This window comes from Leopardus geoffroyi, chromosome B3 (genome assembly GCF_018350155.1).
Source record: "Leopardus geoffroyi isolate Oge1 chromosome B3, O.geoffroyi_Oge1_pat1.0, whole genome shotgun sequence".
Taxonomy (NCBI): Eukaryota; Metazoa; Chordata; class Mammalia; order Carnivora; family Felidae; genus Leopardus; species Leopardus geoffroyi.
This window is the reverse complement of record NC_059337.1, coordinates 146,349,297-146,469,709: the sequence shown is the minus strand read 5'-3', so window position 1 is coordinate 146,469,709 and position 120,413 is coordinate 146,349,297. Positions and strand designations below refer to the sequence as shown.

The window sequence follows — 120,413 nt, the reverse complement described above, 5'->3', positions numbered from 1 at the left end:
TGCAGGGCCAGCTGCCAGCCAGGCTGGGGCTGGGCTGGGTGGGCGCCTGGGCGCCGTGAGCCCGGCTGGTCTGCTCCCGGAGCTGCCTCCCGCCCGCCTGCCCGCCTCGGGCCCGGAGCAGATCAGCTCCCAGGCCCCAGACGGCTGTCCCCATCCTCCTCCCACGGCCCGGGGGCTCCGCCAGGGACAGCTGCAGGGGCACGCAGCAGGGAGGGTGAGGGCCGGGGGCGGGTGGCTCCGTGACAAGGCTCGGGGCCCACGGCGCCGGTCCCCAAACCGCAAACTGCTGTCACCTGCAACCCGGCACGGCTCGGCCGGCTCTGCGGTGCCCTCTGTCCTGGGCGCCTTCTGACCCGGGCACCGCCCCGGGGAGGCGGCCCGCACTTGGTGGCCGCTGCCCGTGCGCCTGCCGGGCCTGACCCCCTTTTCCCCTCCAAAGCTGTGCGCCCCGCCCTTGTTCCCATTGTGCCCCGAGCAGCCGGGCAGAAGAGCCCTGGGGACAAGGATGAGGGCCGGTGGCCCTGCCCGGAAGGACTCTGACAGGCAGAGGGCTGCCTTCCCTGCTGCCGTGGGGGAGGTCAGGTGGGGTGGTCGGGAGATGAGACCCATTCTGCCCTGAGTACGGACAGAGCGGGTGCGGCGGGACCCCGGGAACAGCCCGGAAGTGAGGGCTGCAGGGAAAGGAGGGACAGGGACCGGAGCGCGCCCCCGTCTCCTACAGGTCGCCAGCGTGCAGATGGCCAGCACTGCGCCCTCCACTTGCAAGTCGGTCCAGACTTCAGGGGTCCGCTTCTGTGGGGATCTGCTGGAGGTGACGATGGAGGAGGAGCTGGAGGCGGAGGCACCAGACCCTGCCACGTGCCTCAGTTTACCAGCCAGCCAGTGGGTCAGGCTGGGTGGCTCCAGCCTGCGAGGAACGGAGCTGGCAGCCTGGGTGGCAGACCGGGCAGCGGGCTGGGTGTGGACACAGCTTGGCAGCGCTGGGCCGGCGGGAAGGACCCTGGGAGCCCGGGCCCTGGTCGGCCCCTCCCCCAACCCCCCTCCCCTGCCTGGTTAGCATGGCAACAGCCTCCTCCCTGGTTCTGAGAGGGCCGCTGAGTCACGGGCCCAACTGGGAACATGACAGGGTCCCCCTGCAGGACAGTGGCTCCGGTCCAGGAGGAAGGCTCAGTGGGAGGACGGCTGCGTGGGGGAGGGGAGGCACCAGGCACCACCTCCGAGAAGCGACGAGCTGCGGTTGGGACCGGGACGGGTCGGGCCTCAAAGTCCAGCCACAAACACAGCAGGCTTTTCAGCACCAGCTCAGCTGAGCACCACCTCTGGGGACCCCTTGGTCCCTGCCCTGCCCCTGGGTCTGTCTGCTTCCGCTCTTCCTGAAGGACACTTTGGCCAGAGCGAGGCTTGGCCTGCACGTGAGACCATGTGCTCCTCTGCCCCGGGCCCAGGGCCCTGCTGAGAGCCTCCAGCTTCCTGCTCCCACGCGAGGGCCGGGCAAGGGCTGGGGCACCCACCCGAGCCCACCTGCCAGCTCTGCTCTGGCTCAGGGCTCCAGAGCCCCCCCCAGCCCCCCACCCCTGGGGCCAGGCCCACCAGCACTGCCCAGATCCAGGCCTCTGAGGGCCCAGCCCCACCCTGAGGGAGGTGGGAGGCACCGGAGTTACGGTGGGAGGACAGAGGGCAAAGGGCATGTGGGGGGGGGGCACACGGGAGTTGGGGTGGCCTCTGAAAGGCAGGTGGATGGGAGGACCCAAGACCAGAGCGTCGGGAGGAGCCTCAGATCCAAGCTCCAGGGCCTGTGGCTGCCCAGCAGGGGCCCCCTTTGACACCCCCTCCCCCCGAAGAAGTTTGAGGCCTCTGACCGGGTCCCAGGCTGCATCCTGTTCCCCTCACTCAGGGCAGTGGAGGCGACCCCTCCACAGCCCTGCCCTGGCCCACGTCCCCCCCACGGGGCACAGCAGGTGATGCCACCTGAGACAGTGCCCCCCCGAGTGGCCGCTGCCCACCGGGACCCTCCCCCGCCCCCCCCCCCACCCAGACCGGCAGCGCCCACACCTCACACACACACCCGGGGACGTGCACACCCCGGTCCCCGGGAATAATCCTGCCCATCTCCACCTGGGGCGGACTTTATTACCACGGTCATCATCGAGACGATCATGTGAACACAGGAAGACAGCGCCGGTTTCCAGACTCGTGGCAGGCGGGTGCGTGCAAAGGAAACCTCCCGCCAAACGCTAAGCACAAACAACTGTCCTCTGGGTCACCGGGAGCCGTCACCCCAGGGGCAGAGCAGCACGAGGCCGTGAGGAGGAGGCTGGACCAGCCTGCGAGGACCCCACCCGGCAGGCTCCCCTCGAACTGCACCTGCTCGCGCCTCTAATACACGTTCCCACACAATCAGGGCGTTAAATATAGAGAGATTTCGTCGGAACTGCCTTGGTTAACCAATAAACTCACCACCTCTCTTTACATTAACTTCACAGTAACTTTGCAGAAGACGAGCAATCCAGTGTTGAGAACTCAGGGGAGGGAAGTAAGTTTCTTCCTCGTGGAAACCCCTGGGGAGAACCCAGTCTCCCTGCTGCCCACTGGGCTGTGGGCATGGCTTGGGGACACACACACACACACACACACACACACACACACACGGAACCCTGACTCAGTACAGGACACCGAGTGTGAGGTGCCACCAGCCCTTCCGGGATACTCGCAAGCAGGGGGTCCCCTTCCCCCAGCTCTCTCTCAGTCTGCAGCCAGTCCAGGGCCTCTGAACCCCAAGCACCAATGGGGAGGGGCCCCCCCCCCGCACTGCACGGTGGGCGGCCCACACACCAGGAGAGCCGGGAGCCTGTGGGGGGGAGACGGCCCCTTCGGTCCACCTGCTGTGAAGGTCACCGGTCATTTCACTCCAGACCAGACAGATGAATAAATAGGACATCAAGTGTTGCCAGGAGACGGGAGAATAACTTAAACTTGGCTGGACTCTGTCCTCAGTGCCTCCAGTCAGTGGGAACCCGGAGTCCCGGGGGTCTGCCACCTGTAGGGCCCCCGGGAGCTGTGGCAGGCCTCCCTCTGGCCTCTCTCCTTGCCGTCGGCGCGGACATTCCGGCAGCAAGATTTGCTGAGTGAGTAGGCGGGCTAGGCGGGGTGACCCCTCCACACGCACACTCAGAGGTCTGCCCATTCTAGGAGCTGTGGGCGACAGTGGGGGCTGTGACCCCAGCCCATCAGGGGCTTGCCCCCCCCCCCACCCCGTGCCCCCTCTGTCTGATGGCAGCTTTCGCCCAGGCCCCCCTGGAGGGAAGGGAAGGCCTGCAAACACTGCCCCCGATCAGAGAGAGCAGCTTCGGGCCCCCAGATCACGGCTCTGGAAATGACCGGCAGCTCCAGGGAGACCCTGAGCAGGCAGTGACCTCAGGGCGACGCCCACAGCAGCCCAGGGGCAACCTGCGGCCACGCCGGTGGGCGGCTCCCTTGCCAGGCCCTTCCCGGCCCCACCCGAGGGATGCGCAGAGGCACCCTGGACCCTGTGCTCAGGCAGGGAAGAGCACGGCCCATCGCCCACGGGAAGACAGCTGGCAGCCTCAGGGAGGCTCCTTCTGCGTCTAAAGAGAATCATTCCCAAGTTCCGATTCCCTTCATCCGCCGGAGTTCCCGTGTGGTCGGGATCGCGAGCTCTGGGGCACCCACCTCCCACCCCGGCACCTGGAACCCCGGAGCCACTCAGCCTCTGGCAGGTTCTGCAGAACCCTGACTTCCCCTGCCCGCGCTCCCTGTGCCCGGGGCCTCCCGAAGAAGCTCCTACTGCCACCCGCCGGGGCGGCCTGTTCCGTCCAAGTGCCCTTTTTGGGACACGCTGACAGCTTCTGACGCGCTTTGGGACACGCTGACAGTCCCTTTTTGGGACACGCTCTGCCAGTGCGCCCGTTCGGGCGGTCAGGAGAGCCCTCGGAGGGGGACACACGTGCCTCCTGGAGCCAAGGAGCCTGGGCCGGAGCTCGGGGCCAAGGAGACACTGGCCGGAGGGGGAAGGAGGGCAAGACAGTGTTTAAGATCAGGGCACGGGCTGGGGGCAGACGTGAGTCGGAGGAAGGGAGCAGGGGCCGGGCGTGGAAGAGGGCTGCCCAAGCCACCCCGAGTCACCCCCCAGTCTGAGGTCCCCGCCAGGGGCAGCAGTGGTCCTCCTCCGCTGGGAGCTCTGACCCCGGGGCTCCCCCCCACCCCCGCCGCGGCTCCATCCCAGTGTCCCAGCCGGGAGGTCCCTCCCCTCCCTTTCCCAGCCCACCCCCACCCCCTCGCGCCGCGCGAACACAAGTCACACCAGCAGGGACTTGACCAGCCCACAGTGGAATTTTCGGACGTGGCGGTAGAGGTCCCCCGACTGCGTGAAGCGGCGCTCGCACCAGCGGCAGGCGTGCGGCTTCTCGCGCGTGTGCACCACCGCGTGGCGGCTCAGGTTGTGCGAGTACTGGAAGCTCTTGCCGCACTGCGCGCACGTGTAGGGCTTCTCGCCCGAGTGGGTCCGCTCGTGCCTCTTCAGCGTGTACGTGCACGAGAAGGTCTTCCCGCAGAGCGGGCAGGTGGGCACCGTGCCGTCGGGCGAGAGGCGCGCCCGGCCGCCGTCCCGCTCCCGGAAGTGGGCGCTCAGGTGCAGCTGCAGCACGTGCGCCCCGGGGAACAGCTTGCCGCACAGCGGGCACACGCACGGGCGCGCGCCGGGGCCCGGCTCGTCCCCGCGGGCCCCCAGCTCCGCATCCGGCTCCGGCTCCGGCTCCGGCTCCGGCTCGCGGCCGCCCGCCGACGGCTCGGCTGCAGGGGCGCCGGGTGGCTGCGGGGGGCCGTGGGCGCCGCCGTCCCATTCCGACGGCGAGTCCCGCGAGTCCCGCACTGGTGGCTGCGCGCCGTGTTGCATCTGGACGCGGGGGGCTGTGTGAAGGACGCGCGGTGCGTGCGCTGGCTCCCGCCTGCGGCCCGGCTTCAGCGACAGGTCCAGGGCCCGCTCGGCGTCTCCCGGGGCCTGCCAGGGAGGGGGCCCCGGGGCTCGCGGGGGGAGCGCGCGGAGCCCAGAGCGGGGCGGCCCGGCCTTCTCCGGGGCCCGGGCGGGCTGGGTGCGCGGCGGCGGCGGCGGCCCGAGCGGCTCTGCCCGGGCGGCGGGGGGCCCCCGGGGCCGCGCGCGGCCCCTGTCCCTCAGCCTGCCCTTGCAGACCTTGACGACGTCGTACATGTGCAGGTAGCTGGCGGCGGCCAGCACGTCCTCCACCGGCAGGCTGCGCAGGTCCAGGCGGCCCCCGTACATGAAGTCCAGCAGGCGGCCGAAGGCGGGCGCCGTGACCACGTCGCCGTTGAGCCGCACGGCGTCGCGGCCGCCCGCGGGCCGGTCCCTGTAGAAGAGATGGAAGTAGACGCTGCAGGCGGCCAGCACGGCGCGGTGGGCCGGGAAGCGCGCGGCGCCCACCAGCACGGTGCAGTCGCACAGGAAGCCCTGCTCCCGCTGCTGCCGCAGGCGGCCCAGCAGCCGCGCGCCGTGCTCCGGGAACTCCATGCGGCCGCCGGCCTCCGCGGGCGCAGACGGGGCGCCCCCGCGCGCCCCCAAACCTGCCCCGGGCGGGACCGGCTCGCCCGCGAGTAAAACAGAAGCCGCCGGCCGCGGGGCGGGTCTCGGGGCGCGAACCTGCGCGCGTCCCCGCCGGGCCGCCCCCCCCCCACCCCCCGAACTTCTCCGCGGGGCGCCGCGTCCCCCGACGCCCGCGTCCCCGCCCGCCGCCCGGCCCTCCGCCGCCGCCGCCGCCGCCGCCGCCGCGGGCCCCATTTATGGCAGCGCGGCCGTGGGGAGCGGGCCGGCGGGCGGGGCGGGCGGAGCCGGCGCCCGCCCCCCGCGCTCACCTCCGCCGCCCCGCGCCGCTCTCCGGCCGCCGCCCGCGCCGCGCGCCCTCCCCGGTGCGGCCCCGGTGCGCGGGGCTCCGGGCGGCGTGCCCCGGCGGGGAGGGCGCCGGGCGGGGCGCGCTCCAACTTGGCCGGCCAGGCAGCGGCCGCCGTCGCCCCGCCCCGGAGAGAGCGAAACTCGGGGCGGGGGCTGGAGGGGGCGGGCCGAGGCGACTTCCCGGAGCGGCGGAACCGCTGAGGTCACCCTCGCCGCCCCTTCCCGGCCCGCCCCGCCTCGCCCAGCCGGGCCCCCGGCGCGCCGCCAGCTGGGGCACCGGGGTGGGAGGGGATGAGGGGCGCGGCGGGGGAGGGGGCTCTCTCGCGATATTTGCCGCCTACGCCTCCGTGTCCCCAATCCTCTCCGCCCCCCCCCCCCGGCGGGGTCCCCACTGCGCCCCTCGGCTGAGGAACCCCTTCCGAAGACCGGATCCCCTCCGGTCCCGCGTGGGGCTGTCAGCCGAGGGCTCACCTCGCGGGGCGCTGGCCCTGGGACGAAGCAGGGGACACGCGGAGGGGGTCGTAAATTTTGAAAAGATGACACCCCTTCTTCGTGGAAAGCCTCTTTCTGAGGTTGCAGTGAATTTGGCTGGTACCCTCTTGCAAACACTCAAGCAGGACCTCGACCGCGGGGTCCGGGACGGGGGGGGGGGGTCCCACCCGGGGGGTCCCACCCGCTCAGCGGAGCTCGGTACAACCCGTGCTGGGTGTCCGGAGCCCCGAGCTGGGTGTCCCAGAGCCTCAGGGACAGGGCGCGCCTCCGCAGACACGGTGGATAGGGCCACAAACGCCTCGTCGGAGGGAGGGAGGCCCAGGCGCCCCAGAGTCCAGAGGAAAAGTGTTTAGGGACGGGGAGACCCTGTGGAGGGGAGGAGTTGGCATCCTGGGGGCCCCGTGCAAGAGCAGCCCCTCCGGCTGCTGGGAGACGGAAGTAGCCTGAGTGCAACAGCGCGATGCGGGCGCCTGGGAGGCTTGGTGGGTTAAAGGCTCCGACTTTGGCCCAGGTCATGATCTCACAACTTGGGAGTTCGAGCCCCGCGTTAGAGCTGTCTGCTTGGGATTCTGTGTCTCCCTCGCTCTCTGCCCCTCCTCCTCCCCCATTCACGCGCGGTCTCTATCTCAAAAATAAATACAAATTAAAAATAAGTTAAAAAGAAATAGAAAGCGATGATTTTGGAGCAGTTGGGGCCCCAGGGGCGGGGGTGGGGGTACTGGTGGCTGGGAGTCTCCCTGGGGCAACGGTCTAAAGGGGCTGCCCTTGGCGGAGCAGGATTGAGGCACTGACCACTGCTCGCCTCACCTTCACAGGAATCCCGTTACTTGGGCACGGGTATTATTACACCCGCTTGATGGGGGAGGTTTTTAGGTAAGGGGTTCATGGCCACACAGCAGGCATTAAGTCCCTGAACCAGGATTCGAACCTGAACAGTCTCCTGAATTCCCACCTGCACTGCCCAGCTGCCCAGGAGTCGGAGGTGGGGCTGGGGAGGAGGAGTCTCAACCAGGGGCCTGACCGGTGGGGGGCGCTGCTGGGGAGGGGCTGGACTACAAAGGACGGGACCTCCAGCGCCAGTGGCCAGAGGCCTGTGAGATGCGAGTGAGTGGCCCCCAGGGGGGTCCTATTCAAGTCCTTAGGTTGGAGACCTGAGGACTGGGCCAGCACAGCTGGTATCTAAAGCCTGTGGGAAGGAAGGCCACATTTGTTTTTTCAAGTTTATTTATTTTTAAGTTGAGAGAGACACGCAAGCAGGGGAGGGGCAGAGAGAAGGAGAGAGAGAACCCAAGCAGGCTGCGTGCCATCAGTGCTGAGCCCAACTCGGGGCTGGAACTCACAAACTGTGAGATCATGACCGGAGCTGAGATCAAGAGTCAGATGCTCAACCTACCCAGGCGCCCCAGGGAAGCCACATTTTTATTTATTTAAAAAAAAAATTTAGTGTGTTATTTATTTTTGAGACAGAGAGCATGAGTGGGGAAGCGGCCTTGAGAGAGGGAGACACAGAATCCGAAGCAGGCTCCGGGCCCCGAGCTGTCAGCACGGAGCCCGACGATGTGGGGCTCAAACCACAAAGCGGGAGATCATGACCTGAGCCGAAGTCGGACGCTCAACCGACTGAGCCACCCAGGCGCCACATTTTTATACTAAAACTTATTCATTTGCAACTCAAATCTGACTGGACATCTGGTATTTTTATTCCCCGAACCGGGCAAGGTTTGGAACCCTTGCGACCCTTTGGAACCCTTGGAAACCTTGGAACCCTGAGCTCACCCTGTACTCAGCCACGGAGACTGCCCCTGGCTCCCAAGCTCCATCCACTCTGGGGGCCCCTCCTCAAGCACGCCCCCCTCCTCCTGGCACCCCCAGCCCAGGCCCCCCCAGGAGGAGGGGAATTCAAGGCAGGTCAGAGAGAACCCGGACAGGACTGCCCCTGGGGTCTTGGGCTTACAGCCTACCGCCTGCCCCCTGCCAACCTCGGGCACAGCCGTTCACCTCCTTGAGCCTTAACACCGTCATCTGCAGTGTGGAGTCTTACCTACCGGCCAGGCCCACAGCAAGACCTCCCCTCCGAGAGCCCTTCTTCCCCAGCTCCTCCCCCACTCCCCACTCGTCTCTGCCCAACCCCCTCCCCTCCCCTCCCTCCCCCTGAGAGTGGTCTCCCCTGACCACCCCGGCTAAGAGCACCCCCAGGCCATCTTCTCCTTTCTGGGCCTTAGCCTTTCCCAGAGTGCTCCCCATGTCATGTGACCACACTACCTCACGAGGCCAGGAAGTTGGCTGGGCCCGACACAGGGGGTTCAGTAAATGTCTCTTGAATGCATGCAGTGGCTTTGAGGAGTGTCCCACCGAATCCCGAGTGCTCCGTGGCGCCTACCTGTCCCGCGTTGCTTCCCCACGTCTGGCCCCTGAGGCCACGGAGGCAGGGCTGGCCGTCCTGCTGCGGCCAGCTCCCCAGCCAGGCCCGAGGGAGGCCCCGGGGCCGGCAGGGTGTCCTGCCCTGCCCTGCCAGGCTGTGGGGACAAAGCGCTCCTTGGGGCCCTGACAGAGGCTGTGGGTGTAGAGAGAGGCCGAAGCAGGTTGGGACGCTGCCTATGGGAGCCGGGGAGGCCAGCCCAGGTAGGGACGAGCCATGGAAGACGGGGTGTCCCCGCCGTGAGGGAGTGCAGGCCCCTTCCCCCGAACCTCTTGGGTGGGAAGGTCTGACTCAGGTCCTCCTGTCCCACCCCCCACTCCCAGGAGAGGCTGTCCCGGCTGGCCACCCCAGCCCTCGGATCCCCTCTCTGGCCTGGCGAGGTCTCGGGCACAGGGATGACAGGAGGCCACGGCAGGCGGAGAACCCTGGATGCAGCTGGCCGGGCGGCCACCTGGCCTGGGAGCCGCCCTCAGGCCCCGCCCTACAGCTGCTGCTGAGACCGGGCAGCCCGGGCGCGAGTCCTGCCGGATGGCTGGCGGCAGCAGAAGGTGACGGGGCCCGAGGCCCCTGAGCTCCGAAGGTGGCAGGCAGCCACCGTCCTCGTCCTCGGGGCTGCCACAGCAGTTTTTGTGGGGAACATCTGGCGAGGGGCTCCCCAGGGGCCCCAGCACGGGCCAGGGCTGGCTGACAGGACTGGGTCTTCATCTATCTGGGCCGCAAGGGGGCTTCTTGGGGGCAGCAGCTCCGCCTTCCTCGGGGGAGGGCCCTGCCTGCAGCCGGGACTGGGTGCTGCCCGAGTGGGGCTTGCTTGGGGCTCACACAGGTCTCAGGCCCTCGGCGGGCCCCAGAGCTCCGTGCAGAGCAGGGAGGGAGGCCTCCTGGAGATGGGCCGGGGGCCAACACGGCAGCGGGTTTTGGACCACCGGGACGCAGCCTCCAGGCCAAGATGCCTTTACTCAAATGGCCATCGGGCTCCAGACAGGCTTGGGGAGCCACCACATCTTCCACGAGAGGGCGCCCTCCCAGACCCCCAGGGGCTGCCCGACCCCACCCACCCCGCTCTCTTCTTGTCCTCGGCCTTCTCCGTAGCACTGCCAGCCCAAGATGGGGGTGGGCGCGGACCCCCTTCCTGGGAGAGCAGTGGGTAGGTGGCACAGTCCCAGAGGGGCCCAGGGGCCCAGAGGGGAGGTTTGCAAGGTATGGGATGGACAGATGGGGGACATCTGGGGGTGACCCTCAGGGCAGCTGTCGGGTCCCAGGGTCCCAGAAGCATGGAAGACTGGTCCAGGCCTCTCACTCAGCCCCCTGGAGGCAAGGCCCCACCTGGGGGTTTTCAGTGAGAGCCGGAGTGCTGGTCTGGGTTGGGGAGAGGGGCACACGGGCAGCGGGGAGAGGCCAGGGTCCGGCAGTCATCTCCCCGAGGTTCGAGTATCCCCTGATCAGGGACAGTCCTTCCCTGAGGAGTATAAGTCTCTGCCTCAGCCCCAAGAAGTCTGGCAGGAGCCCCCCGTTTTGGGTGTGGACGCTTTGCTGGACGTTTGGCTGGGCTGCACCTGCCTCTGACCCGGGTGAAGCAGCTATACCTCCCAGGCTGAACCCTGACCCTGGATGAAGAACAAAAATGCCCCCCTCCCCCACAAAATACATACCAACTCCAGGAGGGTAGCTCACTAGAGTCTCCCTTTTACCAAAGGATTCCTAGCAACTTGGAGACCTCGGGATGGGGGGAGGGGCAGCTGTTGGAGAAACTTGTGGCTGTAGCTGAGCACAGGGCCCAGGGAGGGGTCAGGGGTTGGAAGTCCTCTGCAGTGTCCCGGGAATCTGTAGGTGGGCAGGGGGTCAGGGGTGGGGGGGGAGTCCCCAGTGGACTGTGGGAGCCTAGGACCCATTGATTGGGACAGCAGGGAGGGCCCGGGGCCCCTCTGCTGTGACAGCCCTTCTCTGGAGTCTGACCCCCACCCAGCCCCCCACTCTGGGTGTCTGTGTCCGGCTCAGGGCAGGCGGCTCCCGCCAGGTGGCTGCCCCTCCACCGGTCCCTGGCGCCGTGGTCTCCCTCTGTGGCCCTGGGAAGTCTCCCGCCTGCTTTTGTAGCCAAGCCCGGTCAGTGTCTGTCTGCATTCCGGTCAAGGCCCTAGTGAGCCCCTCTCCAGAGATGGAGGGCCCTGCCCGGGGGCCAAGGGAGTCCTTCGGCGCGGGGATCGATGACCCCTGTCTCCCTAGCCTTCCCTCTCCTGTCTGCCTTCCAGCCGGCCCTCCAGGACCCCTCCAAGCTGACCCCCACCAGCCTCCCGCCAGCAGCGCCCCGCCCCCACCTGCAGGGGACCGCTAGCTTGCCAGGCTCCTCGGATCACGCCTTTTAGGGTCACCGGGGCTGCTCCCTCCCCGGCCCCCAGCTCGGAGCTGCCCACCAGGGGTGGGGGGTGGGGGGCTGGGGGCACGTTTTGAAAGGGACACTAACCTGCCCCGCCCCCACGCCACGGAGGCAGAAGCGCGGGGTTCGTCCCGGACCGGCCCTCCCCGCGCGCTCGGGGCGGAACCGGGCCGGGAAGTGAGGGCGCGCCGGACGCGCCGGGAAACCGAGGCCGGGGAGCACGCGGCCGGGGGACAGTGGGCGGCCCGCCCCGCGCCGCGCGCTCCCGGCGCCGCGCCCTCGCCCCGGCCGCGCCGGGGGCGCCCCGGGCGGCGGAGGCGGATGTGGGCGGGCGGCCGGGCGGGGCGGCGCGGGGCGGGGAGAGGGCGGGCCGGCGGCGGCGGCGGCGGCGGTGGCGGCGGGACCGAGCGCGGCGGGCGGGCGGGCGGCCGGCCCAGCGCAGCCAGCGCAGCAGCGCAGCCGGAGGACGCGAGCCGGCGGCCGCCACGAGCTCCGGGCCCGGCGGCGCACGAGGCCCGCCCAGCAGCGCCCGCCCGCCGCCGCCTCCAGCCCGGCCCCGCCCGGCGCGCGCGCGGGGATGCCGAGCGGCGGGCGCCGGAGGCCGCGGCCCGGCTAGGCCCGCGCTCGGCCCGGACGCGGCGCCCGGTGAGTCCCCCCGCCCCCCGCCCCGCGCGCGCCGCCCGCCGCCGGGGCCCGGATTTCCTCCCGCGGCCCGGCGCTTTGTTCCCGGCCGGCGGGGCCCGGGGCGCGGGCCGCGCGCGGCCGGGGTGGAGGAGCGGAGCAGGAAGTGGCCGAGCGCGGCCTGGGCGGGGAGGGCGCGGGCCCGGCCGGCGGCGGCGGCGGCGGCGGCGGCGGCAGGGGTGCGGGCCGCGGCCCCGGCCTCCCTCATGACCTTGGGGAAGCGGACGGGGCCGGGGCCGGCACGCGGGGAGGGGAGGCGAGGCGGGCCGGCCGGCCGCGGTGCCCAGGAGGTCCTCAGGGACCGCTCGGAAAGGCTCGCTCCAGCCCTCGTTCAAGTTTGTGGGTGGGCCTTGGGAAGGAGACCTCGTTTGCCCCGAGACGAAAAGTTGTACGCGATGGCGAGGTGCCCGGGCCCGGCCCTCCTGGGCCCCGCAACTGCTTTCTGACCTGGGTGGGCTTTGGAGGTGCTGCCCACCCTCCCTGGCCGGGGCCCCGGTGGGCGCCTGGGGCTGGGCTCCCAGACTGGGGGAAGGTGGGGTAGCTGGTGAAGTGGTCTGTGAGCAGGCCGGGTTCCTGAGGACCGACTTGGTGGGCAGGTCACCACAGGGCCCCGCAGCCCGGCTCCCCGCTAGCCTTGACTGCGCTGAGCCCCTGGCCGAGTGCAGGGCGGGGTGCACCCGTGGGGCTTGGTTCTGCCTCCCCCAACTGAACGTGCAGTTCATAGATCGGTCGGTGTTTGGAGAGAGAGGGAGGGGGCCCTTTAAGAGCACGGCAATGTTTTGGTTAGTTGTGACTTAAATAATACCAGCAGTGACACACTTTTACGGTAAAGGCAAAGGCGCTCACGGCCCGGTGGGAAACGGCCCTGCACCCGGAGACAGCGCAGGCCCCGGCTTGGTGTGTACGTTTCCGTGCAGATGCACAGCCCCTGTGTGTGCACAGATATATTTTTACACACGGGGCTCGACAGCTGTCTGACTCTGTCAGCAGCAGGCCCCGATTAGGCCAGGGTGGGGGCGGGGGACATCCAGAGGTCTTTGGGTCCAGCCCTCTGCCTCCAGGCCACACCCACTTGTGTCACCAGAGGGGTCCCCCCCCCCCCCCACCATCAGGAGTGCTGTGCAGGGGCTCAGAACCCTGTCCTTGGAGGTATCTTCAGTCTTGCTTCCTGTCGCTGCCGGTGCCCTGTTGCACACGTTGGGCACTCGTTGGGTCTTCCCTGGCCTGGCATTAGATGCAGGCAGGGGGGGTCTCCCACTTCTTCTAAATTTAGCCTGAGACTGTCAGTGCCAGGCAACCTTCTCTGGGTCCCAGTCCCCTGCCTCAGGAGGCCAGTAAGGTCGAGGGAGAATGTCTATGCAGCTGTAGGTGAACCCATGCTGGGCTCCATTCCAGAGGTCCTCAGGGGCCTTCCTGGCCTGGGGGTCCCAGAGAGGAGTGTCTCTGGGCCTGCCCTCTGGAGGGCTAGCCCAGGCCTGCTCATGGGAAGACTGCTCTTTCCCAGGATGCTCAGAATGATGTGTGAGCTGGGTTTTGAGGGATGCCTAGGAGCTCGTCCAGCCGGGAGTGATGGGGATGGTCGCTTGGGTTCAGTGGCCGAAGTGTGTCCAAGAGAAGGCTGCTGGTGGCCACTGCGGGTGCCAGGGCCTCTGCGTTTGTGCAGGCACCCCCGTCTGTTACCTCCTGAATGCTGTAATTATGGGTCTGTAACCACCCTGGACTGGGTGCTTCTCACAGACAGGACCCATCTGAACCTCTCTTTGTCCCCAGCGCCGAGCCTGGCAAAACCAGGAATGCCTAGTACATGTTGGCCGAATGAATGAACCAGATTCAGACCAGCAGGGGTGCTGTGGTTTAGGAGGGCCTGGGGTTTCTTGAGGGGAGGTTTTTCTTATGTCGCCTCGGAGGGCTCTGGGTTCTCATTTGCGCCAGCCGCCTGGTCTCCTGGCCCTACTTTCTTCACACTTGAATTTCTTTTCTCTCCTAGGCTGGGGCAAGAAGGAGGAGCCCGGGGCCCTATGGGTGGGAACAGGGGCGCCTTCGCCAGGGGCTTGGGGAGGCCAAGCAGCTTAGAGCAGAGCAGTCAGAGGACCTGCCTGGAGGAAGTGGCCTCTGCTGGGTTGGCAGCTTAGGGAGGCTGGAATATGCCAGGAGTGCCTTTTGGGGGCCGGGGTGAGGCCGGGGCATCAAGCCCCGAGGGCCTGGGCTCAGGTACCAGGGGGATTGAAGCCCAGGCGGAGGGGAGGCCCGGCCCCAGGGGACCGGGCGCCTGTCTGGGGTCGTGGCAGAACCATGCGCCGGGGCGGTGGGGGGGGGGGATGCGGCAGTGGCTCAGAAGGCCATGAGGGGGGGCAGGCCACACGGGAGGGTGGGCCCCGACTGGGACCCTAGGTGCGGCGGGCTCCCTGGCCTCACTGTGGGGTTGGAGGAGTGGGCCCGGGCCGGACACAACCTCACACGCTTCCGTTTGACTCTTCCAGAAGCTGGGTGCACTGGCTGGGCTCGGGGAGACCCTGCTGAGAGGGGACGGTGAGCAGCGCCCCGGCTGGCCCGGCCCTACCGGAACAGGGCACCATGAACGACGTGGCCATCGTGAAGGAGGGTTGGCTGCACAAGAGAGGTCAGTGCCCTTGGGGGCTGGGCCTGGGGCAGGGGTCCCTCGGGTGGCGTGGAGCCCGTGTGGGCCGGCCAGCACGGTGGCTGCCTGGCCGGGTCCCTCAGGCGGGCGAGGCCCCGCCGCCTCCCTCCTCGCTTTCCTGGAAGGCAGTGAGGACACTGGGGCCCGTCCAAGGCCTGGCTCGCTGGCGGCCCGGGGCGCTGCCCGAGGGCTCCTGAGGGCAGGGCAGTGTTACTTGGCCTGGCCCAGTGCCCGCCTCAGGCCTGGGCTGTGGGGTGGTGTGGGGGTGGGGGGCTCCGCACCAACCAGGGGCCCGGCCCCGGTGTGTTTGTGCTGGACCTGTGAGCCGTCGGAGCCCAGCGCCCGTCCAGCCTCTGCTGTCCGCGGGCTCAGGGCCCTGCGCCCAGGGAGGGGCTTGGCGGGTCCTGGTGTGACAGGACATGTGGCCTTGGCCCCTCGCCCGCAGCCCCCTGCCCCGCAGCCCTCTGTGACTCGGGGGTGGGGAGTGGGGTGTGGACAGGCTTCATGTTTAGGTGTCCCCTGGGGAGTCGCTCCCTCCTGCCCCAGGGTGGGGATTAGCAGCCGCCCCCTTCCTTTTCCTCTAGACTTGTTCCTTCCCAAGGCTTTGGTGATCCCCGCTAGCTGGTTAGCCTGCCCTCACGGGTGCCCTCCGGCCGATGGCGTGAGGGTTCCCCCTCCCCACCCCAGGATCCCATAGGCTGTTGGGAGGGGGAGCCTCGGACACGGGGAGCGGACGGGGAGGTATGCTAAGGTGACCGGCTGCAGGCTGGGTTTCGTGGGATGCGCGGGAGCCCCCAGGAGAGCAGGCTGGGAAGCAGCGGGGCCTGGAGCGGCAGAGAACGGGGGTCAGGGGCTGCGGAGGGGCTCGAAGCACAGGGTCCAGGATGTGGTCAGCCGTGTGCTGTCAGGGCTGGCTTTGGTGGCTGTGGGGAGGACGGCACACTGGGCCTCGAGATGGAGGCGAGGAGGCCCCCGGGCCCCGTGGTCCGTGGGGAGCTCTTCCGCCTGGCTTCTCCCAAGAACCCCCCGCACGCACCTGCCTTCTCCATCCCCGCCCCCAGCGCTCACCTGCTGCCATCCCCGGCCTGCTCCCTGTGTCCCGTGCCTGGAGCCCTGTCACCAGGCCGGGCTCCGTCTGCCTCACCTGACAGCCCTGTCCTTCACCCTTCACCGGCCCCGGGCCTTTCTTTCCTCCGCGCCTGGCCGCAGCACGGGAACACGGTCCCCTACCTGAACCAGCAGCAAACAGTTGTTGACTGACTGTTAGATTAAGATGCTCCTGGCCCAGTTGCTGGGACGTCCCCCAGCCGGGCTGGAGCAGGGGCGCCTCTCTGACCCCTGGGTGAATTTCAGGTTGCCCCCTCAGGGCACGTGCCTTCTGAAGGGGCAGGAGGCTGGGGTATCGGGCTGGGGTGGGGGGAGGGTGGCCGTCCAGAAGGCTGGGTTTGGATCTGACCCGGCTGCTTTGTCGCTGTGTCCCTCTCCAAGGACAGATCTGTTGAGCTCTTCGGCACTCGGTTTCTCACGTATGTGACGGGAACGGTGGCAGGGAATGGCCTGGTGAACTCTAGGGGGCCCCCAGTCTGGGCACGGCCAGCCTCAGCAGCCTCACTGGGAGAGAGGGTCCGTGCTCCCTCCGGGAGGTGGGCATCCTGCTGGGGGGAGTGACCTCTGGGCTGTTTCCTGGGTGTCCTGATACTGTGTACTCTGGGTAGAGAAGCCACGGAGGACAGTGGGGAGTCCAGCCTGCGTGGGGATGCCCGGGTTTGAGTTCCAGCCCTGCGCTGACCTGTTCTGGGGTCCAGGCGAGCCCTCCAGGCCTCAGGGTCCCAGTGTGTCCGGTGGGGAGCCCGTCCCCGGGAGACTGAGTTCAAGCTTCTGACGGCTCAGAGGGTGGCTGGGAGGCAGGCTGGGCCGGCAGGGATGGTGGGCAGACGGGCGGCCCCAGAAACGGGTGGCTTCCCGACCGAGAGCTGGACATCTGGACACGCGGGCAGCCCGAGTGATAAGCAGACACCCCAGCTCTAGGTGGAGCCCCCAAGCAGTGGGCAGCTGAGCCCGCGAGCCCCCGGCGCTGATGGCTGGAGCTGGGCTCAGCACTGCTCAAAAACTTGTGCGCTGTCTTGATTCTTAAAGGCTGACGATTTTTGAAAACGAGGCCTGCTCCAGGATGTAGGTCTGGCTGAGCTTGGCCTGTGGCCTCTGGTTTTATCTTCAGACCGCTCTGTGCTGAGGCCACGGCCTGTCTGTGCAGCTGTTTTGGGACATCCCTGCCCGGTGGCCTCACTCTTGGAGCCCAAGCTGTGGGCTCTGTCTACCCGGCCAGGCTTGTGGTTGTTTTCCTGGGTGTCCCTGACCCACAGGCAGGCCAGCTGGACCAGGAGAGGGGAGGAAGGCAGCGAGGAGCTGGGCCACGGAGGCAGGAGGGGGCTCTGGGCCGGGGCGGGCGGCCCTGGGGACCCTTCTGCTCACGCAGGCCGGCTCCTGGCCGGGAGGGTCTGGCCCAGAAGCGTGCTCGGCAGTCCTCAGCGGAGCACAGCCTGGCCCCCGGGGGTGGAGGGGTGGGATGAGGAGAGCCGGCCCTGAGGTCTGCGAGCACATGTGCCGAGCGCACGGGGCGCGGTCGTGTCTCTCTGCCCTCTCGCCGCCAGGAATGGTGCCGGCCGGGGCCCCGAGTTCGCCGAGCTTAGCAGGTCTGGTCCCTGCCTGTCTCCCGCCCTGCTGTGCCCCAGCCCTGAGCCCTTTCCCAGCAGGGATCCGGCCCTGGTTCCAGGCCGAGGTGGTCCGAGGCGTCCTGGTGGAGGTGGGCTCCTGGGCCGGTGGTTTCTCCCACCTCCTCTCCCTCGGTGGCGACGAGGTCCCGTCTCCCGCCGTGGCCACGGCCGTTCCCCGTGTCTCACGTGTGGCTCTGATGAGGAGACCATGGTTTCCCCTCGCTGACACAGTCCCCTACCCCATCGCTGGTCCTGGGGTGCCCCTGGGGGGCTCCTCTTTGAAGGAGGCAGCGGCTTTGCTAGGCAGACACCAGGGGACCGGCCTGTGGGCCTGCTGAACGCACTTCTGAGCACAGACCTGTGGGGTTTCCCGTGAAGGCCCCGTACCGTTGCCTGTGCACGGGTGCCACCAGGGCGAGGGGCTCAGCAGGACCGCCAACGGTGGGTGTCGCTCCCCTTACGCTGTGCCTCGGGCTAGAGGGCAGGGCTGCCCTGGGCCTCCCGGGCCTCAGTTTCCCTGGCCGTCAGGTGAAGGGCGGCCCCAGTTCCTGTACAGGTCGCACCGATGTGGCTATGGCTTCCGTCCCAGCAGCCCCTTGGTCCGCGAGGCCGACCGCGCAATGCCTTGCGTCTGTGAGGGTCCGGAACTGCCCCTGGGACAGGTCAGGGCGGTGTGGCCGGGCCTGGGGGCGAGGGCAGGTGCCTAGGAGGGAGGGCCCCGAGGTGTGCTCCAGGGCCGCTGGGCCTGGCGTGTGGCCGTGGCCGTGGCCGCCATCGGTGGGGCTGTTTCCTGTTTTGTGAGCGTGTTGGGTTCTCCCTGTAGAACAAACAGCAGAAGAGGAAGCTGGGGCGATGCGTGGGGGGGTGAGGGGTCACTGCCCTCCTGGCCCTGGGTCCCTTGGCCCTTGCTGGTGGCCCCAGCGGGTGGCTGTCCCATGGTGAGCCAGGCGCCGGGCAGGGGCGGGGGAGGTGGGAGTCACGAGCCGGGGAGGGGTGAGGGGCCACAGGGTAGGCTCTGCTCCCTCCAGCCGGCCCTGGGTAGCACGTTGTGCAGGGGAGAGGGTCCCGAGCCCCCTGCCCAGACCCCCACCGGCCAGCGGCTCTCCGCAGAGGCCAGGCTCGGTTGCATCAGGCCGGGTTCCTAGAAGTGCTGTGGGCTGGCGCGGGGTGGGAGCTGGCCCGGCCACCGCTGGCGTCCCTCCTGCCCAGGCACACCCAGCTGGGCTCGGGGCCAGCGCCCTCCCCGCGGGCCCTCCCGTAACTGGAGCCCGTGGCTGTGGCTCTGTGCCTGCTCCCCAGGGCCACCCCACGGTGGGCACATGCCCACTGTTCCTGCCCACTCGACGTGCCCGGTCCCTGCTTGGCGGCCCCCCGGGCAGGCCCCCCGGCCAGATCTGGCCCCGGACAGGCCGGCAGAGGTTCCTGGGGTTCCAGGCTGGGGTGGGCCGGTCGGGTGAGCCACGGGCCAGACCTGGGAGCCCTGCCTGGCCGAGCCCTCGCCTCCTCTCTCCTGCCTTCAGGTGTGTTTCTTTAACCATAAGAAATACTAGACCCGTATCTCGGGGGTGTTGCAGTCGACGGCCGGGTTTGGGAGGGGTTCCTTCTGGTAACCCCGGGTGCTTGACCTAGATCTCTGGGCGCTGGATTCGGGTCCACAGATCCCTAGGTGGGCCCCAAGACCGCAGGCCTCTCTCCCCAGGCCTGTGACCCAAGGTGCCAGCAGATAGGAGTGAAGCTGGTGGACTGATGGGTGGGGGGCTGCCCCCTGGACCGTCCAGCCCCCTGGGATGCTTGTTCGTGGAGGTGGGGCTGTGGCTGCCCCCTCACCCTCACCCAACTGGGTCTCCGAAGCCCAGCCTCCCCGAACCCCACTGTGGTGAGGCCAGGCGCACATCGGACGGAGCGGGCAGGTGAGGCAGGTGACCAGCCGCCGGCTTGTGGAGGGAGACTGAGAATAGGCGGGGGGAGGCCCACGCGGCCCCAGGCTGGAGCCAGGAGTGAGCAGGGCCATGCAGATGGCGCCTGGGCAGTGGGGCTGTGGCCTTATCTGGGGGCGCTGAATAAGCACCCAGGGGTCTCTGGGCCAGGGTCTCTGGGCTGCCTGGGGCAGGAGACCAGAAATGAGACAGTGGGTGTGGGCAGGGGGCCCCTGGACCAGGGCAGGGGTCGTGGGGACTAAGCCACGTGGAGACGTCCCAGGGGGAGCTGGGACTAAGGGGCAGCCCCTCTGGCCTGCGTGGGGTGGGGGGGGGGGTGCTCGGTGCCCAAGGAGGAGGTGGGGTTTGCAAGGACGATGACGTCTGGGCTGAGATGGTCGGCAGGCAGCTGCACCTGGGGTGGGGTGGGACGTGCTGGTCGGTGAGGGGCGCCGTCCCGGGCGCTGTCCTGATGCGGCAGGCAGGGCCCGAGCAGCCCCCGGCACCGTCCCCATGTTCTTTTTTTTTTTTAATTTTTTTTAAAGTTTATTTATTTTTGAGACAGAGAGAGACAGAGCATGAACAGGGGAGGGGCAGAGAGAGAGAGGGAGACACAGAATCGGAAACAGGCTCCAGGCTCTGAGCGGTCAGCACAGAGCCCGACGCGGGGCTCGAACTCACGGACCGCGAGATCGTGACCTGAGCCGAAGTCGGCCGCTCAACCGACTGAGCCACCCAGGCGCCCCCCGTCCCCGTGTTCTGAGTCGACCTGTGTGCACTGGGCCGTGACTTTGGGACCTGCCTGCTTGATGGCAGAACCAGAGACCTGTGGGGAGGTCGGCAGGTGTCACGGAGGGAGCCTAGCCTGGGCCGCAGGACCGGGGTCTCCGCTCACCGTCTGTGACCTTGAGAGTCCCTTCCTCGGGCCTCGGGTGCCCTGGGAGCTAGCGGGCACATCACTCCCTGCCCTCCCTGCCTGCCAGGTGGGCCTTCTGGGAGGGCTGGGTGGGATCGTGGGGGAGGGCCCAGCGAAGCTCAGGGGCCTTGGCGGGGGGGGGGGGGGGGGGGCGCGTCTGCCCTCCATGTGTCACCCCTCTGCTGGGCGGGGGGCGGACGCCTCCTCTCATCCAGCCGTGCCCCTGGCCGGACCCCGTGGATGCTGGGCAAGGCTCAGTCTCAGGAAGCAGGTCGGTGCCCCACGGCCCCGCCTGAGCGAGGGTCTGACACCGCCCGGCCCTGGCGCTCCTTCCTGGGGGCTCCCGGACCCTCAGGGTCAGCCTGTGGCCTAGTATCCTGCTAGTGGGACGGGGACGCAGGGACCGCAGCTTGTGCACAGGCAGAGGCCTGGCAGGCCGGCTCCCCCCGCCAGATGACCCACGCCGGGTGCCCGCCCGCTGCCTGCCCCCTTCCCGGTGGGCGGCGACGGATGGGCCGCCGTCAGCAGGGCTGTTTGCTCACTGTGCTGGAGAAGGTAAATGGACGCCCGGCAGCTGTCGGCCTGCGATGGATGTGCTGGCGGCAGGGGACCGCACGGTCGCCGCTGTCAGCTGGCGCCCGCTCCCCGGGCCTGCTGGGGCTCGCTTTGCTGTGGAGAAGCAGCCCGGTGCCGCCTGGCGCCCTGCCAGCCGCCGCCGCCCCCGCAGCAAAGTGTTTATCCGGCAGTTTCCCCGAGAACCGGAGGCTTGGAGGGAAGGTTCGCGGGGCTCGGGCGTGGTGGCTGAGCGGGCCGGGGCCTGGCGGCGCGGGGAGGGGGGCCCCTCTGGGGCGCCAGGCCCAGGCTGTGCCGTGACTCCCTGCGTGCCCACAGCGTGGGTCCCAGCCCCCAGGTCCGCTGCCTGGGGCGCCCCGATCGTGACGTGGCTCAGGACCCACGGCTGGGAGGCACGGAGGGGACAGGCCCTCAGCCTCTGCCCACCTCGTCCCCAGCTCCTGGCGGTGTGGCCCCGGTGGGGTGACTTGGGCTGCAGGAGGTCAGGATCTTCTGGCATCTTCCTGGAGATGAGCCGGCCCCAAGATGAGCAGGGCTATTAGAAGGGCCCTCCTAGTGGAGGACGCACGGGGACACCACGGCGGCCGGTGCCAGGAGCTGAGGGTCCCTTAGAGGCGCAGGAGGAGGTGGGGGAGCCTGGCTGAGACTGCGTGTCCCCCTCCCCCCACCACCCCAGCCAGGACGCCTAGGGCCCTCCCTGGGGGTGGACCGGCTGCGAGTGAAGGGCTGGGGGGAGCATGGGTCCCCTTCTCTGGTGGCAGGCGGGGCGGGGTCTCTGAGGGCCAGTGTGGGTCTCTCCCCCACCCCAGCCCAGGGCTGGGCTTCTGAGAGAACCCTGCCCGTCCCCCCTGCCTCCCAATTTTGCCATGGCTCCTGTTTCCTGGCTGCAGGGGTGGGGGCCCTCATGGCCAGGCTGCCCAGCTGTGCGGAGGGGACCCTGAGGCTGGCCCCCGGGACTGTGAGGACGCCCCACGTGGGTCTTGGTCAAGTGTCTGCCTGCAGTGGGGTGGGTGGGTGGGGAGCCCCTCCGGGAGACCCGGGCCGTGGCCGTGAGTGGCAGGGACCAGCGGTGCACTGCACGGCTTCCCGGAGGTCACCCTGGCTGTGGGCAGGCATCTGTCCCCGGGGCAGTGGTGGGGACCCCCATTTAGGGAGCAGCGACCTGAAGGGCAGACTCAGGCCTCCCTGTTCGTCACCCGCCCGTGCCTGTGCCCGGAGTGAAGGCTCCTAGGTTCCCACCGCCAGCAGCGGCCGGCGAGTGTCTGTCCCCACCCCAGCCCCCGTGGCCCTAGTCCTGTGGCTGAGGACGGGGGTGGCTGTGTTCCCCCTTCATTACATCCTGTGTCACCCCAGCCTCCTCGGGAGTGAGCAGGACTCCGGCCCCCCATCCGCCTGGGCCGGTCGTCTGGCCCGAATCCTGTGTGGGCTGAACTCACTTGGATGCAGGCCACAGCCCAGGACGAAGTCAGCACTGCCTTGGCCCCCAGGTGACGGCCTGGCTGCGCGCGGCAGGCGTCAGGGTCCATGTGTCTCAGAGCCTTGACCCCAGCCTCCCCTGCCTCCCCAAGGGCTCTGTGGGCCGGGCTGCCCAGGCGAGGGGCCGAGTGGGGCCGCCTTCCCTGGCCCTCCCGTCCCACCCGTGTGTCCTGTGGCTCTAGGGCTCAGCCACATGGGGCGCTGCAGGGGAGCAGCTGGGGGCTGACCGTGGCCCCCCTTCAGCGCCCTGGGTCAGGGGGCTGCTGGAGGGTCCGGCGGACCCACTGCCTGTCCTCCTGGGCCCCTGCCCAGGGCTCATGCAGACTGGGGGCCTGTCCCTCAGCCTCTTCCCCGCCAGGGCCGCTCCCTTGCCGCGCCCCCCCCCCCCACCCCCCGCGCCCCAGTGCTGGATTGTAGAACCTTCCTGGGCCCGGAGTGGACCAGGTGCAGGGTCAGGTGGCCGGGGCGAGTTCCGGTGGCACCCCCGTTCCGGGAATCCTGCGGCCCGGTGGGGAAACTGAGGCCCAGCCTGGCGTGCGGGCGCTGCCGAGCAGGTGTGCACGTGCCGACCGCGTGCACAGGGTGCGGGGCCGGGCGCGGTGGGGGCTGGCAGCAGTTGGTGAATCAAGATGGATTTTCGGGGCTGCGCGGGCGAGGCGCTCATCACTCTCCCCGCTCAGTTAGCGTCCCGGGGAGCGGCAGCTGGCGGGATGAGCGACACTCCATCAGGGGCCGACAGCTCCAGCCTGGCGCGCAGGCGGGTGGGAGCGAGCGGCCCGGGACGGCGCGGGTGGGGGGCTGCGCACAGCCCCCGGCGCCCCGTCTGCTCGTGCCCACCCGCTGCCCCGGCGGGAGGCCCGGTGGAGCCGCGTGGGCGGGCGGGGTCCCCGGGCGGTCGGAAGCAGCGGGTCCGAAGGGGGCCGACCCCAGCCTTCCACGGGCCCGGGGCGGGGGCTCTGCAGAACCGGATGTGGTTGGGGCAGAGGGCGGGCCGCCGGCTCTCACGGGGGGGGGGGGGGGGGGGGGGGGGGGTCCTCGCCCTGCCGGAGGGGGCGGGCCTGGAGGTGACCCTCCCCCGCCCTGTGTGCAGGGGAGTGAGGGCTGGGTCACGCCCAGAGGCCCCTGGCCGGCGGAGGCGGCTGGGCAGCGGGGATGGGGGAGGAGCACACTGGGAGCTGCCGGGTCCTGGGTGGGGCCTTGGCCCGTCCCCCTCCCCTGGGGCCCAGAGCTTGGGGACCCCAGCCCCCTCCCCACCTGCTGCCTAGTGGCCCTTCTGACAAAGCCGTTGTCTGATTAGTAAGTTTTCTATCGTCGTTCAAACTCCTTGCTCGGCAAAATGTAAATGAAACGCTCTTTTTTCTGGGTGTCAGAATGAAAAATGACAGTCGCTGGAATATCACAGAGGACATCTGCTTCGGCTCTTAAGTGCGGTTGCCCGCTTATGGCTGATGTGGCAAGACTTGGGGGGAAACTTCCCCGAGCACCTGGGTGGCCCGCGGGTGGGACGCGGTCGAGGGTGGCGGGTCTCGGCCTGCGGACCGCACGGACGCCTCCTGGGTCCGGCTTCCCCGTGGTGCCCAAGACTGCGCTCTGGGCCCCTGGGCAGGGCACGTGGTCACGTGGGCGGTGAGGGGCTGCGGGGGCCGTGCTGCATCAGGGCCCTTGGTCCCACTTGCTGTCCCCCGAATGCTGGGTGCCAGGCTCCTTCCCGTGGGCCGGGGAGGGGCCGGCTCTGGCGGGCAGTCCGCTTGCCGTGGTGACGGCGGTAACGGTGTGGCCGACACCTGGCTGGACCGAGCGGGTGGGGGGAGCTCTTAGCCCTGAAGCGCTGGTGGGTGGCTGGAGCTGTGTGTGCTGGGGACCTCCTGGCCTGGCGGCGCCTCCTCCAGAAAGGCCCCCTGGGTCGGGCCGGCCTCTCGTTAGCCGCGCCCCTTCCCCCCACGCCCAGGTCCCCTTTCCGACGCGGGGGGCCGGCTCTTGGTCGTGTCCCCGAGTCACGGAGTCCCGGGCGCACCTGTTCCGGCACAGCCGGCTGCGAGCCTACCACGGGGACGGGGCTCCCGGGGGGCCTGGGGACGGGGCCCGGCGGCCTCGGCCCTCACCGAGCACACGTCCGCAGGGGAATACATCAAGACCTGGCGGCCCCGGTACTTCCTCCTCAAGAACGACGGCACCTTCATCGGCTACAAGGAGCGGCCACAGGACGTGGAGCAGAGAGAGTCCCCGCTCAACAACTTCTCTGTGGCGCGTGAGTGTGCCCGCGGCCACCCTGGGGTGGAACCGGGGAGGGCGGGACGGTGCCCAGCAGCCCCCAGGCTCGGGTCCCCTGGGCCTCTGCGTGTGGGGCCAGGCCGGGCGGTGCTGGCTTTGCATCCCCTTGGGAACTGGTCAGTGGATGCTTCTGGCTGCCGGGAGGTCTTCGTGCGGAGGCCCAAGGCTGGAGACCCCAGGCCCGTTCGGGGCACTCTGGCTCTGGGGGACAGAGCCCCGCCCGGGACAGCCGGCTGGCGCTCACCAGGGTCTCTCCACGGAGCCTCTGGGTGGGGACCCTTAGCTTCCGGGAGCCTCTGTCACCCCTAGGAAGAGCCCTCGGAGGCCTGGGCCCCGCAGTGGTTTCCTTCTACCCTCAGCAGGGGTGGGGTCGGCAGGCACAGCGCAGCCGGCCGCGGCGTCTGGCAGAGCTGGACGAACTGGGACCTCTTCGAACCGTGTGGCCGCGGCCTCATCCCGCACCTGTGAGGGGGAGACCCGGGCGTGGAGAGGGGCTGCTGAGCCAGGCAGGCCTTCCTGTGGGGTCTCTGTTTCCACCCTGGAACCTGGCTCTGCCTTGGGGCCGACCCAGGACCCAGGCCGGGTGGGGGGCTGGGAAATGAGGGATGGGCTCATCAACCGGCCGACCTCCTGGGTTCCTCTGGGGTCGCCATCAGGGGTACTGAGTGCAGTGCCCACCGAGGGGTCTGCCCCCCTCCCCTGGGCTTCTTCATACACCCCGTCTCTGGCCGGCTCTGTCTTCATTCAGCCTGGGAGCCTGGGGCTGCCCCACGTCGTCTGGTGCAGGTTCTGGTCTGGGGTCTCAGGAGGAGAAAGCACAGGCTGATGGGGAGGGACTCGTGGCTTCCGTGCCTGTGGGTATGGCGGGGGGGGGGGGGCGGTCCTGGCACCTTGGCTGTCCTGCCCACCCTCCAGGGTGCCCGGCCCTGTGCTGCAGGGACAAGGGGCATGGCCAGCACACGCCACCCCAAGGGCTTCTGTCGGGCAGTCGCTGCCTCTCCGTCCTCCAGCCTGGGGGTCTCCCAGGGGGCCTTTACCACAACCTGGGTCCGGTGAGTCCCGCCTCTCCATCCTCAGGCTCCACAAAGCAGCTGTGAGAGTAGGGGCCCTGGGGTGAAGGGAGACCAGGGAGGCAGGCGCCGCCATCCCCTGCAGCCTGGTGGCCATGCAGGGGACCTTACTGCAGTGTGTCTGGGCTCCCCCCAGCGCCTCCTTGTTTGGGGCCAGGTGGGGCTTCAGGAAGGAGGCCTGGCTGCCACCGTGCTGGCAGGGGCGTGAGGGGCCCCAAGGAATGTTCCGTACAGGCGGAGCGTGGGGGGATTGAGGGGGTCTCTGCAGAGGCGCACAGGAGGTAGGCACCCTCCAGAGGGCTGCCTGAGCAGAGCGGGAGGTGCCGGGGCCTCGAAACCGGGCCGCGGTCCAGCTGGAGCGCCAGCCAAGGAGCAGAGCCGCACGGGACAGGGGCTCGTCCTTGGGGAGGGGTGCCAGGGCTGGGGAGACCGGTGGTCTCCGATGGGCGAGTGGGGGGGTGGGTGTCAGCACTGAGGTCGAGACCGCCATGGGATTTTCCAGCCCCCACCCCTGTGTCAACACAGGCCACCGGCCCCGTGAGGCTGGCCCCGAGCCCCTCCTGGCACCCGGCCCTGGTTGACCTCTTGCTTACACTCTGCTGAGCCCAACCAGGGGCCCTCGAGGCTGCCGGGACACAGGCACCGGGATGTCAGAAGCCCCTTCACAGGCCCCGAAACCCGTCTCCTCTCCCACAGACGGAGCTGGCATGGCCTGGGATTTCTCAGCACCCCCTACTGGTTCCCACCCCTCTGGGGGCTTGGTGCATCCCCACAGCCCCTCTGCTCCCGGTGTGCGCGTGCCCCAGGTGTAGGTCTGTGCGCTCCCAGTGTGTGGGTGCTCCCGGTGTGCGTCTGGGCTCCCTCTGGAGGGTGGTGGTAGGGCGTCGCCAGTGTCGGGTGGCTGGGTACAGTCCAAGCGGCCTCCAGGGAGGGTCATCTGCCGGGACAGGCGGCCCCTGAAGGGTGAGTCGGCACCAGCCTCTGCCCTGGGGTGGGCCCCGCTTGGAGGGACAGGGGGCCGGCAGTCATGGCTGGGAAATGGCGGGAGGTTCCTGCTCGGAGGCCAGCTGCCTGCCCTCCCGGGGGCCCCCATACTCCCCACCCTCTGTCCAGTCGAGCGGTGTCCTGGCGCGCCGCATGGGCTCAGCGACCAAATGGCCAGGGGAGACGGCCCGGGGCTGAGGAGACCCAGCCTCAGCCCGCCCTGCAGGGGCGCGTCTCCCGGCCGGAGCGCGGCGTCTAGGCTGGGACAGGGGTCCCGGGTCCCGGCTCCGTTTTGTGGTTGGGGAAGCCAGAGCATGGAGCGGGGACGGGACAGGACTTCCCAGGACCCGGTGGGGGGGGGGGGGCAGGGGGGCTGTGTGGGGCCGGGGGTGTGCAGAGGGACCCTCACGTGTCAGCCCCGCCCCCAGAGTGTCAGCTGATGAAGACGGAGCGGCCCAGGCCCAACACCTTCATCATCCGCTGCCTGCAGTGGACCACGGTCATCGAGCGCACCTTCCACGTGGAGACCCCCGAGGAGCGGTGCGGGACGGACACGCGGGGGCGGGGGGGGGGGGCCCTGCTCCCCAGCGCTCCCGTGCCCTCCTCAGGCCCCTGGTGGGGTGGACGCGCCAGCCTGCGGGGGGGCCAGGCCTCGGTGTCCCCCAGCATCTGGGCCTGGAGTACGGGGCCTCACCCGGCCGCCCTGCAGGGAGGAGTGGACCACCGCCATCCAGACGGTGGCCGACGGGCTCAAGAGGCAGGAGGAGGAAATGATGGACTTCCGGTCGGGCTCGCCCAGCGACAACTCGGGGGCCGAGGAGATGGAGGTGTCCCTGGCCAAGCCCAAGCACCGCGTGGTGAGGCCCCCCCCCCCGCCCACCACGGGCAGCACAGTGGGGGGCGGTGAGGGGCAGGGACGCAGGACCCCCGGAGGCCCGGGCCCCCAGGCGGCCCCTGACCCCGGGCACCGGCCCGCCGCCCCGCAGACCATGAACGAGTTCGAGTACCTGAAGCTGCTGGGGAAAGGCACGTTCGGGAAGGTGATCCTGGTGAAGGAGAAGGCCACGGGCCGCTACTACGCCATGAAGATCCTCAAGAAGGAGGTCATCGTGGCCAAGGTAGGGCGCAGGGCCGGGTGGCCTGGGGGCGGGTGGCGGGCGGGTGGCTCACCTGGCCCTGTGTTCCAGGATGAGGTGGCCCACACGCTCACAGAGAACCGCGTTCTCCAGAACTCTCGGCACCCTTTCCTGACGGTGAGTCCCGGAGGCGCGCGCTGTCTGCGTGAAGTCCCCCGCCCCCGGCCTCAGGGACCCTCGTACCTTTCTCCCCACAGACCCCGGGCTTCTGTGCTTCAGAATTCAGGCCCGTGGGGGCAGGGGTGGGGGGGAGGTGCCGTTTGCTGCCCCTGCTGTGCACAACAGGGTGGGTGACCCTGTCTTCCCTCTGCTCTGCCTGAGGCCCCGGGAGGCACCAGCCCCTCCCACCCCTGCAGGCCAACCCTCCTGCACACAACCTTCCAGCTGTTTCCCCTTTGAGGCTCCGGTCAGGAGGGTCTCTGTCCCCGGGGAGGTTCTTGGCCCAGGAGGGGTGTATGGAAGCTCTTAGAGAGCATCGAGAATGAGCTTGAAGCTGTTTCCTGGACAAGCCACCCAGGAAGGTGTGGGCGAGCTGGTCAGCACTGCAGTGGACGGACAGGCTGCCGCTCGCCTGGGGGGTCGGGACCGGGCCGGGCGCCACTCGGGCTCTCCTGGGGACCCCCCCAGGCCCGGTCACCCTCCGCCCAGCACGGCGTCCCCAGCCCAGGCGCTGCCTGACCCCAAGCGGCGGCAAAGCAGAGAAGCCCCTTCCCTCCAGTTCGTGCTCCTTCAAACGTTTCCTTGTGAGGCGTGACTGGCCCGCCCCTGTGGGGGTCTTAACCTCGTCTCGCTCGCCGTTCTTCCTCTTCCCCAGGCTTCGTGCCCTGCCCTCCCCCTCTGCATGCCCTTGTCACAGGCCACGCACACTGGCTCCCCTCCTGCGGGCTCCCCACGGGATAGGGCGTGGGACCTGGAGAGTTGGGGACGGTGGCCTCGTGGCACAAGGTCTGGGGCTGGTCTCCTGGCCTGTGTTTCCTGTGAACGGGGCTCATCCCTGGCTGCTGGGTGAGACCCAGGGTCTGTCCGTCGTGGGGAAGACTTGGTCCTCCAGGCCTTTCCTTTTAAAGCAAGGCAGGAGGGGCGCCTGGGTGGCTCAGTCAGTTTGGCATCTGACTTTGGCTCAGGTCATCATGATATCACGGTTTGTGGGTTCGAGCCCCGCATCGGTCTCTGTGCTGACAGCTCGGAGCCTGGAGCCTGCTTCCCATTCTGTGACTCCCTCTCTCTCTGCCCCTCCCCTGCTCATGCTCTGTCTCTCTCTGTCTCAAAACTAAATTAAAAAACATGAAAAAAAAAATAATAATAATAAAGCAAGGCAGGAAGGGGGTGCCAGGGTGGTGGGGAGGAGCCTCTCCGCCGCCGTCCTGCTTCCCATGTTTGTGGCCGGGAGCTCCACGGCCCTGTAGGGAGGCCTCCACACGTGCACCGGAACCTGCTGGCCCCTACCCTGCCCGAGATCCGACCCGGAGCCCGCGCCTTCTTCGAGCACGGCCGGTGGGCGTCAGGGGTCCCGCAGGGCCACGGTACCAGCTGTGCCTTCCCCGTAGGCCCTGAAGTACTCCTTCCAGACCCACGACCGTCTCTGCTTCGTCATGGAGTATGCCAACGGGGGCGAGGTAGGCCGCCCTTCCGTGGGCCTTGGGCCACCTTCCCCGGCACGCGGACGGTGCCCTGCCTCCCCCCAGTCCCAGCACCCCCCCCACCCCCCTCCTCCGTGTGTCGGGGTCTTGCCCCGTGGACGGTGCCCCCCGCCCCCGGCCCCGAGCACGGCGGTCTCGCTCTGGGACCCTGACTGCGGCCCTCGTCCCCCAGCTCTTCTTCCACTTGTCCCGGGAGCGGGTCTTCCCCGAGGACCGTGCACGCTTCTACGGCGCCGAGATCGTGTCCGCCCTGGACTACCTGCACTCCGAGAAGAACGTGGTCTACCGTGACCTCAAGGTGGGTGGGCGCGAGCAGGCGGGGCCGCGGCGGGGGCAGGGCTGGCGCTGACCCGGAGGCCACCCCGCAGCTGGAGAACCTCATGCTGGACAAGGACGGGCACATCAAGATCACCGACTTCGGCCTGTGCAAGGAGGGCATCAAGGACGGTGCCACCATGAAGACCTTCTGTGGGACGCCCGAGTACCTGGCCCCCGAGGTGCGCACCCGCCGCGCCCGCCCCCCGCACCCCGGTGACCCGGGACCGCTGGGCGGCCCGTGACCCTGTGCCCTGCGCCCCCCAGGTGCTGGAGGACAACGACTACGGCCGCGCGGTCGACTGGTGGGGGCTGGGCGTGGTCATGTACGAGATGCTGTGCGGCCGCCTGCCCTTCTATAATCAGGACCACGAGAAGCTCTTCGAGCTCATCCTCATGGAGGAGCTCCGCTTCCCGCGCACGCTCAGCCCCGAGGCCAAGTCCCTGCTGTCGGGGCTGCTCAAGAAGGACCCTAAGCAGAGGTGAGCCCCTGGCCCCGGCCCGGCAGGGTGCTGGCGAGCCGCCCCGTCCCCCCTGCTTCCCCTAGGAGCAGCCGGGCGCCTCCCGGGCCACGTGGCTGACCTGCAGCGTCCTCGACCGGGGCTGGCCGGGGCCGGACGGGCACCTGCGCCCGGACCTCGCAGCCTCCACACGTGCTCAGGAAGACCCCACCCGGTGTGCTGCACCCCCCTCTTCCTCCGGCCCCGCCGCCCCGGGGCTGCGCCGTCAGCTGGCACCGTCCCCCCAGCCCACCCCAGGGATCGCGCTGTCCCCCTCACACGAGCTCCCTGCTCCCTTGAGACCGCGCTGCCCCACCCCCCACCATCCCCCACCCCCCCGGGGCCAGGCCGTCCCACTCGCTGTGCCCCCCCCCCACCCCTCCCAGGATCACGCCGACCCTCCTGTACTGTCCCCCGACCCCCAGGGACCCCAGTGTCCAGTACAGTCGGGCATCCCAGCCTCACCCAGCAGGAGGAGGGGCCCCGTGCCAGCGGGCGGCGTGAGGCACTGACCGGTCTCCTCCGCAGGCTGGGAGGGGGCGCCGAGGACGCCAAGGAGATCATGCAGCACCGCTTTTTCGCCAGCATCGTGTGGCAGGACGTGTACGAGAAGAAGGTGTGTGGGGGCCTGGCGCACGGCCCCCCCATCCCCGCGCCCCCTCCCCAGGCTCGCGGGGTCTGCACCGCGGGATTTCCTCCTGAACACTGTTCAGGGCCCCCCTCCTGGCCCCCTGGAAGGAGCCGTGTGCACGGACTCCTGGAACGCGGTGCCCCGTCAGGTGGGGGCACCGGGCCTTTTCCAGCCCCGCCGCTAAAGGCTGGCCTTCGCTCTCCCAGTGCCTCCAGTTATCTGACCTCAGTTCGTCCTGCTGCGGGGAGAGCCCTACTCACCCTCTGAGCGTGCAGACTGGGGGGAAACACAGGCCTGTCTGGCACATGGGAGGTCTCCCGGGAGCCAGGCGACTGCTTCCTGCACACATCCCTCTGTCCCCCGCCCCCAGGGACTTGGGAGCGCCGGGCCCTGGCCCAGGCCGGCGGGGTGGCCCGGCAGGCTCAAGAAGGCCGTGCTAGGGCGTGCGGGGCGCCCTGTCTCCGAACACACTTCCCGCTGGTTTCCATCGCACTCTCCCCTGTAGGCCCGTCACAGGCCACACGCCCTGCCTCGAGCAGAGACCCTGCTAGCTCATGAGGGCCAGCCCTGGTGTCCTGGGGGGGGGGGGGTGCTGGCCTGCAGGGCCCTCCTCCCACATGCACACCCCCTACGGTTACCTGTGCGTCCTCTGTCACGGGGAGGCCTCTCTGCAGCCTGACTTAGCCAGCTGCACTGTGGCCTTGAGCGCACGTGAGGCCGGGTGGGAAGGCTGAAGGGCGAGGCCCCAGCAGGGACGTGCGCAGGAAGGCCTGGCCTCACCTCCTGGTGGGAAGTTGGGCAGGGAGGACCCTGGGAGCCCTCTGGGTTTGGGGGCAGGTCAAGTTCACTGCGTGCCCCGGGGCGCCTGGCTGGGGCTGGCACGGGCACGTGGCGCTGCCTGGCTCCGCCCTGGGTTCCCTCCCAGGGCTGCGGTGGGCTCTCCGGACCACTGCGCGGGAATACTACCCGCTGGCCCAGGGGGGCTCCAGGGATGGGGGGGCTGGGATTGTCCCTCTATCAGGAACGATCAAAGTGGGGCCGCTGGCAGCTGGGCCCCCTGGCCATGGTCAGGACGGGGTGCGTGTGGCCCCTGGGGATGGGGCTCTGGGGCTGGGAGCCCACCGGTGTTCCATGGTGTCCTCGTTCACCCCCTTCCCGCGTCTGAAGCAAGCCACAAAAGGGAAGGAAACTGGACTTGTGTCCTTCCACCTGGGGGCACCAGGGTCCCGCAGAGCTGGCCACCTGCCGGGGCCTGCTGTGAACAGGGCCGGCCTGCCCTTGGGGGGGGGCGGGCCTGCAGGGCCCGGGCCACCGCCCTCCCCTGTGGCTCCTTGCTGCAGCCCCGTCCTCGGCCGCGCGCTGCCTGGAGACACGAAACCCTTCCTGGGGGCGGCCCCTGGGGGGCAGTGCAGAACGGGGTCTGTAACTTGCCTCCCCTCCCCTTGCCCCCCCGCAGCTCAGCCCGCCCTTCAAGCCCCAGGTCACCTCAGAGACGGACACCAGGTATTTTGATGAGGAGTTCACGGCCCAGATGATCACCATCACGCCCCCCGACCAAGGTGAGGGATGCCCCACCCCCCGCCAACCCCCACGTCTGTTTCCTCCCTTCTCTTCAAACCCCTGGCAGACAGGCCCACAGGGCTCACCGGACAGGTCCCTCTGGAGGGTGGCGATGGGCGCGGGAGGGCACCGTCCCTGTTCCTGGCATCAAGAGGGTCCTTTTCCCCAGCGCATGGTGGCCGCGATCCCGGCACTGGGGTCTGAGCGTGCCGCCCACCCGCCCACAGGCGACAGCGTGGAGGGCGAGGACAGCGAGCGGAGGCCCCACTTCCCACAGTTCTCCTACTCCGCCAGCGGCACGGCCTGAGGAGGCCAGCAGCGGACTCCCGACGCCGGCTGCAGGGGACGGGGAGGAAGCCTCGCGGACAATCCGATCCCTAGTTCGTGTTGTGTCCGAGGGGAGCCGCCTCGGAGCGCGGTGGGAAGGCCTTCGTGCTGCGGGAGGGGCGGCCCGCCTGGGAGGGAAGGGGTCCTGCGGGTCTTTCTAATTTATTTCGTCTAGCTCTCCAGACCTGGCCTTGGCCTTCAGAACAATTAGACTCACATAGGAAAGGGTCGAGGACTTCTGCAGCCACGTGCAATTGGGGGCCCGGGAGGGCTCTGTCCCCGGCCCCTCCGTCCCTCCAGCCAGCGGTCCCTGGCTGCCACCTGTCTCGGCCCAGCCCCCGGGACCCCAGAAGTGCCCGGCGGTGACGCGCTGGCCCGGTTCCCTCGGCGTCCTGGCGGGGAGCGGCTCTTGAGTGGGGCCGGGGCGGGGGCAGGGGCAGGGGCAGGGGCAGGCGGGGGCTGGAGGCTGAGAACGAGGTTGCGATCTGTTGCTGTGTAATACGCTATCACGTGCATTGGGGGTTTTTTCATCCTAGTGACAAGAAAGCCCCTCCCTCCCGCCCTCTTTTCCCTTTGGGGCACCTCAACGGTGTCCCCAGGTAGCACTCTTCTGTCGAGAAGCTTCACTGTCCCGCCACGCGCCCCACGCCCTCTGGAGGGGCCTTCAGCGCGCCCTCTGTGCCTCCGGGCCGGACTCCGCGCTGCACGGGGGCGCTTTTTACATTCAACTTTACTATTTTTACTATTATGAGACTTTCCCTCCAAATTCTTCAATAAACACTGCTTTTCAACTTTGTGGCTTGTTCTGGTGGGTGGCGGGCGGCAGAGCGTGTGGGCTGGCCCACGTGTGCGTGGGGAGCACCCAGCCTCCTCCCCGCCGCCCCCGCCCCGGCTCCCCCTCCCTGCAGGACCTCCGGGGCAAGGAATCCACATCCCCAGCCGCTTCACCCCCTCACAGCACGTCTGGGATCCCCGGGGTCGAGGGGCGCGGGCGGCCCCCGGTGGCCGCCAGCTCCCAGCCGAGGAGCCGGCTGCCCGGCAAGGAATGGAACAGGGCAGGGCTGCCAGGCGCCTGGGGTCCTCGGCCTCATCTCCCGTGGATTCAAGCCTGTGGGCGTGGCCGGGCCGCCGGGACACGTGTAGGTCCTGGTGCGTGGGCTGGCGAAGGGGGAGAGAGCACCTCCCTGTCCAGAGTCCACGGTGACCCCGGCGGGGCAGCCGTCCCCTTCTGCCGGGGGCACGTCTGGAGCAGCCCCCAGTAATGCCTCACCACCTCCGTCTGCACAGGCCGCGGGGCACAACACAACGGCTTGTCTGGGGACCCACACACACACCAGACATCACATCCTAAGCGGTAAGAGACAGGCAGAAGGTGTGCGTGTGGACACGCGCGTCAGACCAGAGCCCGGGGCGCTGCCGGTGGGGATGTACGAGGACGGGGCTGCTGAGAACAGCACGGCGGCTCAAGAGATCGGGCCCGGCAACCCCGCCTCTGGGTCTGTCCCCGAGAGGACTGAACACAGGTACTTTCACCCGTGTTCACTGCATGAGTTGCAGTAGCCAGACCGTCACGGAACCCGAATGTCTGTGGACACAGGGAAGCAAAGCGTGGTCTGTCCGTGCACAGGAGTATTACTCAGCCTTAAGGGCATCTTGGCTCCTGCCACAGCACGGATGGGCCTCGAGGGCCTGTCGCCGAGCACAACAGCCCAGTCCCCAAAGGACCCACACGGTGTGGCCACTCACACGAGGTCCCCAGAGGAGTCAGAGTCACAGAGACAAAGTAGAAGGGGGTGCCAGGGGCTGGGGGCGGGGGGAGATTTACAGGACGGGTGGCGGTGAGGGCCCACAACAACGTGAGCGTATTTCCCACCACTGAACTGCACGCTTAACACTTAAGATGGTTAAATTTTACGCAGATCTTAAGGGAAAAAACTGTCCGTTGTAGAAACCAGAAAATACAGGGACGCCCTTCTGTTCTCCTCAAACCCTGAGCCAGCGGTGCAGTGACCGCATGACCGCAGGGGACGGCCGTGGTGGGGGGCGCGGGAAGCGCCTGGAATCAGTACAGCGTGGTCATCAGGCGGGCCCGCCCTCCCCACGGGCGCTGTGGGTGCCTCTGGTCCCAGGAGGGGCTTCAAGGTCACGGGCATGGACATAGCATCCTGGGTGGGTGGGGCCGAGGAATGAACGGACATCCTGAACTTGCGGAGGCAGGGGGGAGAGTGGGGGACGCGAGGGGACGGACACCTAGGACGGAGGGCAGGAGGCACGATGCCCTCTCGTGTCCCGTGTCCCCACAGCTGCTCTTGCCACTGCTGGGTGGCTGGCGAGGGACGGGATGGAAACCAGTGTCCCGTACCTCGACGGCCCACGTCCTGGCCACCGTGTGGAACGAGCTAAGTCGGCCGCAGGCCTGGCTGGCAGCGGCCGGTGACCTGGGGTCTGCCTCCGAGGCCTGCCCCGCAGACTTGGGTGGGGCGGGGGGGGGGCCCTCCAGGAGCTGCCAGCAGGGACGCGTGCTCAGAGACGGCGTCTCTCTTGCTCCTTTCGGTTCCCCGTCTTTACGCTCAGAGGGAGTGTCTGCAGGCGGCAGGCCGGTGTCTTGCTGCCCGGTCGTGTGCTGGACAATCTGACCACGTCTGGCCTTGACTGAGGCCCTCCCAGTGCTCACACATAGACCGCCGTCAGCCGGCTGGGCTTACAAACCCTCTTGCCCTTTTCCTGTGTTCCCTCCTCCGTCTTTCCCCACCTTATTTTGGATTAAAGGACTCGTGTGAACATCCATTTTATCTCCGTCAGTGGCTTGTTTTTCCAGTTTTCTTTAACGTTCCCTTTCCGCCGCGGATCCAGCCCACGATACCAAGTGGCACGTCGCGCCACAGCCCGGCTGCTCAAGGACCGACGTGCACGTGGACCGTGCACACTGGCAACTTCCCGGTCCGCCTTCAGTGCTGCCAGAGCACCCCTGGCATGGGGACAGGGCGGCGTCTCCCAGCCCCGTGCGGCCGTCCCGTGCCACGTCCACAAACCTGCCGTGACTTCTGCTTTCGGCAGTCGAGGGCTTGGACGTTCTAAACACAGAAACACCTTGGACTGCGGGAAGCTCATTCCGTGTCTAACACAAGACGAGCAAACATTTCTGATAAATTAAAAAAAAAATTTAACGTTTATTTACTTTTGAGACAGAGAGCACAAGCAGGGGAGGGGCAGAGAGAGAGGGAGACACTGAATCCGAAGCAGGCTCCAGGCTCTGAGCTGTCAGCACAGAGCCCGATGCGGGGCTCGAACTCGCGAGCCGTGAGTTCATGACCTGAGCCGAAGTCGGACACTCAACCACCTGAGCCACCCAGGCGTCCCTCTGATAAATTTTAACTTGACACACGAGTGGCGTCCTGCGATATGAGCAGTACGTGCTGCCAGATGTCACATGATCACAACTAGCCAATAGTTCTCTCTCTTGCTCACTCGCTGTGGGATTGTGGGTGATCATCTCCCATGCTCAGACGCTCGGTCTCAGGCCGCGGTGTTTGGAAGAAATCAGTGATTTTTCAGGACGTTGGAAGGTGCCCACAACTGGCACTTGTGTATTTTTGTCACTTCAAAGCACCTCTGGGCCGTCCTTTGCTTTTCCATCCAAGAGGGAGCTCAGGAATGCTTTGCTTCATTCTAGGTCATCGGACAGGTTCTTTGTTGAAGTTGCACGGAAGATTCCATGGAGCCAACAGAGAGCAGTGATTCCGTCAGTGATCAGAGTCGTCCTACACAGCAACCCTCCTCTCTTGTGCCCCTCACACCAGCCAGGAGGGTTTTCAAAGGGCAGGTTAATTTAGCTTTGTAATCTGCATTTTATTATGTTGTATTACAGCACCGTAACCATTTTTATATGAATATATTTGGGTTGTACAACGAATCATCTGAGTTTCCGGTATTTCTTATGGGGAAATTCGCTTTGCGATGCAGGTGCTTTGGATAACAAGCATGTTTCCGGAACGAATTATGCTCGCCAACCAAGGCTTTATGGTCTTTCCACTGGTAGCACACACACTTGTCACCACTCCGAAGCGCCGTCAATGGCACCACGTGGGCCCACGGTGTCGTGCACCCCTCACCACCCCCCACCCATCTTCACAACTGAAATTCCGCCCCCACGAAACACGGACACCCCTTCCCCCCGACGGCCCCTGGCGCCCCCGTCCCACTGTGTGTACGGACGGCACGAGAGGGGTCATAAGCGATCTGCCCTCTCAGGGCCGGCTGACGTCACTGAGCACCGTGTCCTCACGGTCCGTCCACGCTGCAGCAGGGGCAGGACACCCCCCCCCCCCCCAAGGACCCTGTCACACGGACGGGCTGCAGTGTCCATCCGCCCAATGGTCAGGGGGCACGCGGGTGGCCTCCCTCTGGATCCCGTGAGCTGTGCCGTGGGGAGCAGGGGGACGGGCTGCTGCCTTCAGGTTCCTTCTTTCACTGTCACCCGGTAGTGGGGCTGCTCACCACACGGCAGTTGCCTCTGACTTTCCGAGGAACCGCGGGCTGTTTCCGCAACGGCCACGCCACCTTACGCTCCCAGACGGTGCACAGGGACCCACTGTCTCCACATCCTCGCCAACACTCGCTTTTTGTCTCGATAACGGCCATCCCGACAGGTGTGAGGTGGTTTTGAGCTGCATTCCCCAAATTACCAGCGTGATGTCGTGCTTCCTGGGGTCACGGCCTGCAGCCCCAGCAGGAAGCTGGACGCGAGGAGGTCCCAGGTCGAGGATGGCCATGTCTGCTGCTCAGGGCGCAGCCTGCCGGTTAGCCAGAGCCCCAGGCCCCTGAGCCGGAAGGCCTTGAACAGTATGGGTTCAGGAAGGCCCCGGGCGCCCGCCGCCCCCCTCCAGGCGGCCTCCCTGTCTCTGCTTCAGTGGCTTCTATGATGCCCCGACATAGCAAACCACACCCTGGGCCCGGCTCCAGCCCGCCACCCCGCCGTCCCCTGCCCACCCCCCTCCACCCCCTAGACTCTGTCTAGGATGCGGAGTCTGACGGCAGGGGAGCCTCGGTGTGGGGACCAGGGTGGAGGCTCCAGGTGACGGAGACCCACAGCCTGCTGGTCCAGCCGCCCCGCTGCTCCTATCGGCTGCCCCCGACGTGAGGACTGCCCGGCCGTCACTCCCAGAGAGCAGGGACTGTCAGGTCACCGGGAGCCCCGACCACGCGGGCACCCAGATGGGGGCACGTGAGGGACAGTCTGGGACACCAACCCTGAGCCACTCTGGCACCGTGGCCACGAACTGTAGAGTCCGTCCTCTCGCACCACTGCTGGCTGGAAGGGCTGCAAATAGCAGACTCTGGACGCCCGTTTCCCACGTACAAGATGGGGGAGCAGGCACAGAGGTCTCCAGAAGGCCGCACCCCAGAACTGTTCAGCGAGTCCTCTGGTCCAAATATAAAGGGGTTTATTCGCTTCCGCCCTCAGTACAAAATATAAAATAGACACCCCGCCCCCCAGGGTCCCTCGGCGTCGCCACTGGCGCGGCCGTCCAGGAAGGCTGTCGTCCGCTCCCGGCCCTCAGGCCTCGAACCTGGCACAGCTGGCACAGAGCACCGTCTCCTGAACGTCGCCACAGCTGCAGCACCACGGGGAAGAGAGGAGAACCGTTTTGAGGGGCTGAGCTGAGTCCCCAGGCTGACCCCCCCCAGTCCCTCGACCTCATCTGGACACAGGGCCGTGAGCCGCATACAGAACTACTTAACACGAGGTCCCTCACCCTGCACGGCCGGCGTCCCCGGAGGAAGACCACGTGAGGCCACAGGGGAACCCCGAAGTGCGCCCACAGCCACCGGGGGGGCGGGGCCCAGAGGGGGCCCGGAGCCGGCCTTCCTGAGCCTCGGGAAGAGGCGGTCCCGCCGACGCCCGACCTCGGACCTCCGGCCAACGGGGCGTGAGAACTGCTGACGGGCCCATCTGCGGCCCCCGCCCCACCCCAGAGATCTCCCAGTCTCCAGGCAGGGTTTACTGGACCACAGAGGCTCAGCGAATCGCAGGGGAAATTCATCAGGAGAGACGCCAAAAGGACAAGGAATTGGCAGCACGTTACAGAACGCCCAAGGAAACCCGTTTTCGTCGGAGATGCAAAAAGTCAGAGCTGCCCAGCCTGGCAGGGAGGACAGTGAGCCTGTGGCCCACGGGCGAGTCAGGAGCCGTGGGCCCCAAGGTGGCCATGCGTGGCCCACCGGGCTGCATTTTAGTGAGAGCAGAGCCTTGGCACGGAACCCACCTTGGGGGGAGGGGACACCTGCGGGGGGGGGGGGGGGACCTGCAGGGGAGGGGCTATGAGGCCACGGCCTGGCTTCTAAACCTGGGGATGCCGCTTTGGCCTTGTGACCCGGAGCAAGTCACTCGTACAATGGGGCAGGAACCCAGCCCATTTGGGCTCAGAGATGGGCGTGTGGCCGCCCCGATCACAGGCGACTTCTGTAGGTAAGGGGTGGGGTGGGGGTGGGGGGAAGAGCAGGAAGTCAAGGCCAGGACGACGCTGTCGGGCAGGAAGAAGGTTCCTGCACTCGGGGCTGCAGGGAGGAGGGCTCCCGGCAACTCTCTCGCCCTCGCCTGCCCTTCTGTGCTCAGCCCCCCCGCAGGAGAGGAGGTAAGCGGGGGGGACACCAGAAGGGCCCGGCCCCCCTCAGTCTGCCCGTGAATATGAAGAGAAGAAACCGGCAAAAACAAAGCAAAGACACGCCACGTGCACAATGTGCCCAAACCGGACAGCACGGAGCTCCCAGTCCCCCACCCTCACTCCGGGCCGCACCCCTGCCCCCGCTCTCCGGGGCTCGCCAGGGCTCGCCGGCGGGCCCACCAGAGCTGGGTGTCTGCTTCCCGTGGTTGGTTCTAAAGACTGTCGGGACTAAGCCGGTTGGAGGTCGACACAACCGGCTCGGAGTCTGCACGGGGGCCCCGTTCACCCCCGCCCGGCCAGCCAACAGTGGCGCGGGGGTGGGACTGGGACCCAGGGAGCTGAGGCAGACGCACGCTCAAGTAGCGCACGAAGCAAACGCTCCGCTGGGGCTCCGGCAGCCCGCAACCAGCCACGCGCAGACCCGCAAACGGACCCGCGCCTGCCCCCACCTGCCTCCACCAACGGCGAGCTCCCTGCCGGGAAAAACCACGCCGACAGTCCCGACACCAGACCTCGAAAGATCAAATCACGAAGTGACTGAGACGGCAGACCCAGAGCAAAGGGCGGGGCTGGCGGCCCACGTGACCTGGATTTCCTCGAGGAAAGATCGGTCTTCAGAAAAAGGTGAGAGCAGTGAAGCATCCGTGGGCACCGCGGCATCCCGAGAAGCAAGGCCACGCGGGGCCCCTCCCACTGCCCGCCCCCCAGCTGGACCGGGACGCTCCGGCACCTGGCACCTGCTCGGGCCCCCGCGGTCGGTCACTTACTCCACAAGGGCGCACAGCGCGCAGGCCACAGCCCCGCAGCTGCAGCAGATTCGCACGCACCGCCCACACAGGGCGCGCTCACACTGGCCACACGCCGCCTTCCCGTCCACGGCTCGCACGCACGAGGAGCAGGCCCTGGTCGCTGCCCCGGACGGGTCTGTGAGGAAGAGACGCCGCCGTCAGCCCTGCAGCGGCTGCGGGGCCCCGCCTCCCCGACCCGTGGACAGAGGGCTGACCTGCCCCCTACCAGGGGTCCTCCTGACCACCTACAAGAAAGCACGGCCCACAGACCCTCGTTCACTCGGGAGACCCCAGGAGCCCAGGGGCACGTAAGAGGCCGGCTTCCGCGACCCCGTCCCCGTCCTTTCTGCCATCCCCAAGTCAGAGCGGGAAGGAGCAGTTCTCCCCCTGGTGGCTCGTATCAGAACTCTTGTGGCCTTCGTCTCGTGACCCTAGCCCCGGTGTCCCAAAGCGTGGCCCGTGCACCACTGCTTAGCAAAGACTGCGCTCCGGGCCTGGGGGCGGGGGGGGGGCAAGGACTGTGGTATCTACCCCGCAACAAGGGCGAGGGCGGTGGTCTGAGCTGCTCCCGCCCAGATGGAAAGCAGGCAGGACGCCAAGAGGGTTTCCACTCCTCTCCTGACGCCCAGCCAGAGGCTGCTTCAAAACCCAGGGCTTGGATGTCGGGGTTGGGGGAGGGCAGAGCCTCCTGACGTCAGGAGCCTTCTGGGCTCCCCAGCTCCCGCCTGCCCAGGAACGGAAGAGCTCCCCGGCAGACGGCATCAGGAATGAAGGACGACACACCCCCACATCCATCCTCCGCGCGGGGCCGGAAGTGCCAGCTGCTGGCCTCACTCACCAGCTTCGGAGGCCCGGGCTCGGCTCCTGGTCAGTCGGCCATCCGGTCCGATCAGCATCTGCCCACGGGGGGTCCCAAGGGCCTCTGTGGGGCCAGGCTTCGGGGACTCCGGCAGGTCAACGATGGCACAGCCTTCCTCCCACAAGTGGTCCATAGAGGCCTGGGCCCCTCGAAACAGGAGCTGCTTGGTTTTCTCTGGGGAAGACAAATCAGGCCCAGCGTCCACACCCCTGTGGCGTGGAAACCCTGGCCCGGCCACCCTGTCCTGTCATCCTGTTGCCCCCTGGCTGTGGCCAGGCCTCCTCTGTGTCCTGTCATCCGGTCGCCCCCGGCCCACGCTGCTCGCTGCTGGCCCTTCCTTACCCGAGCTCCGGGGCCACCTCCTCCAGGAAGGTTCTGGACCATGCAGCCCTACCCAGGCTCCCTCTCCTGATCTTCCACATGGCTCTCTTGACGTGTGGCCTCGCATCACCGCGGCTTCTCCCCTCCGGACCCCGCGAGCACCCCGCGAGCCGGCGGTATATGGCACAGAGGAAGTCCTGCCCCTCAGGTCACTAATTCACAGCCCTGGCCAGTGTGCCCCCCTCCACCTACTGTGGAGCCGCCGGCAGAACACAGAGCAGCAACCAGCTCTGACACAGGCGCCCCAGGACTTCCCAGATCTCCGTGGGCCCTGGACACCCGCCCCCGGAGCCAAAGTAGGTGCTCAGCTCTGCAGCAGTGGCTTTGCCTCAGGCTGCACATCGGTCATCCAGGGGCTTGCATGAGAGCAGACGCCCACCTCCAGCCCCCAAAACGCCTTATCTGAGGTTTTCTGCCTTGTCCCAACAGAGCCAGGGTGGAGATGCTGGAAGCTGTTGGCTCCGCGTGGTACTGATGGGAGGACAATTGCCGGGTAACTCAGATGACCCCTGCCACACCCAGCTCCTCCTCCTACAGCCCCTGCCTCGCCTTATCCTGGGGAAAGGGGGAGTGTCAGGAGGTGACCGGTTTTCCAAGGCTTGTGGTTCATTCAAGGTAAGGGGTTAGGGCGACAGTCTGGGCTGGAATTTGCTGCACATGAGTTCAAACTGGGCGCCTGGTCCTTAATCATGGAAGGCCCCGGGGGGTCGAGGGAGAGGGTAAGCCAGACTGACTTGGCCTCAGAAAGCAGTTTCGTTCGCCACCCGAGTGTGTGCGAAGGAAAGGGCAGAACGACTGCTGACAGCAGGGTGGTGGCTGGGGCAGTGGTAGGAGGACAGGAACCGCGCCTCCCAGGTGGGCTCTCCCCCACATCCCTCAGGCACAGCGGCTCCGCTTGGTTGCAAACCCTCACTGCTCTAAGGGTATAATCTCTGGGCCCCCACCACTAGGTGAGGTGAGCTCCACTCTGGAGCGGCCTCAGGGTATTAACGGCCCCAAACTGAAGAGCCATCGTGTCAATGCACCAAGAACCATGCACGAGGAAGCCAGATGAGAAGACCTACAGCTCGCCGCCCTCACACCTCACCGGGACCTGGATTCCAGCACGCTCCTGCTTCCTGGCCTTTGCACGTGTGTCCCTCTGCCCGGAATTCCTTTCCCCTTCCTCTCCGCCTACCGAGCTCCCACCCACCCCGCACGAGCCCTCGGACACCCCTGCAGCTGGTCCTGCAGCGACCGGTGCCCGCCCAAATCACCTCCGGAGAGTCCTCCCCACACTGGGCCGGGGAGCTCCCAAAAGGCGGGGTCTCCCGCGCGGCCGAGGGCAGGGGCGGCGCGCTCCACAGACAGCTCTCGGGTTAGGATGCGCACTCAGGCCTGCTGACCCCACCCGGGTCAGGGCACCTCCCCACCTCCCGCTGGGCCCGAGAGACGCGGGGGTTAACCCGGCCGGGGTTAGTTACTGGCCCAACCCGGGGTCTCCCGGGAGGACAGAGCCCCGAGGCAGCACCGCCCGCAGGCCGCCCGTTAGGGGAGGCAGGGAGGGAGGGGCAGGCACGCCTCCTGCGGCGTGGGGTCGGCGCAGGTGAGCGTGCGACCCTTCATGCCCCGCTCACTGCTCCCGAAGCCCGGCTGGACTGCTGGTCCCGCAGCCTCGCAGCTCCCTGGGGGCGCGGCCTGCGGAGACCACCTCCCAGGCTCCCGCGTGCGGGAAGCCCACCCGGCACTCACCGAAGATCTCCCGCGAGTACCGCTCGGCGCAGACGCCGCGGCTCAGCTCCCTCTGGCCAACGCGGACCTTCAGCTGCAGCGGGGCCGCGTCCGTGAAGGTACAGCCCCGCTTGGGCATGGCCGCGGGCCCGGGGCTGCGCAGCTCGGCCGCGCGCCTAGCCGCGATCCGTGTCGTCACAGCCGCGCGCCAACGCAGCGCGGCGCGGGATAGGATAGAGGCATGGGCGGGGCGGGGCTCGAAAGCAGGACGGCGCGGGATAGGCTCGGGGCGAGGGCGGGGGCGGGACCCAGCTGCGCGCGAAACGCCGGGGGTGAGGACGGGGGCGGGGCTCGAGCCCGCCGCAGGATAGGTCGGGGGCGAGGGCGGGGCGGGGCTACAGCGCGGCGCGGGATAGGCCGAGGGATAGGGCAGGGGCGGGGCTAGAGTGGACACGGCGCGTGATAGGTCGAGCGTAGGTTGGGGTCGGCACTGGGGCAGGGGCGGGTCTTGTGTGAGGTGCGCCGCAGGATAGGCAGAGGGTGCTCTGGGGTCCAGCCTCGGTGTGGCCGCACGGCAGGGGCGGCGTGTCTCGGGTGTCTTCTGGGTGGTGGTCCCAACACAACTGTTGAGAGTGGTTATATTTCCTTGTTGAAGTCATCAAAGTTGGAGGATGATTCACGTCGTCCTAACTTTTAAGTGGGAGGAATGCCTAGTCCTCACGGAAGTGGCCAATGGCCTACCGACTCCCTGGACGCAAGGAGATCACCGCCGGCCGCGTTTCCGGAGCAGCTGACGTCACTTCCGGCCGGTGGCACGCGAGCGCGGAAGAGGATTGTGTGAGCGGCTGGGACTGTGGTGCTTGAAACGCGGGAACTCCGGGGCGCTGGTTTTAATCTTGCGAGTGTTGGACCGTTTTCTAGAGTCTTTGTGTTCGGGTTCGAAGCTGCTTCAGGACCTCTGAAGACACAGGAGCCGCCTAGTGTGGCTAAAAGGCGTGTCACGGGGGCCCAGGAGGTCGCGTGTGCACCTGCCGGCGACACCCCCTGATGGGGTGACGCGGTGACGCGCTGCCACCGGCAAGGCTGCGGGTCCGTGAGCCGGGGTGGCCTCCGCCCTGGGTGGGCTACCGCGTCCTGGCTCCCGTGGCGGGGCCGGCACTGCCACCGCTGCCTCCAGCACCTGGAGGTCCAGCAGCCCCCACTCCTGAGTCCGTGAGGACCTGTGGTCACTGCGGGGGCAAGACGCGCGCACCCCTGTTCGCTACTTCCGCGACCTGGCTGCAGCCTGTGCGACCTCACAGACGAGTGGATGAAGAAGGTGAGAAGGACACCTGCAGTACCGCGCATGGCCCGGAGGATATTGCGCACAGGGAAAGACACATACCCTATGATCTCACTAATACGAGGAGCCTAAAGTCCTCAAACTCCCAGAAACAGAGCGGATGGTGGTTGCCATGTCGGGGGGGGGGGGGGGGGGGGGGCGGAAGCTGTGGGTCAGAGGTGGGTCTGCCCTGCAGCGTGGTGAGGAGCCAAAGGTACTGTGATGTCCATCTTCAGTGTTCTCACCGGAGCAACCGCAACGGCCACGTGGGGTGAAGAATGTGTCATATGTCAGTTATATCTCAATGCTGGGGGAAAATTACTTCCCTGAAGACCTCGTCTCCAATACAGTCACCTTTCGAGGGACCGGGAATCGGACATAGGAATTTTGGGGCGATGCAGTCCAGCTTATAACACATGCCACGCTCTGCACTCCAAGAGTGCCGTTGAGTACAACCAGCCGGGTCCCTCCCCGGTGGGGCAGATGTCACGACAGGGGAAGCATGGGGGGCCGTGGAGGCAAAGGTAAGCACACCTGCCCTGCCCAGGTCAGAATGCCCCCAGGAAACCCAGCTGGCCAGGAGCAGGGCTCATGTGAAGCCTTTGCTGAATGGCATAAGCTTAAAGTTGGATGTTGGAGAACGAGAAGCTGGAAGCACTGTGAGCATGTCCCGAAGGAAAGGGACGGAGCAGCAAGACACCGAGAGCCGTTTCATCCCCAGGACGGAAGGCCGCCGGGACTGCTCGTCCTCTCCAGAGGACATCATACGGGCGCCAGGCCTGGGATAAGAACATTTTCTCTGGCGCCAGATGTACTCAGGACCCAGTGTGGAACACACTGCAGGTGCCGGACCTGTCAAGATGCCAAATACTATGTTGTACGTGCCTGCTGTTACCAGACAATTTGCAAAAATAAAAGAGGCTTGAGCCAGAGGACCGATGCTTCGGCTCCTGGAGAGTCTTAGCCCCCTGCTTTCCAATTCTCTCACCACCCCACCTTTAGGACCTGTCTACAGTTGACATTCTGGAAATGGATGTTCCAGAATTGCGTCGAGGAAGGAACACGCTTTCTGTGTTCTCATGAGGAGGGCAGCATACCTGCCAGAGAGGACAGGCGGGCAGGAATTGTACTCATTCAAGTGTCTAATCAGGGCTGCCTCGGGGCCTCAAGATTGTGAGTTGTCATCTCAGCTGTCTGAGGCTGGGTAGTGTGGTTGTATTACTCTTAGTAACTTAGGTTGGAGGCTAATTTATTTACTTAGGGCGAAGTTGCATGGAACACCCAGATGATAGATGCCCAGTTCCATCCGTCACAACAAACCCGAGTGCCCGGGGGACCTGGAGAGACCACGGCCCTGCTTTCTGTCCCCGTGGGGTAGTGTTGCAGGCCTAGAACCTGACACATGCAGACTCATTCTGCAGATGCCGGTGCATGGGTGCATTTGTGTCGGGCTCCTCAGCATGCTGACTTTGAGACCGTCTTTGTCACTGTCGTATCCCATGTGTGGACGGGCCAGTCTGTTTACCCGTCCACGGCCACCTGGGCTGATGCCAGGTTTGGGCTGTGACAAAAGTGGCTTCTCTGGCTATCCTTCTGTACGGCTTTTTCTGAACATTCTTCATTTACTGTGGTCAGCAGGGATGGAATGGCTGGGTGGCAGGTTAGAGAGTCGGCAGCTTTTCAAAGTGCTTGGAAGAGCACGTCAGTCATGATCAGTTACCGATCTGTCTTTTACTCCCGTATCGAGTTGAGGCCACTGTGAGCCCCCCCCCCCCTCCACTCTGGGGCTGTGTTATTGGTGCAAAGTAGAGCACCTTATGATTGCTCAGGCCCTCAAAACACCTGATGCTGGCAAAAGGGGGCTGTGAGTACCAACCCATCCCTCAGAGCCTCCTGCCCCTGGGCCGTGAGAGTGAGGAAGTCAGTGCCAGGAAAGGACCACTGCCCCTGGAAGTTGGTCTTTTCAGCCTGTAAAACTCCACGGACATCCGAGGACATTGCCTGAGGCTGCCTCTTTGAGATTTTGGCCAGAGACGGAAGAAAACCAACAACGGTTTGTGTCCAAGCGAAGGATTTAGCAGCCACTACAAGACGGAGATTTGAAAACATTTTTGCAGCTAATATAAATTGCTGGTTAACCTTCTGAAGCCAGGCTTGGAGCTTTCCGTGTAGAATGAAATGACTTCTCTTTCTTCTGAAAAATGTCTACTCCGCTTGACTGACAAGGGCATGCATTTCTCTGTTGCGGCAAAATGCTGCCGGACGGTCACCTCACGTGGAGAAGCGTGCTCCCAGGGGGCAGGGAGGAGTGTGGGGTCCAGCGTGGCTGAGAGGGTGGCTCCACTTCCCCGAAGAACCCACCCCTGCCTCCGGGCTCTTCTTTGGTCCTTCTTGCTGCATCGTGGAAGGAGATGATGCTCAGGAAACTCAAAGAGCAGTTTCTGCTGTGTTCCTCACCTCTGCCTTCAAGCAGCTGTGCTGCTTGGGGACTGGAGGCCCAGGGAAGCTGGTCGGAACCTGTTTTCCTGGCTTTCTTTCAGATCACTGGACACTGTTCTGGGCACCGTGTGGAGCGGTCTGCGAGCGTGCCTGAAACCGCAGGAGTCTCAGAACGGGAGCACTGAAGATGCTGCCACACGGTTAGCATCCCTGAGGGGTGAGCCAGCCACACTGCAGCCCGCGGCCCCTTCCTGGACCAGTGTGGTCCCTGGGAAGCAAGCACCGTGGGCACTTGGCCCATTTCGGTGAGCCCAGATGACAGTGGCAGTGTGGCAGAGCCAGGATTTGACCCCGACCGATGATGGGTCTCCCCACTGAATTCCTTCTCTCCAAAGTGATCTTGAAAGGGCGGTTATTTTTCTGAATTTACCCCCAATTCTGGAGAGTTGTTTGAGGACGCTACTCAGCCTCCAATGGAGACCACAGTGAGCTGGTTCCAGCTCTGGCCAGTGAGGAAGTGACTTACTCGGGGCGCCTGGGCAGCGCAGTCAGTTAAGCATCTGACTCTTGATTTCGGCTCAGGTCACGATCTCATGGTCTGTGGAATCGAGCCCCACGTCGGGCTCTGTGCTGACAGTGCAGAACCTGCCTGGGACTCTCTCTCTTTCTCTGCCCCTTCCCTGGTCACTCGCGCTGTCTCAAAACAAATCAACTTAAAAAGCGACTTATTCCACTGACATTTCGAGGGATGGGGGCAGGTGGTTGCAAGTGACGTGAAGAGGGGCCTGCTGGTGGCCTCCCTCCACCCGGGCAGGGAGGGCTCCCAGACCAAGGGGATGCTCCTTTAACTGCCCCCGTTAGCGAAACATCGAATGGCTGCAGGCTCTCCTACACGGGCTCCCTCCAGTTTGCCGTCTAAGCAAGCAAACGGCTTGGCTTCATGACACCGGAGACCTGCGGCACCCCCCCCCCCCCCCCCCGCCCCAGACTGTCGTCACAGCAAAGCATTAGCAGCACCTTTTAGAGTTGAAAAGCCAAAACGAAGAGACGGAACAAGACATGTACCGACCACTACCATTCAGTGGCTACTAGATTTGTTTATTGCTGAGCTCCAACCGGCCATACAGCCATGTGACAATTAACGTGCCATAAAAGTTCTCTGTTTTGAGTACTTGGGCTCATTTTAATTAGCAGGATTTAAAAAAAAAAAACAACTGTCCACAGCCCTGGCTGTCAGATGTTTGAGTCACTGTAGACATCAGTGGTTGAGCTGAAGGCTTGGAGAGAAATATAAAAGTACAGAAAATGGTTTCCCTATCTCTTCGTTTACGGCGCTGATTTTGTGGCTGATGACGCCGGATGGGACGCTGCGGACTGCCGGGGTCAGCTCTGCTTGTCTAAAACAGCTGGATCATGGAATCTCTTGATTTGCCGACACCAACCCATTTCACTGAGAAGGAAAAGGGTCGCTCAGCCCCAGGGTTTTGGGGCAGGGAGAGGGCGGGGTGGTGGCCGGGGCTCGGGCACCCACCTGCCACTCCGACGTGATTCTCCACGAACCGGATGTAGTTCTGGGCCTGCGGGGGGAGGTCCTCCCACTTCCTGGCGCCCGTGGTGTCCGCCTTCCACCCAGGCAGTGTTTCATATTCGACCTCGACCTTCTGCAGTATCTCCTGGTTAGCTGGGGAAACAAAGGGTAGGGGCTGACCCATGTCCCGAAGATGCTGGTGTCTCAGGCTGCCCATTCAGGGGCCTGCCTGCCGTGGGGCTGAGCAGCGAGGAAGGCAGGCAGCCCTGTTTGTTCTCAGAGTTGCAGGGTGGTTTTAGGACACTGGCTGTAACCCTTCCAGACCAGGGGGGACACATCCACCCAGACTTGGGTTTGCTAAGTTCTCTAACAGAACATACACTGGTGGCTCAGCTAAGGAACTTCACGGACCCCACTCGGAAATTCTAAGGGTCCTGAAGCATGAAGGGTTCCTGAAAAACTCTTGTGTCCCGTTCCCGGGGCGAGGGCCCCGCTCTAGCTGTGTGGTTCCTGGCACGTGGCTCACAGTAGATGCCAACCACCCCTTATTGACGGAAGGTGCTGGAACAAGCCGTCTACTGCAAGGGTCCTCATTCACACGCTCCCCTGGGCCCTGGATCCCTGGACTCACGCCACACTCCCGCTGTGCCCTCTCAAAGGTCGGGGACCGGTAGGGCCAGGGCACACAGGCCGAGAGGACACACGCAGCCCCCACAGCCAGGCGGCACTGGTGGGTGGCGGGTCTGTGCGCGCACGCAGGCGAGGGAGGGCCACTCCCCCCACCCCCAGCTGAAGGCAGGAAGTTGCTGGCAGGGGCACGTCCAGGTGCGTAAGTAACAGATCCAAGAAAACACGAGCCTTTGTACTTTTTAAAAGATTTTTAAAAGAACGGATGCACGGACGCAGAAACCCGTCAGGGGTTAAATGGTCTGACTGAAGACCGTGTTTTCCCGGGTAGAACAGTCCGCTTTGCGTTTGCACAGAGTCGGCCACACCGGCCGCTCGGGAGCCTCCAGGGCTCCCGGGAGCTGGGCCTCGGCAGCCAGTGCCTCAGTGTCCCCGGGGGCTGGGGCCAGCGGGGTTGGCTCCCACCTGTCAACCCTCTCCTGGGGCCAGGCCTCCCCCGGGGTGAGAAGCTGTGACTGGCAGCCGGCCAGACAGGCGCTCACTCTGCACGTTTGACGTGCAGACCCTCCCCTGCTCCAGCCTCTTCCCGCCTCGGATCTTTGCGGTACCTGGGAAATAGGGGATCCTCTTCCCGTTCAGCTTGTACGAGACACCGACTTTGACCTCGTCCAGGGCATCCAGGATGTCCAGCTTTGTTAAGGCCAGCCTGTCCAAAAGCCAACAGACCGAGGCACGCTGGAGAAGCTGTTCCGTTCGTCCGTGCCCCTTGCTTCTCTACAAAGATGAGGTGGTCCCGGGAAAACGCGGTGCAGACAGGCTAGGGAGTGGGGCCTGTGCCCGTCCTCGCTCTGCTCACCTCGAGGGCCCCCCACCCCCGGGACCCCGTTCTGGCGGCTCTTGCCCTATTTGCCCTCCGTCATGGCTCCGCCTAAGTGCTCCTCTGCGGGCAGCTGCCCCATGACCCCAGGGACTGGCGGCCTCCCCGGGTGCCAGCTCTTCCCGGCACGGGCCCCGGGCCCCGGGCTCCGTCCTGTTTCCTCCGTGTTTCCCTCCTCCCTCCCTCACGGACCGGGCCGAGAAGGCTCGCAGGCGGGTCTCCCCGTGCTTGTGAGTCCACGGTGGCCTCTGTGCCCGGCGCAGACACCCTGTCTTCCACGCTTCTGTGTCTCAGCCCCTCGGCGCTCAGAGCGCAGCCGCTTTGGCACCAGGTCCTCGTTGGGGACGGTGGCCCCCTCCCACGGCCTGACCCAAACCTACAGACCTAACGGAGGTGCTGACTCGAGTCCAGCCAGGCCCAGGCCGGCCCCCACTGTGCCCGTGAGGATGGCCGCGTGCGCCCCCGTGCGCCGGCGTAACCTGCTGCGCACGTGCTCAGCCGGCTCTGACGTGCCCGGGGAGGGGGGCCTCCCAGTCACCCCCACTGCGGCCTCGCCGTGGGGAAGGGGAGACCCTGTGGCAACAAACAGGCGGGAAGGGCTGCTCACGCGGTAAAGCCGTTGACCATGTGCGCGTATCGCAGGATCATCAGGTCCAACCAGCCACAGCGCCTCTTCCTGCCCGTGGTCACCCCCCACTCGTGGCCACGGCTCTGTAGCAGGTCCCCGATTTCCTGCGTGAGAACAGAGCGGGTCCATGGCGCCACTAAGGGGAGCCTGCACTTGGCTGCGTCTGTGCTCAACACCTCTCTCTCTGCCGCCTCCTCCCCTCTTCTCCTCTGCCTCTTCTCCCTCCTCCTTTCCTCCTCTCCCTCTCCTCTCCCTCTTCCTCTGTCTCTCCTCCCTCTCCCTCCTTCTCTTTCCCTCCTCCTTCCCCTCCTTCCTCTCCCTCCTCCCCCTCCTCTCTCCCCTCCTCTCCCTTCTCTCCCCCCTCCTCTCTCCCATCTCTCTCCCTCCTCTTCTTCCTCTCCTTTCTCTCTCCTCCTCTCTCCCTCCTCCTCCCCCTCTTCTCCCTCCTCCTTTCCTCCTCTCCCTCTCCTCTCCCTCTTCCTCTGTCTCTCCTCCCTCTCCCTCCTTCTCTTTCCCTTCTCCTTCCCCTCCCTCCTCCCCCCTCCTTCCTCTCCCTCCTCTCTCCCTCCTCTTCTTCCTCTCCTTTCTCCCTCCTCCTCTCTCCCTCCTCCCCTCCCTCTTCCCTCACACCCTCTGACAAACCCTTCCTCACACTTGGCTTCTCCCGTTGTTCCCACGTTCTCACATCCCCGGCAGGTGTGTCTGCAGCTAAGGCTCCCCTGACCGGGCCTTGCCGACCAGTGGGGTTGTGTTCTCAATGCCTCCTGAACACGCGGGTGGGGAGCAGGGCAGCCTCTTGTCCCCCCCGATGGCCCGCGAGGACAGAGGGGGAGCTGGCCCTGAGGCTTTGCGCCAGGGGCAAGGTTTATTTCTGGGCAAGATCCCCATCCCTGTCCCTGCTCCCCCTGCCCCGTGAGAGCCCTGGCTACTCCTGGACGTGGCACCCTTCCCTCCCGACGCCGGTCTTCACACGCACCTGCTCGGGACAAGAGCCGGTGCCCTCGCTGCCAAGGGCACAGGGCCATGCTGAGAAAAGGCCAGTGTTTTCCTGACGGTCCCTGAGCTGCGCCACACGGGGCGCCCTGAGGGGGCTGAGGCCCCCCCGCGCCTTGCAGTGTGTCCCGGGGACACGGTCGGCTTGAGCTTCCGCGGTGCGAGGCCGCTGTAGCGTGCAACCTCCTGTGCGCTCGTCTCTGCCTGCCTCTGCCCTTGCCCTGCGCGTCCCTGCCCGCCCCGCCTCTGTGTCCCCCTGCTGAGGCCCCGCGGGGGCTGGGGACTCACACTGATCTGCTCGGTGGGGAAGGCGCCGATGCCCACGCGTGTGGTGTAGGCCTTCACCACGCCATAGACCTCGCCTATGTTCTGTGGCGGGATGCCCAGGCCCGTGCACACGCCGCCCACGGTGCAGTTGGATGATGTCACAAAAGGGTAGGTCCCTGCAAGACAGAACCGGACGGGGGGTGTCCACCGCCGCCGCAGATCACCCCGGCCCGGGGCTGCCTCTTGGCAGAGGACAGCGGGTGGTTCAGCCTCCCCTAAGTGCCCTTGGTGGGGTCTCCAGGGCCGGCAGTCTCAGGGACCAACCTGGGGGAGCTGCCTGCAAGGGCACTGTGAGTCAGGCCGCTGTGGCTCAAGTAGGAGTCTGGGGGTGAACAGAGGAAGAAGGCTGCCCCCAGCTTGGATGGTGGGGGCCTCCCCTGCCGTACCGGGTGGCCTCGGCTTGGGTGCGGCCACGGGGTCGGGACAGGATGTACAGGGGGCCCACACAGCCGGAAGCACCGGCTGTACCCAGCCTTGCGGGGAGCCCTGGGCCCAGCTCCGGACACTCTCCCTTCCTTCTAGATCGTCTCTCCCTCTTCCGCCCTCCCAGCTGAAGCAGGAAGACTGGGGGGGGGGCGGTGCAGCATGATCATCCTCAAGGGGAGCCCCGCCCCGCCCCGTCCCGTCAGTGGCCAGCCTGGTCCCCAGCAGGCACGAAAGGAGGTCCGCTGGGAGCAGCTGGGCTGGGGACCTACCGAAATCAATGTCAAGGAGGGCTGCGTTGGCACCTTCCACGAGGATCTTTTTGGGGGTGCCGTGGAGTGCCTCGTACATAAAGTAGACGCCGTCTCGGACCATGGGTCGGATCCGCTCAGCAAAGCCCTGTGGGGGGAGGCAGAGGGAGGCTGCAGGGGGCCAGGCCACGTCCGTCCAGCTCCAGCCCCGCCTGACAGCCCGATCCTTCCAGTACTATTCCTTTCCCGCGAGGGTCCTGACCTGCCAACCCGTCCCCAGACCTGGAACAGCTCCTGGCCCCACCTGAGTCTTATCTGTGACTCTCACGAGCCTCTTTCTGCTGTCATGGGCTGAACTGTGTCCCCCCAGTTAATCTGTCCAAGTCCTGGCCCCCAGCCCCTCGGAATGTGACTGTGTTTGGAAACAGGCCTCTAAAGAGGAGATTACGTTGAGGTCACTGTGGTGGGCCCCAATCCAACGTGACTGGCATCCTCATCGGTTTGTCCCTGTCCTCATTCACAGCCTCCAGCAAGGACTGGAAGGAGCCAAGATCCCAGCCTTGGAAACTTCTGGAAGGGCTCTGTGCTCTCCTCATCCTGTCCCTGACCCCATGCTGCCCCTCTGAGTCAGCAAGGCCCCCTATACCTCATGCCCCAAATAGGACGGGGACAGCCTCTTTCTCCAGTGCATCCTGGGAAACTTGCCCTGTGGGAAAGCGAGGGGCCCAAGTATCCCCTGGCGTCCCGAGGGGACCCTCCTGACCTGGCCGGCCCAAGGTCCCTAAGAAGGCCAGCCGCCCCATAAGAATGCCCTGTGACAGCGTGCCCCGCGAGCGTTCCGTGAACGTCGGACAGGGCGTCGCGCCTCTGGCAGGCTGCCCGCCGTGCCAGGGGTCCCTGCTCTACCTTGAGCCTTTTGAGTTGACCTTCAACATCCACTTCCAGGGTGGGGAACATGGACCGGTGCTGGTGAGCCAGGTTCTTGAATCTGCAGGGGTGACAGTGACTGCGACCCCTCGCCCCGCCTGGGTGTCCGCGCCCCTCCTCACTAGCCACGGGCCCCCCCCTGGGCTGCGGACGGCTGGGTACCTGGCGGAAAATTCGTCAAAGTCCGACAGGAGGTCACAGATGCGGAGGCCCGTGCGCGCCGCTTTGGAAGAGTAGGCAGGTCCGATCCCCTTCCTGGTGGTGCCGATACTGCAAGATGGGGCGGCCGTGAACACAGGGAGCCCGGCCCCGCAGCCTGCTGGGGGCCCGGGAGAAGCCCGGACGCTCAGGGCCCCGGGCCGGCACCCCTAGACCCCGGTTTGCACCCCTACAAAAAGGGGAGAGCTGGGAGGCGCGCTTCCCAGCAGTAGCTCCTGGAGTCGGGGGCCGCCTCTCCAGGATGGGGGTGGGGGAGGGGCTGGGGCCCCGGAAGGTGGTCCTGGGCCAGCCCTAACCCTCCCCTCGTCCCGGGCCTTGGCTCTAAGACATCCTGTCCGCGTTCGGCCCCGGCTTCCCTCTTGCGGGGCACTGGGGCTGCTGCCCTGCGGGTCCGCCCCGGGCTCGGCCGACGGGACGCTCAGCGCGGCCACCTGCTGTGACTGCGTGTGAGCGCGCGCGGTAGGCGTGCGCGTACCCGCGCGCACGCGTGCGGCAAGCGAGCATGCCACGTGACGAGGCAGGACGGCCACGGCCTCACCCTGTCCTGACTTTGAGAGCCGGCCGCTGGCACGCTCTGGCGAGGGGCTCTGGAGGCCGGGGAAACAGCCCGTTGGTGCTGGGGGGGCGAGGGTTTGGGCGCCGTGGCGAAGTGGCGGCGCGCGCGCGCGCGCGCGCGCGTGTGTGTGTGTGTGTGTGTGTGTGTGTGTGGCGGGGCGCGGTCCCGGTGGCTTCCAGCGGACCTCGGCCCCCTCTCCGCACACCCCGGGGCCCCCAGACTCGAAAGCCCCCCGGGGACACTCACTTCTTCCCCTCCTGCGCCTGTCGTTGCACTTCCTGCAGCCCGTCCACCGCCTGGTGAAAGTCAAACACTGCCCGGCCAGGCCAGGGTCCCCGGGGGGAGGCAGACACAGGGTTAAGGGCCTCGCCTGCGCCGGCCCAGCCGCCCGGGACAGGTGGTCCAGTTTGCAAGGGGACAGGCTAGGATCTGGCCGCTGCCCAGGCTCACGCGTCACCGCGAGTCCCTCGGGCCTCAGCGTCCCCATCTGTCGATGGGAACGGCGACCCCCACCCACTGCCCACCTTCGAGTTTTCGAGAGGGCCCCGTGGAGCTACGGGGCCCAGCGTCCCGGGGAGGAGGGCCGCGGCCGCGTCATGGCTCCTGTGGCAGGTGGGTGGAGCTTACCCAGGTGGGCGCGGTCGGAGATGATGAGCCTTTTCTCCCAGTCCTTCAGACCTGCGGCCACGGGGCAGGCGGTGAGCCTTCAGGGGCAGCTGGCCCAGCTCCCTCCCAGGGCGAGTCCCCGGAGGTCACCAGGGGCGTGCCCTCCCCTCCTGGCCTCTCTCCCCGCCGAGGGCCCCGGAATCTCCCGCCCCACCCGGGACGCCCCCCACGTCTCCCTGCGGGGCCTTCGTCCTGTCACTTCTTGCTGCCCACGGCCCAGGGTCAGGTTCCCGTTGACTCTTCTGGCTCCTGCCCTGAACTCGAGCCCCGAGGCCGAGGCACGCTTCCTCCTCGGACCCCATCGGGGTCTCAGGGCTGCGGCCTCTAGACAACCGTCACGGGGCGCAGTTGCCCAGACACCTGGCCGGTGGCCTCGCTCTAGCCCCTCTCTGCCTCCTGCCTCCGGAAACCACATCCTTGCCTGCAGGCGTGGCGGGCCCAGCGGTCCCCAGTCCTGGCTGGGGGGCTCCGGCCAACTCCAGGTCCCAGGGCCCCTCCCTGACTTCCTGGATGTGACGCTCCAGGGCCACCTGTCCCCCGTGTCGTGAAAGCGCCTTACAAATACTGGGACCCACAGCCAATTTGGGGCCTTAGGCCGCCCTGCTCTGTGCGTCCTGGAGCGGAGTCCGGCTTTCTGCAGGGGCAAGGGCAGCAGGAGGCGGGTGGGGGGCCCGGCCGAGTCGGGGAGCCCCCCCCCCCCACCCCAGAGCCGGGCCAGGGTGAGCGCGTGGGGACGCGGACCCACCTTTCTTCTCATTCTTTTCCGCTTCTTCGAACAAGCCGGGTAAGTGGACGACCACCCCATTGCCTGCAACACACGACAGGAGACTGGATGGAATGGCAGACCCTGGCGAATTCGGCGAGAGCGTCATCAAGCGTGCGCGCTCACGGCAAGTGCGGTGAGAGCGCCATCAAGCGTGCGCGCTCACGCTCCCAGCGGCCGTGTTCGCGAAGCCGGGCCCCGGACGCGGTGAGCGGGAAGCCGACTGGGCTCTGGCCGCGCTGGGAGCCTGCGCAGCCGTACAAAGGGAGGACGTTCGGACCTGCTACAGCACGCGGACCGCGGGGACACGACGCCGAGTGCAACAGCCCAGTCCCCAAAGGACCCACACAGTGTGGCCACTCACACGACGTCCCCAGACGAGTCAGATTCGCAGAGACAGTAAGTAAAAGGGGGTGCCAGGGGCTGGGGATGAATGTTTAACGGGGACAGAGCCTCAGGCTGGGAAGATGGAAAGTTCTGGAAACGGACCACGGCGGTGGGTGCGCTACAGTGTACACGTGCTTGGTGTGCTGAGCCCTGTGCCTGAAGGTGGCCAAGAGGAGAAGCTTACGTTCTACGTATTTATCACGGTAGAGACGACAGGGCCCAAACAAGACAAAAGCCAACACGGAGCGTTTACAGGGCCGGACAGCGTTTGGTGGTCGCTGCGGCGGGGGCGGGGCTCCAGCCAGGGGCGTGAGGGAGCCTCTTGGAGCGATGACAGTGTCCTAGGGCTGAGTTGTGGCGGCGGCTGCGCGATTGTGGCGAATTTCACAGCACGTAAATTACACTTCAGTAAAGCTGCTCCGGTTGATTTGAGCAGCGGAAAAGCGGGAGAAATGCAGCCCCAACCGTGCCCGGACCGACTGGGGCCTCCGGGGAGCCGAGCCTTCCCTAGCCATACGACGCTGGAGTGGGATCCACATACATGCTTTACACGGGCAGGGACCGAGGCCCAGAGTAGGAAGGTGGCTGGCCCCAGGTCACATGGCGCGTTGGTGTGGGGTCCGACGTGAAACGCAAGCCCTTTCCTCTTAGACCGGAGGCAGTGGGGCTGGGGCAACTGCTGCCTTCCCATGAGGAACCCCTCCTGGCCCGGTCCCCGCCAGGGCTGGCGGTGGCACAGGCTCGGCCAAGGGAGACGGGACACAGGTCCAGGTGGGAGTGGCTCCGAGCCTATGCGGTCCGTGCCCAGTACAAAAGGTCACCTAAATGCCACGGCGTCCTGAGATGGCCACGTGGCAGGGGCCCAGGCAATGTCGCAAGCTGAGGGGCAGCTGTGTGAACTCTGGCACGTTCTGCCCCTGCCCAAGCACGCCGGTGGCTGGGCTGAGCCCTGCCGTGCTGCCCGGTGACCACCCAGCCTGGGCTCCGGCTGCTGGCCCCCGCCCGCCCCAGCTCCTCAGCGGCAGACAGAGCTCCTCTGATGAAGCGGTGCCTCCTTGGCCTTGCTTCCCGCCAAGTGGGGCCCGGGGCCTGGCTGCAGCAGGGCCTCGGCCTGCGGGTTGTCCCCGGGCTGTCCTCGGCCCCTGCAGGGCACCCGAGTCTGCACTCCTGCAGCCCTCTCCTCTGCCCAGCCTCGCCGGACCACACACGGCCCCTCAGCCCACACGTTCCTTCTTTTCCCCGACACCGTGCCCTCACTGGGCTCACACGCAGCTGCAGACTTCACTTCCCAACTGGGGAGGGGCGGATACGTCACCGGTGAGGTCCTGCTAAGTCGTGGAAGGAGCCGGAGGAAAAGTCCGGAGGGCATCCCGGGGGCCTGGCCGGGGCAGGGGGGCTCAGGCTAAGAGCTGAGGGCAGGACAGGCAGTCCAGCCCAGTGGCCGGGAGGGAGGGGAGGGAAAGAGAGGCAGACAGAGACAAAGAGACACAGAGCGGGAGACCCCAACGTCCTGGAAGGGCCGCGAAGGTCCCGGCCCGGAGGGCGAGCCGTGCTGTGGGGAGCGGGTGGTGAGGAGGCTGGGCCTCCACGAACGCACACACACGCTTGCCTGCACACGTGCACGTCCCCGTCCACGCGGCACACTTGCTCGCACTCACACACGCGCAGGCGTGCAGACGCTCACGTTCACGCCCACAGTCGCAAACGTGCTGGTCCCTGCGGCCCGGACGGGCCTCCCGCCGCCCCCTCTCCGTCTGGCCCAGCCCCACGTGGCACCCCGGGCCCATCTTGCCGGCACACTCGGGACCCCAGGCTGGCGGCTGGGCACGGCAGACACTCACCGATGAAGGACACGGCCTTGGTGTTGATGATGCCGCTGGGCAGCAGGTGGAAGTCGTACTCCCTGCCGTCCACCACCACCGTGTGGCCCGCGTTGTTTCCGCCCTGGGGACAGAGACCCGGCCGAATGTGCGGGAGCCTCAGGGCTTGGCCCTTCCCTGGGAGGGCCTGCCAGCCTCACTCTGGACCGGCTGCAGACAAGGTGCTTGGGGGCTGCCTCCCCCAGGGTGCACGGGACACCCTCCACACTTGGACTTGGGGACTCTGGTGTGGCGGGTGGCTCTGATCCGGGTCTGGGGTGCATCGGGTCGGTGACCCACTCCTCGGATGAGGTGCAGGGGCCTGGCCGGGGGACTGGGTTGGAGAGGGGCTGGCCCAGCCGGTCCCCCAGCCCCCCAGGACCCCCCTCGTGGGCAGGCCCCTAGGAGGCTGGCTTGGCAGAGGTCCCACAGAGCTGCTGATAACCCCGCCCCACCTGTGACCCTCTCTGGGGGTCCCTCCTCTGATGCGGGAATGAGGGGCCAACCCTCCCAGGAAGCGCAAACCCAGACAGGCCCCCACAGCTCGAGCTCTGCGGTGTCGGAGCCTGGTGCCCACCTCTGGGGCTGGGTGAGGCACAGGTGAAGTCATTGGTCAGCGGGGCCAGCGCTCCCACCCCCTTAGCAGGGGCCCCTCCTTTCCCGCCCTTTCGGCCTGTGCCTGGAAAGGAAAAAACAATTCCGAGGCCAGCCCTGTTCTGGGGACACCCAGGTGACGGTGGGCTCGGACTGGCTGGGGTGGGTGGCCAAGCCGGGGGAGGCCAAGCCCCAGGAGGGAGGCCCAGCCTCCTGTTCCCACCAGCAGAGGGCACTGTGGGCACCCCAGCGGCCCCTGGGGCGGGAAGCCTGCTGGCTGGTGCCCCGCTTCCCCCACCTTCCTGCCCTGATCTCCACAGAAACACAGGCTTATCCATCGGGCCTCTCCCTGCCGGCCGCTGTGCTCCAGCCTTGCGAAGGGGGGGCCGGGGGCCACGGTCTTGCCCGCCCCAGGCAGGTCTGGATGCCAGCAGCCTCCTCCCCCCACCTGCCTCCCAGGAGTACCTGATCCTTCCATCCCTCCACACACAGCCCAGGGTGGGGGGTGGGGGGCACGGCCGGGAGCCTGGGGGCGGCGAGGGGCAGACACGGGAGACCCCCCAGGCCAGAAGCTTTCCCTCCTGCGCCTCCCATCATGCATCAGTGCGACTCCCACGCGCCCTCCACCCCCACTCACCCCTGTGAGCTGTACCGACCGTCCCACACGGCCCTGCGAGAAAGCAGTTCCACGTGGGGCCCCCCCGACTCCCCAGCACCCCGCTTATTTAGTGCATGTGGACGGTCTTTCTGGGTCTGCTGCTGCCCGGACACGGTGTGGAGGACCCTCTCTAACAGACCCCTGGGGTCACCACGACCCAGGACCGGGCCGTGTCCCCAGGTGCTCTGAGGCCGGCAGGGGCCGAGCTGCCCTGGGACTTGAAGGCTGGTGGCTGTGGGAACAGACCGCAGGCTCCCGGCAGATGATGGGGGAAAGGGATGGGCTGCCCTGTGGGGAGCAGACAGGAAGGGTGAAGGGGCGGTGGGGGCCTGGGAGCCCAGGGGGGTGTCCCGCGCGCAAGGGCAGGAGGGCAGCACCAGGCCGCAGGGGGCTCGGGACAGACACGGCGCTGGGAGGTGACCCGGGTGGGCTGCTCCAGAGGAGACAGGGAAGGGGCCTCAGAGGGGCCGTGGGAGGGAAGGGGGATGAAGACAGAGATGCTGGGGGGCCGGTGGTGGGGGAGGGGAGCGGGGGCAGAGGGCTCGGCCCCAGAGGCACACGCCGTCCTTGCTGTGCCCCGGCCTCGGCACCTGTGTGCTGCACACGTCTACGCGCACCGGACGTTCACGCCCCGTCACAACCGCCGCCACAGGAGGGGCGCCCGGGGGTGTGGTCTCCACTGGCAGATGGGGCCACTGAGGTCCCCAGGGAAGTGACCGCAGCAGGATCCAGGCTGGGCTGGATGCAGGCCCCACTGCCTCTCTGCAGATGCCTGCCCCCCCCCCGTGGCCGCTTCCTGCCTGCCCCAGCTCCCTCCCAGACACCCCCCCTCCCTCCCCACTCTCCCTGTGCCCAGCACCAGGGTCAGCTGGCCCCAGGATACACACACACACACACACACACACACACACACACACACACAATGAGAAGCTCCTCACGCACACCCCACCTTTGTTTGGGGTAAACACGGGTACCTAGGAACCGGCACAGGCCGTCGTGGGCCAGTGGGCGTCAGGTGACCGCTGCCAGCTGCAGGGCCCAGGCTTCAGGCCACAGTTCTCTCCCGGGGGCAGAAGCTAGCCCCAGGAGGCCGCGTCCGGGGCCTGCTGGCCTGCAGGGAACACTTCTGAGAGCTCCAGGGGGACTGTCCCAGAGCCGCCCCGGTCTGTCCTCCCCCAGGTCACACGCAGGCCGCTGGTGAGGTCGGGGCAGGAACACCCCACCTGCCCTCCTCAGGTGGTGGCCCAGGCGCCGTCTGTAGTCCGCAGGCCCCAGGACGGCTGGGCCAGGGGGCCGTCGGGCTGAGGGGGCAGCCCCACACGCTCCAGCCTGGTTTGGAAAACCGCTTGGAGGGAGGAGCTTGTCCAGGGTCCAGCGAGACGGGTGAGGACGCGTGGCCGGCCTGGCCGCCTCCGTGGGGACTGCCTCTTGGGTGGCCCCTCTCGGCCTCCCTGTCCCAGGGGGCAGGTTCTGCCCTGGGTGGGGGGGGGGTTGAGCGAGGACCACTCCGAACCTCAGGGCGGCTGGGGTGGGGGGTGGGATTCCCAGACCTCGACTCCACTGCCTGAAGCTGGCCTCACCCTTCCTGGTGCCCCTGGGGGGCTGGCCAGTCAGGTGGGAGCTGGGCACAGAGGCAGGGCTCGGGGCAGCCTTAGGGGGCTCTGCCTGCCTCTGGGTCCTCCCTCTGTGCTCGAGCCTCAGGTCGGGCAGAGCTCCAGTCCCACTGCCCCCGCCCAGCCTATCTGGTCACTCCTGGACACCCCTGCCAGCTGCCTCCCTGGAGGAAGAGATCTAAGAAAGGGGGGCTTTCTCACTCCTGGACACAGGAGCAGAACCAAGGCCACGGCTGGCCCGCTAGGGAGTCTGGCCAGATCTGACCTTCCCATCCCTGCAGGAGCCCAGCAAAGGCGGGGCCCAGGCCCAGCAGGGAGCCTCTCTACCCGGCTGCCTGGGCTTCGAGTGTGAGTGGCGGCCGTGGGCCGGACAGCGCAGACCCCTCTCCTGCCCCATCTAGAGAGCGGGCCCCGCCCCCTGTGCCCTCCGCCACCCTCCTTGGCATCTCAAGGCTGTGCAGCCCTGAGAGCCCGCTCCGGGTCCCCACCAGGCCCCCGAACCCGGGGGACAGAGAGCCCGTGGGAGCCATTTTCCTGGCGCCCTCGGCCCCTCCCTCCAGGAGGCCCCTGCTGACCCCCTGAGCCCCCCTGGGGGCCATTTCCGGGCCTGACGGACCTGCTTCTGCTGCTCCCCTGGGCAGGCAGCCGTGCCCTTTGAAGAGCAGGCCCCGGTGCCCAAGTCTGGTCTGGCACCCGCGGGCCTTGGGAACGCGGAGGGGCAGGCTCTCCCGGAGCAGAGGGACCATCTGCTGTTCAGGGATGTCACCTCCTCGGAGGCAACGGCGGGGGGGGGGGGGGGGGGGGGCGGGCTGGGAGCGTACGGGGGGGGGGGGCAGTGCGAAGGAGAAAAAATGCTCTTGGGACGTCACCCCCACCCCCGGCGCTGTGGCTGCTCCTTCTCCCACACCACCCCTGCCCGGCCGCCGGTGCCTCTCCGCACCCCTCCTGGCCGCCACGGTCCACACCCACGGGGCTCCGCGTGGCCGCCCTATGGAGGGGGACTTGTCACCCACACGTGTACCGCTGCCGTCCAGCATCCGTCCCCATCCCTGCCCCCTTTTGCCAGCCCTCGGCCCCAGCACCCCGCTGACCTCTGACCTGCCAGGGCCCGACCCCTACGACCTGTTCAGCCACCACTCCTCCCGTTCTCTCTGAACCCCCAGCTACCCGGGTCCCCACGCTGCTCTGGATGGCTCATTTGGCCACAGTGCCCCCTCGGCCCCGGTTCCTGGGGAGGCACCAGCCTGGCCGTCCGCCCTGCGATGCAGCCCCCTCTTCCCCGCCCCCACCATCATCAGCATTGAGGGCCCCAGGCCCCTTCTCCCCGCCAACGTCCCCCATTGTGTTTCTCACACAGCCTTGCCCCCATCCCTGCAGCCAGAGCCTGCCTCCCAGTCCGGCTCACTCTGGACGGGCACCGCCCCTGTCGGTCCCCAGCCCTGGTCCAAGTGCCCGACAAGTGAACAAAGGGAGGGAGTGAGCAGGGGCGGGTGGGGGTGGGGGCAGCTCCTCAGAGGCTGCGGGGCCCCTCCCGGCCAGCCCCCAGAATGCTTGGGGTCCGCTTGGGTGTGGGTCTGGGTCCTGGGCTGCAGAGCCAGGTTTAATCAGGCTCCTGCACGACACACGGCAAGGGGCCGGCCCTCAGGGGGAGACGCTGGCGGCCGCAGCCCCGCCCGTGGGGGAGACACCCGGTTCGCCCTCCTGTGCGCAGCTTCACCCCGTCTCTATCTGCCTGCCGCGGGCAAGCTCCTTCACTCGTTCACTCATTCAACCCAAAGAGTTGCCCTCTGCTCAGTGAGGCTCCGGGTGGGGGCTGGGAGGAGGGAGGTCCTGGGCTCCAGGTGGGTAGGCGGGCCTCACCTGCCCGGGCCACAGGGGGCTGTGTAACCTGGGGGGGGGGCCCCCTCCAGAGCCGCCGCTGGGTGGTCAGTGCCGTCAGAGGATGCAGACTTGTAGGGGAGGCCCGCTTCTGGAAGCAACCCCGGGCGCTCCCGGCCCCCGTCCCTGTGGAGGGCCCCGGCCAGCCTGGGGTTCGAGGGGAGGCGTCTCCGGATACCCCCCGGGGAGAGGGGTCCCAGAGCACCAACAAGCCGCAGGGCGTGGCCCCTCAACCACTGAGGGGACCGTGTGCAGCCCCAGGCCTTCCACCGCCGCTCGAGGCCCCCGGCCCTTCCCAGGAAGTGACTGGCTGGGCCAGTGGAAGCCGAGAGACCCAGCACAGCACCCTCGCTCGTACTGAGCACGTCACACACGGAGCCCCGTTTACACCGAAGCTGGAAGGAGGGAATTTTAAATCCTGACCTTGGCGGTCCTGGGCAGGGGGCCCCACAGCCTTCTGACCAAAGTAACTTGGGAGGTGGAGGGAGGGTTGAGCGTGAGCCCCTGGCTCTGTGGGCCTGGGGCCGAGTCCAGGCTGGGGGTGGGATCAAGCAGCAGGAAGGACGCTGAAAGAGGGACCCCGGAGGAGGTCTGAGGAGGTGTGGGGACTCATAGGAGGGGCCAGCAGAGCTCACAGGGGGGACATGCGAACTTGCGTACAGAGAGCAGAGGCCCCCGGGGCTGTTGTCACTCGGTCCAGAGGGAGCCCGCCCCGCCAAGAGCAAAGGGAGGCCCCGGGGGACCCAAAGCAGCACCCCAGACCCAGAACGCTGGGTGCGGACCAGGCACTGTGGGGGGCGGGGGGCGGGGCGTGAAAGCTGGGAACACACAGAGGCGGGCGCGAGGCGTCTGTTCAGCGTTCAAGTGGCACGGAAAACAGCAGCGGAAGGAAGCCAAGCCTGAGACCCCCGACAGTAAGGAAGGTCGTGGGGGAGTCCTGGGGCGCCGACCACGGGCCCCACACGACGGGTGGGAGAGAAACAGGACAGCGGTGGGGGTGCAGGCGGCCTCAGACCACGAGGGCCGCAGAGGGCTTCCCGGCCGTGCTGAGTGCGAGACGGAGGAGACAGGCGTGCCGGCCGAGGACGGTCGGCCGAGCAGAGGCCGGGTGGCGCCAGTCAGCAGCCGCCCCGCAGGACGGCCCCGGGGCCCAAGTGACGGGCCAGGTGACCCTTCTGGTCACTGGGGCTGGCCGGCTTCAGCCCTTCCCGGCAGCCACCCAGACGGGCCCACCGCACGTGCCCGCCGCCCGCTTCCCTGGGCCCCTCGCTCCCACGTGCTGCCCGGCTCCCGGGGTCACGGCTCCGTGTGGCTCCGTGCACCCGGTGGCCGTGACTTTGGGCTTCGTGCGTTCGCACCCCGAGTAAGAGGCAGCCTTCCCCAGGGCAGAGGCTGGCGCCTCAGCAGGCAGCCGGACGCCAGGGCCGTCGCCACGGGTGTGTGGCACACGCGAGGGCCCACACGTGCCGCTTATTCCCATTCCTCAACTTCTCCGGGCCTCACTTTCCCCGCTTGTCAGGAGGCTGGAGGGGGGTCGGGTGGGGGCGCTGGGGCTCCTACAGGTGTGAGAAGTCAGATGGGGGCCAGCCTGCTCTGCCCGTGGCTGGTCCCGTCCGGGACTCTTGCTAGTGATGGACGGGAGAGGGCAGGGCCTGGCCTGCTGACCCAGGTGGCAGAGCAGGGAGGCCCCGCTCCAGAACCGTTTCCAGAACGAGGAGAGCCCACAAAGGCCCCCGGTCTCTTCAGGAGGGAGACGGGCCAGAGACAGACGCGTGAGGCTCCCTGGGGCCGGCAGGTTACACGGAGGGCCGTGGCGCCGTGTGCCCAGGAGCAGGGGGACAGGAATGGGTTCGCTGGCCAGGCTCAGGGCACGGAGGGTGGGGGCCTCTCACGATCCCAGGAAGCACCTTCCGGGAACCCACTGCCCGGAGGGCACAGGAGTGGGCACAGAGAGCGGCTGGCGTGTGCCGAGAGCCAAGCGTTGGGCTCACCCTTTCCCCGGGGGGCATGCCCCAGCCTGAGCCCTCCCGGCAGGGGCCAGGGGATAAGGCTACAGACCAGGCAGAGGAGCTCAGGGGTGTCCCCTCCCCACTTGGAGCAGCGTTTCTGGGCATGGCTCCAAACCGCAGCAGAGCCAAAGCACGAAGCGTAAAGCCCACCCGTCTGTGCCCTGAGCTCTAAGTTATCCGGTCAGCAGCGTGGCTCTCGCTCTGGTACAGGGGCAGTGGCTCCGAGGGAGCGGCCCGGAGGGAGCCCATAGCTGGCAGTGGCCACCCGGGGCCCCTGGGGACAGAGCCCGTGTCCGGCTCCCCGGTGGCGCTGCCAGCCCCTGGGTCACCCTGGCCAGCCGTCCGTGGCCCCCCCCTTTCCCCCTGAGTCTGGCCGGGACCCTCCTTGCCCCTGGTCCCTCTTCCTCCGGGTCCTGGCCCCCTGTCCTGCCCTTGCCTCTGCCTCCTCTTGGCTGATGCCCCAGGGCCACCCCGCTGGCCGGCCCCCGTGCCAGACCCAGACAGGATGAGAAGGGAGGGTGTCTCAAACCAGACAGAAGCTGGGGGCGCCACCCCACCCCACCCCACGAGGATCGGGTGTCCCCAACTCAGCACTTGTATTTATAGCTCTGCCCTGGCCCCCGGCCTTAAGGGGTGGGGCTGGGCGGGGGAGGCGGTCCCTGGGGGAGGGGGCGGGGGAGGGGAGTGTGTGTGTGCGCGCGAGGGTCGGGGTGTCCAGGAAGGGAAGGTATCCAGGAGGCGTGGCCAGGTCAGGGCGCGGGAGGAGAGGGTCCCCGGGAGCGGGGAGGAGGGGGGGGTGCTGGGGGGGGGGGCCCGCACCTGGCAGCGGCTGATGATGTCGGCGTCCGTGGCCAGCAGGTCCACCACCTTGCCTTTGCCCTCGTCCCCCCACTGCGCGCCCAGCACCACGGTCACCCGGGAGCCGGTGGCCGCCGCCTCCTGCTGCAGCCGCCCCCGCTTGACGCCGCCCGAGCCGGGGGGCCGGTCATTGGAGGAGGCTCGGGTTCCCGACATGCTGGTGCGGTCCTCGGCTGCGCTGGGCCACGGGAGGGCCTGGCCGCCGCACCATTAAAAGGAGCCGGCCCGGGGCAGGGGGCGGGCCGGGGGCGGGCCTGGCCGGTGCGGTGGCGCGTCTCGGTGACCTCCAGGCCGCCGGGTCCCGCCCCCCGCCCGCCCAGCCACCCCCGGGGAGCCGAGTTGGGCCGCGGACGCTTACTCATGGAGGTGGGGGCACAACGACGGCGAGAGCGCTCCGCGGTCCAGGTCTCTCCCTCGGGAAGGCGGATGGGGACGTCTGCGCTCCCGGCCCCGAGCGGGGCCTGGGGAGCCCTCCACCGGCTCCCCACCAGCCTCCGACCTCAGGGCTTTAGCGACTCTGGGGGGCCCTCTCCAGGGTGGGGGTGCGGCTTGTAAAAGGGGAGCCGTGTCCTCACACCGCACCTGGGGGGGGGGGGCTGCATCTTGGGGGCTTGCAGCGCACCTGCCTTGAGGTGAACCTGGGTCCCTGGACCCAAGCGCGCACTCTGGTGGCCAAAGGGAGAGCGCGCGGCTGTCCCCTCCCCCAGCACGCCCACGCATGCTCTCAGGGGCTTGGCGTCCAGCACGGGGCAGGCAGGCCCCCCCCGGGCTGTGCTGCCTCTGGTCCGCAGGGCCCGAGAGTCCAGGGACACAGGACCGGCGATGGTAGCGTCACCTGGCCAGCAGAGAAACAGCCAGGGATGCTGGCCAACCCCCACACGGCCACGGTCTCCAAGAGGCTCCACTCGAGACACCTTTCCTGGCCCAGCCTGTGCAGGGACTGGGTTTCCAGACAGGATTTGCATCCCATTGCTGGGCTCCCGTGCTCCCAACTGGGTGCCCTGCGTGGCCTCCCGGGAATGCGCCACATCCTGAGTGGATTCGGGTTTGGGCATGGCTCACCCCACTGGGAGATGGGGCCAGGGATGGGCCCCGGGGGGGGGGGCAGGAGCACACTCTTAGCCTCTCACCCTGTTCCCTCTGAGGGGGTGGCGGGGGGGGGGGCCAGTCCCAGTACAGAGGCCCCCAGAGCCCAGCAACTAACCTGTGGCCAGGGCTCAGGGGGCGCCGGGCTCCGTGGATTCCGGCGGGGGAACCAGAGCTCCCATGGAGGAAGAGAGAGCAGACTCTGGCTGCCCCACAGTCACCCACAGAGAGTCCCAGCTCAGGACTGCACTGCCAACCCGCCCCTCGTTTGTCCCCTCCTCGGCCCACCCCCCGCTGGGGTCCTGGCTGGGATCGCTCCGCGGCCCAGACCCTCTTCTCTCACACGGGGACACCGGCCGTTCCTTCCTCCCGGAGTTGCTGTGGGGCAAACACCAGGGTGCAGGTTCAAGTGGGGTGCGAGGGGCAGGCCTCCCGTCCTTGGCCCCCCTGGGCGACAGCCCCCCTCCGCCCCCCGCTGGTAGTGCAGGGGTAAGGCGGGCTGCCTTCTGGAAGGCCAGGCAGAGCAGGCTGAGGGTGGGGCCCAAGGCCTCGGGCAGCCTGGAGGGGCTGTGGCAGGGGGCTTGGGTGTTTCTGGGAGTGGCGGCTGGGAGGGGAACTGGCTGCGTAGACACGGAAAAGTCGGAAAGGCATGGTTGTAGCAGAAGGGACCGAGAAGGCGGGAAGGGTTGTTCGCATTTGCAGAAGAAGGAGCCCAGCCCTCCCAGCGGCCACAGGAGCCACGGAGGGGAGGGGGATGTGCGAGTCACTCAGATGGGGATGTTTCTCTCTGCCGAAGGGGGGGGCGGTGCTAGCTTGGAGCCCTTCCTGGGGGAGCCTGGGGCTCAGTGGGGACAGCATGGGGGCTCACACGGGACCTGCAGGGCCAAACCCTGTCCGGCAGGGGCAGGACTCCCCCAAGCCCGGTCTATAAATAGCCAGAGGGCCTGGTGGGAGGGGGCGGGGTTGGGCTTTTCTATAAACAGCCCTGTCCTGGCCCAACAGCTGGGGCCCTGCCGGTCACACGGCCCTGCCTGAATTAGAACACATCCCCTCTGCCGTGGCCTGTGCACAGTGGGCCTGTCACCAGGGTGGTGGAGGAACAAGTCGGCAAGCTCGGGGGGCCTCACCGTGTGACCTCGGGCTCAGCCCCATGGGGTTTCCACCATCCGGGGGCCACACGGCCCCCTGGAACCACATCAGACACGGTGGTCCAGGACGCAGACGCCACAGATGCCTGCAGGACACTTGCACCCTTGAGCGCAAGACTGCACGGCAGGGGTGAAGACAGTATGCGGCAGGGGCGAAGAGGGCGGGCCGCAGTTTCCTAAGACGTCGGACACGTAGCCCCAGCCGAACGAGCGCACGCGTGGGCGCAAACACAGGCGTGCGGATACGCGCAAACGCTTCGCGCCGGAACAACGCGGGGTCGTGCACACGAAGGGGGAGCAGGGCGAGGCCCCGCCAGACGGCGGGGTGTTACTCAGCCAGAAAAAGGGGTGTTGTGCCAACACACGCTGCGACACGGAGAAGTCTCGAGAGCACGCCGTGTGGAGCGTAGCAGTCACAGAAGGCCACGTATTGGGATTCCGTTCATACGAATGGTCCACAGAAAGCAAATCCACGAGACAGAAAGCAGATGTGGGGGCTGGGGGAGGGGGGATGCGGAGTGAGCGCTAAGAGAACTTTTGGGGGATGGTGGAATATTCTAGAATAGGATCTTGGTGCTTGAACGTCTCGTGCATCTGCTGAAAAGTCACCGAATTACACACCCACAGCGGGTGAGCCATATGTACGTGAATTCTGCCCCCAAGAGCCCTGCTCGCCTCACCCGCCCTCGGGGGTGTCACCCGCCCTCGGGGGTGTTTACCGTCTGCTCAGGCCACTCTGGGTGCCCTGTGGGCTCCGGCCCGCCCACCCCCCCCCTCCCCCCAGCGCATCACAGCTGCTGGAGGGCAGACCCCTCCGGGCACCGTCCAGCCCCCCCCACGTTCGCTCACAGCTTCTTGAAACCACGTGGCCCTCGCTGGGCTGGCTCTGCTCTTTATTGTTTATTGGTCTGAGGCTCTCCAGATGCCAGCCTGGGTGGCAGGGCACACCTGGGGCGGGTGTGGGGGCGCGGGCAGGCTGGCCCTCCCGGGGTAGGCCCTGGGTCTCCTCTCGGCCTGGCGGGGGGCATGCGCCCGACCCCGCCGGAGGCAGCGGCGGCTGCAGGCTGGGTCACTCTGTCGACAGGGTGGCGAGGGCCTGGCGGGGGCAGTGAGAACAGATGCCCTCCCGCCCCCAGGGCTGGGCGTGCCCGGTGTGGATCCTGTCTGCCAAGTAGGGGGACCATGGCGTATCTGTGGCAATGCTGGCCAGCCTGCCCCTACCCAAGGCCCCAGGGTCCTCCCACCCACCTGTACCCAACTCAGCTACCGCAGGACAGCAGGAATGCATGAACAACCCTATTTCAGTGAAAAACCACTCTCTGCTCCGGCCTGGCGAAGCAGGTTGGGGGGCAGAGCGGGGAGCGGGGGACTGAGGCTCGGTTAGGAGGCAGCGGGCGGGGGCGGGGGCTCCCATGGCTCTGCAGGGAGAGGTCCGCGAGGGCCTGTCTCCAGAAGCATCTGGGCACCAGGTGGCCGGAGGGCAGGGCGCAAGCTTCAAGGTGCCCTGGGGACACAGCCACTGCCCCTCACCCCTGCGGGCAGGTGCTGGGGAGCATGCGGGCGCCGGCGTGGGCGTGGGCATCGGCATTCGGCAAGCGGACCATGAGGGGGCTGGGGCGTGCGGGGGGCTGGGCTCTGGTGCCTGCTGGGGTCTCGGCCAGAACGCCCCAGGAAGCTCCGGGAGGCCCACGGCCCCGGAGGGTAAGGCACAGAGTTTTGGTTTCCCAGGGGCCCAGTCCCAGCCTGGCCCCGGAGGAGCCCCGCTCAACCACACGTCTGGCGGCCCACGGCTGTGTGGAGGCCGGCAGCGGGCACGCTCACTTGGCTTTGGGCTTACGGCCGAGGCCTGTGGGGGGTGAGAGGAAAGCATCATTAGGAGCAGACCTGCCAGGGACAGCGCCGAGGCACCTGCGTCAGGGTCCCCAGGCTCCTGCTGTCCCATCACCACTGCCCGGTGGGCCTCCTGTCTCTGGGTCCGCTCTGACCCTGGGCCCTCGCTCCTGCACGGCAGGACTCTTCCGGGTGCAAGATGCTGGGGTGCCCCCCAGCCAGCTGCCTCCTGCCCACCCGTCCAGGCCGGATCTGGGCCCGTAGCCCACGGTCTGCCCTCACCGATCCCCGGCACCGCTGTCTCTCCCGGCGCTTCCCCAGCGGTGTCCCTCCTGCTCCCTTACGCCGTCCCCACCTGGACAGTTCCTGCCACCTGCATGCCCCCTCAACTGGCCCTGCAAGGTCCCGGGCCCACCAAAGCCCTCTGGTCCAGGGGCCCTCTCTTGGCACCCCGCCCGACGCCCCTCCCCCCACCCCGGCCACACCAGAGCCAGGCCCGTCCCAGGCCCCCCGAGCGTCTGCAGCAGACTTGGGTTTGGGGAGCATGCTTGAGAAAGATGGGGCAGAAAGGCCGGAAGTCATTCAAAGTGGAGCGCCTGGGCGGCTCAGGAGTCCGACTGTTGATTTGGGCTCAGGTCATGATCCGTTATGACAGCTCAGAGCCTGCTTGGGATCCTCTCTCTCTCTCTCTCCCTCTGCCCCTCTCCCATGTCTCTCCTCTGCCCCTCTCCCGTGCACGCACGCGAGCACTTTCTCTCTCTCTGGCTCAACAATAAACATTAAAAAAATAATCTCAAGAAAGGGGCGCCTGGGCGGCTCAGCCGGTTAAGGGCCCGACTTCAGCTCAGGTCATGCTCTGACAGCTCGTGGGTTCGAGCCCCGCGCCGGGCTCTGTGCCGACAGCTCGGAGCCTGGCGCCTGCTTCGGGTTCTGGGTCTCCCTCTCTCTCTGCCTCTCCCCCAGTCGCTCACGCTCTCTCTCTCTCTCTCTCTCAAAAATAAACATTAAAAAGTTAAAAAGAAATAATCTTAAGAAAAAAGTCATTCAGAGCACGATTTCTATCCCAGCCCCACTGCGGGGTGCCAGGACACAGGGCCAGGGGCGGGGGGCGCCCAGGGCACCGCACAGCAGGGGTCTCTCAAAATCACCACCTTAACCGGGTAATTGATGTGAAGGTCACTGACCACAGGGCAAATGGCCTCGAGCTCTCCTGGGGTGCTGGGGGGCGGCGGGGGGACCCACGTCCCGTGTGCGGAATTCCTGCCCAAACACCCTAGGGAACCAGGTGGGCCGGGGGCAAGGCGAAACACCTGGAGTGAAGGGGTCTTCCACAACCACAATCCCAGGGCCACACCAGACAGACCGAGGCTGGATGCCTGGTCCTGGGTAGGACGTCATTTCCAAAAAGTCCAAACAACTGTGAATAGTACGACAGGCCTGCCTGGGGACACCTGCCTGGGGCTGCACAGACAGACCCTGACTCGTCCTGGGGGGGGGGGGGGGTGGGGTGGGGAGAAGAGCCTTGCTCTCAGGAGACCCCTGAGGTCAGGTTCAGGGGCCAAGCGTTACGATGTCTAGAACTTTCAAATTGTTTCATAAAGTTGAGAGCCATGCTCAAAGTTGGCAGCAAATGCTGATAACTTTGCTATTTTTTGCAAGATTTTGCCATTTCGGGGTGAAGGGTGGGCGGTGTTCATTATGATCTTGCAAACTTCCTGTCGGGTTGACGTTTTTGCAAATAAAATCTCGAGGAGATGAGGAGGCTGGGATTCCTGCCTCCTGTCCCCGCCCCGCCCCCCCGGGGACGGGGGCACCTGGGGAGGGCTGTGTGGCAGCAGAGGGAGCACCCTGGCCTTTCACCGGGCAGTGGGCACATGTGGCCGCAGGCCCCCAACCCACGGACCACACGGCCCACTTGTCCCCTACACCTGGGGCCGGCAGCGGGGGCGGGCCCGGCTCGTAAAGGACACACCAGCCCAGCTCAGAAAGTAACCCCGGGAGCAGACAGGCGGAAGGCTGTCCCCGACAGTGAGGATAAACCGTAAAGACGGGAGCCCCTGACTTCCTCTGGGCGCCAGCTGAGGCCTAAGCCCCGGAGCCAGGAGCCGAGCCGGCCCCAGCAAGGCTGCAGGTGTGGGGAGAACCAGACGCCCCTCCCCCCCCCCATCGTGACACACCAGATCGGCACCCACTGACACAGTCCAGAGCGCAGCGGGGACCCCAGGCCTGTCCGTCTGCGTCTGTGAGCCTGCTGGGCCACATCAGAGACACGGACGGTCCTGCCCGTACTCGGGGGTCCTGGTGCTGTCGACCCAGGAGGTGCCTATCGACCCATTCATGGCCTCCAGGACCTGGCCAGGGAGGGGAGGCCCGCCCGCTCCCTGGAGAGGGCCTGTCACTCACTGCCCCCCAGGAGGACGTGTGGCCGGACCAGGGCCGGAGGAGGGCTGGGGTGTGCCCTGTGGAGGGTCTCACCCGGAGGCTGGGAGTCAGTAAACCCCACGGTCAGCTAGGCTGGTCGGGACAGGGACCCAGCGGCCCTGCTCCCCGGAGGGCACCCGACTTGGTCTTGTCCACCCCGCACTCTTGAGGCCCCTCTGCTGGGCGCACAGCTCTGAGGTCGCACCCGGCCGCAGCGGGGACACCAGCTAAGCGAGGCATGGCTCCCGCCCTTCCCGAGAGCGGGGGGCGAGGCGGAGGGCTGGCAGGTCCCACCACCAGCGGCAGAGGAGGCAGGGGGGCTTGCTGTCAGGCCTGGCGGGGGGAGGGGGGGGCTGCAGGGAGCGGGTTAGCGTCCAGGAGCGGCCGGGCCCAGGCCCCGCCTCTGCTCACCGTTAGTGCAGGCGCCAGGCGGGGTACGTACCTCACTGAATCACACAGAGTCTTTTTGTTTTATTATCGTCAGAGTCAGGGGCAACCTCTGCTTCCAAATAAGAGAAACGCACTCAACGGCTTATTCCTGACCCACCCTGAGCTGGGAGCTGGACGCCGAGCCAAACACAAACACGGCCGGGCCTCAGGCGGCCCCTGGCTGACGGCCCCACCTGCCACTCCCTGCCTGAGGTCGCGCGAAGCGGTTGCCAGTGGGCCAGGGGCACGGCCGCTCGGCAGCGGCCCCACAGTCGCCCTTCCCGCCCGCGGAAGGTGGGGCCGTGGCCTCCTTCCCCCAGGCCGTGGGGACGCTCTCGGGGGGGGGGGGGGGGGGGCGGGGGAAGAGGGCCACTCGCCCGCTGCAGAGAGAGACTCGGGGCTCTGGCGTGGGACGGACGAGCTCTGACCCCATGCCAGTGCCCCCAGGCCCTGTGTGACCTGCCCGCCCAGGTGCCCTGCTTCCGGGGCACAAAGGATGATGGGAGGGGAGCCCCAAGTTACCTTCCTGGTTCCTTGAGGGGCGCTTCCTCCTTCGCTTGCCCGTCCCCTTCGAGACTCGCTCCCGGGTCCTGGGGAGGGTGCCGGACCCTGAGGAATCCATCGCTGCGTCCTCCGAGAAGGACCTGTCCAAGGACGTGTCCAGTGCAGAATCCGGGGCCGTGTCCTCCTGGTCCCCGTCCCCGTCCCCAGCCACGCCGGGGCCTGTGGCACCGTGGCCACGCGTGCCTGTAGCCTCCGGCCTGTGGACGGTGCTGTCGGCCTCGGCCAGGCAGGCGTCCCGAGGGCCTGCGGGGTCTTCAGCATCTTGGCTCGACCCCGTGGCCCCAGGGGGCTTGTCACCAGAGAGCCTGAGAGGCTTTAGGGCCTGAGCCCCTCCCAGCACCACCGGCCAGGCCCCCGCAGAGGGCTGGGGGGCCTGGGGGTCCTCTGCGGCCAGGAAATCACTGGCGTCGGTGTACCAGGAAGAACGCCTCCCCAGGGGCCCGGGCCCCTCCTCCTCCGATGGGTCAGCAGTGGGCTGCGGGCCGGGGGCCGTGGCATCCACGCGGTCCCTGCCGTGGGGCTCAGAGGCGGGGTGGCTGGCGTCTCCTGCAGGGTCTCTGGTGGCCACTGTGGACACAGGACACGGCCGCTGAGGGTGGGGCCCAACTCCCAGGCCAGCCCGACGGCGCCCCCACTTAGGGTGTGCTGGAGCGGGGGGCCTCCCTCCGTATCTGCTTCTACCAGAATGTCCCCGTTCCGCAGCACCCGCTGCCCCAGGAGACGTCCCTGGCGGCCTCCAGATGGGGGTTCCCGGAGAACAGCCCTCGGCATCCACTGTCTGCCCCGGGGTGTGGGCCTACTTCACCCCTGTCCCTCAGCCCCCGTGGCAGCCACGCAGAAGGGAGTGCAGCGCCCCGCCCCGCCCCCCCCCAGCACCCCTGAGCCCCAGGGACGGATGTCAAAGGCCCGCTGGGCCATCCTGGGGGCTGTCACACCTGCGGGGAGCCCTCTGTCGTGGCAGAGACACCCCAGCACCAGAAGGGTGAGCCGCTCCTCTGGCCCCACCTCCCACGGCAAGGGAGATGAGGGCTTCCTGGAGGAGGGGAGGCTCCGGGCAGCGAGGAGGGCGGGAAATGGCAGTGAGGAGGTGGGAGAGGGTCTCACCAGGCGCCTTGTCCCTCAGGGGGTCTCCGGCAGCCGCCTTGCTGCCGCCCTCCGCGTCCCCTCGGCCGCGGGCCGTCTTGCGCAGCTGGAAACCCTTCCTGATGTCGGCCAGCAGGGCATCGATGACACACACGTCCTCCTGCTTCCCGACTCCCCTCCTGACTGAGAAGCCCCAGGGACCCTCAGAGACGCGGCTCGTGGGGCCCCCCCGAGCCCGCCCAGGGGACCTGGAGCCTGGAGGCGTGGGAGGTGCCGCCGGGTCTCCAGGGCAGGGAGGAGCGTGGGCCAGATGCAGGCGCAGCCCCGCGGGGGCCCCCCGGGCCCCCGGCCGGCGCCTGGCCTCACCGGGCTTCCCATCCTCGCCCCGCGGCCTGCACGCTTCCTCCTCGGCCAGCTGCTGCTTCCTCCTCTCCGCCTTGGCCGCCTGCTCCTTCCGGTCCTTGTTGTCCTGCGCGGGACCGACACGGAGCCCATGACCCCAGCCCTCGGCGGCCGTCCCGCCTGAGGTCCGCAAGGGGCTGCGGGCCCACCTTCAGGGCGCGGAGGAAGAGGTTCCGGAAGGTCTTCATGGTGCTGAACGTGTCCTCCAGGGAGAGCTGCTGAGCATCCTCACACAGGTAGCTGGCCAGCTGCAGCTTCTTCTGCTCGATGGCCTGGAACACCTCGTCCAGCGCCCGGGAGGCCTCGATGCTGGCCTGGGGGCGTGGGCACTCGGTCACGGCCCTGGGAGGGCCCCTTGGGGGGGAGGGAGCACCTGCCGTCACAGGGACACAGCCCGGGAGGGTGATGGCCGCCGGCACGGGCCCCCACAGGCAGTGGTTTCTCAGTGGGACCAGACAACTGGGTACCGCGGCCCCCGGGGAAAGGAGCTGCCTCGGGACCAGGGACAGCAGCGCCGCCCTGCCGCGGGGCCCCTCGACCTGGCCCCGTCCTCCCCCACACTCGCCCGGCCCTGCCCGCTCCACCCTCCCGGACTGGCCCACTGGCTGGAGGGGCCCGCCCCTGGACGCCACCGGGCCACTGCGCCCCGAGCCCAGCCCCGCTCGCCTGGAGGCGCTGGGCGTACTGCTCCTGCACCTCAGGGATGCAGGAGGACACCTTCCTCTCCATTTCCAGAAGCTTCTTCAGGTTGGTGCTGGACTCCGAGCGGATGAGCTCAAGGTTGATCCTGAAAAGTACCCGAGAGTGCGCTGGGGTCAGGTGACAGCTGAGGTCCAGTCTCGTGGAGTCGGTGGGGGCCTCGCCCTGCACGCCCGCGGGGTCACTGGGGGCCCTCACCGCGTACACCCACAGGCTTCTGGAAGCACATCAGGGCTCTGGGAAGGGCCAAGCGGTGCTGGGGGGATGTGTCAGGACAGCGACCCCAAAGCCTCGGCCCATCCTCCTAGTCTCACCCTCCGAGAAAGGTTCTGCAGCTCTGGGACCTGACGACCTCCCATAGCAGCGTGTGCCTGGTGTTGGAAGGCCCGGGCCACCCTCCCCAGGGCTGCCCCTCTGGGCCGAGTGACCCACGTGGATGCAGCCCCACTTCCCCGGGCCTCGGTTTTGCCCTCTGTGCAATGGGCCTTGCTCACGGGCTGCTGGGAGGGTCAACCTTACGAAGGGTGGTGTCGCACTAGCCCCTGGTGTGGCCACGACCAGGTCACTCCCTCCCTTTCGTGGCCTCCGTTTCCTCCCCTAAATCATCCGGGGACAGGCCATCAGGCCATGATGGACCCGAGGTCCTATCCCAGGCCGAAAGCGAGGGTCCCACGGGCATCTGGGGGCCCGGCCTGGTCCGGCCGCCCTACGGGTCAGGACCAGGGGTGGGGGTCCCGGCGTGGGTGAGGCGGGTGGGGGGCACGTACCCCGCTGCCTGGGAGGGCTGCTCCAGGTCCCTCGGAAGCTGCAGGAGGTCCGGGTGGTTTTTCTCCACCTCCTGCAACAGAACGCGCGTCCGGTGAGCGCCGCCGTGGCCCCGCCCGGGCCTCAGGGATGCCCAGGCCCCCGGGGCCGCCCCGCGGGGCACACCTCCAGCACGTGGTGCAGCAGCGTCACGCGGCTCTGCTGGGACTTGGTCTCCGTGAGCTTCAGCAGCGTGCTGATCTTGAAGCCGTCGGCGTCCCCCGTGTGGCTGCCCTACAGGGGTGGGGAGTGAGCGTCCTGCCTCCTGGGGCTGGGGGTGCGGCCGGGGGCGCGGCGCACTTACGTAGTTGAGGAAGTTTCCTATCTTCAGGATCAGCTGGCAGAAGACGGGCAGCTGGTGGCTGGTGAGCAGGCCTGCGGGAGGGCGCCAGGGCAGAGGGAGGGGCGGGTGCTGCGAGGCGTCTGAGGCTGCGGCGTGGGGGCAGCACCCCTCGGTCCCCTCCCCCACGCTCCCTCCCTGGGCTCGGCTGCGATCCCAGCGCGGACAGCCTCCGGGGCTCGGGGAGCAGGTCCGCCAGCGTTCTCACTGAACCCTCACGACCCTGGGGCAGATGACCCCTGCCCCCTTCTGTGGATGAGGGTGCTGGGAGGAACCTTCTAGAAGGTTGTAGCTGTGACCTCCCTGGTTCTCGGCTAACTGTCCCTTGGGCCATCGGGTTGGTGGCCCTTCTGGCCCCGTGGCCGAGAAGGGAGTGGGGGGCCACCGCGCGTGTCTCTGCCCTGTGGCTGTGGCGTGTTCCTGCTGATCCCTCATCTGGAGAACGCGGCGAGTCTGTGCACACGTGTGTGCCTCCGCACGTGTGCGTGCGTGTATACGTGCACACATACGTGTGTACCCGCAAACGCACGCGTGCCTGTGTCTGTGTGCGCACGACTGCGTGCGTCTCTGGCGGGCGACCGCTCCCTCTCCAGGTGCCGAGCGCCCCGCCCCCACTCACTGTCGCAGGCGGCCAGTACCAGCTGGGCCTTGGGCTGCACCACGTCCAGCACGACGGCCGTGCCCTCACACAGCAACATGCACTCCACCCGCAGCTGGTAGCTGGGGACAGAGCGGGAGATCAGGGACGGGGCCCCCCCGCCTGCGGGTGGGCAGCGGCCGGGGGCTGAGGCACAGAGCTCGGGGAGGGGTCCCACGGCCTGGCGCTCCCACACGCGCTCCTGGGCCTCAGCAGGACCGGGGCAGGGCCTGGAGATGGCACTTTGGACCAGCTCTGCTGCACCGGAGGGCGGCCGCCTCCCTGCGGGGCACCCCTGGCTCTCAGAGCGGGCGGCTGCACGAGTGACCCGGGTGGCGCTCCTCATGGAGTCCTGAGGGAACGGCCTGCACAGCCCCTCTCCCCTCCCCTCTACCCTTCCCCCACTCGCTCACCAGGGAATGCCCAGCAGGAGGAGGTAGAACTGGTCGGCGTTGGCCAGCTTGGTCCGATCCTCCGAGAATGCCCGCAGGTTTTCAACCTGCAGACAGGAGACCACTCCTGGGGTTCCGGATCCCGTCCCTCCCAGGAAGCCCCTTGCCCCGCCTGCACCTGTGTGGACCGGCTCACCGGGCCGCTCACGCGGGCGCCCCTCCCATCCGGCACACTCTGCCAGCCGGGAGCCCACCCCTCCCCTCCTCCGTGCTGCCCCCCCACCCCACCCCCGGCAGGACTAGCAAGTCTCTTTCCCTGACTCACCTCGTGCTTCTCAGGGAGGAGCTTGAGGAGTTGCTTGAGGACCTCCACGTCAAATTTCGTGGTGTCCCCAGCCCGGATCATTGCAGTGACGTCCTCGTTGGAGCTGCAGGTGAGAGGGGGTGGTTGGGATGGGAGGAGAGGGGCCTCATGTGGGCTCCCGGGGACCCTGCCAGTCGGGGACTGCCCTCGGCCTGTGACATCTCCGCTGGTCACACCCGGGGCACAGAGAAGGCAAACCACCTGCCTCGGCTGCACAGTAAGGAGGCCGGGGGCCGACTACCACACTCCCTCTCTGCCAGAGCACCCTCCGCCTCCCCCTTCCTGGGGGGCTGCTCACGACACGGGCCGTCTGGCTCAGGCACCCCAGGGAGCTCCCTAGCCGGAGCCACCAGAGGGGTTCCCCGCGGATGTCTGGGTCTCAGGGACGGAACGTGCAGTTCCCAGAGCGGCCTGCAGAGGGCGCCGCAGAGCCCAGCGGGAGGTGCGGGCGAGGGGGCGGGGCAGGGGCGAGGCCGTGCCGCCCGTGCCGCTCACCATCGAAACTGCTTCAGGAAGATGTTGAGGTTCAGGCTCTTCTTGGAGTCCAGGAAAGTGATCTGGAAAACACCCCCGCCCTGGCGTTGGTGCCCGGGGAGCAGCAGAGGCCCCTGGCTGAGCCCCAGCGCGGCCCCACCTCCTTGGGCTCCTTCCTGGCCGGGGCTGCCACTTGCTCCTTGGGCTTGGCCTCGGGGAAGCAGAAGAGCCGCTCGATGCTGGAGAAGTCCGGCTCCACGACCTCGGCCCCCAGGCTGCTCAGCGAGGCCCACATGGAACTGTGCTCTGCGGACGAGGGGCCCCCGGTCGGGCTCGCGCTCACCCACCCAGCGGCTTGACGGCCGGAGGGGGAGGGGAGGGGAGGAGCCGGGAGGCCCCCCCCCCCACCCCCGCCACCCCGCCGCCCCGCCGCCCCGTGGCTGTCACACCGTATGCATGCGGACGCATACGTGCCCGTGACCCGGCTGGCAGGAGGCCCCGGGCTTGACCTTCTCTGGACATTGGCACCCAGGGGCCTGGGCGCTGTGGGGCTGTGGCATCGGAGCCACCCATGGGCTTGCAAGGGTGCGCGTGGCAAGAGAGGCCCTTCACAGGTGACCTGTGACCCGTTCCCGCCCCGCCCCGCCCTGCCCAGACCTCCCAGGAGCTGAGTCCGGAGCAGAGATCAAATGGCCCCGGCCCACCCTTGGGGGGGGAGGGGGCGGGGGAGACACGGGGGCCCAGGTGTGAGCACACATACTACCAGTCGGTACCGCAGGCCAGCAGGGCCCGGCACCCCCCCGCTCGGGCAGGAAGCCACTCACGAGCCTGGGGGGCCCTCACCTCGCGCCACGTCAGAGCCGGGCGGGGGCTCACCTTGCGCCACATTGGACGGCAGCTTCTGCCAGTTGAGTTTCTTCATGCGCACAGTGGGAGCGTGCACGCACCGGTGGCTTGGGACCCAGGCGGAGGAGCCCAGGCTGGGGCCCACGTGGGCCACGATGACCTCCTCGACGCCACCCGCCGCAGAGGGGCCAGAGGTACCCGGCAGGGGTGGGGGTGGAGGGGGGCCCCCGTCCAGGCCAGGCAGCGGGGGTGGGGGCGGGCACCCCGTGCCCGGGAGCGGTGGAGGTGGAGGAGGTAAGGCCCCGCCAGAGACAGGCAGGGGGGGTGGTGGAGGGGGTGGGGGGGGTGGGGCCCCCAGGCCTGGCAGTGGGGGAGGGGGGGGAGGAAGAGGGGGCCCGGCGGTGGAGCCAGGGAGTGGGGGTGCAGGTGGGGGCGCTGGGGCCCCCAGGCCTGGCAGTGGGGGAGGGGGGGGAGGAGGAGGTGGGGGGGGCGGGGGAGGGGGCCCCGTGGTGGGACCAGGGAGTGGAGGTGCAGGTGGGGGGGCAACCAGGTCCTCGACGGCGTGCAGGCTGCTGAGGTCCGCCTCGGGCCTCGGGCCCCCCACCCCCGCCTTGGGGGCGCCGCTGTTTTGGGGCACGCTGCCCCTCCGACCCTGGCCTAGGTCAGCCTGGACACACTTGTGGGCCTTGGTCAGGGTGCTGGGGCGTGGCCGCCCCTTGACGGACAGAAGCCGCTCCATCATCTCCTCCAGGGTGCATTCCTGGACTGGGGAGGGGGTGCAGGGGTCAGGGCCGAGGGCCGGAGGAGGTGGGTAGGGGGAGGTGGGACAGGCGTGGCCACTGCCCTCAGGCAGGGGGCGGCTACCCTCCCGCAGTGGTCTGAGACCCCGCTGGCCGTGCATGGGCGGGGAGGGGGGGGGGGGTGAGGGGTCAGGGCGGGAGGTGGGTGAGGGCTGTGGGCACCGTGCCCGCTGGGCCCCACCTGCTCACCGTCACTGGCCAGGAGCACGGCCCGGTTCACCAGGTTCTCCAGAGCCTCCCAGAGCAGCTGGCTGGAGGGCAGGGTGGGCTCCAGGTACAGCAGGCCCTGCAGCACGGACAGCAGCTGGGCGGACGCCGGGGAGCAGCTCACCTGGGGGGCGGAGGCTGGGTCAGCGGGAGCACCTCAGCTCGCCGGGAACGTCCACCCATCAGCACTCTACGGCTTACAGGACCCCGGTGAGGAGCTGGGGTCACGGTTCCCTGACCGTCGCACCGGTGACATTTGGGGTGGGGCCGCTCTCCGTGCGGGGGCGTCCTTGTGCATTGTGGGATGCTGGTCCCGGCCCCCGTGAAGCCAGCAGCGCCCTCTGTCCCACTGTGGCAACCCTCATGTCTCTGGATGTTTCTGGATGCCCCCTGGGGACGCTCGCGCCTGGATGAGAGCCACGGGTTCTTTGAAGGACAGAAGGTCCCAGCCAGGGAGGGCCTGAGCTGGACCAGAGATCAGCCTCCTGGCCTCTTGCTGGTCCTGGGGCCCCTCAGGCCATTTGGCGGTAGCCAGCGAGCTGGGGCCCAGGACAGTCCAGCTCCCTCTGGGCAGCCCAGGCCTTTGCGATGCTGTCCCCCTGGGTCCTGGGGCCCTGGCTCTGTGCCTGTGACAGCCCAGACATACCGCCAGGCGCCAGGCTCTCCCCTCTCCAGCCCCCTGACGCCTCACTGCTCCCTCGCGTCTCCACATCTGGCCCACGGCTCCGCTGGGGGTGGGGCCTACCAGGGCCGGGAAGGCAGCCGTGTCCGAGCCCCGGCGCCCAGGCCACAGTCCCGGGGGTCGTCACCTTGTGGAACACAGAAGTGAAGACTTCCTGATGGTTATTCATGTCGACGCCGCCGCAGATGCGCAGAAGCTCCTCCGCGTCCTCGGCCTTGGCCTCCTCGAAGGCCTCCAACTGGATCAGCAGGTCGGCGTCCTCCAGATCCCTGGGGCGAGGGGGCCGGATGGGCTGAGGCCGCTGCCCCCCACCCCCCAGCCTCCTCCGGCCCTGGACAGACGCGCGGACGACCCTCAGCGTGGCCCACGCTTCGCATGTGGCCACACCTCAGCCCGAGGCCAGCTCAGCAGCAGAGCCACAGGCCCAGGCTCCTCCCCCTGGCTCCCCGCTCCCCAGCTGGCATCCCCGGGGCTGGGGTCCCACCCAGGAGAGTGGTCCTGAGAAGGCCCAGGATGGGGGTTCTCTGCTACGTGGATTCCCCGGCACCCAAATAAGTTTGAATTGCAGATAAACGACCAGTGACCTTTGGCATAAGTATATCCTATACGACATCTGGGATATACTTACACGGAAGGAGCCCTCCTATTCAGCTAGGGGTCCTGCACTGCGTGAGGCAACCCTAGCCTCCAGGGGCAGCTCCAAGGCCCCAGGCAGGGAGACACTGCGTTGTCACCCGGCCTGGGTCCAGCGGCAGAAGCCCTCTCCTGCCCCTCTGGAGGTGCTGTGTGGGGCCCAGGGGAAGGCGAGCCTGGCTTTGGGGGACGGTGCAGGGGACTCACCGCAGACGTGTCAGAACGTCCAGCAGCTGCAGCCCTGGGAAGGGACAAGAGGAGTCAGCAGGCCTCAGAGACTGCTGCCACCAGCCCCCCCCACCCGACCCCGGTCGCTTGCACCTCTGATGCCTCTCCTCTGGTCTCCCCGTGGGCTTATTCCCACCCCCCGGAAGGTGGTGCCATTCCTAAGGGCCCAGGAACACTCTGGAGGGACACGTGGTCGCACCCACTAAGGGGTCATCCCACAACTGGTAGGCCCGGAGCTGGGGATGGGCGTCCACACCGAGAGGCCCCGAGTCCCCTGAGGGGGGCAGGTGGGGGCCGGCTTCCAGAGCCTTCCTCTGGGGTCCTGGGGCGGGCTGCGGGCGGTTACCAGTGAACTCCCCGCGCAGCTGGGTGCGGGTGCGGAGGTCCTCGGGGCCCAGGATGATGGCATTGATCACACTGAGCAGGGTGACGACATAGGGCACGTTGTCGCTGTCCGAGAGCTCATTCATGATGACGCTGAAGCGGTACTGCTGGCTGCACACGGTCTGCAGGGCGGGCAGGGGTCAGCACGTGCCCCGGGCCCACCGAGGCCCCAGAGTCCCCCGAGGCTCACCTTGTAGTGGTCCAGGGCGTCCAGGGTCAGCATGTGGCCTTCGGGCGAGTACATGCACAAGGCAGCCAGCAGCTCAAACACCTGCTTCTTGACCATCACGTTGGACGTGTCCAGAGCTGCCGAGGGGCGGGGGATTGTGGGGGAGTCTCAGCGGGGGCCCAGGCCCCCAGGCCCGGCTCCCCCTCTCCCCTCTTGGCGGCTGGTCCCCCCCTGGGCCTGTCTGAGCTGAACTCACACTTCCGCAGGTGGACACCAGAGGGCGCCCTGCACCGGCACACCGGCCACCTCCCGGGCTGGCCTCCCCAGGTGCCCAGACCTGCCTCCGGGACCAGAGAGGCAGACCCTGCAGGCGGGGGTCCACTTGGACTGGGCCTCAGTTCTGAGAGGGGTCCCTGTTGGATCTGCCGAGGGCCACGCTGGCACATGGCCCCCTGCCTCCCACCTTATCCCCCGAGCTGGCACAGGGGGCACAGCCAAGCCCAGGCTGGGTAGGGCAGGAACGAGGTGGCCTGTGGCTTGCTCACCCACACGGGCACTCGCCCACCCCACAGGCCGACTCACCCGTCACCGGCCTCTCCTGGAACCCCAAGCATCGTGGGGCCCGGGTGCTGCCATGGAGCAGCACAGCCTGGCAGGCAAGGGACACACAGTGATCCCTGCTCACTAAGGGCCACCTGAGGTTGCTCTCAAGGGTGGAAGACCAACCCTGGGCGCAGCCTTGGGAGACTTCCTGGAGGAGGGGAGCGGGAGTCAGAACTTAAGGAGTCAGGGGCGCCTGGGTGGCTCAGTCGGTGAAGCGTCCGACTTCAACTCGGGTCATGATCTCGCGGTTCGTGGGTTCAAGCCCTGCGTCCGGCTCTGTGCTGACAGCTCAGAGCCCGGAGCCTGCTTCAGATTCTGTGTCTCCCTCTGTCTCTGCCCCTCCCCCACCCATGCTCTGTCTCTGTCTCTCTCTCTCTCTCTCTCTCTCTCTCCCCCCCCCCCGTCAAAAATAAATAAACATTAAAAAAAAAATTAAAGAACTTAAGGAATCAGCAGGCACACAAAGGCAGAGAGCAGCCTGAGCTGGAGGTGAAGCCCCAGGTGGTCGGAGAGGGCACAGAATGGGCAGGGGCAGGGGTGTGGGGGAAGGGGGAGGAAGAGGCCATTGGCAAGGGCTGGGGTTCCGGCGAGGCTCAAAGGGCTCGGAGCCAGGCGGAAGGCAAGCGGGACTCCAGCCGCCAGGGCCCGGACCTGGGTGGCGGGGTGGTGGGAGTGGTGTAGGCAGAGCCGGGGAAGAGGGTGGGGCCCCAACAAGCGCAGGGCTGGGCGGAAAGGCCGGGCAGGGTCACAGAACAGACCAGGCAACCAGGTGCGGCCGGTGGAGGACCAGGGCTCCAAGGTCACCTGGACGTCCCGGACCTGGGGCCGATGCGAACCCGGTTCCTCCTCCGGGAAGCCCTCCCTGCCTGCCCAGCTGAGTTCTCTCCGGTGACCCCAGCCCTCCCGCTGCCCTCCGGGGCCTGGAGCCTCCCGCAGAGTCACTAAGGGGCTGTCTGTGCCGGCCTGGCCTCCCGGCAGCCCGCGGCTCACCCAGGGAGAGCTGGCGCACGTAGGCCTGGTTGCTGAGGATGTACTCGATGCCCCGCTGCGAGTTCAGGACGGCGCGCACGCAGCTGATGCAGGTGAGCTGCAGGAGGGCGTCGGCGATGCGGGCCACCCCGCGGCCGGACAGGCGCGCCAGGGCCTCGAGCAGCAGGTCCAGGCCGCTCTGCTCCAGGAACTGCACCATCCAGCCGCCGTCGCTGCTCTCCAGACGCTTGCGCAGCCCCGAGTAGTTGACCACGGACGGCATCTGCAGCAGCCGGATGCACAGCTCGGGGTCGGCGCTCTCCAGGTTGGCCTCCGTGGGGTCCGAGTCCTGGGCCCCCAGCTTCTCCTTCAGCGCCGCCCACTTGCGCTGCGCGCCCTCCTTCACCGACATCTTGCCGAACTGCAGGGCCGGAGGGAGGGGAGCGTCAGTCCCGAGCCCAACTCCGCGCCCCGGGTGCCCCACCGCTGGAGAGGCCGGGCCGGTGTGGGCGGGGTCCCCTGCCTCAGTATCCCCGCCCGCCCGCCGGGTTTGCCCTGCGGGGGGGGGGGGCGGGGGGCGGGGACGCTGCGGGCGGACCCTCGTCCCGTCTGGGCTGCCACCGCCCCCCGGCTTCCTCCGTGCCAGGCGCTCCCGGCCACAGCGGCTGGGCTGACAGCAGCGTCCCCCCCCCACCCACCGGAGGGCCTTGAGGCGGCTTACACCGGCAGGAATACCACTGACCCAGCGGTGATGATGGAACAAAAGTGGCGTCTCCGGGGCTCCCTTATCTTGTCCCGGAGCACTTCCCCTGCCCAGTGGACAGGGTCAGATAGGGACAGCGGGGCAATTCCAGGCCTCAGGCGTGTGCCGGGGAAGGGGCTGACTTGAGGGTCATGCCCGGTGCCCACCCAATCGCGGGCCCTCCCTGCGGAGAAGCAGCCTGCCAGGCCCTGGCTTCCGCGGCCCTGCGTTTGCCAACCAATGTGGACGGAGCACCGGATGTCCCCTCACACACACCTTTCCCCTAAAGAGGCCGCCCTCGCCACCCCCGGCAAGCCCCCCTCCTCTGGCCCCTCGGTGGTGACGCCGTCCCGGACCGCGGCCTCTGGGGACCGGCCTCAAAAGTCAGGGGCAGCTCAGGCTCTCCGCGACCATGTATGGCTCAGGTTTTATATTTAGAGCCTGAGAAGGACAGCACGGGTCTGCCGAGAGGGAGCCCGAGGACCAGAGCGCGGCGGTACCGTCACGCCTCGCGCCCGGGGACGCCACAGCCCCCCAGCCCCCCACCGCGCCCACCTGACAGGAGAGGAACGGGGGAGGCACCCAGAGAAGCGCGGTCACATGCCCACCGCCCCCCCACCCGTTGGAAAGGGCAGGGCTGAGTGAGACTGGACTCCAGTCCGAGGGGGGCTGGGAGAGGCTGGCCGTCCAGCCTGGCCTCGATCTCAGGGCTGCGGGACCTGGTAAGTCGGGGGGAGACCCCACAGACCATCTGAGGTCATATGCAGGAGATGCAGGCCGCGCGGGGTCGAGAGCCCAGGGGCCTGTCCCAGGCCTGGCTCTGGGCCCTCTGTGCTCACTGTGGTGCAGCTGGAGGCCTCCCGCCCCCTCTGCCTTGGTGACTCTTGGGTATTGTCCCTTGTGCTTCCCGAGCGCCCCCCCCCTCCCCCCACCGGCACGGCTGGCCTGGCCTTTCAGCAGCCCCTCCTGCTTGCAGTGGGCCCAGACCCCCACCGAGGCCCTCATCCTCCTGCCTGGCTGACTGCCCGACAGGCCCCTGGGGTCCCCCAATGGGGTGGCTGGGGGGGGGGGTGAGGAACGGCTCTGGGCCCACCGGCCACTCGAGCCGTCTGAGCCTCCTTTCCTCGCCTGAATTTCTGCATCAGCCTACTGGGGGCATCCTGAGAGGGAGTGGGTGCGGTGTCCTTGCAGGGGGGTGGCCGGGTGGCGGTCACCGTCCCCCAGGAGCCCTTACAGCCCTCCCTGTGACCACACAGCCCACCTGCTCCCTCAAGCCCGGCCCTCTTACCCCCTCCCTCACCGTCCACTCACCCAGATGCGCAAGACCTTCCGGCTGCCTCTGCCCACCCATTCCAGGCCCTGCCGCGGGCCGCCCCTCACACTCTCCTGGCTTCTCATCACTGCTGACCGCTGCCGGCTGTGGCTCTGGTCCCTCCTGGGCGGCCTCCTGGTGGCAGGGGAGGGGGCCGCTCCCACCACCACGAAGAGCACAGCAGAGGGGCCTTCGCACACACTGCCACACACCTCGGGTGCTGCTGCCTAAAGACGCAGTCGGGACTGACCCTGCCTTCCCCGCCCCCACCCCCGCCCCACTGGCCCAAGTCCCTGTTTCCCTGGCACAGGCTGAGTGGCTGGAACATGACCTCTCCCAGGCCAGGCCTCCAGCATCCTAAGTATCTTCCCCGGCCAAGAGCCCCAGGGGTCCCTAGATGCAGAAAACAACCTCTCAGAGCCAGCCTGCGTGGCCCAGAGCGCCCCACCGGGTTCCTGGCGGCCACGGGCTCTCCACCCCAAGGGACCCCACCTGTGGGGGCTCCCTTGGCCTGTGGGGGTGGGGTGGGTGGGACCACAGCAGCAGGCGACCGGCCCATCCACCTGCCTGTCCACGAAGGATCCTAAGCTGTGTGCCCCGGAGCTGAGTTTCACAAGCTGGCCATGCCCCACGAGGCACCGGGCTGTGGCCCAGTATGGAGAGGGCGTCCAACTAGGAGAGTGAGCTCAGCTGTGGGTAGGGATGACTTTTCTCCCTCTGTGATGCCACCAGGCTGCCTGGCCTCATCCAGGGCCCACCTGCTTAGGTCCTGGGTGGAGGATGACTCCCTAGAAATGTTCCAACTGCCCTTCAGGACGAGCTCCTGAATACACGGGTGGACGGCGGCCAGACACCAGGACAGAACTCCGACCCACAAACCGCAGCCACAGCCCAGGAGGAAGCCCGCTGTCTCCACGGCAGACCTGCCGGAAGTCGGACCTCGATCTCTGACGCACAACCACCCTGGGACAGTGTCCCACATGGCCGGGGCTGGATGACGGCTTCCACAGTTTTTGTTGCCACGTCCACCTGAGGACCAACCAGAAAGCAGAGCGCACTCCCCAAGTGATCACGCGGGCTGTCCCACTTCCCCAGGCCCCCAGCCCCTCCCCCGGGTGCCCCTGAGCCCCCCTTTTTCCTACAACGAAGCTTTCTATACATAGAAAATACTTTCGGGGCGCCTGGGTGGCGCAGTCGGTTAAGCGTCCGACTTCAGCCAGGTCACGATCTCGCGGTCCGGGAGTTCGAGCCCCGTGACAGGCTCTGGGCTGATGGCTCGGAGCCTGGAGCCTGTTTCCGATTCTGTGTCTCCCTCTCTCTCTGCCCCTCCCCCGTTCATGCTCTGTCTCTCTCTGTCCCAAAAATAAATAAACGTTGAAAAAAAAAATACTTTCACATATTAACATATACATGCTACAGAGCCCATGTATGTACTACACGTATACATCGTATACATAGATATCATACGTATTACGTAGTGATAATTAACGCATGTATTCTATACTAGGTACATAGGCTGCACATGTACGTTAATGCGCATATTACACATGCCCAGTAAGCATATATCGTGTAACGTGTATGTACTACGTGAAAACCTCATACGTGTGCACATGATATTACACGTACATGGCAACAATTATATATAAGTATAGATGTGGGGCGCCTGGCTGGCTCAGTCAGAGGAGCCTCTGACTCTTGATTTCAGTTAGGGTGGTGAGTTCGAGCTCCACATTGTGTGTAGAAATTACTTAAATAAATAGTTTTAATAATAAATAATTATACAATAAAAATTTTAAATACAATAATTTTTAAAAATGAATGCTTAAAAAATATGCACCGCACGCATACCCTGTACACGCACGTCCACACTAACAGCGAACATATATACACGAAACTAAAATACGAAGTGCTCCCACCCTCCCGCCCCCCTCGAGTCTGACAAACGCGAGTGGTGACCGACTCTTTGCCTGAAGCGGCTCAGAATAAACAGCTCGTTCCCATCCGGGTGGCGGTTGAGCATTTCCGCCCCGAGCCCCAGAGGGATTCGGGAGGACAGCGAGGGGACCTGCGTGGGAGGCAGCGTGCTGGGAGCCAGGAGCCAGGCTCCTGGGCTCGCTCGCTGGCTGGCTGTGTGCCGCGGGGAAGTCCCTCTGCCCCTCTGTTCTCCATCTGTACAGCGACGCTTGCTGCGGGGCTGCCAGGGGAGAAGCTGGACCTGGTGGGCAGGGCGAGCGCCCGGGAGCGCTGTGGCTGTCGTAACGCCGTCCCCGGGCGTCCGGCCCTGCCCGACTCGTGGGCTGAGTGGCGGGCCCCCAGCCAGGCCCGGCGCCGAGACAGGGCGGGGTCGCAGGGACCTTCCCAGACTCAGGCCCGCCGGGCGGGGCGTGGCCAGCCTGCCGGGGGCGGGGCCACACGCTCAGGAATGCGCTCTCGGGGCCCCCACCCGCGCGGGGGCGGGGCCGGCGCAGGAATTTGCATTCGCAGAATTTTTGCAGCCAGCACCGCCCGCCGTGGAGCACGAGGGTCTCCAGGGCCCGAGCCCCCGGCGGCGGCTGAGGCCTTACCCCGGACCTAGGGCAGCTGGGAGGTGCCCCCTCCCCAGGCAGTCCGTCCCCCCCACCCCCAGCCCTGCACCAGAGGGTCTCCGCAGAGGAAGGCGCTGGGGCTCCCGCAGGAGTGTGATGTCGCCCGAGATTCTCCAGCGTTCGAGTTTTTCTACCAATAACGTGGGGTTCCCACTGGGGCGGGGCCACGCCTCCCCCTGCAGACTGTGACCCCCGAAGGCAGGGTCTCCCTCCGAGCTCTCCTGGGTCAGCCCACGGCTCACGCGCGTTCACGACCCGCGCTGCTGACTCGAGGACCTGGAGGAGCCTGGACGCCGGTCCTCCTGGCCCCTCCTCGCGCACCCATCTGCCTTTCTGCCCGCACCTACATCCCGGCGCCCACAGGCCCGGGCAGCTGTGCTGACTCACGGCAAGCCGCCGCCCCTGCCTGTCTGTCAAGCTGTGTGCGTGGGGGCGGGGGCAGGGGCAGGGTCAGAGCTGCCCCCTCCCCCCCCCACCGACCTCAGAGACCAGCCCCTGCTATGCAAATAGGGAAGCCGAGCCTGAGCCGGAGAGCCTCCTGAGGCGGGCACCGGGCACCAAGCCATGTCCTGGGCACGGCTGCCGGGAGGCCCCTGCATGGGCCCAGGGGCGGGAGGGGGCTTCCAGCAGCGTGCGGCGGCGGGGAAGCCCGCACTAAGTGCCGGAGTTCGGCGCCCTGGAGGAGGGGGTTTGGCCTTCTGCTCCTTGATCCCTGCGAGGGCTGGAGGAGGGGCTGGGGGCCCTGGGCGGGCCGTGAGGGCCTGGGAAGGCACAGGCTGGGGGCTTGGGCACCTGTGAGAGGGGCGGCCCTGCCAACATCCCCACCAGGCCTGGGGTGCTTCTGGGCCCAGAGCCAGTGAGGGCGGGGGCGGGGTGCAAACAGCGAGCTTGTCTTCCTTGGGGAAGGCGGGTAAAATGGCAAGAACGGGGTTCCGGAACTGGAGGCAGGGGCTGCCACGCTGTATTTTTAGCTCCGAATTTTTCCACTGCCTGGTAACCCTTGGATTGTGTTTCCAGCGGCAATTCCCCGGGAGCCCAGGGGCAGCCGGGGCCCTGCAGGGTTGGGGAAGCCCCTGAGGCTGATCCCATTCTCTGCCCTCCAAGACCTTGGTTCCTTCTGAGCCTCGGGCACATACCACCTTAGCCACCAGGCTGCAAGCCCCCAAGGGGCTTGGGTGGGTCACCCGCCCTCGGGCACATCCCTGGTGAGGGTCCAGTGCACGGTGGGCCTTGGGGAAGGAGGAACACCAGAGTGCAGGCCCTTCACCTGCCCGCCCGCAGGCACAGAGTGCAGAGGACCTTGGCCAAGGGGCAGAGTCTTCCCACCACCCGCCCCCCCCCCCTCCCGTCCCCCCCCTCTGTCTCATGCTCCAACCCCCTGCTGCCTGCAGTCCCAGCACGGGGTGCAAGATCCATGCCTCCCAAGCCCTCACCTTGAATGCCCCGCTGTGTGTGAGGAGGCCGGCCCGGCCGCCGGAGCATCCAGCAATAAGACAGAAGGGGCGGCTTGCAGGCGGGTGGGCGCCAAGACCTTCACAGCAGTGTTGAATTAAAAACAGAGACAGGAAGTAGGACACCAAGCCGTACTGTGTAGGATTTCAACCATAAAACATATCACACAAGACACACGCCTGAATGCTAACAGAAGTTGCATCTGGGGTGAATGTGGTCTTTGTCATAATTAGAAAGACAGAAAAGGCCCCAAATCTCAGAGGGAACAGGGCTCAGCTCAGGTCACCAGGGAGGCCAGGCACTGTGCCACCAGGATCTGGGGGCAGGTGGGAGTGAGGTCAGACACAGAGCCCAGGCCGGGCCTGTTTGCATCCTCCGTGGGTCCCACCCTCCTGGGTTAGGAAAGAAGCCACAGAAAGGGCTGCCCTGGTGTGGGGGATGGACTTGGCAAACAGGAAACGCCTGTGCGGGGGCGGGGGGGGGTACTGCTGATGCCACCCCTGCCCCACCCCAGCCCCTCCCCTATCCCTCCCCTGCCCCTGTTCCCTGGGAGGAGGTTCTGGGACCGGGCTGGGGTCGTCTGGGTGTCCCCCTGACCCCAGCGGATGGCTTGCTGGGTGGGGAAGGACAGGAAGGGGTGGGGGCACCCACGCCAGGAAGCCGAGCTTTCGCTTCCACCTGCGCTGGGAGCTGGCAGGGACTGGGTCTGCCCTCACCTCCTGCTGTCACCAGGCCTCCACTCCCCCAGCTGCTTGAAGGGCAGGCCCAGTGGGAGTCCCTGGAGGGGGCTGGTCCCCTCTGACACTCCCAGGGGTCTGGTCCAGCGCCTGGTGGCCGGAGGCGTGAGGGGCGGGTGCCGCCCACCTGCCTCAGCACAGGAGGGTGGCATGGGGTGGCTGAGGAGGTCAGCGGCAGCCACCGCTGCCTTCCGTGGCTGAGCCAGTTCCAACAGTGATCGCTGGAGGACAGTGACAAGTACAGACCTGTGTTGCCTGTGAGGAACCGGAGGCCCCCACGTGGCAGGGTGGCCTTTGACTCTGGGGCTGCTGGACCGCCCGCAGGCCCCGCGCCTGGCCACAGCCTCCGCCCACAGGGGCTCTGCTGGGCCACAGGAAGACCTCAGGCCACCAGAATCCCTCCTCCCTGGGTTCTGTCCCCCAAGACCAGATGCAGCTCAGAGATGCCTCCTTCGGGAGGCCCCATGTCCCTCCTCTGTCTCCCTGCCGTCCTCAGGAAAGGCCTCTCCCAGGCTGGGAGGACACTCGGTGCCCAGGGAGAAGGGCTGGCCAGAGACTTCAGGCTTCGGGCCCTGCAGTGTGTGCTTGCCGAGGCCTCGGGGTGTTGGGGTAGGGCTCAAGACTGCCCACTGCCTGCCCCGGCACTCCCTGCCCCTGGCCGGTCCCCGGTCCCAGCTGGAGGCTTCCTGCCCAGGAGCAGGGAGGACAAAGCAGCGGGTTGGGGGGGGGGGGAGGGGCCACCCGGCACTACCAGGGCCCTGAGGGCAGAGGACTCAGAGCTCAGGATCAGGCTCCACCGCTGGCTGGCTGCGTCCCTTGGACCAGCCACAGGACCTCCCAGAGCTCTGGCCGCAGTCCTCGAATGGGGATGCGCGGGTCAGTGCCAACCCTGGGCCTGCTGACAGAGCAACAGGCACCATCCGTAAGCCCTGGGAATGCGCCGGAAAGCGCCGTGCCCAGCTGCCCACCCATCCACTGCGCCCCCCGCCTGCTCCTCCTCAGCCAGGCTACCAGCGGCCGACATGAGCTGAGATGCAGCCCCCCACTCGGCAGCCCCGGGCCGCCTGGCTCAGGCAGCCAGTGCCAGCAGCCTGGCCCGCGCCGGTGAGCGAGACCCAGTGTCCAGCACAAGGCCCCCCCCCCCCCCCCCCCCCCCAGGTATTTCTTGCCAGTTGCACAGGGCCCGGCCCATCGTGGGCTTGGTTTCCTCATCTGTAAAAGGGCCGGGATTTTCTCCGGGGACGCTGGTTTGGCTGAGCCAGCACTGCCTGCCTGGCCTGCGAGGCCCCTCCTGGGCGGGACCCCCCACCTCCTCTTACAGGTGATCTCCCGGGTCCCACCTCTGGGCGTCCCTCCCATCACTCTGCCACCTTCGGGGGGCGGCCCCCCACTCCCCCACCCCCACCTCCACGGCAGCCGGCTGGCACCAGGCAGGGGCAGTGGGGGCCTCCAGCAGGGCGGGGTCGCGCCCCGGCACTCCCGTCAGCGCGGGTGGGAGGGGGGACAGGCCGCGCCCCCTCCCCACCGCCGGCCGGGCCAAGAGCGGACAGTTGACCTCCCTGCGGCTGTTCGAGGACGGCGGTGCCAGGCTGTACTTGGAGCAGAACCGGGCACCCGGGCACGGGGACCCGGATGGCGGCGGAAGCAGGCCGCACACTGAGGTCACACCCAGGGCCAGGCACAGTGGAGAGACTGATGCCCTCTGACACGGCTGGCCAGGGCCCCTGCTGGTGTCCACACCCACATCCACCAGCACTCCGCAAGGCCAAGATCGAGCTCAGAGACAGAAAGCCCTGCCCCACGGGCTGTGTGTGTGCGTGTGTATGTGTGTGTGTGTGTGTGCACGTAGGGGTGGGCACTGGCTGGCCCGGGCATGGTGGGGACTGGGGCAGTGCAGGGAAGCCACCACCCGGCGCTGTGTGTGTGTCTGGAACTGGCCTCCTCCTCCCTGACCCAGCATGCCCTGGGCTAGCCACAAGGCTAGGCTTGGAGGTTCGGCCTCGGTGGCACCATCTGCTAAATGGGAGGCACGGCCTGCCTCCACCTCCCCAAGTGTATCTCCTGGCTGGTCTCTCACCCACGGAGGGCCCCACGTGATGGCCCTCAGCAGCACCGCACACGACTCCTTGCTCACGTCGGCCCCTGCCTTCCCTGTGGGGTCGGCCCAGGCCGGCCTCATGCGAGCGGGTGGCCCTGGGTCCACCTTCCCACCTTCCAGCCTCTCCTTTCCCACGTGGGCCCAGCTCACAGGCAGGGGCGTGGTGGCGGGTGCCCTGGCCGGGCAGAGAGCGCACGCTGTCCTCAGGCAGCTCGGTGGCCTAGTCCTCCCGGTGCTGTCACCACCCCCCTCCTGCCCCACAGCAGCTGCCTGCCCACGTGCACTGCTAGGGAGTCACCCAGGTGGGTGCCCCGGGGCCTGCCCCCTCCCTCGTTGGGAGGCCAGAGGGTGCCGCTGGGCCAGGACGAGGCTCTCCTGTTCCCAGAGGGGTGGCGACGCGGGGCGGGGGATAGCCTTGGCCTCCAGGGGCTCGCCGGGGCCAGCCAGTCCTCACCCTGACCCCAGGAAAGCACTTTCCGTACGCCTGCGCTCTGGCCCACTGGAGCAGTGAGGTGAGCCCAGAAGCCCGGGGCACACAGTAGGGGCTTTATAAATGCATCTTGCCAGAGTGACGCCACAGATTCTACAGGCCAACAACCCCGTGCCTCAGTTTCCTCTTCCGTGAAACCGATGATAATCACAGTACCCGTGCCTCACTGGTTAGGCGTGGGACTTGGAGGCCGCGGGGCGGGTCCACTCACTCCTTCGTGCATTCGCCCGTGTTCTGCACACAGACTCCGCTCAGGACCCTGGGACTGCTGCAGTGCACAGGCCAGGCTCGGGACTCGCTCTCAGGAGGTTCTGGCAGTGCACCCGGCAGAGGGGAGGCCCCGAGCAGCCGCACAGCTTCCTCAATCACACCTGGGGAAGGTGCTGTCCAGCGGACAAGCAGCGGTGGCCCCTGCTGGGGGGACAGGCCCACCCTGCCCCCTGTCTTGCTGCCTGGCCCAGGAGGAGGAGGAGGCTGGCGGTCCCGGAGCGAGAGCTTCCCTCGGTCTGGAGCTTTCTCCGCACACTGGGTAGGCGGCCAGCTCAGGACTCAGGCCGTCCGGTGTTGAGAGGTGGGCCCGGCAAGAGCCTCCTTGCTAGGGGTGAGGCTGCTGGGGGTGGGGCCTCATGGTCAGATCCTCTCTCACACGTCCAGGGACCAGGCGCTTGGCCCAGCACAGGCACTCCTTCCTTTATAATGGGTTGAAACCACCTTCTCATCTTGGACACACAGGGTCCCCCAGGCCTGGCTCCTGCCTGGCCTCAACCTTCCGTGCCGGGCCCAGGTCCCCTCGACCCACTTCTGTCCACTGCCTTTCCCAACCCACTGTGCCCTCTGGGCCTCGAGCCAAGCAACTGCTAGACCCCTGCTGGGGTGCAGGGGGGAGGGGGCCAGGCACCTGAGTCAGGCCTCACCCCTCCAACTGTGGGGGCACTCTGCCTCCTGGTTCCTCCTCTGGGTGCCTCAGAGAGTGCCCACACCCCAGGCCGGAGCCAGGCCGGCGGCGGCGTGCCCTGCACCCGCAGGCAGCGCCCACCCGAGGTTATCCAGCTACCATCCACCCCTCCCCCGCCCTTCCGAACCTGCTAACTTTTCCAACCTGGAATCAACTGCGCTTTGAGGAAAGGCGAACGGAGTCTATTTAAGGTGAGGAGCTCGCGGTCCCGGAAGGTGAGGTGTTCGCAATTAGCTCCGACAGCCGTCAGCACCTCCACAAAGTGGGGGGCCCTCACCTGACGGTTAACTCTTTGCTGTAAATGGCTGGGTCCCAGGAGGGCAGCCCCACCTGATCACTCGATCCTCTGGGTCCTCTGCTCGGCAGGGCCCCTCTGCCTGTCTGCTGGCCCTGATGACCTGTCCATCGTCCCTGAGCCACTGCGTGGGGCCGGGACGGGGGACAGGGGACAGCTGGGGGCTGCTACCCCAACTTGGCTTTTTAAATTGAGACTCGATGCTCTCCTGGTGAGGGATGGGGACAGTGTGAGGCCCCAGAGCCGGAACCAAGAGCCGATACTGGATACGCCGGGACGGCGGCACCCTCTCCCCCAGCGCTCCCTGCCCTGGACAGCACGGTGAAGGGGGTTAGGGCATTTGCTCTGGGTCCAGGGAAGAGGTCCACACCTGAGCCACTGTCCCCACCGTCAGGGTACAGATGGAGAAACTGAGGCCCAGAGAAGGCAAGCGTCCCGCCCAGGTCCCACTGCCAGGTCCTACTGCCAGAGGGAGCAGGTTGGTGGGAAAGGAGGTTCCCCAGTACAGCTCCCCTGTGGGTGTGCCTGACCCCGGGCAGGTTCATGGCCATCTTCGCCAGTCGGGGTCTCCGTGTGTCACAGTGGGACACTAACGCTGCGGTCACAGCTCCGGCCCCCATGCAGCCTGGGGCCCTGGGTTACAGAACCTCAGGAGGCTAGGCAGTCAGACCCCAGCCTGAACGCCACGGGAGCGGCTGCAGGCTGATGGCGCCTCAGGTCCCTCCTCAGGAAGGGGGTCCAGGGCCGGGACTGGAGGAACAGTGGGGGAACACAGAACCGGCCTCCCACCGGGAGGAACCCAGCGCAGTGATGGGGGCTCTCGCTCCCCCAAGGCCTGCCTGCGGGGTGCCAAGGCCCGGGGTGCGCCCAGCTGCTCCCCTGCAGCTACAGACACAGCAGCACTCGCGGGACCCCCGGCCGTGCGCACCTCGTGGGGCCACCGGACTGCCGACCCGAAGTTGAAGTTTATTTTCCCAACTGTGGCTGATTCATGGTCAGGACGCGGCAGCCGCGGGAAGGGGAAATTCTGCTGGCACCGGGCGGGGCGCTGGCCCGGCTGACCCCCGGCCACCACCGCGGCCAGTGCGTTCCAGCTGCGTCTCCGCGCGGGGGTCGGCAGTCAGGGGTGGGATGAGCCCCGGGGTCAGCGGGGGGGGGGGAGGCGGGGGACTCCTGGGGCCCCGCCCGGGAGCAGGGAGCCGGGAGCCCGCCGCCCTGCGCCGCCACCCGGGGCGCACGCCGCGCTGCCCCAGCCCCCCTCCCCAACCCCAAGAGCCCCCTCGTTCGGACTCAGTTTCCCTGCGGCTCCTGGGGCGGGGGGCCCAGAGGCGCGGACTTACCGGGCTGGGGTGCAGCGGCGCTCACTCGGGTCGGGCCAGGGGCCGCGCCAGGCCGCCCACCGCAGGCTCCGCACGGCTCGCGCCGGGCTGGGCCGGGCTCGGGCTCCCGCTCCGCGGGGCGCGCGGAAGAGGAGGTGCCGCCCCGCCCCGCCGGCATGCGGCCACGTGGGGACCGGGCGCGCCCGGGGGCGGAGTCGGGGAGGGGTCGCCGGGAGGCCCCGCCCACCCCGCCCGCGACCCGCGCGCTTTCTGGGGATCTCCTCGCGCCTGGAAATTCCCCGAGGTCGCCCCTTCCCCGCCCTGCCGGCCTCGCTCCTGGCGGCCGGGGCTGGCGGTGGGTGCGGAACACGAGGAGCGGGGGGGGGGGGGGGGGGGGGGGGGGGCTGGGAAACGTCTGGAAGCCATTCCCCCCCTGCCTCAGACCTCGCGGCGGGGCGGGCCCCTTCCTCGGGCTGCACCGCGCCGCATCTTGTCACCCCCGGCCCCTCCTCCAGGTCCAGCCCCAGGGGCGGGTGGGCCGCCTCCTTGGTGTCGCTCATGTGCCTCTGCCCTCTACATGGGACCCCTACTCTGGCCAGCTGGATGCCAAGTCCCAGGGACCCCGTGGGAGACTGCTCTTCCCGGTGCTCTGCGATGGAGAACGCGCCCAGCATTCCGGGCCAGCCCCTGCAGCCTCCTCCGGGCAGGCCTCCGGAAACAGCTCCCACATGGGGTCTGAGTGGTCTCCAGGCTGCCCCCACTCTGCCGGGCTCCCGGCATCCGGGGCTGCTGTGCCGTGCCCTCTGTCACCCTCTTCTTGCCCCGCCCAATCAATCCTGCCAGACTGCCGGACCTGGTGCCTGACCCCCACATTGGCCAGGGTGGCCTGTTCATAGCAGGCTCAGAAAGCCTGGCTGACTGGCTAGGGAGAGGCGGCCCCCAGCTCTGGAAGTCCCTTCCGACATCTAACCCTCAGTTGGAGGTCCCCGGGCTTGGAGTGCACCAGGCCTGAGGGCCCGGGGGCCACGGGTGCACGGGGGATGGGGGTGGGGTGGGGTGGGGGGAGGCAAGCAGGCAGGCCTCTGTGCTGCCCCAGTCTGACAGGAGACACTGTCCCTGCCCTGGGGCCCTGCTCCAGCACTCCGTGAGTCAGGCTTGCACATGCCTCAGTTTCCCCACCCGTGCAGAAGAACGCCAGGAACCTCTAAATTAGCCTGTAACTCGGGCAAGATGAGGACAGAGCATCGCTCCCGGACTTGCCTGACAAGCCTTTCCCGAGACCAGCCGATCACGGCCTCGGGGAGGCGGACGGGTGGGCGGGGCCAGGTGGACGCAGGTGCTGGGTGGGGGGGGCCGGGCCGGTTGGTTTCCCAGCCCTGATCCAGCTCCCGCCCTGGGGGCAGCCCCGCGCCTTCTCGGTGCCCACGGCGCTGCCCCTCTGCCCCTCTGTCAGGTCGGGATAAGGCCCGGAGCTCCCGGCCTGTCAATGCCCACTCCCAGGGCGAGTGCGCCCCTCCCCGGCCCCGCAGCCGCAGGTTCTTCGAGCCTCGGCCCCAGGGCAGCAGGCCAGTACCGCATGAGGGCCCCTGCACACCCATGAGAGCCGGTCAGGAGAGGCGCTTGCCGACTCTTGGACATGCTCCAACCTGGAGACTCCGAGCGGGATGGCCACTCCTGGGCGGGGACTCAACAGTTCCTGGAATGCACCCAGTCCTGGCCTGGGCAAGTGTCCCTCAGCCTGGAAGGGGGGCCAGCCCTCCCCCCACCCGGCCCCCTCCCCTGTCCTTGACCCGCGGAGCTTCGGGGCCTCCTCCGGGAAGCCTTCCTGCCCTCCCTGGAGCTGGGTTCCAGGCCTCTCCACACTCTCCTGACTCCAGAAGCTGGTGCCCCTGGAGGCGGGTAGGAGATGCGGGCCTGGCTGACTCTGCTGTCCTGAGCTGGCGCCTGGCTGCTGCCGGCTGTGGTTAGTGGGTGTGTTTGCTGACCTCACGGATGCGAGAATGCGGGGAGACAGGTGGGAGGATCTTCTAGCCTAAGGACTGGGCTGGGGGGGGGGCGTGGGGGAGGTCCAGCTGGGAGCCCAGTGCTGAGCAGGGTCTCTGTGCCCGCCCCACACCTTCTCTCACCCCTCCCACGGGCCTGCGGAGTGGGCAGGATCCTGAGTCGCACCCAGAGACTGGAGCAGAGGCCTGGCATGGGCGGGGGTCTGGATCCAGCGTGCCAGACCCTCTGTGGCCCCCTCGGCTGTGAGGCCCCCTGCCCGGATGGAGGCTGGCACCCCCAGGGCTGGCTCCCTTGTGCCCTGCCCGGGGCGGGTGGGACCCAGGACGGGGTCCCCAGGCCAGGCCCTGGTGGTGAGGCACCCGGGGGGAGGCAGTTCTGTGCTGCACCCCGAGGGCCGAGTTCAGCGCAGGAACAGGTAACGGGTGAAGGTGACGCGGGAGGAGGAAGGCAGGGAGCGTGTGAGCACGTGTCCAGTGCAGTGCGTGGCTGAGATCAGAGGTGCGGCAGACACTGGTCTCGGAGTGACCTTCTCTCCAGCCTGGAGCTCTGCCCCGCCAGGCCTCAGTTTGTGGGCTCATCTTGCCGGAACCACTGAGGCGAACAAAGACCCATCCTCGACCCTGGTCCCCATTGCTTTTAGTGGCTCCACACCCCCAGGCCCGCCTCGACCCAGGCCCCGTTCCGACATGGTTTCCCGTCCCTGAGGGGGGAGACCTCAGAAACCTTCTGCAAACACTCTCCAGCACACTCAGCCCGTCTGATGAGGGATGTTCTTTCTGGAAGCCGTGTCCGTCCGGCAGGTCCCATCCCAGGGCGTGGGTCTGTTTTCAGAGCTGGGGGTGCGCCCGTGCCCATACCCTCATGCCTGGGCACCAGAAACCCGCTGCAGCTTGGACACGTGGCCAGCCGCGGCCAGGACACCAGCCGGAGACGGCGTGCCTCCCGACACCGGCACTGGGGGACCACGTCCTCCGGCACAGACCGCACAGAGCTGGCCACCACTTCTCATCAGGAAGCAGAAGATGGGGATTTGGTTCTGCCCGCGTGAGCCCTGCCGGCGTGGGAAGGCTGGCGTGGGCACTTCTCAGAGAGCAGCCTCCCTGCCTGACGTGGGGGGCGGAGGTGAAGGCCAGGACACCCTGAGTGTGGTGGGTGGGCACTCGCGGGCCCAGAGGGGGGCTCTGAGGCCACCAGATGAAACCAAGGTTTCGTTTCCCCTGACAGGCACCCAGAATGCTTTTTGTTGCTTTCATCTTGAAACATCTTTCCTTCTGTTTCCCTACTGGGGTGCCCTGACATGACTTCTGACGCTGATACAGAATGAAGTCAGTGAGGGGGTGCCAACCCACCCCCCCCCAAACCTGTCTGTGCACGACTGCAGGCAGCTGGGGTCAGTCAGGGCCTGCCCTGCTGTAGGAGCTCTCCCCGGGCCCCAGAACCAGCAGCTGCTTTCACGAGCACAGTGGCCCGGTTGGTCAGTAGAGGCTTGGGTCCGGGAGTGACCTCCGCCCCCTTCGTCTGAACACCCACACACACTCACAGGAGCCCGCCATCACTTGCAGACTCTGTATTTGCCAGCTCGCCTTCCGTTCACCTCGCGTTCGTGACCCTAAAACCGCAGGCATTCGGGAACGTGCCCGGGGTGGCAAAAACTGAGTCCCCCGATGATCAGGCCTCCCCGCTGAGGTCAGAGGAGGGGGTGTCCTGCCTCCCGATTTCATTCTGCGCCACAAACAAGCGTCCTTCTCCTGCCTGTTCAGGACTGTGTTTTCCACATTTTTGTCCCTTTGGTGGAGATTTCCCTGTTGAAATGGCTAATCCTGTGCTGGGACATGCCTCCCGGAGGACACGCCTGGGTCAGGAAACTTCCTTCAGGTGCTGGTTACAAAGCCGCTGGCCCTGAGCTCAGGGAGAGCGAGTCTGTAGTGTACAGTTGGCCGTGAACACCACAGGTCTGAACTGCGTGGGTCCACTTAGGCGGAGATCATTTCTCAATAAATACAGCCTGGTGCTGTAAACGTATCTTCCTTATGATTTTCTTGGTAACGCTCTTTTCTGTAGCTCACTTCATTGTAAGAGTACAGCGTGTGATACCTATAACATACAAATACATATCAACCGACGGTTTACGTTACCAGCAAGGCTTCTGGTCAACCGTGGGCTATGAGTAAAGTCTTGGGGGAGTTAAAAGTTATACGTGGATGTTCGACGGTGCGGCGGTCAGCGCTCTTAGCCTCGCTGTGGTTCAAGGATCAACTCTACACTAAATAAAGCGTTTCTAAACAGAAACACGCACAGAACCAGGGCATGTGTTGATCAGCTGGGGAAATGTTGGCCGGAGGCTAGCAGCCTCGAACGCTGTGTGCCCTAGACGCCAATTCGCTGTTCGTGGTGACCCTAGACCACAACCGCCAGGCCCCCGGGGCTGCCGAGACCGTGAGGACCCCACTGCCAAGTGCAGGGCACAGGGGCACCTGCTCCTTCACTGTCCTCCGCACCCCAGGCCAGGGGCGCTGCCTGCACAGAGGCTGGGGTGTTGGCAGGGGTGGCCAGTCTCCAGGTCTGCAGTCCCTCTGTCTGCGGCCTGCTTCCCTCAGGCACCTGTCTGAGCTGGGGGGTGGCCAGTGGTCCCTGACTCCCTGGGGGGTGCTCGGGGCCATGGCTGGAGATGCGGCCTGCAGAGCAGAGAGGGGCTCTGGGACTCCTGCAGACCCCAGGTGAGACAGGCTGCCCCTCCCCTCCCCGGCCTCCTCTGGTGACCACAGCTGCCCAGGGAAGGTCTAGACGGACAAGTGGGGTTCTGCACTGATAACTCAGTGTGATGGGGGCAGAGAGCAGCTGAGCTCTGACTGGTTTATATACTGGGGGCTGCGTCACCTGTGCCCAAAGAAAGGGTCCTGCGGTTAACCAGGTGGAAGCCGCTGGGACCAGCGGCCTTGGTTCTGGGAACTGGGGGGAGGGAGCAACTGGGGGGCACACCAGAGGGAATCCCTGGGGGACTTCGAGGGTGAGGGGGCCCCCGGGCCCCACGGCGCCCCAAACTCAGTGTCTGGACAGGTCTTTTCTGCCCTTGGCCTTGAAGCTGCAGGTTCAAGGGTGGGTCTTCTCTACCCTCTAGAGAGGGAAGCAGTCAGGGGGCAGGGGGAGAAGGGGATCGGGGCTCAGGGCAGTGAAGCGGTGGGGGGTGGGGAACAGGGGCATTTAGGCTGGCGAGTCGGATTCTCCCCGGTGTTCTTGAAGAGATGGAACCAAGTCTGGAATGCTTGCCGGTGGTTTTGGCTCCTGGACTGTGTTTCTTAGAGACACGGTGCCCAGCCTGGGCGTCACAGGTCCGTGAAGACTTTATTTTGGGGAAGGAGCCTGTTACCCAAGAATTTATGAATGGGATCCCTGCGGGTGGCTGTGACCCTTCCGGCCAGGGGCCTGCCTCACTCCGACCCATCCCTGGACCATCCAGCCCTGCCCTGGGGTCCCCAACGCCGCAGCCCCCTGTGGTCCCAGCACACCCCACCTTCAGGCCTGGCCCCCAGTTTGCCCAGCCATCCCTGGACTGGGTGCTGAGTGTTGTCAGCTTCAGTGTACCTGAGCTGTCCCACGGCCAGACTAGACTGGAGAGTCACTCGGAGGTGGGGGAGGGGCCCTTGGTGCCCCAGCTGGCCTGCTCCTTGCCCGACACCCCAGCCCGCCAGGTCTCTGCTCCCACATCCGCCAGCCCACCTTCCCGAGCACCATTCAGGGCCCGGCTTGTGGGCTTGTCTCCCGAACAGCAGCCAGAGGCTTAAGGGTTAAAAATAACCAAAAAGCTACGACCCCAAGGTGGTTCTTCTGCCCACACTGGCCGCGAAGGCTCTCTCCCACACCTCTGCATGGGCGCTGCAGGGGTGACGCCTCCCTCCACGGCGACTCTCTGCCTCTGGGCACCAGGCACCTGTTGTCCCTTGTCTCCACCGAACTTTGACCTCTCTCCGCACAGGCCTGTGTGTCATTTGTCCGCCTGATTAGCCTGTTTCCAGACCAGGTGTGGCAGGGGGTGCCGGGGTGGTGGTCGGAGTGGTTCCCCCCACCTTCCCCGCTCTGCCACAGAACGAACCCCGGACTGTCCCCGCCACATGGGTGGCTCAGGACCCGCCGGGCTCTCCCCGGCTCCCGGGCAAAGCCCTTTGGGGCCGCCCCAGGCATCGTTTCCTCTATCCGTGGACTCTGGTTACTTGGGTCGTATTTTTTAGACTAACCAGAAGTCAGGCGCTAATTTGACAATTTGACGAGCGGTGACTGGGCTCGGCCCCTGGTCTCTCGGCCCCGCGGGTGCAGCCCCGGCCTTTGCCAAGTTGGGGGCGGCTCACAGGGCGAGGGCGCCCAGGGGCCGATGGCCACCGAGCCTCTGGATGGTAGGTCCTTCCGGACGTGTCCCCGGCCGGGCTCAGCCGACACAGCGTCTCGTCCCTGAAGGCGACGGACAAGTGTGGCGCCAGGCTTTCTGCTGATGGCTGTCCTGAGGATGACTTCTCGTATTCCCATTTTTAACCATGTCCCACGTACTCACTGAGCACAGACGCATTCGCAAGATCCAGATTCAAAGCCTGCGGGAGGGGGACAGCGGGAGGCCCCTCCCTGCTTTAGCTTCTCAGGAGCCCTTGACACCCCCCCGCCCCCCACCCCCACCCCCGGGAGCCAAAGCTGTTTCTCTGCACATTCCAGTCGGTGAATTGCCCCATCGCTGGGTGTCCCGCCCACCCCCCCCAACCCCCCCCCCCCCCCCCCCCCCCCCGTGTTTGCTTTTCCGGCACAGGGCCTGGCTGGGGAGGCGCCCAGGGGTGTTTGCTGAGTGACTGTGTCAGCCTGTAGCTCCGTTTCCTCTTGGGAGGGGGCACATGGGTGGGCTGCAGCCTGAGCGAGCCCAGAGAGCAGCCCCTCCGGCCGAGACCCCACCTCACTGCGTGCGGTCTCTCCTCCACTGGCTCCCACCGCTCCAGACCCGACCCCCAGATGGCAGGCTGTGTGTGTGTAAACTTCCCCCAGAAGAGGGCCCCGGGGCTCCATCAGGTGTGCCCTGGCCAGGGGACCCCGGTGACCCCAGCCAACAGAGCCTAGACTCTTCTCCCCCCTCCCCCCCCCCCCCCCCCCGCTGGCAGAAGTGGCCAAGTCCTTCTCCCAAAGCTGCTGACTCAGGCCTGAATCATGGCCTGCCTCCCGACACCCGGGAGTGGCTGCTGGTGGGGGCAGTGGCGAGGTGGGGGCTGGGCAGGCTGGGCAAGGGGGGCGGGGGTAGGTGCCGTCTGACCACCACCCGAGTGGCCTTGCGCGGTCAGGGAGTGAGCGCCATGGGCTGCATTCCAGAAGTGGGCCTGGGTGGGCCTGACCTGCCTGGGGAGGGCCCCCCTGGAGGCTGGTCACGCCCTGTGGACAGTGGGCAGTGTGGCCCAGTGGTCCAGCCCAGGAGCACCGTAGCCGTTGGCCCCGGGGGCCCAGATGCTGGTTCTGTGCGTATATGCTGCTTGGATCTGGGGCCCCTTGGAGGGAGGGTGGAAACACCGGTCCCACCCAGCTCTTCTGGGGGGTTCGACGGTGTGAGTTGCGTGAAACCCTCTGAGCAGCGCCCTCCTCTCTCTGTGATAAGGAGAGCGATGTTGTGGAGGCGGGTATAGGGGACCAGGCCCAGGGGTGACCCAGTGGGGACCAGCCGGCCACTGGGGACCAGGGGCTGGGGGGGTGAGAAGTCTGGGGAGGCTCTCTGGACAAGCCTCGGAGCAGGGCAGGGAGAGCAGGGGAAGGGTTAGAAAGGGCGGGGCAGCGATCTGGGAGAGAGACCTGACCTATCAGGAAGGATCCCTGGGTGCAGGGAGGGAGGCAAGGGGGCAGGGCCAGGCCGGCTGTGATGTGCGGCCAAGCTGGCCAGAGCTGGTGGGGTAAGACATGAGTGTGTGTGTGTGTGTGTGTGTGTGTGTGTGTGTGTGTGTGTGTCAGAGGTCAGCTTCTGGTTTCTGCCACAGGGCAGAAACCGGGTCTGTCGGGAAGACCTGGGAGACAGGGGTGCTGAGCAGTCGAAGGCAGCCAGGCCCCCCCAGTATTTGCTGAGGATGCGCTCAGCTTAGGCTTCCGGAGGCAGGTGGCCATTTACAAAGATTGGGGACACTCGGCAGCTTGTCTTGACCAGCGTGTGCTGACTTCCTCTGGGGCTGCGGTCCTGCTCAGCCATGACCCCACGGTGTCTCCAGGCCCCGGCCTTGTGCTTCGCCTCATCATGTGGATGTGGGGCAGTGCCCGTGGCTCTGGAACGTGCCGTGGGAAGCTCCGTGGGGACAGAGCGTGGGAGGGAGCCTCAGGCCCTGGCCCGGAAGGCCACCCAGTGTGGCACATGCCCACGGTGGGCGCCCGGCACGCGACCGGGGGTGCCCGCCAGGCTCAGCCCGTCCGTGTCATGCAGCCAGGCCCGGCAGGTGTCACCACCTGTCAAAGACGGGTACCCAGGGCCCAAGGGGCTAGGAGCTCACTCAGGGCCGCACGGAGGGCAGGCAGCTCACATCGGGGAGTCTCCCCACCAGAACAAGTCTCCACAGGCTCCACCTGGAGAAAAACAGCTGTTCAGCACAGCACGCGGGCCCCTCCCACCCCGCCCCTCCCACCAGCACACTGGCCCTTCCCGCCCACGACCCCACCCCTCCTCCCACCTACCTGGTCAGGGGGCCAGGGGGCTGTTGTTCCCAACTTACGGAGCCTGACATTCAGAGTGGGGAGCAGCTCACAGGCAGGCAGGAGCACCCCGAGGGTGGGAGAGCCTGCAGGGCTGTCTGGGGACCCCCTGCGGGAGCCCCAGGGGGCCCAGGGACCTACTGACTGGGAGCACTGGTGTCCCCGGCTGGAAGGTGGCCCTCAGGTCAGCCAGCAGGAGGCCCCTTCTGGCCCGGCCACCTGCACAAGCTCCACACGTGGAGGGAGCCACGTGCTGTGGCCTGGGGTCTAGGGTCCTGGACCTCCCCCAGTCTGTGGCCCTGGTCAGAGGGACTGAAGTTCCTTGAGCTCAGTTTCTGCAACCCACCCCCCCCCATCCCCACAGGGCGCTGGGGGTCGGGGTGGGATGAGAGGGGTGTCGGGGTGTGTGAACAAGGCTCTCTCTGGCAGGGGCACGGCAGAGGGGCTCTAACCACAGCCTTCAGATCTCAGCGCCCTGGCAGGTCAGACGGCTGTGCGTGCCTGTGTGCGTCTGCGCCCGTGCCCCTGTCCTGGGGGGCGGCTCTGTGGCCTGGCCGGGCAGCGGAGGGAGAGAAAGACACGGTGGGGAGGAACTGGAGGGGGTCCCGCAAACTGTCCTTGGGAGGCTTCCAGAAGGAGGGCTTGCAGGTGCGGGGGAGAGCGGTTCTGAGTTGAGGGGTCCGGGGTTCCCCAGGGGCGATCCCTGGGTGGATCTGCCCTGCTGGGCTCTGGCTCATAGTCATTCCACCCCCCCCCACCCCACCCCGGGGGAAGGGCTGGTCTGTCCGGTTCCTGCAGCATTCCACACTGACCTCTGGACTTGCTTCTGGAAATTTCTCTGCTTCTTCTCCCTCGGGGCTCCCTCCTAGCCCTTCCCCCTTCCTGTACTCAGCCCTCTCCCAGGCGGGTGGAGGTCAGTGTCCCTGAGAACCAGGGCTCAGCCCCCCCCCCCCCACCCCCACCCCCACCCCCGGGCAGTGCCCCTCCCCTGCCCTACTCCCCACATCTCTCCACATCCTGGGACACCTGGGGAACCCAGAACACAGGGTCGTCCCCGCTGCCGCCCAAGGGTGTGACGTCAAGTGGGCAGGAAGCCAGAGGCCTCGCTGGCGTCCCCCCAGCCCAGGAGCGCAGAGCCCAGGCCCTGGCCCCGGATCCGCAGCTCCCACCCGCCCCACCCCGGGCCTGGGGAGGGGCGGTCCGGCAGAGACCTCCCAGCCCCTCGCCAGAGTTCTGCAGGGGGAGTGGCGGGGCCGGCGGGGGAGGGCAGGCTGCTGTGTGGGGCTGAGGAAGCAGCTGCGGACTGAGTCACGCTCCGGAAAACGAGGGAGGCCGTTTCCATCACCATCTGTCTCCTTGGGAAGAGGAGGAGGAGGAGAGGGCGGGGGAGGGGGCGCGCCGTCCCTGGGCCTGACGGGGGTGGGGGTGGGGGGTCTTTCCCAAAGCAGCTCTCACCTCAGCCCCCACGGGGCCCTCCAATTCGGTGGGGAGGGGCTCTCCAATCCGAGGGGGTGCTGTCTGGTGCTCTGCACAGCAAGCCGGGCCTCACAGGGGCTCTGACCAAGGGGCAACTTGGGGGCTCCCCCGCCCCCAGCTTAGGAACCTCAGAACCTGCACGTCTGTCCTGAGCTTAGCAGGCAGTGGCGGCGGGGGGGGGGGGGGGGAGAGTCAAGTACCAACCATTCGCCCCGAGTGCGGTGGTGACCCAGACATCCCCTGTCCCCTGGGGCTGTGGGAACCTTGGCTCAGCAAATCCCTGAGAACCACCCCTCACGCCTCGCCCCTTCCTCCTCCGGCAGCTGTGGGAGGGGCTGGGCCAAGTGTCGCTGAAGACTCACCCCCTGGAGGACTCCTGCCGGCTCTGAGGGGGCTCCAGCCCCTCCCCTTGCCCCTGTGTCACCAGGCCGGCCCTTGGGAGGGAGTGTCCTCTCTGGGCAAGCCCCTAGGCTGTTGCCTTCTCGCTCCTCTGGAATGATGACATTTCCCCGTCATGTCACATGCAGATGGGCAACTGAGGCCTGAGAGAGAAAGGGGCTCCCAGACCCCTAGTCTCCCCAGGACCCCTCCCCCTCAGCTGCAGACCAGGGAGCAGGCTGGATCTGAGGGTTCCAGGGTATGGGATAGGAGGCATAGGTGGGGGCAGGAAGCAGTGGGGGCAGACTACAGCCTGCCCTCCCCCTGCCCACCTGCCCCCCTTGAGCAATGTGGGGGGCCCATCGCCTGGCTCCCTAGATGTGTTATCTGCCTTTCTGGGTTCAGGCCACTAGAGGATATTCAGGGTGATGGTGCAGGGCACCTGACACGGGTCAGAGCCAGCGGGAAGGTCCCTGCTGGCAGGATGGCGCCCTGGTCCCTGAACGCTGGTGGAGGTGCCCATGGGGCTCGGCCTGACCCTGAGACCTGACCCCATGTGGTTCTTGTTCAGGGCACAGAAGTAGTCAGGGGCACTTTAGGTGCAAGAGCCAAAAACCCGACCTGGTGGAGGAAAGGAGACCCAGAGGGATGGCCCCACCGAAGTCCCAGGAGGTAGGAGAAGGCCCCTTTCCCTCTCCTGCTCCCTGCTGGTCTCAGCTCTGCCCCGTCAGCCTTGTCTCCACCCCTCCCCCATGCTGGCGCCTGTAGCACTCCTGGCCTGGGGCCCTTGGAGGAAGGGGATGTTGGTAATGAGGCACCCCACCCCGGAGAGAGTTCTGGGGACTCCCACCCTCCCGCAGCCTCTGTGGCGGGGGACAGGGTGGGGCCAGGACTGTGGGCTGCTTCCCACAAGGCCTTGGTTCAACAAGGGAGCAGCTCTCCAAAAGAGGGGGGCTGGTTTGAAAGACGTCCACAGGTGCCCTGGGCCCTCCTGGTGGGAGCCCCTTCCCTACAGACAGAGGTGGACCTCTCTGGAAAATGTGGTTCCCACGGCTCAGGACCCCCAGGTGGGAGGGGCGTATCTGAGGTTCACCAGCACTGAAGAGGCCTCTGGAGGGCTGCCTGGAGAGGCTGGCGAGCTTGGCCGTGGCCATGGGAATGGTCAGCTGTCTGGGAGCGACCCCTTGGTGCTGGGAATTGAGAGGTCACCTTTCATGCGAAATCGGGGGTGGGGGAGTGGGCAGGCTTTGAAGCCTGTAGGCAAGTCCCCTCCTTCCCACGTCAAGGACACATGGGGCATGCCCTGGCACACTGGGCTTCCCGCAGCCTGGGGCACAGCAGAGCATTTCCATGTTACAGATTCAGAGCCTGAGAAGAGTGAGCCCAGAGGTGGTAAGGGGTGTCAGAGCCGAGGTTCTTCCCATCAGCAGGCACTCCCTTTGCTTCCACCCTGGCTCTGTCGCGGGATACTTGAGGCTGCTTAGTGTTAAAACCATTACAGTATCCAATGTCCATCTGTCCATCCATCCATCCACCCATCCATCCACCCGTCTACCCATCCGTCCGTCCATCCATCCATCCGTCTGTCCATCCATCTGTCCATCCGTCCACCCATCCATCCATCCATCCACCCGTCTACCCGTCCATCCATCCGTCCACCCATCCATCCATCCATCCACCCGTCTACCCGTCCATCCATCCGTCCATCCATCCATCCATCCGTCCGTCCATCCATCCATCCACCTGTCTACCCATCCGTCCATCCATCCATCCATCCATCCATCCATCCATCCGTCCATCCATCCGTCCATCCATCCATCCGTCCGTCCATCCATCCGCCCACCCGTCCATCCGTCCATCCACCCGTCTACCCATCCGTCCATCCGTCCATCCATCCATCCACCCATCCATCCACCCATCCATCCACCCATCCACCCGTCTACCCATCTGTCCATCCGTCCATCCATCCATCCATCCATCCATCCATCCATCCATCCGATGTTTATTGGAAGCCTGCCATGTGCTGAGCACAAGTTTGGCACTTGTTAAACCAGGTAAACAAAGGCACAGCAACACCCTTGAGTAGGGTTGCCAAATTTAGTAAATAAAAATACAGGACACCCCATTAAATTTGAATTTCAGATAAATACTGTTTTAGTCTAAGTATATAACCATGTCCTATGCAATGTTGGGTATAAGTACGTCCCAGATATGGCATGGGACATACTTATGCTGAAACTTATCTGCTGTTTGCCTGATATTCAGATTTAACTGGACTCTTCTGTGTTATCTGCTAACCCTGCCCTGGTCAGCTGGTAAAACAATGGAAGGACAGACACGTTGACATTCCACGTGCAGGATCTAATTTAATCCTTTCCATGAACTTGGCGATATTATCTCCATGTTAAAATCGTAAATACGGAGGCTCAGAGAGGTTAAGAAAGTTGCTCAAGGTTACCCAGCTAGTGAGGGCTAAACCAGAGGCACATAAGGAATGGCTTATTTTGAAAAATGCTTGTCATTAAAGTAACAAATAATGTAGGGGCGCCTGGGTGGCGCAGTCGGTTGAGCGTCCGACTTCAGCCAGGTCACGATCTCGCGGTCCGGGAGTTCGAGCCCCGCGTTGGGCTCTGGGCTGATGGCTCAGAGCCTGGAGCCTGTTTCCGATTCTGTGTCTCCCTCTCTCTCTGCCCCTCCCCCGTTCATGCTCTGTCTCTCTCTGTCCCAAAAATAAATAAAAACGTGGAGAAAAAAAAAAAAAATTTAAAGTAACAAATAATGTAAAAACTTGCAAAAAGAGTGTGTAAAAGTTGTTTTAAACTTGACCACTGAGAAATAGCTGTCGTTAAATTGCTAAACCTTATTCCAGACCTCTTCCTCTGCAAATGCCACGTGGAGAGGAGGAGGCCGGGAATCCCTCACAAGCAGAATGGGGTAATCCTGTCATGCTTTACTCTAAAATCAAACATCAAATTTCTCTCTTTTGGATTCAAACAGAAGGAATTGTTGAATTTCAGAGAAGTATTTTATCACAACAAAGGACGCAGGGGTGGCTAAAAGAATGGGCCTCCTGTGTCTGCAGCCACGGCCGCTGCGGTGGAGGCCGAACGAGCCTTGTGGACACGGGGCCGGGGCAGCCTCTCCGGCTTCCTCCTCTCTCTGCGTCACTCTTCTCTCTCCTCACTGTGGCTTCGGTGGCTCCGCCCAGGACACTTTCACTGAAGTGGCAATGACACAGACAAGCGCATCCGAAGCCACAGTCTGGACCACCCTGTGGCCAGGCAGATGGTAGGCCTGGCCCCAGCCGCTGCCCCAAAGCTCCCCTGGGAGCTGCTCGCACTCGCGCCCCTACTCAAGGTACCTGGTGCTGTTTGCCCCATGTGTCTCCTTGGCCTTAGTCTCCCTCGTCTGCGTGCCCGCTTTTCTATGGGGTGGTCTATCTTTTTCTTGTTGATTTGCAGGAGCTCTTTATATATTGATACATCCTGGACACAAGCCTTTGCTGCTCGTTCGTATTGCAACCGCCCCACCCGCCACCTTTTCTGTCGCAGCTGTGACGCCCGAAGTTTTACCTGTGTTTTAAACTCAGCGAGGGATTTCAGGGGGCCTGGGTGGCTCAGTCGGTTAAGCGTCAGACTTTGGCTCAGGTCATGATCTCGAGGTTCACAAGTTTGAGCCCCACATCTGGCTCTGTGCTGACAGCTCAGAGCCTGGAGCCTGCTTCGGATTCTGTGTCTCCCACTCTGTGCCCCTCCCCTGGTCTCTCTCTCTCTCTCTCTCTCTCTCAAAAATAATAAATAAACGTTAAAAAATAGTAAATAAACTCGGCGAGGGATTCCAAACGTTGTTTTGCACTCTTTTGTCCACACGTAATCACCCTTTTACGGGTTCTTCACGTTTTTCTGTATTTTCGACCCCTACACCTGGGGTCGTTTTCCTTTAGCCCAAATGCACGGTTCCTCCAGCCTTGCTCTTAGCGCAGGGCGTGGGAGACTTGTCCGGGTCTGATGCACTCTCTCCCGGGAAGGGTGTTTTCCGCGGCCCCCTCCCGGGATGTCTTCGGCTTCTGCGACTTCTCTTGGGCGTCAGTCACCTTTCCTGCTACTTCGCGTGCCTGTCGTGACTGGGGAGCCGTGGAGGCTTGGGGCTGTGTCGTGTTCCCTCTCGCATCGTTCATTTCCTTGTTTTATTGAGCAACTCAAACCGTAAACGCGGTCCCTTCTGCGTGGGATCTCTGTGCCGTTAGCTGAGCTGCTTGGATTGTGTCCCCTGCCTGTGCGGCTCACAGACCAGCCAGGGGTTTGAGCAGAACTTATCAGGGGGTATTCCGGGCTCCCCTTCTGGGGTCTCCTCTCGCCTTCCAGCCGCTGCGACCACCCCCAGTTCCGCCCTCTGGTGCTTCAAGCGGCAGGACTGTGGGTTCCGCCGGGGTTTTAGCCTGCCCTCCGACATAGGGCGCCAGCGTGGGATGTGAGTCCTTCCTCCTGAGCGTCCACGTCCTACAGCCTGGGTCTGGGTGCCACCGCGCCCGTGCTGTTGGACAGGTGTCTCCGTGTCCGCGATTGTGGACGGTTGTGCACGGAGCTGGTCCAATCGGAGACGCCCGGCCTTTGCTGGGAGCTGCCCTCGGGCAGTTAGGATGGAGGAGGGCTGGAGCCCACAACCCAATCTGGACAGAGCAGGGCAGATGGGCGTCATTTGGTGAGACCCGGTCTTGCTCTGGCTAGCCTTGGTTTAGGGGCTGGTCTCATCAGAGATTTAACGGGGAGCCTGGCCGGGCACAGCACCAAGATTTCACAAGTGTTTTGGGGTGTGTGGGACCAACGGTGTGTCGTGTCCGAGGACCTTGCCCCCGTGCCTGTGGGAAGCTTCGCTGGGCTCTCTTTCGGTCACCGAGGCTCCCCGCCTGGGCCGAGGTCAGTCCTCAGCCCAGCGCCCAGAACCGGTGGTCGTCAGCCCTCCGAGGGCTGTGCACCCTCCTGTCTCCGGGACTTCAGCTCATTAGGCCACCATGGCCCCACAGCTCTCTGAGCCTTAGCACAGAGGCTCTAGTGTGTGTGGCCCCTCTCGGTCCCCAGAAGGAGTGAGACCTTCCTGGCGGGGGGAGGGGGGACCACCCTTCTTGCCCCTGCAGGCCCAGCACCCCCAGCCTCCCAGGGAATAAAGATCAAATGAGAGGCAGGACCAGAAAGTCTGTTGAAATCACTGCTTCTCACATGGCATTTAAAACAAACAAACAAAAAAGCCCAAACTTTTAAAACTGGGGGTGCATTTTGCCCCAGCGATACCAATCCTGGGACTTGTCTCAAGGCGATAACTTAGACGGATGGGGCGCGTTCAGGGTGGTCCGGCCGTAGACCAAGATGGTGACTTGGAACCAGGACTGAGAGGGAGCGGCCAGGGTGCCGACGGCAGAACCGTTCCCAACGTTGAAAGAAAAACCCTACAAGCGGTGAATTCCCAACGGTAGGTAATTTGTTGAAAAAAATTTTGGGGGGCACCTGGGTGGCTCAGTTGGTTCAGCGGCCGACGTCGGCTCAGGTCACAATCTCACTGTCCGTGGGTTGGAGCCCCGCGTCGGGCTCCGTGCTGACAGCTCAGAGCCTGGAGCCTGTTTCCGATTCTGTGTCTCCCTCTCTCTCTGCCCCTCCCCCGTTCATGCTCTGTCTCTCTCTCTTTCAAAAATAAATGAAAAAAGTTAAAAAAAAAATTAAAAAGAATTTAAAAAAATTTTTGGTTTACACGTAGTTTGAAGTCGCAGTCACTAAAATAATTGTGGCAGATCTGGTGGAATATCGTGTTCCGTTGCTGACGGAAGTCAGCGAATTCCAAGGCGGCCTCTGTGCACCACACTTGGGGGATTCGTATCTTTTGGTCATCTGTATTTTCTGACTTTTTAAAGTAATGACGACTTTTCTGGGGTGTGTGTGTTCGAGGGACGATTTGCACGCAGGAAAACGCACAGGCATTTGACAAGCAGATGGTGGGACCTGCACCCAGAACAAGGCGGGGCGAACTCCCCCCCCCTTCAGAAGGCTCCCCCGTGCCTGTTTCTGGTCCATGATGTGTTGTGGATGACAGATTAGTCACAGGAAGGTGAGTCGAAGCCAGAAGAGAGTCTGAGCTCTGAGACGTGGTCACGTGGTCCTATCACGGAGCCCCTGTGGCCCGGTGGGGGGCAAATCTGTGCCCTGTTCCTGGTGCCCTGCGGGTGCTGTGGTCTCGCGACCGCCCGGAGGCTGCCATCTCTCCAGTCACCCGGGGGTCACCTGGCCAAAGGCACGGAAGGCCTTTGTGACTGGGATGTCACCTGCCTTGGGAGGGGATGCTGCATTCCAGGGACACAGGTCTTTCTATCTCAGCTGCTGGTGCATATCAGCCCTTCTCAGGACCCACCTGGGGCCTCAGTGGCTGTGGGGTGACACCTCCCAGCAGCCTCATGAGCAGGGGCAGGCCATCGGGGGCCAGGGCCCCTGGAACTGAGCACCACAGGCTGGGGGCTTAGACGACATTGGTTTCTCCTTCTGGAGGCTGAAGTTCAAGGGCAGGGTGCAGGCGGGGTCAGGTTCCCGGAGGAGGCCCTCCCTGCCCGCCGAGGCCACTTTCTTGCTGTGTCCTCCCACCGCCAGCGGGCTCTGGGGTTTCTGCTCTGTGAGGGTGCCACCCCATCCAATCAGGACCTTATGACCTCATTTAACCTTGACATCCCCCCCCCCCCACCGCCCCGCCCAGGCCTGTCCCCAAATCCAGTCACACTGGAATATGGGCTCGAACACGTGAGTTGGAGGGACACAGTTCGGCCCACAGCAGACAGCTATCGCAGCGGGGCCCGCAGAAGGGACCCAGAGCTCCTGGTCCTGGAGGGCAGTTTCCCGCGTGGACCCCCACGCTCCCTGGTCCCTTCGCAGGTGTCCCCGGGGCCAACCCTCAGTCTCCAGAACGCCAGGGGGTCCTTTCTCCCACAGCTGCGCCTGCGGGGTCTGGGGGCAAGGTCTGGGGGCAGGGCCATCCGTGGGCGTGGGGGTGGGGCCATCCCAGGGTGTAGGGGCGGGGCCGGCTCTGGGCGTGGGGGCGGGGCACGCGGGGACAGCCCGCGTCCGCTGGAAGGCGGGACAAGTGCGCAGGACGCCCTGGAAGCACGCACTCGTGTCCGGCAGGGGGATTGCTTCTCTGGTCAAGATAAGAATTAAAACACCTTCCGTTAAGTACTGTGGCTCTCATTTATTTATTATGGAGGCTAGTGAATAACTCGACCTTCTTGAGGGGGGACCGTATTTGCCCCTTGCCGCCCCAGAGTCCCTCCCAGCTTCACAGGGCCCCGCGGAGCTGCTGGTGGAGGTTTGCTGTGTGTGTGTGGCAGGGGGGTGGTCCCGGCCTCCCCAGGCCCCCAGGCCCTGCTGAGAGACGAGGGACCGGCCTCGTCCACTACCGGCGGGCTTCCTAGGGGCCCCTCTAACCTGCCACGGGTGCCCACCCTGCCGAGGCTAAGACGTCTCAGCAGAAGAGCAGAGCTCCCGGGGTGGGAAGCGTCTTCTCCACCAGGGCCCCTCCATGCCCTGTCTCCTCTGTCCTGTCCCGGTTCCTGGCTAATGCGGGCTCTTGCCCCGTCCCCCCGGGGGGACCACAGAAGGAGGACAAGGATGGACCCCAGGGGGAAACCCCGGGCCCTGAGGTTGTCTGGAACGGGGCAGCTGCGGGGCGGTGGGGAGGGCCAGGAGGAGGTGGGGGTCTGGCCCTCCAGGGCGAGGGCTGTTGAGAACAAGGCGATGGCTGCTGGGGAGCCCACCTCCGCCCTCGGCCTTGGCGCCCGGGCGGGCGATTGGTGGTTAGGGAGCCCTCGCGGGGCGGGGGGCTTGCTGAGGGCACTTGCAGGGGGAATATGCCTCCCACATCAGCTCCCCCACACCCCCACCCGCGGGGGCCCTACAACTCTCCTCGGTTCTGACACTGTCCTCCTGGGCACTGGCCTCAGCCCCCTGGGTCCCACAAGACTGCCCCTCCCCCAACTCCGGATGCCGGTGGCCATCCTGGTTGTCACCTGTGCCTCTGAGCAGCTGGCTATAGATCGGAGGTTCCAGTGACTCCCTCCGTGGGCCCACCTGGTTGGCTAGGGCAGCTCACAGGGAACACTTTACTTAGTCGATCAGCTGGTCATCGTCAAGGCTAGAACTCAGAACAGCCCAAGAGCTGCAGAGCCGGGCAGGGGGAGGGGAGGGGAGGGGTGGAGCTCCCTCGAGCCCTTGAGCACCCGGCTGTCCCCAGTCTCCAAGAGTTCAACCGCCGGAAGCTCTCTGACCCCAACCCCATCCTTCTTTGGCTTTTTACGGAGGCTTGATCAAGTCATTGGCCATTGGTGATCCATTCAACCCCCAGGCCCTCTCCCCTCCCAGAGGCCAGGTGGTTCCTGCTCTCAGATCACAGGCTTGGGTCCCTGGCCACCAGTGCCATCCTAGGGGCTTTCCAGCGTCTCCCCATTATGATACAAAAGACACCTTATTGGCTCTTCTCACTTGGAAAACCCCAGGGGGTTAGGGAGCCAGAAGCACGATGCAGAGCAAACATACATTTGGTCTCCCGGGAGGCGTCCCCCGTCCCCCTCAGGCTCTGGGGATACGCGACTAGGCCGGGCAGCTCACGACACAGAACCAGAGCCAGAATGCACATTCTCGGGCCACAGTGGCCAGAGGCGCCGGTGCGCGTCCCCTGCTCAGCATGTGGGGCACCGTCACGGGGACAGATGTACCCGAGAATGTGATGTAGATAAGCCTGAAGACCTCAAATCAAATACAGCCAACGGGTTAGATCCACGCGAGTAGATAAAGGAGTCCTTTATCAGTAAGAAACAAGAAAAAATCATGAGAAAAGGCAGCAGTAGGTTTGGCAACCATGATCGTAGACGACAAATGGGGACCCGGGCAGCTGAACCTGGGGCAAGTCGTGAGGGCAGGGCCAGCACGGGCAGGGTGACAGGAACCACTGCAGGTAAGACTGGCCGTGTAGAGCGGCAGCGGCAATAAGGTGAGGTGGAGGCCCCCCTACCCCCCGGGGCCCAGGGGGGTGTGGTCACCCGTCCACCTGCCCAGGGAGGGCACCACGTCAGCGGGGAGGCGAGGGTCAGCAGTCAGGCCACCCTGAGCTCTCAGAGGGACAGATCCACACGGGGACGTGCAGGGTCAACACAGTCGCAGGAAAGGCCAGCTGGACAGCAGGGGGCGGGCAGAGGGACACGGACCTGGGGCAGGTGTGGGAGGAGCAGCACCAGAAACGGACTTCACAGGAGCCTGAGCCGCGGAGTGACTCATGGTCAGAACCTGCACAGACGCTCGAAGGAAAACAGAGGACGAGGAGGAGAGAGAGGGTTAGTGTCCCTGCAGGAGACGGGGGGCCCACGGGCAGAGAGGCCCACAAAACCCATGCGGTACCCTGTGCGCCCCTCCATGTAGGCCCCTCTGAGTGCTCCCCTCCGTGCTCCCCCCCATGTGCTCCCCTCCGCGTGGGCCCCTCCACGTGGGCCCCTCCGTGTGCTCCCCTCTGAGTGCTCCCCTCCGTGTGCTCCCCTCCGGTGCTCCCCCCCATGTGCTCCCCTCTGCGTGGGCCCCTCCGCGGGGGCCCCTCTGTGAGCTCCCCTCTGAGTGCTCCCCTCCGTGTGCTCCCCTCCGGTGCTCCCCCCCATGTGCTCCCCTCCGCGTGGGCCCCTCCGCGGGGGCCCCTCTGTGAGCTCCCCTCTGAGTGCTCCCCTCCATGTGGGTCTCCAAGCAGGCCTCTCTGTGACTCTCTGCGGGCCTTTCCATGTGAGCTGCTGGAGCTTCCTCACCACATGACGGCTGCCCCCCCCCCCCCCCCCGCCCCCACAAGTGCTCCGAGAAACCAAGGGGGCGGCCGCCATCCCACGGATGACCTAGTCTCAGAAACCAGCACGGGCGACGTCCTTCACGCGCGCCGTGTGCGACATCGACCCTAATTTGAAGCAGGTGGCAGCCCACAGCCCACAGGGGCAGGAATTCTGGGCGCCGAGGACGCACAGGCCCTCTGGGCGGTTGGCTACCACACGGATACACGACGCAACACTTCAAAACGAGCTCGAAGACCGCGGGAATCATACGATATGTGAAAAATACCGCAAATCAGAATTGGAAATCAACTGAACATTAGTTTGGAAATGAAGATTAGAGCCGAGGGGCCACAAAAGTGGAGGCACACAAAAGCATTCGGAGAAGCATAGAAGGAAGTAAAAACGCATGAAAAGGATTGGAGAGAAAGCGGAAAATCGAGGAAAGGGGCAAAGCGGGGCGCTGGGGTGTCTCCAGGAGCAGCTGCGCCACGGCCAACAAGCGCCCAGACGCGCCTCGACGGGTGGGGGCAGGTGGGCGCGCGGGGCATCTGCTCAGGCGCAGCGGGGCGGCCGCACGGAGGGCGGAGCTGCGGCGTCGCTGGGGGTGAGGGCTGGGACGGCTAACAGGGGTGAGGTGTCCCTTCGGGGCGAGGAAACGTCCTGAGAGTAGAGCAGGTTCGTGGTTTGGCTGCCCGACTTTGTAAAGACGCTGAAAACCGTTGAATGGCACGCGTGAGATGGGCGAAGGGCGTGACGTGTAAGTTACGTGTCGATCGCGGTGCAAGGGAAGGAGAGAAAGCGGAGGAACCAACAGCGTAGAAGCGGACGTCCCGGGGAAACCCCCCAGCACCCGAGCAGAGCAGACGGAACACTAAAGCCCACGTCAACCCACCTGGCCCGCAAAGTCTGGGACTCGCGTGCTGAAAGGACACGTCACGTACACTCAGGGAAACTGAGCCGAATGACTAACGCTGGGATGCGTTTTTGTAGGATTATTAGGCCCTGGGGCTCTTAGGTCTTAGACTGTCGAAGGGAAATCCCGGAAAACGCCCACTCAGGTGGACGGGACCACGGGATGTGTGGGCAGATGGCACGGACCACACAGGGGCCAGGGGACGTCACAAGAGCTCTGCAGGCGCCGAGGACACATCCTCCCGCACCTGCGAACCCAGGGCCGCACCACACGCAGGACACAACGACGCAGCCCGCCAGAGCGCAGTAGAAGGCAGCAGGACCGTCTCCGCCCCCCCCCCCCCCAGAAGCAGGCAGGGCGGGGGGAGGGGGAGGGGCCCACTGCAGATTCGGTCGCTGACAGGAGTCACCACCCCAGACTCAGGACATGCCAAGCTCAGCCCCACAGGCAGTGACCACAGCCAGGCCACACAGCTCTCAGCTGGACGAGTCAGGACTGGCTCCGGGTGGCCCTGGGCACAGGTCCTCCCTCCAGCTGGCCCCGCGCGGTCATTCTCTGAAGGGGCACGGGACCACCTTCCCTGGAGCTGGGACTCCGGAGCTCTGCAGGGGGCCAGAAGACAGAAGAGGGGTCCCCGACACCCAGCCACCTTCAGGACCTTCGTGGCCAAGCCTGGGTCCCAGCAGGGGCCCCGCCTGCCTTTGTGGGGGTGGGGGTCCACCCAGCTGTGGGATCCTTCACATCGTGCCAGAGCTCCAGGGCATCATGGCCCCAGTCCTGTCACATCCAGTGCCTCTGCCCCAGGGTGGGGGCCAGCGAGAGGAGGGGGCTGGCCGGGGTCAGGGGGCTGAACTAGGACCCAGGATGGCGGCTCCCAGTGACCCCACCAATTCCGCAGGTGCAAGGAGCCCTCCCTCTGGCAGGTGCAGGGAACCACCTGCCTCTGGCCCCGGCTAGTTGGGCGAGAGGAGCGCCATCTGGTGGCCGGAGGCGGCATCACCCTCCTTTGTTTTCGGGGACCAGTGGCCCTGAATCAGGTCTGGGATTGGGGAGGGGGGGGGGTGGGATGTGGGGAGTCCCCAGAGACTTCCTGGGCGAGCAGGGGCTGGCAGTTTTGGGGGGAGTGAGGTCCAGCGCCCCGACTTGCGCAGGCGCCCGCCACACCCCGCCGCCTCCGTGATCCCGGAGAGTGAATCAATGTGCTATTTGTAACTCCGGAAACAAGACTTCTTTTGTCCCCAGTGTCCTTGGGTGAACAAAGGTGCTTAGAGCTAAGTCTTTGAGACGTAGCAGAAGTTTGGCTCTGGATACTAACTTTCTCACAGCGAGGAATACTCACTGTGGAAATAGGGCTTAAAACAATCCCCATTAAAAAAAAAAAAAGAGGGGGGGACAGCTGGGTGGCTCAGTAGGTTAAGCGTCTGACTTCGGCTCGGGTCTGATCTCGCGGTTCGTGAGTTCGAGCCCCACGTCGTCAGACTCTGTGCCGACAGCTTGGAGCCTGGGGCCTGCTTCGGATTCTGTGTCTCCCTCTCTCTCTGCCCCTGCCCTGCTCGTGCTCCGTCTCTCTGTGTCTCAACAATAAGTAAACGTTAAAAAAAAAAAAAAAAAAAAAAAAGAACTGTCTCTCTCAAGGTGACGACGGTGGGGATTCCATCACGATAGTGTGGTTTTGTTGGAAGTATCTGGAAGTCTGATCCGCCGCTTGCTTTCAGACCGCCCGTGTGAACCTCCAGCACGTGCCGTGACCCCAGAAACCCTGCGTGGAAGGCGCGTGCACAGGCCTCTGCTGTGTGATTGCTCTCGTGGGGAGTTGGGGACGGGGCCCAATCAGGTTTGCCCCTGGGGGTGGGGGCGGGGACTTAGGGGAGCGGCAGGAGGAATGTTCCGGAGTGGCTTCTGTTAGAAGGCACTCGTGGTGCACTCGGCTGACGGGCCCGCAGCCCTGAGCCCCCTCCGTCTCCGCCGGCGCCCCCATCCGGGACGTTTCGCGTGAGTGGAATCGCGTGGCGGGGGGGCCCTTCCCGCCTGGCTTCTTCCCCTGCGCGTGGGGTTTCAGGGTCATCACGCCGCGGGCGTCAGCGTGCACCCCCTTCTGCCGCTGAGTACGGTGGGTCGTGTCTACAGCTTTCCTCGAAAGAAATAGAGAACCGTAAACAACTTCCGAAGTCTAGCTAGTTAACCGTCTGTCTGCTGGAGAGCTTTCAGAGACTGGGCAGAGGTGTGCATCTGAGGGACAGACAGCTGACGGGGCGGGGGGCCCATCTGGACAACACGGGGTGGCCGACTCGGGAGGGTGGGCACCGGGGTCCGCTTTGCCGTGGGAGGACGTGTTTGAAGCGTCCTGTGGAAGGAGCCCTGGGCTGTGGGCACCGGCCGGCTGTCCCTCCATGTCCCTGACCTTGAGGAGGCGACGGTGGGCGGTGGAGTCCAGCCGGGGCTGTGGACGCCTGGCGTTCCCTCCCCGCATGCACAGCGTGTTCTGCTCCTCTATGGTTTAGAAGTCACGTGTTCCCGAGGAGAACCCAGGCTGCGCGGTGACAAGTGTCACTCACAGGCAGTGGGGGGGAGGGGGGACCGGGGCCTGGCTCTGGATGGGGTGTTCGTCCGCGTCCGGCCTCTTCAAGGAACACGTAGTCTCACGCCCTGTCACCCGGGTCAGAGTCGCGGCGATCCACGGTCTCCTGGGCCACGTCGGGGTTTCGGCATCAGCGCCCTCGTCCCCAAACTGACCGAGGGTCTGTGATGTGACGTTTCATGTTGCATTTCCTCTTCCGCTCAGAAGACGGTGTGAGCCGCGTGGGGCCCTGGCCGTGGCAGCTGACGGGACGTGTGGGGCGTCTGTGAACGCTTTGCCACGTTCAGCCTCCAGGACACAGAGGACCTGGCCCTGCGCTCGAGGCAGCAGGGCCGTGCGGGGCCGGTGGGGTGCGGTCCGCGGGGGGTCCGCTTGGAGAGACCTTACCTGCTGTTGGCTCTGTGTTCCTGCCCGGGGCCAGGGAGCACAGCCTGCACTGGTCCCCCCTCCTTTCAGAAATTCATTTATTCATTTTGAAACAGAGAGAGAGAGAGAGAGCAGAGGAGGGGCAGAAGGAGAGGGAGAGAGAGAGAACCCCAAGCAGGCTCCGGACTGACTGCGCAGAGCCCGACGCGGGGCTTGAACTCACGAACTGTGACATCATGAGCTGAACCGACATCAGGAGTCCGACGCTTAACTGACTGAGCCCCCAGGCGCCCCTCCGTTTCCCCTTTTAGGAACCCACTGAGGTTTTCCGGGGGTCCTCACACACGCTCTTTGTTGAACGCCGGGCCCTGTGTATCTATTAATTCACGCTGGTTACCTGTTCCATTAATACTCCCTTTTCCCTCACTGGTCGTTTCCATCTGGCGATCGCTGTGCAAGGTGGGCTGGCCTCCCGCGGTGCCCGTCACTTAGGCAAATTCTCCCGGGTTTCTGGCAGCTCTCCTCCGTGTGTTTTGGGGCAAAGGGCTAACAGCTGTGATGTGGGCTCCACGGACCGTCAGCGGGGCTCTGCGGGGGCTCCGCTGTGGTCCCTGCCAAACCTGGTACCTGCTTTCCAAATTTA

General features: G+C 66.3%; 5 protein-coding genes and 1 long non-coding RNA gene across 21 annotated transcripts; 1 reads left to right on the top strand and 5 right to left on the bottom strand.

Moving 5' to 3' along the window:
• Positions 1-2,110: 2,110 nt before the first annotated feature.
• On the bottom strand, positions 2,111-5,767 carry ZBTB42 (zinc finger and BTB domain containing 42). Its single transcript, XM_045452173.1, has one exon. The coding sequence runs from the start codon at positions 5,540-5,542 to the stop codon at positions 4,316-4,318; it is 1,227 nt and encodes a 408-aa protein (XP_045308129.1). The 5' UTR covers positions 5,543-5,767; the 3' UTR covers positions 2,111-4,315.
• Positions 5,768-11,595: 5,828 nt separating this feature from the next.
• On the top strand, positions 11,596-33,341 carry AKT1 (AKT serine/threonine kinase 1). 2 transcript variants are annotated; one of them, XM_045452167.1, is made up of 14 exons: positions 11,599-11,847; positions 14,364-14,503; positions 24,236-24,364; positions 26,870-26,981; positions 27,151-27,298; positions 27,428-27,559; positions 27,629-27,694; positions 29,125-29,193; positions 29,390-29,515; positions 29,586-29,714; positions 29,800-30,014; positions 30,561-30,648; positions 32,120-32,222; positions 32,451-33,341. In XM_045452167.1, exons 2-14 carry the CDS (start codon positions 14,458-14,460, stop codon positions 32,528-32,530), a joined length of 1,443 nt encoding a protein of 480 aa, XP_045308123.1. In that variant the 5' UTR covers positions 11,599-11,847; positions 14,364-14,457; the 3' UTR covers positions 32,531-33,341. The 2 variants fall into 2 exon arrangements, with proteins under 2 accessions (XP_045308124.1, XP_045308123.1); XM_045452168.1 differs by lacking the exons at positions 30,561-30,648; positions 32,451-33,341 and having other exon boundaries at positions 11,596-11,847; positions 32,120-32,202.
• A 4,636-nt stretch (positions 33,342-37,977) lies between these two features.
• On the bottom strand, positions 37,978-43,155 carry SIVA1 (SIVA1 apoptosis inducing factor). 4 transcript variants are annotated; one of them, XM_045452169.1, is made up of 5 exons: positions 42,975-43,155; positions 40,842-41,036; positions 39,983-40,139; positions 39,665-39,810; positions 37,978-38,165 (listed from the first exon to the last, which is right to left on the bottom strand). In XM_045452169.1, the coding sequence occupies exons 1-5, from the start codon at positions 43,090-43,092 to the stop codon at positions 38,011-38,013; spliced, it is 771 nt and encodes a 256-aa protein (XP_045308125.1). In that variant the 5' UTR covers positions 43,093-43,155; the 3' UTR covers positions 37,978-38,010. The 4 variants fall into 4 exon arrangements, with proteins under 4 accessions (XP_045308125.1, XP_045308126.1, XP_045308127.1 ...); XM_045452170.1 differs by having other exon boundaries at positions 39,665-39,727; positions 42,975-43,153; XM_045452171.1 differs by lacking the exon at positions 39,665-39,810 and having other exon boundaries at positions 42,975-43,148.
• A 4,620-nt stretch (positions 43,156-47,775) lies between these two features.
• ADSS1 (adenylosuccinate synthase 1) lies at positions 47,776-65,570 on the bottom strand. 2 transcript variants are annotated; one of them, XM_045448439.1, is made up of 13 exons: positions 65,316-65,570; positions 57,727-57,829; positions 55,481-55,543; positions 54,697-54,747; positions 54,316-54,382; positions 53,457-53,564; positions 53,274-53,355; positions 52,389-52,515; positions 51,655-51,809; positions 50,353-50,477; positions 49,477-49,574; positions 48,245-48,394; positions 47,776-48,163 (listed from the first exon to the last, which is right to left on the bottom strand). In XM_045448439.1, exons 1-13 carry the CDS (start codon positions 65,508-65,510, stop codon positions 48,111-48,113), a joined length of 1,377 nt encoding a protein of 458 aa, XP_045304395.1. In that variant the 5' UTR covers positions 65,511-65,570; the 3' UTR covers positions 47,776-48,110. The 2 variants fall into 2 exon arrangements, with proteins under 2 accessions (XP_045304395.1, XP_045304396.1); XM_045448440.1 differs by lacking the exons at positions 57,727-57,829; positions 65,316-65,570 and adding an exon at positions 56,070-56,163.
• Positions 65,571-68,464: 2,894 nt separating this feature from the next.
• INF2 (inverted formin 2) lies at positions 68,465-99,492 on the bottom strand. Of its 8 annotated transcripts, XM_045448436.1 has the most exons (24): positions 99,485-99,492; positions 85,602-85,616; positions 83,522-83,969; positions 81,998-82,113; positions 81,770-81,929; positions 81,403-81,436; positions 80,690-80,831; positions 79,863-80,004; positions 78,904-79,638; positions 78,188-78,333; positions 78,049-78,110; positions 77,515-77,617; positions 77,211-77,296; positions 76,780-76,880; positions 76,125-76,195; positions 75,947-76,054; positions 75,784-75,854; positions 74,984-75,104; positions 74,467-74,631; positions 74,282-74,384; positions 73,937-74,098; positions 72,791-73,399; positions 72,282-72,338; positions 68,465-69,434 (listed from the first exon to the last, which is right to left on the bottom strand). In XM_045448436.1, the coding sequence occupies exons 3-23, from the start codon at positions 83,958-83,960 to the stop codon at positions 72,283-72,285; spliced, it is 3,732 nt and encodes a 1,243-aa protein (XP_045304392.1). In that variant the 5' UTR covers positions 83,961-83,969; positions 85,602-85,616; positions 99,485-99,492; the 3' UTR covers positions 68,465-69,434; position 72,282. The 8 variants fall into 8 exon arrangements, with proteins under 8 accessions (XP_045304392.1, XP_045304391.1, XP_045304387.1 ...); XM_045448435.1 differs by lacking the exons at positions 85,602-85,616; positions 99,485-99,492 and adding an exon at positions 95,555-95,668; XM_045448431.1 differs by lacking the exons at positions 85,602-85,616; positions 99,485-99,492 and adding an exon at positions 89,621-89,718.
• A 13,795-nt stretch (positions 99,493-113,287) lies between these two features.
• Positions 113,288-117,062, bottom strand: LOC123582153. Of its 4 annotated transcripts, none has more exons than XR_006704242.1 (3): positions 115,314-117,062; positions 114,120-114,908; positions 113,288-113,478 (listed from the first exon to the last, which is right to left on the bottom strand). It is a non-coding gene; the product is annotated as an uncharacterized LOC123582153 (long non-coding RNA). The 4 variants fall into 4 exon arrangements; XR_006704244.1 differs by having other exon boundaries at positions 113,288-113,475; XR_006704243.1 differs by having other exon boundaries at positions 113,288-114,244; positions 114,592-114,908.
• Between the last annotated feature and the right edge of the window lie 3,351 nt (positions 117,063-120,413).

Bases quoted from the DNA above. Each gene is read 5' to 3' on its own strand.
- ADSS1 (XM_045448439.1), bottom strand. From the start codon at position 65,510: ATGTCGGGAACCCGAGCCTCCTCCAATGACCGGCCCCCCGGCTCGGGC. The intron at 57,830-65,315 runs GTGCGGGCCCCC...CTCTGTCCCCAG, and splicing joins ACATCATCAGCCGCTGCCAG to GGCGGAAACAACGCGGGCCA. The intron at 52,516-53,273 runs GTAGAGCAGGGA...CTCCCCCCACAG, and splicing joins GTCAACTCAAAAGGCTCAAG to GGCTTTGCTGAGCGGATCCG.
- AKT1 (XM_045452167.1), top strand. From the start codon at position 14,458: ATGAACGACGTGGCCATCGTGAAGGAGGGTTGGCTGCACAAGAGAG. The intron at 24,365-26,869 runs GTGAGTGTGCCC...CCCCGCCCCCAG, and splicing joins CAACAACTTCTCTGTGGCGC to AGTGTCAGCTGATGAAGACG. The intron at 30,649-32,119 runs GTGTGTGGGGGC...GCCCCCCCGCAG, and splicing joins AGGACGTGTACGAGAAGAAG to CTCAGCCCGCCCTTCAAGCC.
- SIVA1 (XM_045452169.1), bottom strand. From the start codon at position 43,092: ATGCCCAAGCGGGGCTGTACCTTCACGGACGCGGCCCCGCTGCAGCTG. The intron at 41,037-42,974 runs GTGAGTGCCGGG...TGTCTTCCCCAG, and splicing joins GTACTCGCGGGAGATCTTCG to AGAAAACCAAGCAGCTCCTG. The intron at 38,166-39,664 runs GTGGGGGCAGGC...GTGGTGCTGCAG, and splicing joins CTCGCCGTTGGTGGAGGCAG to CTGTGGCGACGTTCAGGAGA.
- ZBTB42 (XM_045452173.1), bottom strand. From the start codon at position 5,542: ATGGAGTTCCCGGAGCACGGCGCGCGGCTGCTGGGCCGCCTGCGGCAG.
- INF2 (XM_045448434.1), bottom strand. From the start codon at position 85,688: ATGAGAAGCCAGGAGAGTGTGAGGGGCGGCCCGCGGCAGGGCCTGGAA. The intron at 81,930-81,997 runs GTGAGCCTCGGG...CCCGCCCTGCAG, and splicing joins ACGCCCTGGACCACTACAAG to ACCGTGTGCAGCCAGCAGTA. The intron at 80,832-81,402 runs GTGAGTCCCCTG...CCCTCGCCCCAG, and splicing joins GACGTTCTGACACGTCTGCG to GGATCTGGAGGACGCCGACC.